Here is a 144,179-nt window from a genome sequence, read left to right as displayed (position 1 = left end):
CACTGTTCTTATCGTAACTTTAGAGATCGATCCCTTTTGATATCTATGCTTCTGATTGCGCAACCAGATTCTATATTGACTGGCTACACAAATGCACATAAACAACAACTGTGTATATTTAATAGGTTTATTTCAAAGTTTTGGGGAGAAATGCACCTGGCCGCAAATCTAAAAGCTGGAAGCATGAAGAGTTATATTGCACTTCCAACAGGAACATTCATTTTTCTGTCCCCCTCCATGTGGTCCCAAATTTACTACTTTTTTATGCCATCTTCTACACAGATAATCTGGCTTTGACAGAAAATGGTTATACAAAAGAGAAGAATGACATATTTTAAGCTTTCTGGTCTATTTTTTCTTACATCCCTCATTTTGGGTGCAGTAGGCAGACTAACAAGTCTAATGAGGTCTCTCTCTCATATACATGTAAAGCTATATGATTTCTTGCTCTCAAGTCTCCACTTCAACAGGCCCAAGCTTTGAGACCACAAATTCTTTTGCAAGCTTGATTTTTCTGTATCACAGTACAATGTACTGATGCTACATAACACACCTTGCCCAGTCTCCTTTAATTATATCACAGCAAAGACTCAAACAAACCTCAAACAGACTAGCTGTAAGTTCTTCCAATTCCTGTCCAAGTTGATCTCGCACTTTAGAAAGTCTTTCACATTCTTCATCTTTTAATTTCAGCTCCTATGGAAAATAGAAAATTATTATTCTAACTTAATGTAGTAGTTTGTGGGCTTTTAAAGCTCTGCCACAAGTAAATCAGTGTGAACAGATAACCTTTGCTAAATAAAACCTTTCAAAACATTGAACTTAACACTAGAGGCAATAACATTCATGCTGTATATGTATACCTAGTATTTCCTTCTATATGGCAACCTGTCAGGCCGGTCTAAAAATAAAACTAAGCTAAATATGCGTTTCCAAAACTCTCTGAAGTACAAAAAGCTTCTTTCCTGAAACACAGAAGACTACATTCACTGAAACAGAATGTAGAAACCAAAAGGAGAATATATAAAAGAATTCTATAAGGTCTGGTAATTTCATAACTTTTGTATTGTGACAATAAGAGTACTGCTTTTACTGGTGCTGGATATAGCTGTATAGTCAATATACACCTTTCAAAATTTTTTATTTTAATTTAAAGAAATGTTTTATTTTCTTTACCTTTAAAGAAAATTTGTCTGAAGAAGAGTCCCAGTTCTCACAGAATCTTTTTAATACATTTTTAATATAAAGTTTTGTCTCCAGGGAGCTGCCTTACAGTACAGCTCTAGCTAACTCCAAAACAACACTCTAGTTATATCCCTGCTCCTTGTAAAGGCAGCAATATGCAGTCAAAGCAAATCAGTTTAATGCTACTTATAACTGTCTACTATATCATTAAAACTTGGCAAGTGGGAGGCTTGATCTTATTTACACTAAGACCCCTATAGGCCCCTTTACACTTCCAGAACATTGTCAAGTGGGCATAAATTACATTTACTCCCACTTTAAGATCTTAACACTGAGCCAAGCAGTGTAAAGAAATCTTAGTGTAAATGATAATATGGTCCAAAATTTCTTGAATATACTTTATAAATTGAAGGAAAAGCTCAGAAGAGTTTTCCTATTGCCAGTCCTTCCTGATATTAGAATACTGCATATAGTTAGGAACAGCGGCAGCTGGAGCCCAAAACAAGTGGTAGTGCTGCAGGTGGCAATCTCCCACAGTGCCCAGATTGATCATGTTTTCAGAGTGAAACACTTGGTTTGGAGTATTTTGATAGGTATTCGGGAGGTTGGTGAGGAAGTGGGAAGAAAAAAAGGGGGAGCACTCTCGTCCTTCCCCCCAGTGCTTGGCCCTTTCAAAATGAAAACCTGGGACCTTTTACATGAAAGGGCAGGGTGGGAGAAAACAGTATATATGTCACTTTAATGCCTTTGGTGTTGTCTTTATCACAATCTCTCCTCTTTCAATCTACCATTCCCCAGGTACACTAACTCATTAACCAATTGATTCTCAATTCCCTTGCACTCATTTGTGCCAAACAAACCCATCCCCCTTCCAGCTCACAGCCTGCCAGACTACATCAGCTCACTCCAAACCAACTTTCACCAACTCAGAAGCACCTCCACATATACCCCAAAACAATTTATCTCCGTAGTCAAGAAGCCCTCATCTTCCTATTTAACCTGCAATAGCTCAGAACTACCTCCCACCTCAGCTCTAAGCTCTCTCCTATTCAAGACTCCGGGTTCAGAACTCTTTTCCCTTCTACTTGACATCCAACACCAACACAAGGCTCAAAAATCCTTCCACCCCACTTGTTGATGGGTCTGGAAAAGCAGAAGAGGTAGCAGGGAGGGTGTGCATGTGATTGAAACAGCTCCACTGATATCTGTATTCCCTACGTAATACCGCCTCCCTCTGCTGCCCTCAGTCCACGTTACATAGAGCTAGACTACCTCATTGGCAGCCACTATTACTGAAGCCTCCAGGTGTCCCAGTCTCCAAATGAGAGCATGTGACACTGCACTCCACAGTACATCACTTTATATACATGTGATATTTTTGGTGGGGTTTACACTCAATAGGCTTGAATCATCAGCTTACTCTACTCATGACACTCAGTGAAAGCAATAAAATTAAGCACCACTGAATACACGGTAATGTGATTTTTTAGATATTTAAAAATAGGGGTATTCTTGAAGCCATCACTGTTCCTGAATTCTCAAGTTACAGCTTTGGGTCTTAGCACCCTACATTCCCCACAGTGGGACATGAGGCTACAGTCACTCCACTATGATGTAGAACTCAGCCATTCACAAATTTTGTCACTGCCACAATAGAATACTCTAATATACTCTACTTAAGACTTCCCTTGAAAATCACCCAGAATATTCAGCTGCCCACCCTCGCACTCCCTTGGGGGACAAAATCACTAAGACGACATAGAACCAATGCCCAAATCTCTGCATTGGCTTCCTATACAGTTCTGGAAGCAACTGAAGGTGTTCCTGTCATAAGTAGATAGGTAAGGTAAGGGTTAAGTTTCTTTTACCTGGAAAGGGTAACCAAACACCTGACCAGAGGACCAATCAGAGAACTGGATTGTTTAAAAGTCAGGGGCGGGAATTTGTATACTAGGGGTCTTTTTTGTTTTCTCGACTATGGGTAAACAAGTTTCCTTCTAACTCTCTCTTATCTCAAATATTCTACTAAAAGTCTGTGAGTACAAAGGAGAGCAAAGTAATTCGGCTATGAAGAGCTTTGTGTTGTATGTACAGATGTGGATTGCTGTGTCTTGGTTGTTTCCTTGGCTGTGAGGGACAAACTTTCTCCTAACTCCATCTTATCTCAAAGTTTCTCCTAAACATCTGTGAGTACAAAGGAAAGCAAAGTAATTCGGCTATGATGAGCTTTGTGTTGTATTTACATGTATGTTGATTTGTTGGACTGGTTTAATCGGGCTATCTTTTAAATCAGACTGTTTATTCATATTTTCTTATAAGCAAGAGCCTGTATTGAGTTTCTTAATGCAAGATTATTGTTTTATATTTTCTTTCTTCTTTTTTTCTATAAAGTTTTCTTTTTAAACCTTGTGGAAGTTTCTTTTCCTAGTGAGGCAGAGGGGGGAGGGAAAAGCCCAAACTCTGTGTCTCACCTTCCTATTGTCCCAGGGCGGGAAAGGCTGCAGGACAAAGGGAGGGGGAATCTCTTGTGTGAGCTGACTAGGTGAATGCCTAGCCTCGGGGAAGCTAGATTGCCTCTCCGGTTGTATTCAAGGAGTGAAGTATAGCATTGCACCGGCTAACCCAGGAAAGAGGTGGAAGCTGGGAGAGGAGAGAGAGAGACCCAGGGGTCTGGGTCTTGGGGGTCCCTCCAAGGAAGGGTTGGGGACACCAGAGAGAGGAAAGGGGGGTCAGGCCCTATAAATTCCTGACCTGGTGGCAGCGAGAATATCCAAGCTGGTAGTGAGCTTGGGGGAGTTTCAGGTAAGCACCCAGGTTTTGGATGCTAAAGTCCAGATCTGGGATAGGAGGCTATTACCACAGTTCCCAATTGTCTTCAAAAGCTTAAACGCCCTTGGACGTAGTCATAAGAAACCACATCTCATTTTGTAGCATTAAATTGAGCTCTTGGTCTCAATTCCTAGGAGAACACTGGCAGCAAAATTTTCTAATATCCTGCTTCTGGACAACTAAAGTTTGACAAACTCAGGGCACACTTATAGGCCCACCTAGTTTGGAATTTGTAGATTTTATTTTATTTGGGAGCTGTGTTTATTTTGGGTTTGTTTGTGTGACAGTTTCATTTTTTGTTTTTCCGATCTGCAGCCTTTTAACTTTTTTGAAAGATTGTATTTCGAGAGGTACTATGCATGCAAAGGCACAGCAATTAAGGTGTATCTCCCAACTTAATATCTATTGTTTCACACACAAGCAGCTAGCTTTCCCAAAGAGAATGCTGTAGAAAAATGAAAGAGGCTAGGGAGACGGATGCATATCTTGTGGTGGGAGAACAGAAAGAGAGGAAAAAGAAGAGGAAGACCATGGAAATAAAAGGAGAGAAACAGAGTACAATAAAGGAATTAAACAGAAAAATAAACCCAAGGGAAGACAACACTGAAGTCAGCAAGTTTATATTTACTCATGTTCCTTTTTGTTTAACTGTATCTCTCGAGGAAAAAGTAGGGGAGTTGAAGAAGGGAAAAGGCAGGTTTTGATCCAGGAATGGTGAATATTCAGGCCTCGTATGTTTCTACAATGGAGAGGGAACATACCAGCACTTAGTTTTCAACTTCACTGTTTGTAAAGGAAACATTACATGCATCAGTAAGCCTCAAAAGGAAGTTAAAATAACATTAGGTAAAGCATTATCTTAAAGTCACATTGAAAGGTAAGACTAGTTTTGCCCACTTTTAAACCTTTAAAGTGACAGAATTAACATAAAATATTGTGGTTTAGGTACATGGATTTCTTTTATTTTATTTTATTTTTTAACTGTTCAGCTTGTGGTGATTGGAAAGACTACCTTTTTAAGATTCAGTGTAGGCTGTCAAATAATAAGACTAGTGGTGTAAACTTATTTAAACAATAAAATTATCCAAGCATGAGTTCAGTTTTGGCTACGTTACTGAAACATAACAAAAAAGCAGAGGACACCCTATATAGCCTATTGCTCTTAGAAGTTTGGCTAGACGTGTCAAATCTTAAATCCTGTTGGGCAAGTTTCCAGGCTGTTATTTAGGAGGAACATAATACACTATATATTACATTGTCAAACAAGCTAAATATTTTGCACTATGTGCTTTAAAAGCAAAGATATTGAGACAGATGCTAAAGACTTTTTCTTATGTCTGAAGCTGTTACCGAAGACTTCACTATACTCAGCTATGAGTAATGAGAAATAAAAAGCACAAGCTGAGACAGTTGGTTTAGTGGCAGTCCCCACGTGGCTACTTAACTTTTTTTTTTTTTTAAGCTACTCAGAGAAAATCAACTAATTTTAAACCTGAAAACTCACAAAATTACTATGGAATTATTTCACCCAAACTTTTAACCTGCATGCAAAAACAAAAGTCAAAAATAGTCTCCCTATGCAGATAGATAGCAACAGTAGTGTTTTTATTACCTGACTAGATCCTCATGAACAAAGTGTTAATACAGTACCACATATATACTACTGATAAAGTATGTCAGCACAGTCCAGCAGGATCTGCACTTCACCTTTAATTGCTTAAGGACCAAGAGGCTTGCTCTCAGCACTCATTTGTTTATGGGAAGTCTGGTTTTCCTTGGAATGCTACAGCATAATCAGATATTCCAGATAAGCTCCCAACAAAAGACAATTTTGAGATGTGAATCACTTAAGATGGTGAACAAACAAAAGGATCTCCCTTGAAGCCATTCTCTGGTGCTCTCCAACAGGTCATGGAATGCTGTACATCAAGACATGGTCACTATTCATCTGGATGACATCTAAATTTGGTTGGCTTATTTTTCTTAACCGCTTTTGACAAACACCTCTATCTGATGTTGGCAGATATAATAATATATGTGTATAAAGACATCACTGAAAAAGGTCTTAGGTACAAGTTTACTGAGTTAGTGAGTCTTGAAATGACCATGCTCGGTTAATCATTTGAGTTTGTTGATATTTGCTTTAATGAAGGAATATGGCTGATGAGTTGCAAACTTGGACAGCCCACACAAAAGGTGCCATTGTGGGTTGAAGTGAAAGCATACTTGCACTGACTGACCCCATATCCCTGTTATCTTCAGTATGAAGTTGATGAGACTGAGTCAACTCAAGTTCTCACTACAAGACTGCTTTTTTGCATTGGTCCACCTGAGCTTGTCTTCGCTGACCTTCTGAATATGCTGCAAAATGGTTATTTTATTTTAAGAAGGCTTTTGGGAAAGGGTGGGTTTGAAGGTTTGTGTTTTATATAATTCTTATTATACTTGCTGGTGACTGTTTATCTGTCATGGAGGGATGGGCAGTCCTTTATATTGCTATGTTATATGTACTTTTTTATTTATGGAATGCACACTCACAGCACTAAATTGGTGCCAGAGATATTTAAATCTAAAGACAGATACAGTCTAGTTCCAATAAATAACTAGAGAGCTTTAATCAACCTTCCTACCAACTCCACCACTCTTATCAGGAGACATCCATTAGGAATAAAATTAAGGATTATTAGAAAGAGAAAGTGGAAACAGCAGGAATAAGTTCAAAAGGAGGTTCACAAAGAGTTGAGACAAAATTAAGTTTGCAACAGGAAAAATCTGTGGATAGGAGAATGCTTTAGGATATCTGAATTCAAGAAATATCTAGAATAAAGTTGAAGGCAACCCTGGCTTTTATGTCAGACCCAAACATCCCCCCAATCTTATAAGCAGCTTTGGATGTGGTGGCTCATCTAGATGGAAGCAGAGTAAGCATAACTGTCACTGAGACCCCCAGAAATTCTAGGATATTTTCTCTTTGCAACCTTGCTGATGGTGCCAGGCATCTTGAGAAATGACTAATGTCTGGCCTCTATGAGGGAAGAAATGGGTTTTCCACGACCATCCAAATCATTAGCATAACAGATTTTCTATGTCCAGAAACACTATCAGTTTTGTACATGCCCTGTTCCCTGTGATAACTTCACCCAGCAGTGTCTCAAAAAGATGAGAGAGAAGGCACATTCAAATACATACATGAATATTGGGCCCTGTTAGGTAGTTAGGTTGATGTTAGCCTTATCTGGGAAGTTTTGAAATTGGGGAAACTATCTCAGATTTTCTGGTTGTTCTCATGGTGACCAGGGCTATGTTGAAGTTGTTTAGGTAACCCTAGCTATGCATCTGTGTACTTTCAAGTGTTTGGGGTTTTTCTGTAAAGTGGAACTTTAAACTTAGAAAACTACAATGAATTGAGAACTGGTTGGTGACAGTGATTGACTTTCCCCAAAAACTTAACCACAGCTGTTTTTTGGTTTTGGTTTGTTTGCCAAATTCCAACAAAATAAAACACCATAGCAAAGAATGGAAAGTTGGCTAAGAGTGATTATTTAGTGGAAAAATATCAATATTGGGAACAATATGAGAACCCATATTTAAAATTTACATTAACAATCACAATGAAGGGGGAAATACAGCCATGACAGAATTAATGACAACATCCAACACTGAGGGGGGAAAAGCATTCAGGAAGACTGATCCAAACATGTGGCAAGATGGGGTTAAATACAAATAAATATGGAGAGGGAAAAGACAGCACATCTACAAACTGGGTAACATCCACCAGGAAACCAGTAATGCTAAGAAAGACAAAGTGGCATTAATACAATAAATAATAACGCTTTGCATTTATAACACACCTTCCATCCAAGGAAGGCAAAGCACTTTACAAATACTAATGAATTACATCTCTGTACATTGCATGGTAAAAAAGTATTACTTCCATTTTACTGATAAGGAACAGAAGCAGAGTTTAAAGGACTTGCTCTGGGTTATATGTCTGTGTGCAGCAAGAACAAGAAAATGAAACCAGATGTTCTGGTTCCCAGTCAGTCAGTCACACACTTTAGCAACAAGGCTATTCTACCTGACAGAAGACAGCATTCCATTCAAAGTATGGCATAATGGTACTGTGAAGAGTGCCACTCGTGTTCTTATTTCTTCTTTCATATACATGCATTCCTATGATACATCATTGTAGTATGTGAAAACCTGTATTCTAAAATATTTCTATTTTCTATGGCATCTACTATATTTATGTATCAGACGGGCAGCCGTGTTAGTCTGGTTCTGTAAAAGCAGCAGAGTGTCCTGTGGCACCTTATAGACTAACAGACATATTGGAGCATGAGCTTTTGTGGGTGAATACCCACTTCTCTCTCCCACACTACATTTATGAGAGACAGAAGCCTCAAGAGGTACATTATCAGTGTCTATAAATATCTACAAGGTAACACTAGAACAGAAGGGAATTATTCTCAGAAAGGAGGAATGGCCTAAGTTTAAGGAAAGAAAATGTTTTAATTTAGACATTACAGAAAAAGATTTTCAGAAGAAGAAGAAGAATCAATACGGAGCACTCTACCAGAGAAGGTTTGAGTCATTATCACTGCAGATATTCGGGATCAGATTACATAAAATAATGTAGTGATAATCCAGCAAAACATGGGGGACCCAGACTGTTTGACTTCTGACCCATAATTTCATGACAGTACAAATCTCTCTCTATTCTGCAAGCAGAAATCATTAGAGAATACAACAAAACAAATCTTACCCTCTGAGCTTTTGCAAGTTCTTCTTTCAATCTCTCATAGCCTTTCTCTCTTACTTCCAGTACAGATGGGCTCCGTAAGTGAGATAGACTGTCTGTACTCAGCCCAAAAATATCTTCATTCCCTTCGGAAACATCCGTTAGTGTAGCACCCTGCAAAAACTCTCTCTCTGCATTATTGCTCTTCTTTCTGGAATTACTGTGTTTCGATGACCCACTCTGGGGTCCAGAGGTAGAACAAGGAACCGTGTCTGTAACATTGATGCTGGAAAGAAATGACATTTCTTTATTTAAATAAGAACACACGTTAAGAGGAATACGTCTTTTAGAAATGTCAGTTTTGCTGTTAAATGTGCCACTATAAGCATAATTTAACATAGATATTAAAGATATTCCTAATATTTTACTGAAGACATGCTATGTAAACTATTTAAATAAATTAACAATATTTGCATTTAAATAAAATCAGATGTTAGTCATCATCAACAACCTACTTGATGCCTGATGTTTCCCCACAATTTAGGTGCCTTGGAGATGAATAAACAGGTTGTGTGGGAAGGTCAGAAACATTTAATGCATTGGGCTGGATAGGTGTAGAGCACACAGCAGAAGGATGTGGGCGGTAGATTACGCTGGGTGAGGTAGTTGGTTCCTGAGACCCTGGCTCATACACTCCAAGAAGATCCGGTGTAGTGGGAGAAGCTAGGTTCACTTCATGAAAGCCTTCCAATGGGTCACTGGCCATAATAAAAGCCTCATCATATGAAACCCTGAATTAAATAAGCAAATGATTAGTAAAGAATAAGTTTATATATTACATTATTAACTTCAAATGCAAGCAACCCATTCTTACTCAAACACTGGACAGAATGTCTGAAAATGCAGGTGGCTTAGAAGTAAGCTTTAGATGCCTGCTTACCAGAGTGATGGGAACTTGAATGTGTGTTCTGTTTTATACAATGAAGTCAGGTTGCACTAGATTGCAGGTGTCTCGTAAAGCTATACAAATGTGCTGAACACACAGGTTGTGTGTAGTGGAGTAGGGAACAGAAGTTACATGAGAAAAATGGAAGCTTTAGGTAAAACCTCTCTTTTCTACCGAGATCAGTACTCTACTTTTGATCACAATAAAATAGAAAGGAACATAAGAAAGCTCATATTCCAGTGTCTGAAATATTTCCAATCAGTGTATCGTTAAATAAGTCTTCCAAAGTTTCATGGTTTGTTAAACTACAGGCCTGTTCCTGAAATAGCTCACTCAAGTGGCAAAAACAGCCAATGGGACTACTCAGCCAAATGAACCTTTAAATGTATATCTTTAGCATATTATATCAACCCAAAGATAAACAAAATAATAATACTATGAAGTGGTAAAATACTAATAAAACTGCCATGCACAAATCTCTGCATTTTCCCCACATTCACCATAAGGTGAAAATTCACTATTTTGAATTGAAAAGGTTTGTTTTCAGCATAAAATCAGGGAGACTATGTGCCCTTTACAACCAGGTAACTCCAATTTTAGAGAAATTTCACAGGGCATCCAAACCCTTTGTAAAAGTCAGGGTCCTACATTTCAGGGTTCAATTTGGAAACTTGAGGCGAAAACTAAGTACCAAGTACTTACATGACCACCTCTGAAAGTGGTGGAACTGCAAACAGATTTTTCCTATGGTTTATAAGCATAAATAAATGCAATATAAAGTACGTCTCTTCATGTAGCTGCATAGCACTATGGGAAAGAATTATAGCATTTAAACAACAGACATGTATGGCATTTTATAGACAAAAATCTGCCCTGTTTAAATCTTACAATTTAAAAAGACAGCACCATAAATGATAAAGGATGGTGCAAGAGAGGAGGTACACAGAGATGAGATTTATAACAGTCAAAGATCATGTGATATATTTACTATTACATTTGCAGTCAGTTTGTGAATTTTTTAAAATACTTATTATAATGTGAGGACAGTGTGCAGGGTGGAGATCAGCAATTTGCATTTGCAGTAATTTAGTTACTGCATCAGTTTTTGATCCATTTAATAAAAATAGAGTTAAAAGGGAGAGAACTTCACATGCTACAGAAAAACTTAAAACTTCGTTCAAAAACTGTTTTCTACCTCCAGTATTGTATTTGTGCTGGATACATGTACATCGATAATTATTTCCTAATGTGACTAGCTATTTAAATACATTGCCAGGAAAGTTTTCAAAAAACAACCCTAAAACGTTCCTGCACCTGAACACAATGGCTTCACTGTGCTGTTTCTGTGTTAAGTATGCCCTCGCTACTTCACGGAAAGGTCTTCCAGGAAATCCCAGACACAATGCACACTAAGGACCATGTATGGCTTAAATGGGACCTCTTTGTATTCCTGTTCTCTGCAGAAATGTGTTATTTAGAGCAACCTACAATAGTAGTATCCCCCCCCCCCTTGCACAGTGTTCCTTTTGTAAGCAGAGTAAATGATAAATCTACAACTTCTCTACTGTATCAGAAACACGAGCACCTTATTTTTAAGTTCTCATGTAAGCAATTTCTTTGGCCAAAAAAAAAAAAATCTTTTTTCTACACTTGTCCTGAACTATCATAAAATATTTCAATAATGTACTTTGAGGATAAAGCCTGTTTGACTAATGAATGAAAAGATGGGCAGGAGCAAGCTGACAAAAGTACAGACCATTTTCTTCAAGGTTAAACTTCAACAGTATGTTTTCAGCTTCCCGCTACTGAAATCATTAGAGTGAAAGTGGATTTCTGATAACGTTTTAAAAGCTCAAACATAGGGACTAAAAAACTGCCCCTGCACCTATACAAAGGAACTTACTAGACCAGTTGAAAACTGTCCACGACATACCCAAAGCCACTGCCTCCCACCCTGATAAGTCAACTCAATTTCTCCTACCCGCCACTTCACAGTTCAGTTCCCCTTTTCCTCAATAAGCCAATCTAAACTTTCCACGATCACATTTGCACACTCTGCCTCCCCACTTCTCCTTTGCATCCCAATTATTTCAATAAGCAGAAAAAGGAGGGAGGCAAGTCCTCTGGATGACTGAAAGGGAGAACGATTGACAGAATGACATGCCCAACTGGCAGACAAGTGGAAAATATGGCCTAGGAGCAAAATAGGAGCAATAATCCTGCCAGTTCCTCTGTACGTCAATCTCCTTGCCCCATGATTCCCATTTCATCAAGTATGAAAAACTTTAATGTAAGGAACTACTATCACACAAACCAGCAGATAGCTAAAAACTGCCAGCTCTCCAAGATTTTCTGGACAGACGATCAGTGCAGGGAGCATATTAAGAGGCTGAAAAGCAAGTGCCGGAAGATCAGGGACAAGAACTGCACCTCAGGCAACTCGCCAAGGTGCCCATTTTATGACGACTTTGACCAGATCCTGGGCACTGCACCTAGCAGGGAGCCATCCATGCTTCATGATGACCTGGTCAGCCAGGATAGTGCCCCGTTGGCCCTTGAATCCAGTCTGGGGACTGATGGGACCCAGCAGCAGGCTCCCAGTCAGGAGCATGAAGTGACACTTTTAATGGAACCAGTCCCAGAGCAGACAGTGGATCAGGACCAACAACAAATTCTCAGTCCCTACTCAAGAGAGCTGTTTGACACTGCCCCACCCCACGAGGAACAACTGGCTGCCGAGCCTGCAGAGAATCCGATGGAAACAGAAGCCACTTCTGAGTTTGGTAAGCGTATGACTCAAAAAGTTTATTATTACCGTAATGGGAGAGAAACAAAAATGGTAAGCCATGGCTACCAACATTTGGCCACTAGCAGCAGATTGTATCACAATGCCAAGGCATTCCCTCTCTCTCTTCTCTTTCCTTCCACCATGTGGAGTTTAAAATAATGACTTGGGATTTCAAACATTCATAAACAGCTGTAAAGGTTATTTTAACTGTTAAGTCACCAAGGTTTGCTAGGGTCATTCTTGTTTTCCTTTCATTATTTAGAAATTTGCCACTTTGCAATCATGTCTCCTGGGTCTATACAGCCACCAGTAATTAGTGAACTGCATGTGTGTGTTTGGGAAACAGGATTCTATTTCCAAACCTAGTCCATTTCAGTTAGAGGTGAACCATGCAATTTCTGCAGGTCACAAAATCATTTCTCCAAAGTACAGGTGTGGTGGCAATTTTTTCCCAGAACTGTGCTCGGTGTGGGATGTAGTAAAGTTGCAGATTTCAGTGCGTTTTTATGCAGCAATAACAGGATAATTCATGTTAATTCCCTCATGAATTCTGACCCAATCCTGGCTGCTGACAGCTGCAAACTTTTCTTGAAGCAGGAACTCCAGATAGTTAGTCACATTGCAGGGACAGGTGTATTTTTCAGGCCCTCCATATAGCTGACTAGCCCACTCCACTCAAATGTGCTGTTCAGTTACTATTCATTTGAATACTTCAGCTGCACACACTGCAGCTTGGAATAACATCTCCCACTGCCAGTAGGGCACCACAAGAATACTTATATCTTCCAAAATATGAAAGGCCTGAAATGAGAGGAAAAGCCTTTGGCAGCAAGGGTGCTATACACACACCCCCACTCCAAATGGTAATTGGTTATGAAATATTTATGGAACAGAATAAAGGTTATAATTCTAAAATTACCATTGTCTCTGCCCTTCTATAACTGCAATTAACAAGGCTGCATGCAGAGATAATGTGAGGACTGAAGCATCCCCTTTACAATGTGTTGGTTCACTTTAGAACTGTTACATTTTAAGTCCTGGAAATTTCACAATAATTCTGTCCTGCTCCACTGAGCTACTTTAAACCATGACCCTCTGTTTCTTGTCCTATTTCAGGACCCTCAATCTATACTGCCTGCTGTTCTTCAGAACTCAAAATCTTGCCCCATGTACCTTCACGGACTGTTCAAAGAGGAAGCATTTCCGTGATGAAGTTATGGTCAATGTTCTTGAGAGGGCAGACGAGCAGGTCCAGTACCTGAAGACTGGAAAAAGACAAGAACAATGGCATGCTGACAGGTAGATGGAGAGGCTCACGCTTGTCACCGAGGTGTAGGACAATGTTTCAGCAATGGAGCTAGCACTTGCAAAGCAGTTTCTGGAACAGGAACAATGGTAAGGGAGAAAGATAAGAGTTCAACACAGAGGACTGCTTTGCCAACTCCTGTCAATAACAGCTGCAAGAGCCCCAGCTCCTGCTACTTCCCACATACCTCAGCATGATCACCCTGCAACATACCCTCACTCCAGCAGTAGCTTGGACAACTCCATGTAAGGGCGGCCCATGCATCCACGACTCATGAGTAGCTGGGGCAGGGCAACTAAACACCACGCAGTCTTCCTTCTTCCACTTCAGTCTGATGAAAACCTCCACCTCTCTCCCCCACCACCAAGTGAGGGGAATACATGTAAAGAAGGGAAAGGAGAATGTGGGGCATGGGGAGATGTAGCAGTAAGGGGACTGTGTCTGGTATTCACTATTTCCTGCCCGGTAGTGTGTGCGCGCGCGCGGGGGGTGATGATAAAACTAAAAACATGTTCAGGAACAATTAAGCATTAGTAAGCAAATGGTATTCTTCTATTTAGTGTTTACAGCAATTCACATTTCAATAAATTCCACCTGTACAGCCACTGTGTCGCCTCCAACCAAATTCAATGTTCATCATCTCATTTAGACTAACACTGCATAGCAATCAAGCCCAACCCCCCTTCCAAATACCACTCCTCCAAAATAAATGAGCCAGTTTTCCCCTACTAACACATTCATACAGGTACTATTCCCCCTCTTCCATTGGGCCATGCAAGTCCACACTGTGAGAAGGCAAAGCATTCCCCACTTCTGCAGCCCAGATACAACCAGCTCCCACAGTGGTATCTGCACTTTCTGGCTGAGGGTACTGATCCAGCATCCCCTCACTGCAATATATCCATTCAGGGGGAAATGGCTCTCCTGAGACTTGACAAAGGTTGTGAAGAGCACAGCAAGCCATAGTAATGCGGACAGCACTGAAGACACTGGTATCCAAATGGGTTTGCAAACACGTTCAATGTGATTTCAATCTGCTGAAAGCACATTCAGCAACCATTCTATACCTGCTGAGAGTGTAATTACACTTTTTTTTTTTTTGGCCAACGCCTCTGAAATCAGGGTATGGTTTCATAAGCCAAGGCAAAAGAGGGTACAGTGGGTCCCCCAGAATACAGAACGACTTTGGGGACGGCAACATTGTTTACACCAATGTAATTTAGTGTGAATAGCATCCCAGCCTGTCCATGAATGCAGATTCCCAAGTGGTGAAGAACTCTGGCATCATAAACTTTTCCAGTAAAACCCCAACTGACATTCATAAATCTGCATATGTGGTCCACTAGTGCCTGGGTAACAATGGAGTAGTATCCTTTGAGGCTTACATGCTCCTTGAGGAGGGCAAACTATGGGCACGTGAGTCCCATCAATAGCCCCAGCACAGTTAGGAAACCACATTCTCTCAAAACCAGCAATTACTTCCGGATTATGTTGTGTCAGCCACCTTGGGGTAAACCACATGCCTGGTGGCCTCAGTTACCTCTGCCACCACTTTATCCACAGTCAGCTTTCCAACCCCAAATGGCAATGGACCTGAAGCAGTCTGGGGTTGCCAGCTTCCAGAGAATTACAGCAACCTGCTTCTGTACCAGCCAGAGTGACCTCAGATGTGTCTCTTTACATTGGAGGAAGCCCTACAGCCACAACTCACACTCTTCATTCCATGTATTTCAAAAATTCCAGCTGCAACACTCAGGAGCACCTACAGAACAGCAAAAACCATACACTGTGTTGTTACCTATTTAACTGAAAGAAATATAGGAGAGAAGAAAAAAATACCACTTCAGTATGCTTTTGGTGAGGGAAAGTCAACTCTAGTTAGCATTTTCAAAAAGAAACAAGTGTGTATGTTTAAAAGCACTGCACAATTATTGCCACACGGTTCTTCTTTTGCATAAGTAATAATGTCTTGGAGAGATAATTTGTTAGCATTTGTTTCTGCCAGAAGGTTTTTTATTCTGCACTAAAACTAGTTTTCAATATGCCTGAAATTAGCCCTATATTAGATAGGCATGCTCTTTTCGGTAAGCTAAACAAGGAAGGTTTCAAACACTATTTAGCATAATCAGTAATATTAATATGCGTTTATGCTCTATCACAAAGAATTGAAGGGGGAATGACTGTCTTCAGTATTCTAATGGGCTAATCAAGAATCTGTCTTTTTCTGAGGACTGAATGGCCATGAAGGTGGCCTAATTAAGTGCACATACTGTACAATTAAGGTCTTCAAGATTTTGTGATCACTGATTAATTGTCCAGAACACACAGGTTAATATAATGTCTCAGACCTTATCTACACAAGAAAGTTGCATAAATTTTATTTATATAGGTTTTTTTAATTAGTTTAAAACTTATATAGGTTTTAGTTAAACTAGTACAAACCCCCATGTGGACATTCTCATTTCAGTTTAAACCAGGCATTCTCTTCTTTAGTTTAATTGAAGTAAGAGTGTCCACATAGGGATTTGCAACTGTTTAATTAAAGCCTTGTCTACACTGGAAAGCTTTGTGCAGTAAAGCAGCTTTCTGCATCCAACGAAGTGGGTATTCACCCACGAAAGCTCATGCTCCAATATGTCTGTTAGTCTATAAGGTGCCACAGGACTCTTTGCCGTTTCTGCAGTGTAATTCCCGAGGTGTACACACTGCCAAGCCACTTAGTGTGCAGAAACTGCACAGTTGCAGTGCTGTAAAACAACACTCCGATTAGAGGCATACAGCTTTCTGCACTGGGGCTATAAAGCTACAGTGCCAGTGTAGACACCCTGGTCGATCATAGTGCTGCAATTGGCCTCCAGGAGGTGTCCCACAATGCCTGTTCTCGCCACTCCAGTCATCAGTTTGAACTCTACTGCCCTGCCCTCAGGTGACCAACCATGAGCCCCACCCCTTAAATTCCTTGGGAATTTTGAAAGTCACCTTCCTGTTCGCTCAGTGACACGTGCAGTGGTCTCAGTGCATCTTTCCAGGTGACCATGCCTGCTTCACACACCAGGCAATCCCCCGCTTGGAGCAATGCCGAGCTGTTGGACCTCATGTGCATTTGGAGAGAGGAGGCTGTCCAGTCCCAGCTGCGCTCTAGCTGTAGGAATTATGATACCTACAGACATATTTCACAATGCACAACAGAAAGGGGCCATGACCAGGACACATTGCAGTGAATGGTCAAAATGAAGGAGCTGCGGAATGCCTACCACCAGGCACGGGAGGCAAACCACCACTCCGGTGCTGCACCCACAAGCTGCCAGTTCTACAAAGAGCTGGACATGATACTCAGTGGTGACCCCACCTCCACTGCAAAGAACATTCTGGATACTTTGGTGGCTCACGTGCCACTGGAGAGTGGACTGAGCCAGGAGGAGGAAATCTGGGATGAGGATGTGGAGGGGGATCCAGAGGCAGAGGACAACTCGGAGGTCAGAGATGCATGCAGTCAGGAGCTCTTCTCTATCCTGAAGAAGGCTAGCCAGTCACAGCTGTCAGAGCTTGGCAAAGCGCAAACAGGAGAGGAGACCTCTGGTAAGTGGCTTTGATTTTGGGAATTGCTGAAGCGAATTATTGGGGGCAGGAGGGTTGCAGAAAGCAGGCTTGTGTGTATGTATGATGCATGTAACACCACATGCCTAGTCTGAGCAGCAGAACAGGGTGTTGATTGACTCCCTCACTTCATGGGAATCTGCCTCAGATCTCCACAAAACTCTCCTGGAGATACTAGGCAATCCGCTGCTGCAAGTTCTCTGCCACAGCTGCTTTATTATTGTCCCATTAAGAATAACTTCCCCGCGCCACTCTGCCGTCACGAGGGTGGGGTGGGGGGAAGACACCACTGCTGCACACAGGCAAGCCACATAAGGGCCAGGGCGGAAGCCACAATCTTGGACAAGACCCTCCCTTGATTCCCTGCTCACCCTCAGCAGCGAGTATCTTCCATAATGAACACAGCCTATGGAAAACATGGAGACCGTAATGATTATATTGCCGTGCCCTACAGTGCTGACTCTCCCCAAGAGCCACGTGCTCAGTGTACAGTATGGTCCTGAAACGTTGCTTTCCCCAGCCCCTGCAGCTACTCTCATTTTAGGGGTCTTGCAGCTCATGTGTACTTGCCTGGGGTCAGCCAGTTAGTGACAGGTATGTGAACAGGGGCTGTGTCTTAAAACACTAAATCAGTGGTCTGTGTGTTGCAAACAATACTGCTTCTGTAAAATGTTGCCTTTTGGCTTCACAGGTATGACCTTGGGAGCCCAGCCTCCCTCTCTGTTATTGCCAGATGAATGGCTGTGCAGAATTAGAAAGCGGCCACAAAGAACTAAATAGGACTTTCTCTGTGATGTCATGATGCACTCTACGGCCGAAAAACAAGAACTGAAGGAGTGGTGGGACAGTGAGAAGAGGGACCAAAAGGAGAATCCAATGCACCAGAATGAAGCCATGGAGCAGCTCTTAAAAGTTATGGAGCGCCAAGCACACACATGCCACACAATACTAGCACTACAACCCGAGCAGCTCCACGCCCGCCCTCCCCTACAAACACTGTTGCAAAACTCTTTCCCATGCACCCCAGACACTGCCAAAACACTCTTATAAACCTCCTGGCTTGTCTGTATCCACTGCATTCCACTCCTGCTCCATCACAGACCAGCTCTGCGAACTCCCAGTACCCACTGCACTCAACACCCATCCCTCTGCAGTTTAGCCCTGCAAAAGTACAGTACCCACTGCACTGAACTCTAAAGGGCAAGGCTGCATATGATACTTGGACAGATGCAAATCTTTAACCATCCCGGGACCCTCCCTTCCCTCACCACCCACAATGCTGATGTGTTTTTATATTTGTCTCTCTCCTCGGGTTGTTGTTTTTTAATAAGAGAATTGCTTTCAAACCAAAACAATCTTTATTCCATTAATTGAAGGCAAACAGAGCCCTGCAAAGCAACAGAATTTTCTTAAACCTTCATAGTGCATCGTCTTCACCAATCACAATCACCTCCTAGCATTACAAGCACTGCATTTGCAAGCATAACAACAAATATTAGTTGATTTCAGCTTCAAATTGCTGCCTCAAGGAATCCCTGATCCTTATGGTCCTGCGCTGCACCCCTCTAATAGCCCCATCTTTGGCTGTTCAAATTCAACTTCCAGGTGCTGAGTCTCAGCAGTCCAGCCCTGAGTGAAGCTTTCACCCTTTCCTTCACAAATATTATGGAGTGTACAGCACATGGCTATAAGCACAGTAATATTGTCATTGGCCAGGTCCCGTCTCCCCTATAGGCAGCACCAGTAGGCCTTTAAACAGCCAAAAGCACAGTCATTCTGCACTTGCTCATCCTGTTGTTGAACCGCTCCTTGATCTGCTATCAAGGTGCCCCAGGTATGGCTTCATAAGCCACAACATTAAGGAGTAGGCAGGGTCTCCCAGGATCAAAATGGGCATTTCAACTTCCTCTGTGGTGATCTCCTTGTCCGGGAAGAAAGTCTCTGCTTGCAGCTTCCTGAACAGGCCAGTGCTCCAAAAGATGCACGTGTCATGCACCTTTCCATACCAGCCTGCGTTAAAGTCCATGAAACGCAAATCCACAGGTACCTGGAGAACCATAGAGAAATACCCCTTCCGATTAATGTGCAAGGTGGTCTGGTGCCAGAATTGCAACATGCGTGCCATCTCTTGCCCTCCACAGTTAGGAAAGCCCATTCGTGCAAAGCCATCCACAATCTCACGCACGTTGTCCAGAGTCACGGTCTTTCGGAGCAGGATGCAATTAGTGTAGGCCTTGCACACTTCCATCAATATGAGGCCAACGGTTGACTTTCCCACTCCAAACTGGTTACCAACCAATTGGTAGCAGTCTGGAGTAGCCAGGTTCCACACTGCAATCACCACTTGCTTCTCCAAGGACAGGGCAGCTCTCATTCTCAGGTTCTTGCACTGTATGGCTGAGGTGAGCTCATCACACAGTCCCAAGAATATGGCTTTCCTCATCCAAAAGTTCTGCAGCCACTGCTCGTCATCCCAGACATGTGTGACGATGCAATTCCACCACTCAGTGCTTGTTTCCCCAACCCCAAAAGTGGCATTCCACTGTGGTCAGCAACTCCATGAATGCCACAAGCAATCCTGTATCATAGCTACTACGTGTGGCGGGATCAATGTCAAACTTCTCTTGCCTTTGTAGTTTAAGGAATAACTCCACTGCCACTCATGACGTGTTAGTGAGAGTGAGCAGCATATTGGTCAACAGAGCGGGATCCATTCCTGCAGACCAAAGAGGCAGAGTGCACAGTACATGAAACCGCTGAAAGATGGCGCTAAATGTGGACGGAAGCACAGAGATTGCTGGGATCCGATGCAATACATCATAGGGCATTGGGACAGGACCCAGAATGCTCCACAATCCCCTCTGTCTTCCCACAACGCCTAGTGGCAGAAGAAGAGATGCTCTTTGGGATAGCTGCCCAGAGTGCACCACTCTGAATACCTCTGCAAGAGCTACAAGTGCAAACACACTATTACACAGGCAGCTGACAATGTGAACGCACAACAGCGGTTTTCCTTCTGTGCTCTCTGAGCAGCGCTGTATCTGCCAGAGATGTAACTCTGCCAGTGTAGACATACCCTAAGTCTGTTTAAAAGTGGATATAAGTTATATTTATCCATTGCTCATGCAGACACGGTTTATTTTATTTTATTTCTTTAATTCTCAAGGTGTCACTATGGGGCAGAGATAAGATTGTAAAGGTGACCTTAACTGTATTTTAAAATGCTTGGGTTCTAAGTTTAAACTTAGCTCTGAATGTCCTGGCTTTCTAATTATTTATTACCTACAATGGAACTAATACTTACTCTCTCTACAAATCCAGTTTAAGATTTTGCATGGGAATTTCTTTAGATTTTTTTAAATGGTTAAGAATTTTTCAGTAGCAGAAGTCCCAGCAAAGTTTGGGTCACTACTTTCTTATCTCCCTACCATCTGAATCCATCCCAAATTACAGTTCCCGGCTGCCATTATCTCAGTCCCCCTATGCAATTTGTTAGCTACTGCCATTCCGTAATATAACAATGAGATTATATATATATATACACACACACTCCTGCTGCTGGAATTAAAAAGGCTTGCAGCTATATTTTAAGTCCTTACTTAAATACCACATGATACAAAAAATTAGGAAAAAGTCAGACTTTCAAGATCGCTTACTGAGACATTTTATCTCCCAATTGTTTGCAATATAAAAACATCCTGGCTACTAGATATTCTAGCGACAATAAAATTTTGAAGAGGCTACCTTTACACTCAGTGCTATCACATCACCTTTTCTAAAAGTAGCAGCAAAATATTTTCCAGAAATGATTTTGGGAGGGTAGGGTGTGAGGAAAGGGGGGAGGGGAACTTATTTCCAAATTCTTCATTTTTACTTTGAGAATGATTGTATAACAGTGCCCAATGAATAGGTGACTAAGAAGCTTTTAGAAAAAAATACACTACTATGAGGACCAGTGAAAAAACACGTACTTTCAATTTTGGGGCAGCAATGATATTTCTTCTGCTACCTGCATCACATAGTACATGTATAATCATATTCATTTAATGTATTTTTCTATGCAGTGTCTCTGAACACTTAATATTTCACACTCTTTAGAAGAAACAGACTGGGTGTTTTTTACCCTTCAAAACAAGATTTTGTTTAAAATCGTAGATTTTACAAAGCTTATTAATGGAATTGTTTTAATAAAAACAAGATGTGAAAAGAACAACTTGAAAAATCCCATTTGATTCTGGAAAAGTTGAAATATACTATAGTTACAGGTAACATTCCAGATTCTAGGACTGTCAGACACCTATATGCTTATGAAGCTTTTCTGAAACCTAAAATATATATTTTGTCACATAAATTAAAGTCTGGTGTTTATTGTATCTTTTGTTAGAGTGGAAGCCAGTACTTTGCTGGATATAATCAATTGAAATGTCATTACAAATTGATTTTTTTTGTTTTTCAGTTAACATATAGCTGCCAAAGATTTAAGAAACTGACTCAATTTTTACTGTGAATACTCATCTATTTTAAGTAATGTGACCGATCCCCAATTTATTTCTCCTCTCAACTTTACATGACTTTCTAGATTTTAGACCTGATGCCACTGCTACTGAAGTCAGTGGAATTTTTGTCACTTACTTCAACAGGCTCATTTGGGGTGGGATTTTTTGTTTGTTTGTTTATCATCACCAGGAGCGCTATCCCTCAGCCATAAAGCATGTCTACACTGTCCACATCACAATGCTGCCGCAACCGCGCTGTAACCTGGACAGTATAGACATACCCTTTAATACACTGTAACAAGATTTTAAGAATGCGGGGTATTATGGTGTCAGCTGCAAGGTGTGCGCACATTATTTCTTAAAATGACAATGGTAAATTATTTAGTCTACTTTGCTCACAAGGTAACATTAACCTAGTGCAATGGAAGCGTAACCATGCTAAATGAGACAAAAACATGAAAGGCATGACGTGGACACACTCAGAATACCTACACTTCAGTATGTGTCATGTAATAAAATGCAACATAGTATTAACAGGATATTAATACTTAACCAGGCTTCAGTTTTTTCCCCCATAGTCCCAGTCTCCCACTTTGTCAAGGATACAATTGAGCAGATGACCTCTATCAATCCAAACTCTTAAATAAAAAACAACAAAGTTTACTTCTGCTTCTAAAAAGAGGCTGATTATTAATTTCATAATTACTGCAAATTCTAGAGCTGGTTTAGCCATTTAGGCCACTATCCTTAAGTCTGTGTAAAGAGAGACATTCATGTGACTAGAGTAAACAAATCAAACAATACAAAGCAAAGTAAACAAAAATGTGCCAACTGTGAACTAAACAAAACGACAGTACTTTGAAACTGAGAAAAATATTATTGTGTTTGTGTATTTTCCATCTACAGAACAGTTCAGGATTTTGCCCCTGGGAGGATGCTTGTTTGCCAACGAATATCTGTCATAATTCTTATGAAACTAGTACAGTATCAGAAAGTGTTTTGAAAGGTTTACTGTAATATTTGATTGCAAGTGGTGAGCTACACAGAAGTTTAACCAAAATCTGTGCCTTGTTCTTCTTGCGCCAACTTAATTGCATTTTGAAATTGAGATTAACTGAAATCCTCACTATTTAATAGTGCTGGGATTTTATAATGACATGGTATTAACCTCTATATCACATGCAGCTATTCTCTTCTGCAAACAAAAACACTTTGTAAACAACTCAACAATCTTTATCACAACACACTATGAAAACATCAAGAAAGCAGGTAAGCACTTTTTTAAATACCTCAAGATTGTCACTTCAAGCCAGGAGCGGCTTCAGACCAGAATTTCAAGGACAAAGTTTCAGTATCAAATTGAACAATAACAAGCCTGATTTTCACTTTTTATAACAGCAACTCTCTTTCTATATTGGCTTTAATGCCAGATGTAGTTGAGGAAATTAATGCTTGAAAACAATTTCAGCACTACTATATGCGTATCTCATCTACTGTTAAAACAACAAAAATTAAGCCTCTAATTTCACTCATTTTCCTATATGTCCTGATTTTGTTGTTCTGCTGGAATGTTAAACAATATGCAAGAATTTAAAGGAACCCCATCAACTTAAAAAAAACTGGCTTGCTGGTTTCATGCTAAATGCAGCATGATTACTTTAATATTAGAGAAAAACATTCATTTTTTCAGGTTATTTACTTTGTGCATTTGACAGTTCTTTCTGTAGTCAGACTGAGTTTTCCTTGTTTGATCTTTTATACAACAGGTGTGTAACAGAGTTTCGGGGCTTGCACCTGAAACTATTTTTAATTTTTTTTTTAAACTGGATTTCCAGTTGACAAGACAGCTTTACTCATCAACTAACTTGTCAGCAAAAACCCACAGGACACCAAACAGGGATGCAAAGAGGCAAATAATATGTTTCTTTAGAGAATAGTTATCCCTCCCCACCCCAAACACACACACACACAACACAATTTCATTGCAAGACCTGAGCTATGGGCTATAGCATGCAAGCAGTATTAAAGCAGTCTTCCTTACAGATTTCCAGCAGGAAATTCTGCTGAATAACTGATGGCACAATAGAGGCATAAATGAAACATTCTAACTGAGGGGGGAGAAAAGGTGTTTGTATGAACTGTAGTTTTCTGCACAGAAGCAGTCAGTGTTCAAGGGCAGAAAGAGGCCTCTGTTGCTGCTGGTATCATGTGAGTGCTGAGTCAGCAAGGGGTTGCTTAGGAAGAAGAATAGGAAAGGGTCTGTTTGGGTCATACGGAGAGAATAAGGTATAGGAGCCTAAGCGGGGTCTCAGAAACGAGGCTTGGGTTAGACACACACGTGCTGCTGGGGAAGAAGTCATGGGTACTAATGGGAGGAAGACAGGGCACTCAGTACAACCCCTTAGTTCTCTCTGCATGCAGGGACTCTGTGTAGATGCCAAGTCTGAGTTGCTTGGGGGTGGAAGGGGGATCTATACAAGTACAGGGCTTTGATGGGAGTGCTGTTGCTGCGCCCAGGGTGCAGGTTGGGGGGCTGAGTGCAATGGCCAGGCTAATGGGGGCTGCAGGAAGCTATGGTTGCTGGGTGCCTGGGACAGGCGCAGTGGGACTCTGTACAAGAAGCTCTATAGAAGTCAAAAATGGGGGCGGGTGTCTGAGGGATACAGGGGGCTAGGGGAAATGGGGGCTGGGTCTCTGGAAGAGGTAGGCAATGCTGGGGGTTCAGAGGACTGGGCGTCTAGGGGATGCCAGTGGCTCAATAGTGGGTGCTGGGTGTCTAGGGGGATGGCGGGTGATGAGTATCTAGAGGATGCGGGGGGGTGGGGGGGTCAGCGCACCTGCAGGGGGGACAGTGCGGGCGAGGGTGGGTGTCTGGGGATGCAGGAGATGGGTGCTGGGGGGGATGGGACTGTTCGGGCGAGGTGGGTGCTGGGGGAACGGGACTGTGCGGGTGAAGGTGGGTGCTGGGGCGGGGGCCTGTGCGGGCGAGGGTGGGTGTCTGAAGATGCAGAAGGTGGGTGCTGGGGGGCTGTGCGGGCGAGGTGGGTGCTGGGGATGCAGAAGGTGGGTGCTGGGGGGCTGTGCGGGCAAAGGTGGATGCCTGAGGATGTAGGAGGTGGGTGCTGGGAGGCTGTGCGGCCGAGGATGGGTGCTGGGGCTGCAGGAGGTGGGTGTTGGGGAGAGGGGCTGTGCGGGCGAGGGTGGGTGCTGGGGGCTGTGCGGGAGGCAGGGGGTGGATGGCGGACGCCGGGTGCCCGAGGGGGGTCTGTGCGGGTCAAGGGGGGAGGGGTTGTGGGTGTCTGCGCGAGGCGGTGGGAAAGGGAGACGGTTCCCTCTGAGCCCGCGCACAGAGACCGGGGACCAGCCACCCCCGCCTCTTACCTGCCGAGCCCCGCCAGGCCGTTCGCGGGAGCCGCGGGAGGCTCCTCAGCGCCGCAGCTTCCCCACACCGAGCGGCTGGCGCTGGGCCGGGCTCCGCCGAGTCCGCGCGAAGAGCGCAGGCGCGCAGAGTCTCCGTTTCCCCCTGCTCCTCCCCCTCCCACACGCGCGCGCACACACCGCCCCTCCCCCGGGCGGGGCTGGCCAGGGAGGGAGGGGTCAGGTGCGCGGGGCAGGGATCAGCCCAGAGCAGCGTCGTACTGCCGCCCCTCCCCCGCCCGCCCGGCCGGTGTGACGTTCCGGTGCCCGAGGCTCTGTCTGTCCTGCCCAGCAGGGCCCGGGCTAGCGGGGTGGAGCCGCTACGCTGAGTGACTGTTAACCCTACACTGACCATTTTCTATCTGGGGCTTCGGCAGAGCCATGCACACGCTGCAGGATATTTAAGTGTTAATTCCTCTGCCACTTTGATCTTGCCCGGCCACACACACGTCTACAAAGGTTCTGGCACCCAAAGGGCCATTGCTGACCGTCTGTCCCCCCCTTTAAAACCTGGTTCAGAAGGGGACGTGACTTGGCCCAGTTGGTCAGTACCCGGGTCTCATTCTGCCCTGAGCCACATGCTGGCAGCTGGGGTCCTCATGTGCCACCTACCAAAACTGCAGCGGAGGCTCCTCTTGGTGCTTTAGGACCTGCCGGGTCTGGGAAGCGGGAAGGACACGTCATCTGAGGGCTTTGGGCTGGTCAGCAGGGAAGCTCCAGGAGGATGGGGCTAGTGGACAGGGGATAAGGGCTGGGGCAGAGGTGTTGGTTCTGGGCAGTGCTTACCTCATGCAGCTTCAAGAAGCAGCAGCATGTTCTTTCTCCAACTCCCATGCGGAGAAACAGCCAGGTGGCTCTGCACAGTGTGTGCTGCCCCGTCCACAGGCACCACCCCGAAGCTCACATTGGCCACAGTTCCCGGCCAATAGGAGCTATGGGGGCGGCGCTTGAAGTGGGGTCAGCGTGCGGAGCCCCCTGGCTACCCCTACGCATAGGAGCCAGAGAGGGGGACATGCCACTGCTTCCAGGAACCACACAGAGCCACAGCACGCACACGCAGACCAGCACCCGAACCTGGCTGAAGTGCAGGAGCAGGGCAAGCCCTAGACCCTGCTCCCTAGTGGGAGCTTAAGGGCCAGAAAAAATCAACTGGTGGGCTGGATGTGCCCTGCAGGCCATAGTTTGCCCAACCCGGCCCTAGAGCCCTCCTGAAATGTGGCTGCTCTGGCCCTTTGACCGTGATAAACTGTGGGAAAACTTGACTGTCCACCTTGCATGTGACAGGAAGTTTGAACAGCCGCCAATACATCCTACTGCGCAGTCATTTTGGTGTGTGTGCTCCCAGCTACCAGAGCCAGAAATGTGGAGGAGGCGCCTTTTGAAGAACTTCTCTTGTTTGTGCTTTCACTCCTGTTGGGAAACGAGCATAGCTTTCATGAGATTCAATGGTGGACATGTTGGGGCATTTTCTGAAACATTGAAGGCATCTGACAACTTATGATTCAGCAGGAAGAGGAGAACCCCCTGACATGGCAAACTTGCACTCCCTGATGCTCCGCATGATATTTGGTATAGCCACTGATGCCCCCTACATAGACTGGTGTGGGTCCACAAGCCCAGGCTGGTAGGATCACATCATCATGTGGACCTGGGATGACCAGTAGTGTGTCCAGAACTTTCTCATAAAGAAAGCCACATTTCTGAACTTTGTTGGTAGATTGCCTCCACTCTCCAATGTAAAGACACCTGCAGGAGGCCACCCTTGCTGGTCCAGAAGTGTGTTGCTATAACTGTCTGGAAGCTGGCTATCTCAGATTGTGCAGATTTGTTGTCAACCAGTTTGGAGTTGGGAAATCAACTGTGGGAAAAGTGGTGGCAGAACTTTCTGAGGCAATCAGGACTGTGGTTTTATCCCAAGTGGCTGGCATAAAATTTATTCCTGCAGTAAATGTTGGCTTTGAAAGAATGAGGTTTTCAAACTGTGCTGGGGCCATTGATGGGACTCATGTACCCATAGTTGCCCTCCTCAAGGAGTACATAAACCACAAAGGGCACTACTCCATTGTTATGAAGGCCTGCATGGACCACAGAGGTTGATTCCTGAACATCAACATGGGCTGCACTAAGAAAGATCATGATGCCAGGGTTTTTTTCTGATCAGGAGTCTACATTCATGAATTGACTGGGACACTATTCCCACCAAATGACATTGCCATAAATGGAGTTACTATCCCCACTGTTATTCTGGGGGCTCCCATATACCAACTTTTGCCTTGCTTATGAAACTGTACCCTCATCTAAGAGGCCCTGGTAAAAGACAGTTTAATTACATTCTCAACAATTGTTGAATGGTTGTTAGATTTGCTTTTGGCAGCTTGAAATTCCACTGGAGATGTTTACAGACCTGTTTGGATGCTGGTATCCTCAATGCTATCTGCATTATTGCGGGTTGATGTGCTCTTCACAATCTTTGTGAAGTCAGAAGTGAGCCATTTCCCCCGAATGGACCTAGAGAGCAAGGGGCCACTGAATTGGTACCCTCAGCCAGAAAGTGCACCCAGCACAGCTGGATGCACCCAGGGTAAAGAAGTCAGGGATGCTTTGTGCTCCCACATTATGGACTTGCATGGCCTGGGGGAAGAGGGGGAATAGTACCTTTACAAATGTGCTTGTGTGGGGAGGGGCTCACTGTTTGTGTTTTGTCAGTGCTTTGAGATGGGGGGGGAGTTTAATGCCATGCAATGTACTTATGAATGACATGACCAATCATCAAAGGAGAATGGTGGTTATTCACAATATGGATTCATGTAAGGAAGTGATTGAAGTATGAATTGCTATAGATTACTGTATTGAGGGATAATCTTTGCATACTAATTCCTAGTTGTCCCTGATCACGTGTTTACCTTTATTATTTTGAATACACTGCATGATATGAAGCAGTGATAGCAATACACTTTCTTGATTAAATCAACTATATTTATAACCAAGTACAGCAATGAGCCATTCCCAGGCAGGCCAGCTGCCATTAATACCAATACACCAAAACAACAATAACAGAACTTTACAGAAAAGAAAAAATAACACCAAAGTTCATGAACAAGTGCAAACAGTGAAACCATGTACAAGACAGAAACCTCCTACCCCAGCATGTCTCCTGGCCACCATTCTCCTTTCCCTGATTGCCACTCCCTTGGCAGGAGGATTGGAGGTATCCACAGAGAAGATAGTCAATATGGAGAGCTGCATAGGGTAAGGTTTCCCTGCCCAGCTACTCAGGGGTCACCAGGGGCCACCCACCCATGGAATCTTCTAAACTGCTTCTGGACTGCAGCACAGGGTAGTGTGCAGGAACTTGGGCTGTGGCGTGGGTGAAGCAGCAGGAGCCACTACTCTTGGAGTCCTTAGTTATATGAGCTGCGCAGACAGTTCTTTCTGCTGAGCTCCATCCTCGTCCCATAGCCACTGTTCCAGGAACTGTGAAGCAAGTGCTTGCTCTTGTGCTGACACTCTGTCCTCAAGCTGTACAAACAGCCCGAGTCTTTCCTCTTGCATCTTTTTCCTAGCTCAAGTCCCTCTGACTTTGGAACTGGACCTGCTTGTTTGCCCTTCCCAGAACTTCAACCATAAGTCTGTCAAGGAAGTGCTTCTTCTTGTAATGATCCATGAAGGTACCTTGGCCCAGACTTGTGCTGCAGTGTGGGCAAGCTGTGGAGGTACTGGAGCCAGAAGAAGTCAAAGGACCCAACAGGACAAGATACAGAGTGTTATTGTCTCAAATAGTTCAGTGCAGGAGCACAGAAAAAATCCCTGTGGAATTTCAAGGATATAAAATTATACTTTTACAAACTGAACTTCAGTATATTGTGAGAGGGATGCTTCAGACCACAGAAGCTCCCTGGATAAAGCCTGGTTAATCTCAGTGAAAGAAGCAACAGTAAGTTAAAAACACAAAGCTGGGTTGTTGTTTTTTTAATTTTAGAAAATTGCAGAATTATTTGGGTTTTGGGATGGGGCAATGGGGGTTGACATGCATCAGGATACAAAAGCTGCTTCTATTATTTCTGGCCTTCCACATTTTAGCAGTTCCTGTGGTGCCCAATTGGCAAAGAGAGATGTTCTTCCAAGCTGCTGGTGGGAAATATGCAGTTTATGCAACCAAAGTATTCAAACATATAGTGACTGATCAGCACATCTACGAGTGGAGAGGGCTGGTCAGTGACCACAGTGGTAGCCCTGGAAATATACCCTTTCCTGAAATGTAACTACCTATCTGAAGTTCTTGCTTCTAAAAGCTATTAGCACCCAGGATTGGGTCAGATTTCATGAGAGAATCAAGAGGATGCTGCATTAACTTCCACATGGCTTACCTTGTTATGGCCGCATGCGAACATGCAGAACTCCACAGCCTTCCTCTTGTCCCCTGGCACATTTCTGGACAAGATTCCAAACCCCAGTCATATTTAACACAAATGATTTTGTCACCTATGGACTGCATGGACTACCTCTATCTGAAGTGAACTAGATTTGTAAATGGAACACATTTCTACTTCCCTGTATGGTTCACTAATTCCAGGCAGCTCACTAGACTGTTTAGTGGTTACAGAGCAACATACTTACAGGCATGGCAATACAAGATTATTATTTTTAAGAAACAGGAATGGCCCTACCTAAACTCTGTGCCTTTTCAGTAAAAATACACTTTCAAAGTGTTCTTTACTGTTTGCATTTCTTAGTCACCATTTTGAACTTCATGTGGGATGGGGGATGGAAAGGGAGGTGCCAAGGTGCTGGCATACAAACTGCCATTAGTGGATACGTGCTACTAAGCTGGGGTTTCTCATAAATTTTGCATAGGTTCACAGAGCAGAAATTCCTCCTATTACTGAATTAATGAACATTAAAATGGAGCCAGAAACTTATTGGGCTCAGGGCAGCTTTTGTCTCTTCTGTGTCTGCTGCAGGATCCACAGCAGGTTGTTCCTTAGGGAGAAACTCGTGGGGGGAATCAAATAGCTCCTCTGAGTTTGGACCCAGAATGTGCTGCTGCTTCTCCTCCTGCTCCAAAGCCTACTCCAGGACCTGTTTCAGCAACTGAGTGACTTCTCTGTCCTCAATCGATGCCTGCTGCTGGCTCCCATCAGTCCCAAAGTAAGGCCCTATCCTGGGTGACCAGGTCATCCTGCACCACTCTTGGCTTTAGGCAGGGAGCAGCGTCCAGCACCCAGTCAAACTCTTCATAAAATCAGCATAATGTTGGCGAGTTGCCCAGTGTGCAATTCTGGTCCCTGGTTTTTCTGCACTCACTCTTGAGCTGCTTGATTCAATCCCTGCACTGGTCACCAGTCCAGTAAATTTGCAGCGCTGACAACTTCTTCACTATCTGCTGGTATGCGTGGTCATTGCTGGTATTCTTACTAAAGTCCACAGTTTTGCTGGCCTCACGCCAGACATTTACCAAAATCTGGCTGTGCTCCTGAACATGAAGCACTGCACTTTGCAAGAAGCGTTTTCTGTTCAGTCTCCATTTCAAACACCAACGGCTCTCGGATAGTGTATTTTCAACTTAGTGGTCAGAAGTCAATGGAAGGGTTCACGCTGACTCACCGAGTTGTGGCTGTATGCCCAGAGCAGGTTGCTTCTGTTTTCACTGGAGTCAACTGGAGATTGTGGAGATACAGAGGACAAAGAAAGTTGGCCCACAGGATTATGGGATACTTTTGGCACACTCTCAGAACCCGAGTTGGAGTGCAGCAGGCTGTGTCTACAATGCAAAGCAATAGAGCTTGAACTCTGGATCATGGCTTGACTTGGGCTTGGATCTTTCAGCCCTGCAGGGTCCTAGAACCCTAGGTCTGAGCCCCAGTCTGAAATATTTGTGGGTATATCTACACTATAATGTAAGCCTACCCTAACTCCCCTTCCATCTACACACAAGTCATGCTAACCCAGCACTTGGATCCAGAGTCCCAGGACCCCACAGGGGTGGAGGTTCTGAGCCTGAGTCAACTCAAAACTGAGGGTTCAAGCCCTATTTCTTTGCAGTATAGATGCAGCCCCACTGGACTCCTGCTCTGGGAGTCTGCCAAAAGTATCCCACAATCCCATGGGCTGACTTTCTATGTCATCTGCTCAGTCAAGTTTTCCCACACTAGCCCTTTGTTTGTGGTGCAGAGTGGCCACCTTTTGAGAGGACACTAGGAAATCTGGAATATGGGTGGTTGGACTCAGGCCCTCATAATGCAGTGTAGATGCTGGAGGCCCAGGTTGGAACCCAGAGTTCAACAATTCCTAACCTGGGGTTAGAAACTACTGTAGATGCTCAAACCCTAAATTAACAAATGTAGGGTCTGCTACCTGAGTTCTACTAACCCTGGGCTTTTGCACTGCAGTGGAGACATACCCTGTGTATAGACAGAAGGGGGCTCTGGGTTCAAGCTTGAGTCTGAGCCTGGGCTTAAATTGCAATGTAGACAAAACCTTACTGACTAAAGAGTCAAAGCCCCCTGGACTCCCAGGGAGACCCAGTGCCGAAGGTGCACTGCCAACCCGCACACATTAACTTAAAAAATGGAAAATGGTGGTGGGTTGCCTTTTTATTCACTCTCTAGTTTCTGAGTCTTTAGGCTCTACTTGGGTCACGTTCTTAAGCTTTTTTAATCTACAAATCACTGAAATCCTGCAAGGCGGGAGACATGTATTTGCTAGGCCGTAGGTTTCAAAGGGGTGTAAGGGTTACAAAAAGGTGGGCCTCAGAGAAAGAGATACTGGATTTTAAGAGTACAAGTACGTGGTCCTGATCCTGCAAACCGTTACCAAGTAGTCTCATTTACTGATATTAATTAATTGGAACAGAATCCAGTCAATGCTTCTTGAACATAGGTCAGCCAAGATAGAGGGCACATTAGGGGAAAAGTTGATTAAAAAAACATGGTTGTATAACAGATGTTACACAGTGGAAGCAGAATACTTAGTAGAAAGTACAAGCCACTTCTTACTTACTTACATTCTCATCTATTGAGTGTCACTAGAGGTAATCCTATAGTCCTTAATCCTTTGACGTGTCTATAATTGGCACCATAATCTGCAGTCTGAACCAGATTAATTAGCTTGCAAACAGAAGACAATACAGTTCTGAAGATATTTGGCTGAGCAAAAATTAATCACTAACAGAATTTTTTTGTAAAAATAAACTCTTGTATTTTGCTATCTATACACACCTCAGAAACAGACAGTTACATATTGCATAGCACGTAATGAATGTGGTTAAAGTTGAAACTACTAAGAATACATTTCTTGATGCATTATCAAATTAAAATAAATTACCCGGTAACTGTTTTTAAACATCTGTTTAAAAACAGAGCTCTTATGTGATATGATTTCATCATAGGCTGAGTCTCAGGCACAATCAGAAAGATTAAAGTTTATTAACACATTTCATTGTAAACAGAAATCAGTCAAGTTGCTGCTGCTGGTAAAGTGATGGTGCAGCTAACATCCTTGACAGGAACCTGTTTATCAATATACCTTGGGCTGGTGTATTCCCTGATTGTGGGCTCTGTAACAATGTGTAGCCCCACAGCACTGCCCAACAGAACTGTACAGCCCATAAATCAGGGTTTTTTCCCCCACAAACTGCATTACTCTTGTAACCCTTCTGCCAGGTGGAGTTGGCAGCAAAAAATGCAAGGTTCAAAAATCTAGGGGTGCCTCTTAACAATACAGCACAGAACTGGCTCGAGCCCCCACCCAGTAATCTGGGAAAATTAAAAACCATTCTTGGGCGCCTCTAAGAGGCCATGCTTCCCCTCTCGCAAGCACTGAGTCTGTGTATAGGAGAGAAAACTTTTTATAAAAAGTGGAAAGGAACCTTTGGCATTTGGAAATTTGGAGAAACATCACAATCATGATTCCAACACATCTCACCATGAGCAAAACTCCCAACCCAGAGTATATCAGGCAGTGTCCTTTGCCTCCATTTCTCACCTTACAATGTGAAAGTCCAACAATCAAATGTCCCTTTAACATGCCACTCCCCTCTCCTTCCACCACACCCCACTCACTGCTGCTGACCCAGAGTTCAGAGGTGCGTTCACATGAGTTCACACGAGTTCACCTGGGGGCGGGAGGTAGAGGTTACAGAACCAGAGGGGCCTTGGCCCCCTACTTTTAAAAGTGGGAGGGCCATGCCTGCCCATTGTTTAACATGGTCATGGTAGCCTTGGGCAGATGCAGAGGGTGGCGGTAGGGGCTACACTTCGCAGCTGTGAAGCTGATCAGGTGAAGTGTAGCCCCTGCCAGCAGTGCCAGCCTCTCCCCAGTTGGGGGCTGAGATGGGCCTTAGCCTCCCTCTTGCCATGGGACCTCACCCTCTGCTCCTTCTCTTCCTCTGGAGGCCCTGGCCCCTGGCCAGGCTGGAATCTGGAGCCGGGCTGTGCTAAGAGCCACCTGGGGAGGCCAGGACCCTCCACTTGCCCTAGGCAGCACGCCACAGGGGGCAGGGACATGGGGTGAGGGCTGCTCTGGGACACCACAGCCCTCTCCCCAGGGTTCCCCACAGCAACCTGGGCTCCCAGGGCAGCTTTCACCATGGCCAGCTTCAGCTTCAGGCCTGCCCAGCAGGCAGGGGCCCAGGGGAAGAGGAGGCGCAGAGTGGGGGACCATAGTTCCAGCACCATCACCATCATCTACTCCACCGCAGATTATCTTCTGCTGCCACCTGTTTCTCTACTGTGACCTCTGTGAGTCAATCTCTTGAGGTTCTGCTCAATGATTTCAGCAGCTAGTGGGGGAACCTCACTGCTAATGCAGGCTGGACAGTCTCTTCCACAGAAATGTTGTCTCACAGAAGGTCTAAGGCTTCAGCACTTAGACCTGATTATCAGTTATTTCTGCTCTAGCGATCACTGAACAAAAGACTCTGAATTGAGCCTAATCAGCTCTGGTTTTAAACAGTGGAGAGGGGTGGGTCAAATGATGCCTATGTCTTTTAGGCAAAGCCCACATTGCCAGGCATAAATACCTGTCATAGAATATCAGGGTTTGAAGGGACCTCAGGAGTTCAACCCCCTGCTCAAAGCAGGACCAATCCCCAACTAACTCATCCTAGCCAGAGCTTTGTCAAGCCTGACCTTAAAAACCTCTCAGGAAGGAGATTCCACCACCTCGCTAGATAACCCATTCTAGTGCTTCACCACCCTCCTAGTGAGAAAGTTTTTCCTAATATCCAACCTAAACCTCCCCCACAGCAACTTGAGACCATTACTCCTTGTTCTGTCATCTGGTACCACTGAGAACAATCTAGATCCATTGTCATAAACAGATGGTTAAGAGTTAATGCCTCTTTTACCGGTAAAGGGTTAAAAAATTCACCTAGCCTAGCTAACACCCGACCAGAGGAACCAATGGGGGAATAAGATGTTTCAAAAGGAAGGAGGGAAGTTTTTCCTTTGTTTAGAGTTTCAGCTTCAGCCAGAGTGAAAAATATCAAGGAACCAGCCTCTCATCAGAGTAGTGAGTTTTAGAAAGGAATAAATAGGTTTATGTTTATTTCTTTGTAACCTGTCGTATGCAATTAGAGGTAGAATCAAACTGGGTATTTTTTTTGTGTAACTAAATTTGTGCCCAGGGGAACATCCTCTGTGTTTTGAATTTGTTGTCTGTGAGAGTAACTGGTATGCTAATCTCTCCCAGAGGATTTTCTTTTATCTTTCTTTTCTTTAATTAAAAGCCTTTTTCTTAATACCTGATTGATTTTTCCTTGTTTTTAGATCCAAGGAGATTGGATCTGGACTCACCAGGGAATTGGTGAAGGAGTCTCTCAAGGCTACCTAGGGAGGGGAAGGTTTTGGGGGGAAAGAGAATGATCCAGACACTGAAAATTCTGGATGGTGGCAGTGATACCAGATCTAAGCTAGTAATTAAGCTTCCAGAATGTCCCAGGCAGGTCCCCACATCTGTACCTACAAGTTCAGAGTGGGAGGGAACCTTGACATCCATCCTCTTGGAATCCCGTTTCAGTAGTTGAAGCAGCTTATCAAATCCCCTCATTCTTCTCTTCTGCAGACAAAATAATCCAGTTCCCTCAGCCTTCCTCATGTCATGTGCTCCAGCCCCTAATCATTTTTGTTGCCCTCTGCTGGACTCTTTCCAATTTTCCACATCCATCTTGTAGTGTGGGCCCAAAACTGGACACAGTACTCCAGATGAGGCCTCACCAATGCCAAATAGAGATGGAATATCATGTCCCTGTGGCAAATTGCCAGTACTGTTCATGCTGGGTCTCACACTTTTCTCCTTCTTGGAAAAGTTCAGGGCACCATTGCTTGCCTCTGAATCGGTACTTTTAATTACCCCACTAGTGTCCTTGAGGAGGAGAGTGGAGAGGGAGGGACCTGGCCCACCTTCTTCTCCAGGTCCAACCCAGGGCCCCTGAGGTTAGTGTGAACCACTTACTGGTGATTCCTTCTCTGGCTACTTCCCTCTCCTGCCCTTCAGCTTGTGGAGGGGCTTCTTGCCCTCCTACTAACAAGCCAGGTGCCCCTTCCCTAGGGTTTTTGATTTCTCAGTCCCACCGCAGCACTCCTCAAATTTCCTTTTGTCTCTTTTCAAACTGTTCCTCTTCTCCAGCTCCTTCAAACTGCTCTCTACTCCAACCAAACCTCCTGCTCCAACTCCACATTGTCTGACTGAAGCAGGAGGTTTTATCACATGACTGACTGCTGGTGCTCTATTGGCTTCTGGGCTCTATTGGCTCTCAGGTGCTCTAGTTAATCTATACGACACCTTCCTCCCCTTGCACGGGAATAAGCTCCCTGCTAACACTCTCCTAACTGCTCATCTGGCATGCAGTATCACACCCTCGCCTGCTGACAATGCTCCATACTTATACAGCCCAAAATGCCATTAGCCTTTTTGGCAACAAGGGAACACTGTGACTCATTACCAGCTTCTCATCTACCTGTAACCTGGCTTTCTGCACAACTGCGCCTAGCACTCGGTCCCTATTCTGTAGCAGTGCATGGATTCCTATCCTAAGTGCAGGACTCTGCACTTGTCCTTGTTGAATCTCATACGTTTCTTCTCCCAGTTCTCTGATTGTCTAGGTATCTTGTATCTTATCCCTACCCTCCAGCCTATCTACCACTCCTCCCAATTAGTGTCATCTGCAAACTTGCTAGAGGTGCAGTCCACACCATCCTCAGATACATTAATGAAGATATTGAACAAAAGCCCTTGGGGCACTTCGCTTGATACCGGCTGCAGCTAGACATGGAGCATTGATCATACCTGTTGAGCCCGACAATCTAGCCAGCTTTCTATCCACCTTATAGTCCATTCATCCAGCCCATACTTCTTTAACTTTCTGACAAAGAATACTGTGGGAGCCATATCAAAAGCTTTGCTAAAGTCAAGGATAACAGGTCCACTGCTTCCCCCTCTCCACAGAGCCAGTTATCTCTCATAAGAAGGCAATTAAGTTAGTCAGCATGAACTTGCCCTTGGTGAATCCATGCTGACTGTTCCTGATCATTTCCCCTCCTGTCCCCACCTCTCTCCCTTCCACAGGATCTACAGATCTGAACTCCCTGCTTATGAGTTCAGTTTCAGTTGAGGACGACCCCTCAATCAGGACAAGCTAAGTATAGTCTTTGCTACTCTTTACTGTGCAATAAGGATAACAACACTCATTACACCAGCATTCAATACAAAGAAATTATAATCCAACACAGCCAAATGATCATTTGGACACAGCTCTGTCTGTTGTTTATCTAAGTAGAATAGTCAATGAGTAATATAGTCTGCGCCTGAAGTCTTCCTCTCCTAATGCCCCACAGCTCATCCACTAGGGGCTGGTCTACACTACGGGGTAAAATCGATTTTAGATACGCAATTTCAGCTACGTGAATAACCTAGCTGAGTCGAATATCTAAAATCTGATTTACTCACCCGTCCTCACCGCGCGGGATCGATGTCCGCGGTTCGCCATGTCGATTCCGGAACTCCATTGGGGTTGGTGGAATTCCGGAATTGATATAAGCGCGCTCAGGGATTGATATATCCCGTCTAGATTAGACGCGATATATCAATCCCCGAGCAATCGATTTTAACGCGCCGATACGGCGCGTAGTCTAGACGTGGCCTAGATGTTAGAGGAGAGCTCATTCAGACCTTGCTTACTCCCAATGGATACCAATAATTGCTATCCCCCTATAACATATTCACACCTGGTTTGTTAAGTCAGCCCACACCTTTGCAGTCCTTTTAGATTCCTCAGTGTTATTGATTGCCCAAATAGCCATGGAAGCAAAAAATGCCAACTCCCAGTTCCAAATGGCCACATAATTCTGCCTAATCTTATCATTTTATCATCCGTGGCCATGCACAGATGACTGCCAGGCTGGATTACTGCAACTCCTGTCTAGAAAAGGAATCAAATGCCTTAGTACAAAATGCAGCAGCCTGTCTGCATAGTATCACACATCACTGGGAGCACATTCCCCAATACATTTTTCTCTGCACTAGCTTCTCACTGAATATAAAATCTAGTTCTAGGTCTCTGTTCTAATATTCAACTGTTGGATTCAATCTAGGATCCTAAGAGATAGCCTCTTCCAATGTGACTATAACCACCTGTGAAAGTTACATTTCACTGGAACTATGGAATCCATTCATCAACTATGGAAGTCATTCTTGCAAAAGATAAGAATGGACAGAGGACTCACTCTTCTGTTCAACAGCGATTCCGTTTAATAACATTTGGAATCATCATAAGAAATGAAAGCTTAAAATGGTCTCAGAAAAGCGACAGGTCTGTCCCAATCTAGCCCAGTAATGGAATCTCATGTGTTTATAACAAAATGTTCAGACTTGAAGAGCAACAAATTTTAAGCTGATGAAGGGAAATACTTTTCACACAATGCATAATTAACTTATAGAACTCATTGACACAAGACATCATGGATGTCTGGGCCCAGATCTTCAAAGAGAGTTAGCTGCCTAAATAACGTTGAGGATCTGGGTCCACATGCTTAGCAAGATTCAAAAAGGATTAGACGTATATGGATAAAGAGAACCCAAATTGATGAGTAGGGATAAAATAAAGTATAAAGGAGATAAATTCTCATTGTTCAGGGCATAAAACAATCACTACCTGACCAAGATTAGAAAGAAACTTCCTCTCTCTGAGCAGGTCAGTTCACAATTGTCCACTATGGAGTTTCTTACACATTCCTCTGAAGTATCTGGTACTGAGCACTCTTGGAGACAGGATATGAACTAGATGGAGCACTGGTCTGATACTGTTTGGCAGTGCCTATAAATGTATCGTGCTATTGCTTCTTTTGAAGGAGTTGATAAGTATTATTTAATACTAAACAGCAGAAACTAAAGTGTTAGCAATGGAAATTATTTGCCCAAACGCCTAATATAGACAAAGGCTGAGAGACTAAAATTTCAGTTCTTAGGTAGCACTAAGACTTCTGAGTTTAGGGTTACTACATTCTCCCTTGCTGTGACCCATGTTAAAAATACAGTGTCATGTTGTTTAGCTTTTATTTAAAGAGGGGAGTTGCAGGAAGATGGGATGAAGAGGGGGTTGGGAGAGGGCTGATTGCTTGCAGTAGATGCTGAAAGCAAGTGGATTGGATTGTCTGTAGAAAAAAGAAAAAAGGGGTGCATTTGGAGCGTGTTGGTTCACTCTTCCTCCTGTTTTCTCTCCCCGTTGATAGTTTCTCCTCAGATCCCTTCCTTCTCTTCCCTACTTACTAGCTATGAAGTGGAACGAGATCTGAGAGTGCAGCTCAGTGCAGACCCACTCTCTCTCTCACACAGAGCAAATTTAAGGGTATTTTCTTTGAATGCTTTTGATCAGATAAATCACAATTCAGTAAAAGCTGCTGTATTTCACAAAAATGTAAAGATGCCAGACATGGTATAACAACTATGAATGACATGGGAAGTATACCATCTCATTGTTAACACTCATGTACTGTCCTGTCTATCAAAGGTACTCCAAAGAAAATGAAGAAGTGAAAGAGTTAATAATTTGTTAGTTTTGCCTAGGTGACCCGTTAACATTGCAATTTATTGTTATTTCTGTTGTAAATTATTAGGGGTTTCTATAAAATGAACAAGCTGTCAATATTTGTTATTTTCAACGGTTTAATAGTTCCCCTAAAAACCTGGCATCCTAGCTGTAAAGGATTGTCAATTTATGGCTCTGTTAGACTTCTCCCACAAAATACTAACTGAGAAAATACTGGGAAAGTACTGTTAACTGTAATATAAATATACACTGGTGGTATTCATATAACAGAATATACCAATACAGATTTTCTAAGATGAAAAAATATTCCATTATTTCAAATCTACCCCAGTTTACTGAATCATAAAGAGAATATTAGGGAAACGTAAATATATATTTGGAGCCTAAACTATAGTTATCAAGGTTCAATATAGTTCAATACAAAATACTGTTAACAGAATTTCATCAATGAGCAGTAGTGACTTAAAGATTTTGCAGGGTCCAGTATGCAAATAAGTAATATTAGGCAAATGGGTAGATAGCTGCATTTTTATGAAAGAAAGTGAATGCTTTTCATAAGCAATAATCCATGAATTCCTGGCTGTCTTGCAAAGCCAGACTCCACTGACTTCAGCAGAGCTACTCCCTATTGACATCAGTGTAAACGAGAGCACAATCAAGCCCTGGATTCAGAACAGTTCATTCTGCAGTGGCCTGTTCAGTATTGTAGGCTTTGTCCAGAGCACAATAAGAGCTGTGTTGTTAGCACATCTGAGGTACCTAACATGGTCCAAGTGTAATGTAGACAAGATAAAATATAAACACATGCTAAAGTGGAGACATTAATGTCTAAGCTTCGGCTACCTGCACTTTAACTTGACCAGTGTCGCCCATGTGAAGGTAGTATGTCTTCTTTACACTCAACTTAAAGCATGTTAGCATGAATTAGCTAATGTGTTCACATCACACCTTTAAATCCTAGTCTAGACAAGACCTTACAGGTAAGTGTCATCTGGAGCTTGTGTTTGCTGTTCCTGATGTTTTTCATTGCCATGAGCATGTAGGCTTATGTTATTTCTGTCAGTGCACAAGTAAGCACTGTTAACAGCATTTTGGATGTTCTCAGAAAACATAGGCTGAAATCCTGGCCCTATTGAAGTCAAGGGGAATTTAGCCATTGTCTTCACTAGGACCAGGATTCCCCCCCACCCCACACCCTCAGGGTCCTCATTTATTTTGTTTAGATGCAAGATCAACATTGAAAGATCATTATGATGTATAACATTGATGTAGATGGTAAAGCTGTTACCTTGCCTCTCTCTTCAAAATCAAACATTCTCTCCCATTTGCAATCATGAGGCTCCTGGGGACAGCCCTGCAAACAATTACAGTGTAAACAATTGAGACAGACCAGCTGAGTCAGTGTCTACCTCTGCACCCTGAGAAACCATCTTTGACTTGCTGGACCCCTAGGGACCATAACAAAAGGAGAAGTTAAAGGAGAACAGACAGTGAATGTACCAAAGGTGGAGTCATACTCACCAGAAGTAAAAATCCTCACTAATGAGATCCATTAATCAATGTAAGAATTTTAGTAGAAGTAACATATTTCCACACCATGTGAAAAATATATTGGGTGAGCATACAGGGCATATCACTCCTTTATTCCTGCTTACATTGATTTTTCCCAGACTCAGTCAATACTGAAGACAGATGTGCCTGGTGAGAGGAAGCACCAGCAGTGAAATTCTGGCCCCATTGAAGTCAGAATCAAAATGCCTATTTGATGTTAATGGGGCCAGGTTTTCAAAACCATCTGACACCCTAGGTATGGAGCCAATGAGTAAATTGAATAATTCCATGTAGCCTCACACACACTACCATCTCATAGCTCCAGAGCAGTAACTGTATGCCAAGACAGGGCCTAGTGGGACCTTGGCAACCTGGAAGTTACAGAGGACAATAGCTCACAGGCAAACTTCAGTCCAAAGGGATGCTGTCCTCTCCCCAGAAAATATTTCATTTAGGAGCTTTCAGCTGACACAGAAGTGTCTTGGAGCCACTCAGTCTCTCCCCAGCAGTCAGACAAAGCACGCTGCCCTTCCTGCTGGCACAGAGGGGAGCCACTGCTTTCTCTGATGTCAACCCCTAGTGCTTTGTGTCTGCTGGATGACTCTCTTCACTCCAGCTCCTCGCTTGCCTTCTGCTGGGGTGAATCACACAGAGACAGAAGGAGCCTCTCTGGTACCATATTCCATATGTCAGCTTCTTGTGCCTATGTAGCAGTTCCTCTGTGTGGGTGTCCTAGGGCAATAAAGGAGTTGTCGTGATGGACAACAATGCTATCGGCTAAAAGCATAATGTTTATCAAGGCACCAAAGTCAGCACCGGTGACTAGAAAATGAAGCGTATTTTGTTAAAAGGGCATCATATATCAAACTGTTTCTTCATGTGGAGTTACAGTGCCCTAGCAATTACTGTGTTGAGGCAGCAGGCTTCATCCTGCATACAGAGTGCATTTGTGATCCTCTGACATATTTTACCATATGACTGCTGGAGATAAAACAGCCTACTTTGAAGTATATCCTACCACCCACAGTGAGTGGTGCTAAGCACAGCGGTATCTCTCTTACTGGAATTACTTTTAATTATTTCAATCCCTCTCACTGAAGAGACTACTATGCTTCATGGCAGCTCTTTACATATTCATTTTAAGGAGTCAGTGGACAGCTTAATTATACAGCTATCCTATGTTAATTTGTTTAAGAGTTCTATAAAGCCGGTAATCCCAATGGCAAGTGACTGTATGTAAAAAAAAACCCAAATGTTTTATTCAGAGAAAAATCAATAGCAGCTGCTGTTCTCTGCTACTGCAATTTGCCCAAGATTTTAGTCATTTCTTTTCCTTTTCGATGAGAAAACTCTTTCAGGTTTCTCAAACCTCAGATACTTAGAAACCCACTGGCCTTGTTTACACTGGGATAAATTTGGACATTATTATTATGCATTATTTGTATTACATTCACAGCTCAAGACTCAGTCCAAGACTGGGGCCCCATTGCACTCTGTACAAACACAGAGTAAGAATTAGTTCCTGCCCTGAAGAACTTAAGAGGAAGACAGTAGAAGTAGAAATGACTTACCCAAGATCACAACAGCTGGCACTTGGCAGAGTTCTTCAGGGGCCCAGTTTAGTGCCCTATGCACTGGGCCACAGTGCCTCTCTTACCTCCCCCATTGGTAACAATAGTGACCATGCTAGTATGGGCTCATGCATTTTTACCACTGTGTTGTCTAGATTTGTTCAGAGCTGGTTAGAGCACTTGATGGTAAAATCTCCATGTCCTGTACACTAGTGATGCTAATACAAGTCGAGCTGCCCTTAGGGCAGTGCAATAGTAGGAGGATTACCCAGATGAGACCTCTGTGGGACTTCTTTCATTTGTAAGCTCACGGGAAAGGACGTGCTTACACTGTGCACTCCAGGGTATCATTGCAATTATAATAGCTGAGGAGGTCTATCAAGGGACATCAGAGAATGGACAAAATGATATAGTTAAAATATTCATTGCAAATGTGAAATAATTTATATACTTAGCAAAATCCAACCTTTCTATTTACCCTTTCAGGAGTACAATGCATATAAATAGAATTCCTGATTCCCATCTGGCCACTGACACCTTATAAAAATAACTGAGTGTAATACTGAGGTGCAAATACCTTGAACAAAGTATTAGCAATCTGTCAAGTCCTGATGTTGCATTCATTTGAACTAACATTCCCTAATAATAAGACTACAGGTTTTTAATTGGCTACAAGGTATTCTGCTGATGATAACTGAGACATTTATTTCAGTCCTTAGATCCTAAGGCAAAAGTATTTCTGTGTTTATATTATAGTTGTTTTGCAGTGTAGAAGGCAGTAGTTTGTAGGTCCTTGTCCCCTATTAAGGGATTTTGAGACTTAACTATAAAACTTGGTTTAACCTAATAAAATTGTGACCATCCTTGTGGCTTACCATGGAATCTGGTATTCACATATCAGAGATGAAAAAACAAAAGGAAAAACCCTTGCAGAAATTTCATCTTCTCTTGCTTGCAAATTTAAGGGCATAGATAAATCACTACACATACTATTCACATTCCACCCATAAACAAACTACTATGTTCTGCATCCTTATGTGGGCTCAGCACTTTTTCACTGAATGAGTGGCACCTTCTCCCTTATTCAGGCAAAACGCACACTGAAGCCCCAGGCTTTGTCCCTCACCCATTGAAAGCTGAAGGCATTTCCTAACATTGTATTAAATATGCTTTTGGTCAACTTCTGTAACAAGTCCTTGGTGGGAACAGGGTCAGATGGATCATCATGGTGCTGTGATTGCTTTCACAGCCCTCCTATAGTGTGTGAGCTTTTAGTGAGCACCTGAAATCTGCTGTTAATGACATGAGTATGAATCACTGAGATAAATCTAAAGCAGAAAAGCTGTATCCAAATACGAAGATATTTTAAAATTTAGCATAATGAGGCTAAAATCATGAAGGGACCATGCTTTCTTCTGGTGGTAAGGTCACTAGGCAGGAATTTTGGAGTGGCACAACCTCTCATGAACCAGGAAGGCCTTAGGGGACCAACCTTGCCTAAAATGTGAGTAGTAGTGTCTGGGAAAGGGTATTGTCAACTTGGTAGAGGATGCACTGAATCATTGTATCCCCTCAGTAGCCTCAGCTAGCAGGGTTCCTGCAGAGCTCTTTTTGCCTCTCTCAGGTGTGGAGGAGCGGGGTTGGGGTAGGGTACCCCTGAGGGAGAGCAATAGTGAAAGCACCTGTCTTTGGAATGAATCCCCCTCAGATATAGCAAACCTCAGGGTACAGGGAGATGTACTTTACATCTCTCCGTGGCAGTTTCAGTGGCTCTGCACTCTGGAAACTTTATTTTATTTCTGCCTCTAAAATTGTAAAGTTCCAAGTCTGTCTTCTGAAAAACTGCTCAAAGTTAATGGAGCAGTCTCAGCTGCTCATCTCATAATATTGGGGCGTGCCCTGGAAAACCATCTGACACCACTTGTCCCTTATTAGTTATTTAAGTAGTGTCACTTGTGCTTAGTGCTTAATTTGTAATGAAAGACGTGCCAGGGCTCAAGCACTTTTTTATGTTCATAACTGATGCAGCAAGCCCAGAGGTCCTGGGGCTATGAACTGCCAAGCCGGGTCTCAGCTAGGATGACCAGACATCCCAATAAAATCGGGACCGTCCCAATATTGGGGTGGTTGTCCTGTGTCCCGACCGATCTTTGGTCAGGACGCAATTTGTCCCAATATTTTGCTCTGCCAGCAGCACTGGTTTTATTTTTTTATTTTTTGCTTCACTGGCAGCACTCGGCTTCTTTTTTTTTTTTCCCCCACAAGTTTTTTTTTTTCTCTGCCGGCGGACCCCAGTGTGTTCCAATATTTTCTTCATCTCATCTGGTCACCCTAGTCTCAGCCGTGGCAAGCCCTGGTGCAAATTAAGCACTGCTTGTGTTCAAAGAATCTACTACAGGGTCTGTTTCTCAAGCAAACTTAGGCCTAAGTAATTATTATAAACAGCGATCTTATAATATCCTCATTGCTACGAGCTCTCCTGTGAAAAGCGGTCGCTATAATAGGATTGGGCAGTATGTTTTTTCATGCCAGACCATTTTCTGTTAAAATGCTTTATTATATTTCACCATAGCCCACTGCCTGCCCAAAAAATACACATGCCATGCAGTAATGTCTTTTGTGTTTTGACATCAAAGTGTCTTCTGTCTGCTGTTGTCGAAGAAGAAAAAGCAGATGATGGTCACAAATCATTTCCTTCAGAGACAAGTTGAATTAACAAAACATGCTCCTGAATCACTCTGAACATATTGATGGGACTCAAACAAGAAAAATCTCTCATCAGAAAATATAGCTTTCCCCGCAGGTCTACACAGCATCTTATTTCTCTCTCCCTCTGCTCTGTTTTATTTCACTGTGCAATCATCTTGCTTCATTCTTTTTGTGAAAGATTCTGTGAAGAATCATGGAGCACTGAATGGTATCCTCCTAGTCTCTCATTGTGTGTCACGTTTCACAGCTTCCTGTTAACACCACGATTCCTGAAAGACAGAGTTCATGTGACTTTAGGAGTGAGAGAAGCTCCAATCATGCAAAGATTTAACTTCATTGCTATGAGTTGATGCACTGAAAGCAATGGAACGAACGACTCATGGGAGTAATACAAAACATGTTCATAAGACTTTGCAGGATTGAGGCAAGACTGACCCTCTTTTCTGAATCTCATAGAAAAATGCTTCCCTCTTACTTGTTCCATTTGGGGAGACAGAAGGAAAGAGGTGAAAGGTTTTGGTGCCATCTAAACCATTACAGAGACTCTTCATACAACTCAAAGGGGTCCTTTGGATGGCAAGTGGAGTTATAATTATAGAATAGAAAACAGCAAGATCAGCAGCTGTTGTTGCTTACGTCTGTTCCCTTCTGTAACTGACAGCCATGAGGAACTTGGCAAAAACAGACTTCCAGAAGTGGAAAGACATTTTAACCCCTGTGCTTGTCAGTCCACTCCTCCAGGGTCTCAGTAGTAAGCAAACCCCCAAAAGCTTCTGTTCCTAAGGTGAAGAAGGAGCAAAGACACTATTTCACACCTGAAGGCGTCTTCACTGGGGACATTTGAGGAAAAGAAAGGGTCTGGGATTTTCCTTCATGGTTGGGCTGCCACATCAGAATAGCAGGTTAGTGTCCACAGAACATACTTAATATTGTTTTTTTTAATTGGACTTAATCTGTACATTTGAATCTCTCTCTCCACCATAATATAAAACTGGAAATAAAATGATAGAAATTTGATAGTTAATTGTGCACGTAGGTGTTATTTATTTGTATATGTTGTAATGTATCTACAATGTTATTAATTGCCATCCTTTTCTACGGTGGTTTCTATTTAATTGTAATGCCTCTAATCCTGAAGTCTGTACCTGGACAAAATTCCCATTAACTTTGTGAGTAATATTAATAGAACAACAATATTATTTTATTTTTAGGCACCAATGCCAAAGGACTTCTGGTTGCCTTAGCAAAAGTACAATAAAATATAAGTCATAGTAACAGAGTAAATTCCAGAGAGGTAATCAATACTGAAGGGAAGGAAAAACAGGATTACAGGTATGGGTCAAATTCTCTGTTGATGCAAATTGGTGCAGCTGCAGTGATATGAATGGAACTGTGCCAATTTATACCAGAAGAGAATTTTGCCCTATATCTGCTAATGAGGTAAATAATAATAAAATATCTATATAAGGTATTTTATAGCACCAATAACCATAGTATCTAGTGCCTAGTATTTGCAAGAGTAAAGCCATGAACCAGAAATATAGATCTTATTTATACCATGTCTTCCCATTGCTATGTATTGTATTTTATATATTTAAAAAGTATAATGGAGACTATGAACATGTTCCCAGAAAAAAACACAAGCAGAGCATCAAATCTGTGCTTCTTGTGTTGTGAAACATTTATTTCCATATGAAGCGAAAGAAAATAGATATACTGTGATCATTCACTCTCCACTGGTCTAACAGCAATAATACTTAGTTTTACTAATACAAAAATAATGTGATAGTGCTTTTTAGATAATATCCCTGAATTTATTGTGGCACCTGCAGTACAAATCTTCCTGGGGGCACTCATAGTTTCAGTCCTAGCTAGAGCTATTGGTGTGCTAACTTGGCTTTCACAATTCCAATAGCATTTCACTGGAGGTTCCCATTTGTTGCCCCATTCATACTAGATTTCTTTTCATCATAACCATTTGGTGAAGCCACTTGTTCGGTTGGGAACTAGAATTGAGGTTGTTGACTTTTAATCTACACTCCTCATGCTGATCCCCAGGCATTCTGGCATGCAAGACGTCACCTCTACCCACTGATCAGCCAGGATGTGAGTCTTTAGTTGCACTTTATCAGAATTCAATCGAAAAATAGATGTGGAAAAAAAATCAGCAATAGCACATCTATCATTTAGAAGCCAAGGAATAACAACCATATATTCCAGGATTTTACAAGCTGCCAGGCCATTCTCCACACAAATCAGAACTCTCAGGAGAGACCATCGGTCAGAAATTGAATTCTTATGCGTGTCCCTTCCCCCTTGCAACTAAATTTTCATGGTTTATTTTATGCTCAGCATCAGAGGCCTAGCCAAGTTGTCCACTATCAGGCAGCTCTTATGGTTTGATAGTTTCTCTTTTAAATTAAAGTAAATAGCCTACAGTGGCATAAAGAAAAACATGCAAGAGTGGCGTTTATGCTGGAGCAATGCAAGTGATTTTATACAATTATTAACTGGAGATTACTGCTACTGTGTCCTATCCACTTCCTTCCTAAAATGCTGAGCAAAGTTCTCTCCATATTTGTAGTTAAAGTACACTTCTCACCAATATCCCTAGGTGCATAAACAACAAGAAGAGCTATACAGCACTTTGACAAAGTCAACAGGAAAACATTCTTACCACTACCAAACAGGCTCCTAGGGTTGCCAATTTTGGCTGGACATGTTCCTGGAAGTTTTGTCACATGACATAATCTTTAACTAAAGATTAATCTTTAATTCCTGGAGATTCCAGCACAATCTTGTAGAGTTGGGAAACCTGCAATGTGCTCTGTGAAGACCTGAGAAAATAGCTAGGTCTTGGACTGTGACCTAACTTGGGCACTGCACTGTTGGAGCAGAAGAAGGCATGAGGACCCACCAACAAGACTGTCCTACCACCAGCTACTCAAATGTCAGGGCTCTTAGAAGAGCCCCCAAGGTGATCTCACTTGCTGCAATGACATAAAATGGAAGAGGCAATCCCTAGATCACATTGGTGTATATAGATAATACCAGAGCTGGATGACAATGGGGCAGGGAAATTCATGATTTTGTTCTTCTGTTTTTTCTGTTGAAATTTTGAACAAAAAATTCAACAAAATTGGAAATTTTGAAAAATGTCGTGAAGTCCTAGTCAGTCACTTGAACCACAGCTTGGAGCAAGTTGGAAGCTAGTAGAATCTTTGAAAAATAGGTATTGTATGCTCCAGGTAGCTGACACTGCCAAGCAGATAGATGGGAAGGTACATTTGCCCTAGCTGGACTTTCTGGATGGTCTTCAAGAGTAACCCCATTGCAATAACCCAATCTGCAGGTCACAAAGACACTGCTAACTATAGCTATATATATATGGGTTAAGATACACTCTAAAACACTGTCTATTTCTTGCTTGTTTTTACTTTTCTAGAAACATCCTGCCAAGACAATGACAGTCACTTACTCCAGTAAAGTAGCAAATGCCACATTCTTTGGATTTCACAGATTACTCCTCAAGTGGAAAGGCAGTATCTACAAATTGCTGTACAGGGAATTTATTGCCTTTGCTAGTCTTTACACTGCAATAAGTGTGTTGTACAGGTACATCTGTTTCCATGTGACATATTCATGTCTCCTTCTTAATCAGAATCAAATGCTATGTAAAAGGGACAGTCTCACACTTCAAATCTTTTGGCTGATGACTGATTTTGTATTAAATAACATGACCTTTTGCTTACACCCTTTTTAATGTTATTTATACCTCACACGATTTTTGGAATGTTAAATTACTGTTTAACCATCATCTTCAAGTGATTCTAACTTCAGCCGAGTACTAGCTGATGATTGTTGTGTATATGCCATCTTCCAAAAATGTTATGCCACATAAACATCTGCAGGACTCCTATGTCAATATATGGTCTTTGCCACTCTAACTCTGCACTGACTAAATGACCTGTTTTGAACTGCGAAGTCTAGACATATTATCATACTCATGCGTCTATGTCATCAACAGTCAATAGATGGCAATTTCATAGGAAATGCTGAAAGATGATTATTTTATGGTCCAGTTATGTAGCCCTTGCTCAGGAAATGGCAAGTTGAGGTTTGTCTGAGTAAGAACTGCAATAAGAGCCCATAGTTTTTAAGAGCCCAATCTCACATGGTGACAAGCATCCACTCAGTAGAAATTGGAGGCACTCAAGTCGGGATCCATTAAGAGATGTAGGTATCGCAATGCTGAGAGCCACGGCACCTTACTTTTAGGCACCTAGAAAATCCAGGAGCACCACTCTGATCCACAAAGCCAAGTTAGGTAACCAGAATCCCTATACAATAAATGGAGAGAGATAGGTTCTTAAGAATGTGATCCAGAAGTGCTCACACACTAGGCCAGGAGCCGCCTGAGCTAGCCAATGGGAAATGCTAATAAGAGGGATATGTCCTAAGTCCTGCCCATCTGCTGAAGGCAGGAACCTAAGTCTGGACTGCAGGGAAGTGCCCATCTCTGCTTAGCGATTCATAAATGGGCATCTTCCCCTGCAGTCAGACAGCTTAGGTTCCTAACTTAAGGCATTTCTTAAGGCACCTGCCTCACTCTACACAAAACAGCTGAAGAAGGAGTTGGTGATGCTGCTGCACCCCTGAGTGACATAGTAATGCCATCCTAACCCCAGGCATAGACAGCTTCTCCTGTCAACATACCTCTCTGGGAGGTGGAGTACCTACACCGACGGGAGACGCTCTCCCATCAGCATAGGTAGCGTCTTCATTAACCCCTACAGCAGTGCACTGCACCACTGCAGCGCTGTAAGTGTAGACAAGCTCTAAATCTGGGATTTAGGCACCTAAGTTCTTCTGTGGATCCCTCCCTCACTACCTCACAGGAGAGTCTCAACAGCAGCACCTTGCAGGATCAGTGTGTAAGTCAGGGTGAAATTTATCCCTGTGCAAAAGGCCAGCACAAGACCTATGTGACACTTAGGTGCCAATTAATTCCTCAAGTGTGACTTACATGGGGTGTATGTCTCATTCTAGTCCTCTGCCCATGGTGAATTTCACTTTGGTGAAGACAAAATTTCTTAATGGAATGAAGATTTTCACTGATAAAATAAGTGGGATGACTTCAAATTACTTTTCAGTCCCTCTTTAGAACTAGAATTGAAGCGCAACATTTTTTTTTTTTGTATAAAACAAGTTCTTTGGATTTACTTTGTCTATATGAGCAATCACTAATCTTCCAAGGTATACAGGCATACAGCAAGGTATAGTTGGTAGCAAGACTAAATCATTGGCATGTAAAGAAACAACAACAAAAACCTTTCATTTAAAAAAAAATCTATTCTTACTTTAAAACTGTACATAAAAACTCTCCCCTTTATTCAGTGTACACAGTGGAAAGCATTCTATATGAACAGCAGATTTTATTTTACAAATGTAAAAGAACCCCAAATACATGCCATGTATATCTTTTATATGGGATAAGATAACTGTAAGATTTTATATATAAATAAAACAATTTGCTTATGTTTAAGAATGTTGTATTTCATTAGCTATCATTCTACACTGTGTTTCATTCTTTTTTCTGCCATATGGCTTATAGTTGCCTTAGTTTAAATATATTTGATTTTTTGTGCAATTTTAACTTATGGCCAAGACAAATTTCTTAGTAGTAAATGAGATATACCCCCTGATGTGGAAAGAGTAGAGTTTTCGCATAGCAGCAAGTACATATTAGTGCCCCTTTCCAGTTTCAGAAAATCTGATCAGATCACTTTTATTAAGTAGTCCAGCTGAAAAATGGGAGAAAAATACATTTGCTGAATAGTTTGCACCAAGACCATTGCTTTGTATTAGGTGGCATACTACAGGTGAATAGCACAAGTGGTTTTTGTCACTTCAGTAATGAGAAATATTTTATGACTAGCGAATAATATTGCTCCACCTGTCAGCTCCCTTATTACATGCTACAAATATTAACACCTTAAATGTTCATCAGTTTAACTCCTTAAAGATTCATCTGTGCACATTAGTCAAGATCACTCCTCGTTTCAGTTATCTGGTTATTTATACTTAATTGTCTTCACTTTATATCCGAGGTTTGCAGTGGTATTACAAAGGGATATACACATTTTATTTTTGCTACAGATTTTTTCTTACAGGAAGCCAAAAACGGTTCTTTGAAAAATTATCAATTTACTGTGACAAATATGCTGAACAAATCCCAGTCACCTTTGTTCTTGGTAAGTACAGCGTAACTGTAGAAAGACTGCACAAAGCTGCCTCCATTAGGATGTCACAAATGACAATGCATGGAAGTATTTCAGAGCTGAAAGGCATGTTGAAAATCTGTCTCACAATAAAACCACTGCCATCCATTAAGGTTGCCTTAAAGTCAAATTGCTTTTGTCAAGTCAACACCACAGATGCTTGAATTATTACTTCACTATTGGAAGATTTAAATTTTTATTCACTAACTCTTTGTTTAAATAGCTATCTGAGCCTGATCCTGTGAAGTGAGTACCCTTCACTCCCATTTCAGTGAAAGGGAGTTAGCGGGTGCTCAACATCTTGCATGAGGAACTTAGAACCTTGCAGGATTCGGCCTTTGGAATGTAACAGCTACTTAATAATAGGTTTTAACTGAATCATACTGTGCATATTTTATAACAATTATTCTGGCAAATGAAGTTACCTTACAGCCTAGATAACATCCTACAGAATGCACTAAAACTCAACATTAGAGAACCTGAGTGTGTATCAGTTTTGCAGTAAGAACGGTGATGTTAATATACTTTTTTAACACACAGGATTCTACGTTACTTTGGTGGTGAACCGCTGGTGGAACCAGTTTGTGAATCTGCCGTGGCCAGACAGACTTATGTTTTTGATCTCTAGCAGCATTCAGGGAAGAGATGAATACGGGCGCTTACTTAGGAGGACTCTAATGCGTTATGTGAATTTAACTTCCTTGATCATCTTCCGCTCAGTGAGCACAGCTGTATACAAAAGATTTCCAACCATGGACCATGTGGTAGAAGCAGGTATTGTCAATTTCCTTTCCCCAATAAGCTCTGCCCTTTTGACTACAGATGGGGATGTTGGAGATCTGACTTGTATGTTCTTCTCTTTAACCCCTTGTCCTTGTCAGACCACCCTATGTGAAAGCCACCCACTGGCAGAGAAGGATTAGATAAAATGATCTTAAGAGTCCACCATTGCTAAATTATTTATCTAGGTCCATTTTAGAACAAAATGAGGCCCTTATGACTGAGCATGCTACATTTCCTCTGCACTCAGCCTTTCTCAGTCAGGGGAGAGTGAGGATGAGAGAGTGAATTTTAAAAAAGTATATATATTTTTTTTTACAAAAAAAATTTTAAAAGATTTTTTTATTTAAATTAAATATGTTTATTTTAAAACAACCCAATTTAAAATTAAATTTGAAATTCTTACAACCTATGTTAAGGCCTAAACTTGCTATAATCTAATAAAATCATTTTACATTCAGTTAAATGAATAATATTAAATATTACATCCTTGCTGCCAAAGTTTCAAAGAAAGTCAAACCACTGAAGTGGTGGATGTCATTGGCTAAGCACTTGGAACCAGAATTTGTTGAACTGCTAAAGCTTTTGACAGCTTCATTTCAGTTTATTCAATTAATACAGTTGATTAACTAGTTCATTCAACATTAAGGAACCAGTTGGAAGTCAAAATAACAGAAAAACTTGACTTTCTCTTCCAATCTATGACTAAAACTGAGGTGTGAGAGGAGGAGATCTACTAGTTCTAAAATATTGAAGGACATGGTGACCATAAAAAAATCAGTTCATTGTCACTGAATTAGTTTTTAATGCAAAATATGTTTTGATAAATTTTTTTCCCTTATGTATCCAGCACACTTAAGGCAGTTTTATTTAACTAATCAAAAAAAAATTAATTCTAATATCCATCCAAATAGAGATTGACACAAATCATGAGTAAACAATCATCATCCAGTAAATAAAAAATGCACCATTCACCATTTTCTAACATAATACAAAAATAATAAATAAATGTGTACAAATATAGTATATTCTCCTCTTTAGCAAAAAAAAGTACCACATTTGTTGTAAATGCTATATTTAATTGCAAATCAACACAATTTAATGGTTACTAACCAGTGATAATTAACTCTTCTTTAGGAAAATAACTAAAAATTCCAAATGCTAAACAAAATTAAAATCATGGTTTAAACCATGATTTTAATCTGTTTGATTTAAATCAATCCACCCTGGAAGCTGGGTTTGGGAATGGTACCTGGATCTGTTGCCTGGTAGCATACAACATCATTTATTAGGAAACAGGCCAGCCCAATCGGTATTGTCATTTTTGTATGGTGCACGGAATAATGAGATGGCATCTTTTATTCCTTCTCTTAGGAAATGCCCTTTTCTAATGTTCTGGTGACTTAGTTCCCATGACCACCACTACACCTCATAAGAAATGGGTTCCCCCCACCATCACTAAGAACATATATTATCCCAGTGTCTAACAAGGAGCATACACATGCTTCAAGGCAGGAGCTAGTCGCTAGCTAAGCCAAAATAAATTTCCTTTCCAACCTCCCTGCTGCACAGTTAAGTGCATGCTGTGGTCTTATAACTTCTTCTGAAGTATTTGGAATTGGCTGTTGTCAGAGACAGGATACCAAACTAGATGATGACTGGTCTGTTCTGACAGGGAAACTCCTGTGTTTGTGTTCCTTCTACGGTGTCTTGTAAACTGTATTATTTTGGGAAACAACAGTAAGTTATTGATGTTATGCTATGTTAAAATATGTTGTATATACACACATGAGAATTTTAGAATATTTAAGAAAAAACTCCCAGTCTATGGCATTTTTCTTATTGACAGAGCCAGCTCAGGCTGATGTCTTCCTTTTTCCAAAATTATGTTGAATTTTGAAATCTTTTTCCTAGCATTTTTCAATAGCAAGTTGTTTACCTGAGCCCGAGAGGTCAGTGAAGCTTTTGTCATTCCTCCAAGCCAACTACTCTTAATACACACAGCGCAGGAAAATTACAGCAATTCCTGCAAGCTAATCCACCTCTGCCTCTCTTTGCTAAAGACAGTCTGTTTTTAAAGATACAGTGTATGAGTACTGTACATACATTGCCATAGATTGGTGTTTCTTAACAGGTGGAGAAAATATTCTACCATAGTGTCCCTGAACAAGTCATGACAATATAATCAACATTATACATCTGAATATATCTTGTCCCACAAATATTTCACAGCTACAGTACTGAACATTTGAGGTGAGATTCTGCTAATCTTTCTCATGTTGAGTAAAATACAATACTCCATAATTAGTCCCATTCATAGTTAGCTATGGCTTTGTGGAACAGACTACTTGCTGATCCTGCATTCAATATAAGCAATGGTAGCAGAATCTGACCCTTAAAGCGCATCAGTAATTATTGAAGCCACTTGTGCCAATTTTTCATCTCACTGTCAAACTGAAAATTGTTAAAGCAAAAATATTGCTACACATTTGCTTTTCCTGCAAGCATATTTCATAAATTCATAGATTAGATTTTAAGCTCAGAAGGGACCATTATGATCATCTACTCTGACCTCCTACATAACACAGGCCATAGAATCTCATCCAGTGATGCCTGTCTCAAGCCCATAATGTCTGTTTGAGCTGTAGTGTACCTTTTAGAAAAATCTAAACAGGGCCATCCCCAGGCCCCAGCGTGCCAAGTGCATGCTTGGGGCGGCATGCCGTGGGGGGCACTCTGCCGGTTGCCAGAAGAGCGGCAGGCGGTTCCGGTGGACCTCCTGCAGGCGTCCCTGCAGAGGGTCCGCTGGTCCCGCGGCTCCGGTGGAGCATCTGCAGGCGTGCCTGCGGGACGTCCACCGGAGCCGTGGGACCGGCGAGCGGCAGAGCGCCCCCCGCGGCGTGCCACTGTGCTTGGGGCGGCGAAATGGCTAGTACCAGCCCTGGATCTAAAGAGTGCAAGTGATGGAGAATGCTCCATGTTCCTAAGTAAATTGTTCCAATGCTTAGTCACCCTCAACTGATAAAAATTTGCATCTTATTTCTAGTCTGAATTTGTCTAAGTTCAGCTTCCAGACATTGGCTCACATTATGCCTTTTTCTGCTCAAGTAAAGAGCCAAAGAAATCCCTTCCTCACTGAGGTGCTTGTAGAGTACAAGTCACCTCTTAACCTTCTCTTGGATAAACTACATAGACTAAGCTTCTTAAATCTCTCACAGTAAGGTGAATTTTCCAAATCGAAAATCTCTCTTTTAGCTCTTTGTTGAACTCTTTCCAATTTTTCAAGATCCTGTTTGAATTGAGGAGACAGTATTCCAGTAATGGTTTCACTAATGCCACAGACATAGGTAATACGCCCACCCTCCTCCTAGTTGATATTCCCCTGCTTATGTATCCAAGGATCGTGTTTTCTCTGTTAGCTACAGCATCACCCTAGGAGCTCATGTTCAGTCAGTTACCATGACCCCTAAGTCCTTTTCCATGTCACTTCATTTCAGAATATTGTATCCCAACTTGTAAGATCTACAGTCTTTGTTCCTAGATGTATGACCTTGCATTTCAGTGTGTTAAAATGCATGTTGGAGGGCACTTTAGCAAGTGATCTAGATCACTCTGTATAACTTACCTGTACCCACCATTATTTACCAGCTTTGATTTTTTATTTTCTTCCAGAGCATTGTTAAAGATATTGAATAGCTTTGGACCAAAACCAACTATAAACATCCCCATTGAATGATAATTCCCCATTTACAGTACTTTTTGACATATATCAGTTAGCTAGTTTTTAATTCATTTAATATGGGCTACAGTGATTTTGTATGGATTTTGCTCATGGGTGGTGCATCATGGAGACTGGGGGAGGCTAAGCCTCCCCAAACCTCCACTAATGCTCCCTGCCATGGCCCCGGACTGGGCCACAGTGGGGCTCAGGACTCCTCTGACCAACCAGGGCTCGGGGTGGCTCAAGTGAATGGACCAGAGGCGGCTCAGGTGGGCGGGCCAGGGCTCAGGGCAGCTCAGATGGGCCTCCTCCAGCCGTGGAGGGGGACTCAGAGCTCCTTTGGCCCCAGTGGACGAGAGTGGGGGGAGGGGAGGGGTGAAGTGGGAGTGGGGCCTTGGGCAGAAGGAACAAGGCAAGGGGATAGCCTCCCCAAATCGGGGGTTCATACACCACCCGTGATTTTCCTAATTTTTCAACAGAATGTCACACAAGACTAAGTCAAATGCCTTACACACATCTATGATACCAATACAGTTACCTTTATCCACCAAACTTTTCTTTTCCTCAAAAAATTACATTGTTTATTTGAAAAAACCTATTTCCCATAATACCATGCTGATTGACATTAATTATGCTATCATCCTTTAATTCTTTACTGATTGCATCACAAACACCTTTCCACACTTTTACCCAGAATTGCTATTGATGCCAACACTGTACTTCAAAAACGCGGGACAGACCTCAGTCATCCCAGTCTTGAATTGAGCCCCTGGGGCAAGTCTCTTCTCCCCATCCTTCCGAGGGCCTCTGAGGGTATGTCTACACAGCAACTAGACACCCAGGGCAGGCTCATGCCAGCCGACTCAGGCTCATGGGGCTCGGGCCGTGGGGCTGTTTCATTGCTGTGTAGACTTCTGGGCTTGGTCTGGGTACTTCAGAGAACACAGGGCACACTAAGCCAGGCAGAAGCTGCAGTTGTTGGCCTCTGCCTGCAGCAGCACTGTACACTGCCGGAGGGTGGGGGCGCACGAATGGTATGGCCTAGAGAAAGGCAGCTGCAGCAGGAGACTTCACTGCAGCCAGCAGCAGCAGCACTATTTCAGATTTCAATGGGAGGGGCAGTTATCAGTGGGGGTCCAGAGACAAAGGGGCAAATGGGCTAAATTTGAGTGGTGTTGTGACTCCGTGCACCAGGTCAAGTTGCCAACCGGTTGCAGCGCCACTCCATCCTGGATTTCAGGTGCTACACTAACGCTCCAGACCACTCCAGCGGCACTACTTCCCTGGCTGAATATGGGATAAAAGGTGTCCCACACTGATTTAGTAGTAGGGTAGGCAATTTTTGATTTAAATAAGGGATATCCCTTATAATACGGAACTACTGGCAACCCTAATATCAGCTTAACTGGCCTGTAGTTACCTGGGTCATCCTGTTTACCCTTTAAAATATTTGCACACCATTAGTTTTTTTCCAGTCTTCTGGAACTGTCCCAGTTGTCCAAGATTTGCTAAAAATCAGTATTAATGGTTCATGAGCTCCTCAGCCAATTCTTTTAATAATCTTGGGTGCAAGTTACCTAGTCCTGCTAACTTACAAATGTTTTCCTTTAATAGTTGCTGTTTTACATCCTCCCTAGTTGATTGAACAGAAAGTATTTCCTTTATCACTGGAATGAAAATAACAGTTCAGGACTACTTGGAGGCTTGTTTCACCATAACCTTCATCAATGATTAAACATGATCATACTGTAGCAATCCAGTGCACTTGGTGATAAGGACAATGCTCCCTGCCATTAATGTCGCTCATAAAAACTGTTTAATCATTAATGGTTATAAGCATAAATATCTTAACTTTAAAAATACTGGCTGTAGCTATTGACTAGAGATAATAGTCTAGTCTCCAGTGGTCTGTAACACTTTGGTCTAATTGCGGTTGTTGGGTTTCGTGTGTGGGTGCTGGGTGGTGCAGGTAGCTTGTGATATCCAGGATCTCAGACTAGATCAGGGGTGGGCAAACTTTTTGGCCCAAGGGCCACATCGGCCTTGCAAAACTGTATGGAGGGTTGGGTAGGGAAGGCTGTGCCTCCTCAAACAGCCTTGCCCCTGCTCCCTATCTGCCCCCTCCCACTTCCTGCCCCCTGACTGCCCCTATCAGAACCTCCAACCCATCCAACGCCCCCTGCTCCTTGTCCCCTAACTGCCCCTTCCTGGGACTCCTGCCCCAACCGCCCCCCCAGGACCCCACCCCCTATTCAAGCCCCTCTTCTCCCTGTCACCTGACTGCCTCCGGGGACCCCATGCCCCTTATCCAACCCCCGCCCCCTTATCATGCTGCTCAGAGCAGCAGAAACTCACAGCCCCACCCCAGCCAACCCATGCTGCCCGAGGAGCAGCAGGTCTGACGAGGCTGCGGGGGAGGAGAGATAGCGTAGGAGGGGCCGGGAGCTAGCTTTCCCAGCCGGGAGCTCAGGGGCCAGGCAGGATGGTCCCGCGGGCCGTAGATTGTCCACCTCTGGGGTAGATGATCCCATTGTTCCCTTCTGGCCCTTATGGGTCTGTATGTTAGTCTCTATCCCTACTGATTGAAACATCTTTTTCATTATCTTGTAGCGGCAAGCAGGGCCAGCAGAAAATCAAAAGCTCTATAAAATGTTACAGCAGGTTCCATGATTGTGCCATCAGATTTTTTTGGCTACTGCTGCTTTTTTATTATTAAGACCACTAAAGCTGGCTGCAGAACTGCACAGACACAGTATTCCGTTGTCAACTGGCAGAACATTTCAAAAGTGCTGCATTTTCCTGTTGAACTCTCACTTTGTTGACTCACTGGAGGATATTGGATACTTTTCTTTTTTACTCACCAAAATCAGTAGCACATGTTCTAGACACCTTTTCAATACAGAGCTGTAATATTACTGTGCTTCGTGTATTATTACAGTAACTGTAACAGAAATTTAACGTGCAGTTACGCCCAGCAAAATACTACTTTAAAATATCATGTTCTTATTCAACACAGCTGCTCCTATCTTATCATCTTACTTTACGTACAGAACTACGTTTTTAGTATCTCATTTCTTTTTATTCTGTACTCATGTACCATTAGGAAAACTGGAACTGAAGGTCTGATTGCAAAATCTGTATTACTTGTGAGAGTCAAGAAAAAAGATACAGCTTGATTTTCAAATTCCAGATTGAATTTGCAGCATTTAAAGTCTGAAAAAACATCATTTTCATTTCAACTGAGAAGATTTTATATGGAAATTACTAAGAAACAATAAACCTCATGATGGCATATTTAACCAGTCACTCCTTCAGATATCTCTGCATTTTAAGATTGCCAAACTACTGATTATATTTATAAGTTTACCCAAAATACTGTAACTACATGACTTGTATAGACTAGGGCACAGCTCTTTGCTAGCTCCTGTATTGCCAGGTTACCAAATGCTGCCTGTCCTGTTAGTGATTGTAGAGTCTGGGTCTGCACAACAAAAGAGAGTTTGCAAAAGGCTCTCATGTTTGACCACAAATTACCCTCTCAGCATAGAGCTTTATATCAGGTGTCCTGATATAAATTGACACAAACATGGCAAAACTATCTGGCAGCATCCCTACCATACATCTTCATGAGCAGTAAACTCAAACAATACAACCCAAACTGAGCAACTCCAATGTTATCCCAGCCAACTTGTTTAAAGTGCTCATCCTACATAATCCCATCTTTACCTAATTAGCTTCCACAGGGAGTACCTCCTTAAATTGACTCTGAAGCCTGGCTGGGAATTAACCCCCCTTCCACCTCAGCCCCATCCTGCTGTCTGGCCTGATGTGGCCTCCTCCTAGGGACACATTAAAATCTGTTCACCCTGTTACAAAAATATAGTGATACATTAACGCTGGGATACCTTAAATGGTGCAGTTATCTTGTACACATGGAGAATGCACTAATTAGTTCAAGCCACTTCACCTTTCTGCCTCTGTTTCCCACTCTATCCTTGTCTGTCTCGTCTATTTAGGCCCCAATCCTGCAAACACTTAAGCATGTGCTTAACTTGACTCCCAGTAGTAAAATTAAGCATGTGTGTATAATTGTTTGTAAGACTGGAGTCTATGTGTTTGTATAGTCACTAGCACAATAGAGCTTCAGATAGCAGTTGGGACCTCTAAGCATTACCATCACACAACTATTTAAAATAAGAACCACTTTTTTTGGTTACTTAGTAAGACTATTTTAGCTGCAGCATTTTGAACAGAATGGAAACGTGAGAGCTAGAAAGCGGGGATATTGCAATAGTCAGGGTGAGAAATAACTCAGGCATGAAGGAACCAAGGAACCAATCATTTCCTTCATGGTTAGTTGTTTTCTGAACTCTTCAAATGTTTATAGTTCACTTTTGTTTACTGTCAGTTTCTAGTAAATTTCACTTTCTGGTTCTCAGGCAGTAGCACAATGCAGGGATGAGGAGGTTACAAATGCTGCAGGGGGGTGTTGACTGGTATAAAATGGTTTATAATTGTAAATTAATGGAAATAATTCTATTGTTCTTAGAATTAGTAAAAAATTGTTTTCCCCAAACCTACCTTTGGGACAAGCTTTTACCTGACAGTGGCCAGGGCGAGATCACTCCACTGCATGGGGAAAATATGAGGTTCCCAGACCATTAATTGAGTAGGTAGAAGTGGGGAGAGGACAGTGGAACAGGCATGGAGAGGTCACCTTCCTAATCCAGAGTATCCACTTTCTGAGCAATGTCCTCTTGTTTCTGGGCCAGCTCTGGGGCTACCCTGCTCCCACATCCACTATATGCACAATGCTACTCCAGTGAAGCTATGCTGCTAGAGACAACCCTGGCTCCACCTCCTTCTGCCCCTGGAATCCCAATATCCTTCTAATTGGTGGGGGAGGGGATTGCAGGTAAAGTGAACCCAGAGATTTGGGATTTCTGAGCAGAGTTCTTTCCCTCCCTTAACACTACTGAATAAACCAAAAGAAACAAAATCCTGCTAAGAAGCATTTTAAGGGCGGTAAATCCATTCGCCATTGAATTTGGTTTACTAAACACATTTTTATTCATTATTGCCCATTCACTCCTTTGAAATTTTAGTGAAAATTTATCAGAGTCAGAAGCTTCTGTGACCCACTATAACTTTCAACAAGTTTTAAGACACCACAAGAAGCAATTACCGTTGAATGATAATCTTTCAATATTATTTAGTTTCTTCTTGTCTAAAAATAGAACGTTAAATCAGAATGATGTGTGTAATACTAGTATATACAACTGCAGTACTTCAGCAGCATCTAAGAAAATATGCTCATGCTCCGATACGTCTGTTAGTCTATAAGGGGCCACAGGGCTCTTTGCTGCTTTTACAGATCCAGACTAACACGGCTACCCCTCTGATAAGAAAATAAGTTATTTTTAGACTAATGTATATTATATGAGAGATCTAGCTTTCTATATAAACCTGGAATTTTATTTAGGTAGATGTTGCAAGGAGGCTGAGGCTCTATATTGGGAAGCTGGGCCCACTACAGAGAAGAATGGGAGAAGGAAACTAATGGGGAAAGCTATGAGTAGAGTTCAGTATAGTTTTATATAAATACTACACAAACACACACACACACACACAAAGTTCAGAATCATTCTGGTGCATGGAAATTAATGTTCCATAAAAATCTATTTCAGTACTTGAGCTCTCAACAAGGGAACCAATAATTTGTAAACTAACTGCACCTTGGGACGCTATGAACCAGCTATTTTTCTTTTGTAAACAGGTTTTATGACAGCAGATGAAAGAAAAAACTTTGATCATCTTAAGTCTCCCCATCTTAAATACTGGATTCCATTTGTCTGGTTTGGAAATCTAGCATCTAAGGCACGAAAAGATGGTAGAATTAGAGACAGTGTAGACCTTCAGACACTGATGAATGTAAGTAGGAAAAATAAATCTACAGAAACAGATACTGAAATCACTATGCATTGTCTGTTCACCTATATAACTTTAGCTATTACATACAACTTTCCAATCTTTTCCGCCCCACCTCAGTGGACTTGCTCTAGATTTATACCAAGTGTGTTTGTCTGGGCACATACTATGCATAAAACCAACTCCATCACCAAGTGCTTAATGTGACAATATTTATATACATGAGAGATAATTGACTGAAATTCCAAATCAGTGAGCAAAATTCTGTTCTCACTTTCACTCCTATAAACTGAGAGTAACTCCACTGTAGTTAAAAAACTCCCAAAAGATGGAGAAGTTGTTTATCTTTAGGGGGCTTATTATTTTAATTTAATTTTTTTTTAACAGAAACAGTCTGCCCATATATACCATGAAACAATCAATAACCCTTTTCTGTAATGTAAAACATATCCTCCTGCCAATATCCCCGGACAGCATACAAATTTGAAATAATGGAACAAGAGAAAATTTGTTAAGAAGCTAAGCATTCCACCAAGCTTCCTAAGTCCATTGTACAACTGAATTTTTTAATGTGTTGATGATCTATTGAATATTATTTATCATATCCATTTCTAATTCATTAAATTTGGTGCAGACAGAGTATACTGTTTTACAGCCTTTCATTTATGTTAAATGAATTGTGACAACCCTATTATTATTTTGGAGCGAATATCACACATTTTGTTTTGTTTCCTATTTAGGAAATGAATAAGTACCGGTCTTGGTGTAGTCTTCTATTTGGTTATGACTGGGTTGGAATTCCACTGGTCTACACACAGGTACTGAGCTATTACCATTCCCAAAATTTGGACCAAGATTTTCAAAAAGAAAAACTTAATGTTAGATTCATAAGTCCATATTTAGGCACCCACATAAGTGACCTGATTCTCAGAGATGCTGAGCACTCTGCAGCTGCCATCTTGGACATGGTCTCTAGGATGATTGTCTGGCCAGACATTTTACGTTATGTTTGATGTGAAGGTGCTGTGTGGTTTAAGAGGCTGGGAAGGTACTGGGAGGTTTGATAAGTTGAGGTCAGGTGGGTTATGAATTCTTGTCTTGTGTTTCTGCTATACCCATTCCCTGGCTACCAATAGATAATGTTGCCATTTTATTTGTAATGTCTATCTATAATATTTTAAAATATTATTGTGTTAGGCACCCAGCAGCCTTTGGGAATGTGGTGCCTTATACATAAAGAATGATTATTATATTATTTTAATGTAGCTTTTATTTGTTGCAGGTTGTCACTCTTGCCGTCTATACCTTCTTCTTTGCATGTCTGATAGGACGTCAGTTTTTGGATCCTGAGCAAGGATATGTAGGACATGACTTGGATCTTTACATTCCAATCTTCACACTGTTACAATTCTTCTTTTATGCAGGATGGCTCAAGGTAAGCTATATTTGTCAACTACAACAACACATAATTTGGTGTTGATTTGGCTACATCTTTGGGAATAGGTAGTAGGTGAAATCCCCTCAAGTCAGCTCAAGTCAAGGGGCCAGATTTAAATTTGTTGTAAATTAATTGAAGCTTAATGGCGTTACATCAAAGGATAAATTTATCACAAGGTGTCCAGTGGCTGATCTTCAGGAATAGCCTAGAAAATCATCCATTACATTTTCAATCGACCCAAGGTGGGTCTTACAATAAGTGGGTTGCAAGAAAGGGTCAGGATCCTGAAAGTACCTCCTGTGAGGAGATGAGCACTGAAAATTCCCACTGAAGTACGGCCTGGATCCACAAAGAGACAGAGGTATTGTAATGCTCACTTTTAGGCATTTAGAAAATCAGAGGCACAACAATGTGATCCTCAAAGTCTAAGTGAGGTGCCTCGGCTTCCTATGTGGGAAGAGATAGGCAACTAAGAATGCTATCCACAAAACCATCATGTTAGGTGAATCCCTACTAAGCTAGCCAATGGGAGATGCTGACAAGAGGGGTGTGTCCGTCATTTCTTGTGGGAATACATTAGGCACCTGCCTCACTCCAATAAAACAGCCGAGGAGGAGGTGGTGCCTACTGTACGTTTTATACATTATACGTTTTAGCCCAGTGGTTAGAGTACTCACGTGGGATGTCAGCCTGAGGGGCAGAAAGGATTTATAGAGGGGTCCAAAGAGTGCTTTAACCACTGAGCTATTCTGATGTGGGGTTCTCTCAATCTCACCTGTCAAAGCTGTTCCACTGTGGCTAAATAATAACAGAGTAATTGGGGCTGGGGGACTAGCCACAGAGTCTCTCACCTCCCAGGTTTGTGCCCTATCCACTGGACTGCAGTCATTCTCTCACTCTCTGTCTCTTTCTGACCCAATGACCATTTAAGTATGAATCCAAATTGGAACAACTTCAACAGGAGAGACTGAGGGAGCCCCAGATCAGAATTTTCCATAGCTCAGTGGTTAATGCACACTCCTGAAAGGTAGGAGACCCCAGTTCACTTTCTGCCCCTCTGCCTGAGGGGGGAATTGAATCTGGGTCTCCCACAGCTCTGGTGAGTGGACTAACCACTAGGCCAGGGGTCGGCAACCTTTCAGAAGTGGTGTGTCTAGTCTTCATTTATTTACTCTAGTTTAAGGTCACATGCTAGTAATACATTTTAACGTTTTTAGAAGCTCTCTTTCTATAAGTCTATATTATATAATTAAACTATTGTTGCATGTAAAGTAAATAAGGTTTTTAAAATGTTTAAGAAGCTTCATTTAAAATTAAAATAAAATGCAGAGCCCCTCGGACCCGTTGCCAGGACCCAGGCAGTGTGAGTGCCACTGAAAATCAACTTGCGTGCCACCTTCAGCACACATGCCATAGGTTGCCTACCCCTGCACTAGGCTAACAGTTATAAAGGTGGCAGTAGGAGCAGCAGAAGATTTTGAAAAGGCCATGATCCAGTAGATGGCCTCTGAGTAGGGTGACCAGATAACAACTGTGAAAAAAATGGGACAGGGGGAGGGGGATAATAGGTACCTATAAAAGAAAAAGGCCCAAAAAACGGTATTGTCTCGTTAAAAACAGGACATTAGGCCACCCTACCTCTGAGCACAGTTACAGGATCAGGCCCATGGGCAAGATAGGTGGAGGAATACCTAGCTGCTCTCAGTTCATGGGTCTCTCTGGTGTTTAGATGGGAGATGGATGTCCAAATACCTAGAAGGAGGCATCAGTGCACATGTCCAGAGGCAGAAACTTCAGCATCAAGGGAACTTTTACACAAAGAATTTAGGCATTGAGTAAATATAGGAGCCTTCAGAATTCGGCAGCAGCCAAGCAGAATTTTTCTGGATAACAGGGTGCCTAAAACTAGGACCTAGGGCCCAGATCTACAGAAATATTTAAGGTCCTAGGTGCCACTGAAATCAATGAGAATTAGGTGTCTAAATACCTCCGAGGATCTGGGCCTAGGTGCCTAAATCTGGGCATTAGGTTCCTACCTACCTTTGTGGATATGGGCCTATTATCCTTGCAGAATCAGGACCTGGGAGTTGGACAATAAGATGGCCAAAGAAGAGTGAAAATTTAGGCCATGAATTTCCTCCCCCTCCAATTTTGTGTCCAGTTGGGGAGATGGTGTTGCAGAGGTGGAATGGGGTGCAGGGCTCTAAACCACTTGTTTTGCTTATGGTCAAAGTCAGCCTGCCTTGTAGAAGCCAAGTTGAGTTATCCACTTTCGGGTGGCAATAAAATAGTGAGAAGTGGGTCAGGGCTGCCTGGGAAGGGGGGCGGGAGGGGCAAGTGGGGCAATTTGCCCCAGGCCCTGGGCCTCACAGGGGCCCCCACGAGAATATAGTATTCTATAGTATTACAACATTTTTTTATGGAAGGGGTCTGGAAATTGCTTTGCGCCAGGCCCCCTGAATCCTCTGGGCAGCCCTGAAATGGGAATTCACCCACAAAAGCTTATGCTCCAATACGTCTGTTAATCTATAAGGTGCCACAGGACTCTTTGTCGCTTTTTACAGATCCAGACTAACACGGCTACCCCTCTGATAGCTAATATTGACTACACTACTAGCACCACATGAAGCAGTTCATTAAAGAGCAGAGTTGCAAAAGAAGTTGGATTTTTTTATGGCCATTGTTGTTGTTATTGTTTTTAACAGATCAGTTAACATCTCCTCATTGGGTGTGTACTTAAACAATTAAGCAATATTCTCCCTGTTGATTCTTGCCCCTGCAATTAATAACAAACTAGCTTAATTCAAAGGGAAAAAACTGAAATGAAAACTCAACCAGGCAGTATTAAGCAAATTCATAAATTAAGCCCAAGAGTCATGTAAATCTCACTCTTGCTTTGTTAAATCATTATTGTAAGCTTTGAAAAGCTATTTGACATTAGCACAATGATAAAAATTGTGCAAATCCAACCAGTTTTAGGGCCTAATATGGCAAGCCCTCTGGGGGAGTTTTGTAAATGGAGAGAATGCAGGGTCAGTCCTTTTGTCTGCAAGCATTTTCTTTGGTTTTGATTCATGCAGGTAGGCCCATGCCTATGTCTCAGGTTCAGAAGGACTCTGAAACACAGAGTCAAAATCAGTCAGAATTGTCACATTGTACCTGGTTTCATGTTGAAACCATGTGAGACTGAATCTTTCCATAAATCATCCCAGGTTCACTCCAAAGGTTCACAAACCGTTTGTAACCAAACCACGCCAAGTATTTACAGTTTCACTGTCATGAATGTTTTGTGCAATTCTGTGCTAACACATATACCGAGCTGCAATGCAATAATAAATACCAAAAAAACCCAACACGTTATGACACAACTCAGCAAAACTCTGAAAATTCAGAATTAAGTCTTACATTCATTCTTAGAAGAAATAGCCAAACAGTGAGTGTTGGGGGGTTTATTATTGGTTTATACCACGAGCTTAATGCTACTTTAAATTTAATGACTGGGATGGCATTTAAGCTCCTTATTTTCTTAAAAATAGATTAAAAAAAAAAGAATAAAATCATTCATTGTAAGTTATCAAAAGCATGGACTTCATTCTCTTACCTTGGGAAAAATCAATGGCAGTTAATCTGATCCTGCAGTGGGAGAATCAGGTACCTTTTGTTTTCAAAGGTATAAATAGTTGTGTATGTATGTTATAATACACACTTAGGAGTAGAAACACAGGCATCTTTTGAAGGTGCAGAAACTCACCCTGTTAAATGCATTGATGGGACTTATTCTGTATTGAGTGTTCTTCAAGATTTTATTGATAGTATACGAAGGTTAGTTAGTATATTGTTAGTATATAAGGTTTTGTAGGATGTTGTATACTATTGTTACTATACAAAGGTTTTATTGTTAGTATACAAAGCTAGATTGGGCCAGTCTTCCTGAGTCTGCTGCACTGCCTCTAATTGTTGCTTACGAACAGTGGAATTGGAACTCTAGATTGTCCATCCAACAATGTAAACATAGAAGATGAGAGATGGGCCCTTCACTTTTGGAATGCTCTTTCCCTTAATCTATACCAAAGTCCATCTGTAGCACCTTTTCTAGTTGGGCTCAAGACCTCTACTAGCTTGGCCCTGGCAACTTCAGATATAATTTTCATTATAAAAATCACTTTATGTCAAAACCCCAAAATGCAGTGACAGTCTGCATAAACTTAATTTAATAACAGAATAAACAAAAAGAGGGGCCACTGGACTGCTTTTGCAATTTAAACAAAGCTGCCACTGAATTTCCAGTCTGCTGCTCCAGAAGTGCCATAGAATCCAGGAGGTTGGCCAAATATAAATCCTGTTTGCCACAAAGTCCACAGGGCCTTCAACGGGATTACAGATAGTCTCGAACCACTATTTTGCAGTTCAATAACATAAACGTGGCTAAACTGATATCTATTCTTAGGCTGTGCATCTGATTTGTTACATATACCGTATATGGGACAAGGTTTCCCATCACATAAGACGGTTGTCCCAGACTAATTTATAATCCATTCAGTTGTGATGGTCAGTAATCCAAAAATAGATCTTCGCTGTACTGCACTGCATTCATTTTCAGAGGATGATCTCATGGGCTACATGCTGGTGGCAGGTCAGCCAGTCAAAAGGCCACAGCTGAGGTTTTCCCAGCCACTGCCCCTGAGGGTGCCTATCAGCTTTTGTTAGGTGCCGGGCGTGCTGTGGGGTCACTGACTTTGAGCTAGCTGAGGAAGTGGCTCCACTTAGAACCCATGAGACAGTTTGTTCTCAGGTTTATTTCTATCCAAACAGCAACACAGTTATACTTGCAATGTTAATACCACGTACCAAAGGCACCTCTCCCCTCCTCCCTATCTGAGTCTGGGCTTTTAATTCTCATCTTCTCCTAGCTAGTGAATGAAACCCAGCTACAGTTTTCCTGTGGCACGATGTAGAAAAATCTTGAATATATGGCAAATACTGTACACAGGAAGTGATTCTTATTACTATTGTTAGTTATTTGTATTATGGGAGCATCTACTGATTAGAGCCCCACTGAATGGGGGCTATACAAACACTTAAGAAGAGACCCTTTCCCCCAAAGAGCTTCCAATCTAAGCCCTAACTCTTGCAATTTACTATGTGCAGTTTGAGTGCTGCACCCACACAGAAACCCATTGATTTCTAAGGGGCTCTGAGAGGGCCCAGCAATTCAGCCCCAAGCTGTAAATTGCAGGATTGAGGTCTAATTAGACATGACAGACAAACAATGGGAGAAAATAAGTATTTGTCTCTCCATTTTACAGATGGGGAATTGAGGCACAGAAAATTACGTGACTTGCCCAAAGTCAAATGAAATCTGTGACAGATTTGGGAATTGACTTCCAGTCTCCTGGGTTGAGGGCAGGCCCTTAACCACAAGACCCCCATACACTATTATAGCACAAAATCAGTGGGGAGGTTGAAAGGGGAAGGAGCCTTCTCTACACAGCCCAAGCAAGCAAGATTTGGGAGAGTGACAAAGACCATTGGAGATCCTCCTGGTTCATTTATGACACCTAGACCCCTAAAAGTCCCCTAAGACTCCCAGTCACTAACACATCCAGTGCTCCTCCACAGAGAACAGCTGAAACACCAGAGTGCCCCTCTATGATAAACATATATTATAGATAAACACACATGTTCTGTTCATTTTCTCTGAAGCACCTGGCATTGGCCACAATCAGAGACAGGATACTGGGCTAGATGGACCATTGATCTGACCCAATATGGCTGTATACAGCCCTTCTTTGTAAGTGGAGCATTCCAAAGAAAACAAAGGCCACACTGTGGAATTCTTTCCAAAGTTAATACAAAACCTGACCCTGCCTGGGGCTTTCTGGGATTGGTACGACTTCCCCCGGGGATTGTTCACACAGGCTTTACCATATTAAAGCCAGATGTTTGAAAAGAAAGAGCAAACATAAGGGGGAAATGATGTGCCATTTGCCCCTTTCTCTAGGAGAAACCCCTCTGGTTCTCTCCTGGCTCTGAGGGAAGGAAGCATTATATGTGCCTGGTCATCTTCCCAGCAAAGCTGTCCATAGCCCTGTACTGCAGTCCTGACTTTCCCGTGGGCTACAGGCTGTTGAGGGAAAGGCTGGCAGGAAACACCCCCAGCTTTAGGGCAAGTTCCAGCCCATCCTATTCTTGAAACTTCAATCTCAGGTCCTAAACCCAGAGAACAGTCTGAGTTTCCCACAAATTTCAAATCGTCTCCAGAGATCTCTTCCTCTCCCTGTGACCATGTCCCCCATCCTACAGATACGTCTTCCTTCAGAAAAAAAAATGGAGAAGGTTATTGCCAGGTCAGGCGGGTTCCTTTACCAGCCAATTGCAAAGACCTTGTCCCAGCCCCCAGCCTCACACTGCCCAATTACCATCACTACAGAATGGGATCCCCCTGCTTCCCTGAAGACCAAGCCTTCAGGCTCAACTTAAATGATTTCAAAATAAAATTTAAAATAATTTGGTCTGAATAAAAACAAAATGTAGAGTCTGTTTTCTGTTTGCAATAAACAAGGTAAGACGACACCCTGGCTTTCATTGCATTCCATTTTTAACGCAGCGTGCTTGTCGCGACTAACACCAGGCTAGAGAGAAACTCTCAGTATGACTGGGGTGTGACTGCGAGCTCAACAATAGCTACCCCATCCCGGGGCCATGCTAACCAGACCTGAGAATGGAAAGGTGATGTGACTGATTTCCGGGAGATTCCAGCTGCGTTGTTTTGAGTAGGGTAAAAGGCTATCATAGACAGTTGAGAGGGCTGGTCCCCTGAGCTGCTTTTTAGACAGTGAGGCCATCAATTGGCATTCAGTTGCCACGCTGATGACATTATTTGTGCAGGGAGGACTGCATGAAGGTTCCCATCCTCCTCCCCTTGAGCAGGCTAATAATGGGGTGCAAAGCCTTTAGCTGCAAAATCCCCAGTTCAAATTCAATCCAGGTCACCACTAATCAAATGTTATTCCAATCATGTAGGTGTTGGGTGACTGTGTTGGGGCACTCCTGCACCCCAATCTGGAGAAAGCTAACAAGCCCCTCTGGGCTCACCTGCTATCAGACAGGCACACCTGAAGGGTCTGCGCAGCTGGAGAAAGCAAGTTTAAAAGGAGTGCTTATCACAGGAAAAAGTGCACTGGGGGAAAGCTTCTGTGCCCCAGCAAACTGATGCTTGTTCCAGAGTCACTGAGAAGGGAAACAGCTAGCAAGCCTCTGCTGCCCACAAGGACAAACCAGACCTTTATAAGAAAACCAAGAGACTAAACACCCCCATAAATGGGGCCCAGAAAGGCTAGACTAAAGCTCCCAAGTGGGGAAAGGACTTTTAAAGGGAAAGAGATTCAAACAGCCTGACTGTGATCCTAGAGAGAGGCCCAGCTTATCACAGAGACCTACATGGAATGGACAGAGGGTCTCAGTATAGTTCCTAGGACACTGGTGTCTGCTTTAGAACTACCACAGTTGTGACTGACAGTACCACAAGGAGAGGATAGCTCAATCTCCTCTCTAAATGTGGGTCCCCAGACCAATTTGAGATAAATTTGTTGGGCAGTGTGGGGAAAGCGTCCACTAGCATTGCCTAGGTACTGTGTATTTATTCTACAGATATACAGATGACTTCATTATCCAGCGAGACAAAGTGGGTGAGGTAATATCTTTAATTGGACCAGCTTCTGTTGGTGAGAGAGACAAACTTTTGAGCTTACACAGAGCTCTTCTTCAGGTCCTGAAGTAAGTAAGCTCAAAAGCTTGTCTTTCTCACCAACACAAGTCGGTCCAATAAAATATTACCTCACCCACCTTGTCTCTCTAATATCCCGGGACTGACACAGCTACACTTCATGATCCAGGACAGTCAATCAAATAGCTCTCATGACTGCTAAATTCAAAGCTGGGATCTAGAGGTGAACATTCCCTGTGTTCAGAGTACAGATCTGTTTTGGTTCAGGCCTACCTTTATGAAATACAGATATTGACCTCTTAAAGGTACCTCCTGAAGATGTAGTGACTTAGGGCTGACTCTGCTGCCCGTTGGGAATAACTTTGCTAGTTATTTGGTGCAGAAGCCTGAGATATGTTAATTTTATCACTGCAATTCCATGTACATTAAGATCTGTATTACCTGTAACCAAACCAAAGAGGGATCAGAATTAATATGTTGACATTACCTAAAATGCCAAAGTACCTACACAACTTAGTCAGTGCAGCTAGACTGGCAAAACGTCACAATGGAATTCATGTTGGGGGAAACAAAGGGCATGGGAGAAAGAGAACATGAAATCTTAACAGTCAGCCTCTTCTAAGCCATTTTAAGGCAACAACATTAAGCTTTGCATATTGGCATTTATTTGGTCTGTGATTTTAATTGTAGGTTGCTGAGCAGCTTATTAATCCATTTGGGGAAGATGATGATGATTTTGAAGTAAATTGGTGCATTGATAGAAATTTGCAGGTCAGTATTTTTTGTCTCTACTTTCCCCTCTTCTGCTTTACTGCAATATATTCTAAATGTATTCCTTATAGATCTGGGACTGAGTGTTATACAGCGAGTGGGACTGAGCGTTATACAAAATGATTCTTTACCCAAAGTGGATCATATCTCCAGAATCCTCCATGTTTAGTTTTTAAAGTCAATATATTATTAATACACCATTTCATATGCCTTTGTCTGCTGGGGAAAGGATGCAAAGTGAAGACACCTGAGCTGCCCTCTAACCACAAGTTCATTTCTCGTAACCCTGCCTGTACTCACCAGTTCAGCCATATAGGAGATCCTGGAAAGACTACTCTGAACCAAATTTTGTTCTCATTGACCCCTTTGCAAACTCACTGAAGTCAATGGGGTTGCACCAGTGTAATGAGTAGCAGATTTCAGCCCTTTATTTGTACAGAGCAGGTAAATAATTTACAGAAGTCAGCACTGCCAAATCTTGGTGATGAAATTATTCCTACATTTCTGATGGCACAAATGTGACCCTACCACCCAGGAGAGTAAGGGCACATGAAGAGTTCCATTACTTCCCTGCATGGGCAACTCACATTGCAGGTAGCAGAACAGGAAGATGACCAGTTTCTATGGGGTCACCACTCCAGAGCAGGTGTGTAGCGAGTGGAGGTGGAGGGAGGAGGCACAAGGAGTAAGGGCAACCTTGGCTCCACCCCTCACAGTGTGCTGGCCAGCTCAGCTGAGCCAGCATCATCAGAGAAGTATCTGCACCTGATGCAGGGTTCTGAGTCACAGTCTTGGCCATTCCTGGGGGAATGCAGCTAAATACAACTTGTTACAAAGTCACAGCTGAGCCCTTTATTTTTACACATGTAAGTCGATGGTACAAGGCTGTCCACGTGCTCTGTTGGGAATATTTTTTAAAATATGGACAACGTTTGCTTAAAGGTTCCTCTATGTGAACTTCTGCATAAGAAACATCTCTACAAATAGCACAATAATAGTCCTCAGACATTTCCTGAAAACATGGCACATCAGAGAATCAGTGACCATGTAGCTAAATAATCCAGTTAATAAGAATGCTTGCTGGAAAAGTTAATTCTTTATCATTTGTGATTAAATGTGATGTAATATGAAGGGAATTGTTTTGCAAACATATGGGGCTCTATCCCATTCTAATTAAAGTCAATTACATTTGTTGCCATTGTGGGAGCAAAAATAATCTATTTTAGCTTTTTATATAGTGCTTATCAACATGGATCAGACCTGTAGCCACTATGTACATTTTACATAATTTCCTAAAACGTATTTCCTAAAGAATATTTCCCATATAGCAGGAAATAGTATATTGTGCGCAAAACCATATTTAAAATAGTGTAATTACAACTATGATCCCAGGTCTCTCTTCTGGCTGTGGATGAAATGCACATGAACTTACCAAAGATGGACAAAGATATTTACTGGGATGATTCAGCTGCTCAGCCACCATACACACTGGCAGCTGCCGATTACTGTATTCCATCTTTTCTTGGATCAACTATTGAAATGGGGTAAGTAAAGCTGCCATCTTTTCATGATGTCATTAAGGCTGCAAAAATGTGTATCCAGTCATCTTGAAGGCCTATGGATCTTTAAATGTATATCATGCATAAATGTGACTTCAAAGTTGAAGTTCAACATTTAAAAATAAAGAGGCTTAAAAATATGTGATGGTTTCTTTTCATATACACAGAAGTGTACAAATTCAACACCTGGGAAAGCTCAGTGGCCATTAGAAAACTAGTGATTTAAATGATCCTTTTAGGAGAGTGACACAACTTAGCCCTTTGGGTTTTTGTGGTATTGTAGCAGTATAAAAGAGCATAAACCAAAGAAGCAGCAAGGTTTTTCATAGAAATTTTCAAGGTACTAAATCCTCTGTGTCCATGATACGATTAACACAATACCCGTTTATTTGCTTGTTTCTTACGCAGACACTCCCTCTCTTCTTGCCGGGTAAGATCATTCCAGACTTTTGGGAGATAAACTATAGAAATGGTTTTATGACTTTTCAATTAATAATAATCCAGATTTGTTTTCTTGCATGTATACCAACCCTATTGCAAAGACCCAGCCAGAGTACATGACATTGCTGGTTGTTCTGGCACTCTGCATCTACACCATGTAGTGTATGTGTAGCTACCTGCCACAGTGAAAAGCAGGCTGTGTCCGCTCTGCTGTCTGTAGCTACACACATCAGCAAGGCTCTGGCAGAGAGGAGGCAGCAGGGAAAGGCTGTTTTCCCTCCTGCTACACCTTTTCCGCACTGGTGGAGTCTTTTCCTGCAATGGAGAAAGGCTCCGGCAGTGGAACACCACACTGGTATTTTTAGCACTGTAAATGGAAAGGCATGACTTGGGTGAGTAGAAAGCTGTGTAGGGTATGTATTCACATACACGCCGTTCAGGAGTGTTTATACTTTACTCACCTAAGCCGTGTCTCTCCATCACTGCTATTTATACCTGTGCTGAGCAGTATGTACACTACACACTGCCAAAAGAAACATGCAGTATAGATGTACCCTCATAAAATACGGTGACAGGCCAGACAGAGCATGAAAAGTTGAGTCAAAACACATATGATGTGCTCTATGTAAAACAGACCGGTGAACATGAAGAATATCCTGTCCCTTAAAGAAGCAAACAAATACTAGAGTTGGTAGAAATTTTTCCTTTGAAACTCTTTTAAAAAATAAAAGTGGCTTTTTCAAAACCTAAAACTTTCATTTTTTTTCAAAAAATTTCCAGTTTTTCACTGAACCCAGAAAGGTTGACATTTTTGGAGGGGTTAGGTATTTTTTCTCCTTAATCCTCTTTCTCTCTTCATCTACTTTTTTTGCCACAAAATACAACAGGAAGAATGATGTTCGGAATGTTTTTTTCCTACTTTTCCTTCGTCAACTTTGGAAAAGTTACAGAGTAGCAAAAGGAAAAATGAAGGGAAAAAACACACCTTGGCCATCATTTGATGTATTGCATTCCGTGAAGAGAAAGGGGAAGGAGAAAAAAGTGGAAGGGGGAGACCTAAAATTCAAACTTCTGATATTTTTACTAAAACAATTTCATGAAAAAAATAAAAAAAAAAATTGTTCCATTTTAAATCTTCTGAAATTCTGTATTTTTCCCCAAACCATTTCTCCATTTTTTTCCAACCAGCTGTAACAAATATAACAAGGTGTCCATCAGCCAGAGTTCAAAACCAAGGTCTAAAGGTCTAGCTTGTGTCAGCCAAGCCCAAAATAAATATCTAAAGCATGGCTCACGTCAGCCAAATTCTAGAGAGGAAGAAGATTCACCTCTTCGACTTCATTCTAGCTCTTCTCCTAGGGACAAGTCGATCCTCCCTGGTGCCCTCTGCCAAACTAAATCCTCTGCTGTCACAGAGCATCCATTTATAAGTACTGGAAGGAATTAATCAATCCATCAAAGTTACCATGTCCATACCTGAAATCCCTGCTCTCAGGACAGTCAACTGTGACCCTTCTTCTAGTGTTTCCTCCCATTGTCTTTACACCCCATGGCAAGTACTAAATGTGCTCCACTCCCGAAATGGTGTGGCTGCTGTAACTCATCATTAACTTCAGAAGTCAGGCAGAAAAGCAGAAGCTAATGGGTGGGATTTTCAAAAGGACCTAAGAGACTTGTAGCACAAGGCCCATTGACTTTCAGTGGCACTTCTGCTCCTAAATCACTAAGGCATTGTTGAAAATCCTGTTCAGTGCTTAATTTGTAATGTGAGAGGTGTCGGGGCTCAAGCAATTAGGTGTGGGGGCTCAAGCAGTTTTTTTACTTTCATAACTGAAGCAGCAAGCCCAGCAGTGCCGGAGCTATGAACTATCACGCCTAGGGGTGCCAGGGTTATGAATTGCCAAGCGCAGAAGTGCTAGGGCTCCTGGCACAGTTAAACACTGTCCACACTTCCAGGAGCATCATTAACTTTTGCCTGAGACTCTTCCTGATAGAATGAGGAATATATTGCATAGAGCAATTGTTCTCCTCCTGCCCCTGCAAAGCTCTGATCATGTGGAGCTGCTATTGAGGTGCGTTCCACTGTTCTAAGACAGGAGGGAGAACCAATCAGCATTGCCTGTGCTCCTTTCCCCTTTCAGTGCATCTGAAAATTTTCGGCCCCACTTTGCTCTTATTTGCTCCTCCTATACCTCATGAAGGCCCTTTATTAGGAACACATTTGTTCCTTAAGTTCTCTGACTCTCGTCACTCATTGTTAACGTTGTTCTGTTCTGCTAATGATAGGCAGAGAGAAAATGGATCATTATATAAACCATATTTTCCATTTAACATGAAACCTTACTGCAAACACTACACTTCTTGTGATTCTAGAATAAAGGAAATACAGAGTGACACACGCTGCATTGCTTTATCTTACAGGCTGTCTGATACAGAGTTCCTCCGTGGGGAAAACTGGTCCTGGGATGATGAGAAATACAGGCGACAGCCCTCAGTGCTGAGAAGAGTTAAGCGATTTCTGAGTGTCCATGAAAGCTCTCCTTCCCCAGCCAGGAGGCGCTACAGCAGACAGACAAGTGAGAACTCGGTTTTTTTCCCTGCTCATGAAAAGGGTCACATCCGCAGTTTGCAAGAAATGCACTCTAGAGGGAGACATTTTGCCTCAAAGGTCAAGAAGAAACATGAGCTGGCTGATAGGAATCCCCGACTGCATGCTAGCATAGATCTAGCAACTATTAGTGAAACTAGCAGAACCAACATTTTAGAGAGCTACCAATCTAGTGAGAATGACCCAACAACCAAGACAGCTTTGCCAGTCCCCGAAGCAGTTGTCGCTGCTACTGAGGACAGAACACTTAATGCGTCAGACAGACAGACTTTGCAGACAGACACCTCCACAAACGTGTCGACAGAACAGGCTCCCCCAGGCAGTCCAACTGAGCCACATTCTGATCCTGTGGATGCGCCACGACCTCATTCAGAAATGGCTAAGTCTTTTATGGATTCTGGGCAGCACAAATCATCCACCGTTGTAATAGAGGAACCAAAATCTGATTTACACAAAAGTATGACAGCAGGTGATAGCAAAGATCAACATGGGAGCTCTGAAAGATGTTCCCCAGACTTCCATATGCTCAATATCACATTGCATACAGATGCTGCACCTCTTTTATTGGATTTCGGAACACTCTCTGGACAAAGCACCTTAAGTGGTGAAAGTAACATTGCTGCCTCTGCTGCTAGAGATACAGTTGATATGCATCATTTATTGAAACATCTGGATGCTAAAGAAACAGCTATACTAGAATTTATTAATGAGAAGAATGAAGGAAATCTCTGACAAGGTTGTCAGAATCTTCTAGATTCCAATTCTATTCTATTATTTACAGTGGAGGAAAATGATTAAGAGCCCCTGCAGCCATTCGGGGGTTCCCCAAACACAGAAAACTTTCATTTTGCAGAACAATTGGAACTTTCTGTCTCTCTTTTGAAACCTGTTTTTATTCAGATTTTCTGAAAATACAGAAATACAAACACCCTCCTCAGACCACACATACAGTACGTCGTGTACGGCTGATCTTATTTCTAAGGGAAATTACTCAGATTGCAATGTTAGAGATTTCCTCTCTCAATAAGAATTCTGGCAGGGCAATATTAAATTTAAATTAAAACAAAGATCTCAGCCAGCCGGGAGCCTCATTCCCTGGATAGATCTCACCAGCCAGTACCCAGCTTTGGCAGTGTTCTTCGGTTTTTCTCTCAGCATGAACTCCACCTTTGACTGTGGCTCTGGAAAGGGACCTCATGCTGTCTATGGCCATGATGGAAAGGGGTGTTTTCCCTCTCTTTCAGCAGTGGGAAAGGAGATTTCTCTCAAGCACAGTCCTTCTCTCTTGGAATCCATCCTTTTGCAAATCAAATTGCTTTTATAACACAACCAAGTAATTATTTCCCCATCGAGTCTTATTCAAATGACACGAAATAGCAAGGGTAAGTGCTAAGGAATCAAACTGATGTCATGCCAGTACAATTCATTAATGACACATCCCTCCTCCACCATCCAGGGGTGTGAATGGCTCCAAAGGCAATGGAACTAATGCAGTCACTCTACTCATGGCAGGAGGCAGAGCACCTTCCCTGGGAGTGCACAGCTCCCGTGTGCCTGAAGCACTGCTCTGTGGCTTTCTCTGTGGTAGCATAGGAAGGCCTGAGAAGTGTGAGATGTGACCAGTGGGATCCACAGCTATGTGGGTTCACTGACCAAATTCCCCCAAGTCCTGCATGAGGAGAAGGATGGCCATAGCTGCAGGAGGGAGTGTATCAGCAGCCACAAAGCAGTTCCACTATTTGGGTAAGAGGATTCCATAGCCAGCCCCCAACAGAACACAAGCCTGAGGAAATGGAAGTCTCTCAGGGGAGAGGATTTGAGTCAGGGATTCTGGGCCATTGTTTCTTTTGTCTCCTTTCTCTCTGTCTTTTCTGATCAGAGAGATCTTGTCTAATCTGCCTCCAGGGTCCAATCACCATCTTGCCACCATCCTCATCCTCAGAGAAGAATGAGGGGGGATTTGATAGCTGCTTTCAACTACCTGAAAGGGGGTTCCAAAGAGGATGTATTTAGACTGTTCTCAGTGGTAGCAGATGACAGAACAAGGAGTAATGGTCTCAAGTTGCTGTGGGGAAGGTTTAGGTTGGATATTAGGAAAAACTTTTTCACTAGGAGGGTGGTGAAGCACTGGAATGGGTTATCTGGGGGGCGGGGGGGAATCTCCTTCCTTAGAGGTTTTTAAGGTCAGGCTTGACAAAGCCCTGGCTGGGATGATTTAGTTGGGGATTGGTCCTGCTTTGAGCAGGGGATTGGACTAAATGACCTCCTGAGGTCCCTTCCAACCCTAATATTCTGTGATTCAACCTCCTTTCTCTCTGCTTCCACCAGGCTCGTAGTTGTATTGGAACAGAATAATCATCTGCTCCATCCCAGACTTCAGTTGGCCCTCCCTCCCCCACAGTACTCAATTGAAACAAAACTGAGCATATTTTCCCCACTCTTTAACTGGGTTTATCTTTCATTGCCTGCCTTTCTAGTGGGCTCCACACCACATCTTTTACATCGGTGCTTGATCACACAACTTCTGACCAATGATTTAGATGCTTGGCCTCCTCTTTCTTTCACACCTGTTCCACTAACCTCAAGACCAGCTACTGCATCCAGCTGGTTGGCTGGACAGAGTTGTCATTCAAATTCTCTCCCCTCTGATTCATAGCTGCGTAGGTGGCCTTCTTTATAGCCACGTTCTAGGCTATAGGCGTGTAGGAGGCCTGCTTCCATTAATGTTTCATTCATGCTTCCATTACATGTAGCCATGCACCAAACCTGGACCAGCAGTGTAAGAGCTTAGCTTCCTCTCACAGGGCCTCATAACACTGGAAAAGGATACAGACCCGTGGGAAAATGCTCTCAGGTGTTTCACAAATAGCAACTAATTACAGGAATAAATATAAATATTCTATCCATTACTTGTACAGAATGGGACTTAGTTATGGCCATTTTCAAAATTTCCTCTTGTTAGTTAGTTTGTCTGTGAGCCCACTACTGCATTCGTCTGGGTGCTGAATTAGCTTTTGGACCAAGTTGGTCAGCTAAGCGCCTCTTGCTACAATTTTTTTAACATTAGTTTAGTCAATTTACTAATTATAACACTAGCAGCCCCAACAGTTTATGGTTCACGTTTACCAGTATAAACAATGTAAGCGAGTTATTACATAAAAAAAGCTTTATTAAAAAAAATGAGGTTGCTTTGGCTATATTAAACTATGTCAAGATATGTCCAAACAAGGACCTGACCAATAGTATAGGCCACTTTGGAAAACAAGAGCATCAGAGGGCAGGAGCTACAGATGTTTGTGAAGCTGGAAAAGAGTGGGGAGAAAACAAGGGTAGAACAGAGGCATATGTCAAAGCAACAGTTTGTTACCGTCTCCTGGGGTTAATCTTGGAGAAGGTGGGATATATGACCATAATGTCTGTGGTATGATGAGCCGACCAATACTGCAACTTTCAGGTGTTCGCGTTCTAAATCAGAATTCAAGAATCCAGAATGTTCACGTTTTATGGAACTTTCTGGCAACCCTCATTCATATATGACAGAAATGTGAGTTGACTGTAATTTTCTGTTAGAACAATAATTGTACGTATATCTATACAATGGAATGTACAAAATGTAATTCAACTACCTGTCTAAGGAAGCAAAAATATCCAGGCTACTGCTAAATAAATGATACAGCTTTATAATGTCTTATTTTAGGACCAAATAAATGAAGTTTATCTAAATAGAAAAGTTTGCTTATAAGCACTTCACACTTTAAAAATAAAATTGAGAAAAAAGCAAATACACAAAATAGACGTGGAATAAATCATATTTGTATAGCTTACCCTATTCTGCAAAAACTGCTCAATGGCAACTCTATCTTGTGGTCTGGGCCATAGCCTGTCAGATCAAATATACAGGTATAGTCCTTTACTGATAAATACAGAGCCATGACATTATAATACTGGGAACGCTAAATACCTACTATAGTACACATTAGGAACCAAGACCAATATTCCAGAGATGCCTGTGCATAGACTTTCTAGGTCAATAACAACAAAAGCTTCAAGTCTAAAAGTCCATGTGTCAAACTTTGTCAATGCCAGAAATGGGTCGTATGTTTGTTCAGAACCATTAAGCTTGTCCTGAAGTACAGCATTAGCAAGTTTCTCAGTTGATACTGCTCCATATTTGTTGGATCCAGTGCTCTTCTTAAAGGATTGGTTTCCATAAACGGGAAACTACATGCTGTGCTCACATATCTGGTAACTAGTCTAGAGTATTGCATCTAAAGGAAATCAGTATATTGGGCCCAAGTCTTCAGTAGAAATATGGCATCCCCAAGAATATGTCCTTAAACATGGAGATTATTTTAAAATATATTGTTAACAATTGGACCTGCTCACTTTGATGTGGGCTAGGTGCCCCGTATGTCAACCCCTACAATCTCAGAATTTCTATTCGATAGGAATGGATATCTAGGCATCCAATGCACTAGCCTGCATAGTAGGTTTCATCTGGCAGAATCTTCCGAACATTAGCCCAGATAATTCAGTTCTGACTAATCAGGACATAGTTATGGGAGGGAACACACTGAACGCATAATGCTGTCATTAGAGAGAGTGGTGGAAGGAGATTTAGGGAAGCTTGCTGTAATACCTGTACATTGCCATAGCCCCAGACATCTCCTTTGAATACAGCTGATCGCGTTTTCATTCTAGAGTTTAAAGTGAGTGTCAGAAGTCTGCATTCCATACTTATCTAACACAAGGTCTCAACAACTTCTCACACAGTTCTTTGCCACTTGCCTCACACAATCCTCGCTTCTACAAATCTTGCATTATTAGGCTTACAGCTAGCCTGACTCTTGCTCACAGAGGAGACTGTTTGCACTGAAAGCTCCTTCAAATCCCTGTCAGTTCTTGTTCTGTTTCCACAGGAGGTTGGATGGGTGGAGAAGTTCTGAGGGGGATAGTCAGAGGACAGGAGCCAGGCTGTTTGGGGAAGCACAGCCTTCCCTACCTGCCCTCTATACAGTTTCAGAACACCAATGTGGCCCTCAGGCCAAAAAGTTTGCCCACCCCTGTGCTAGATAGATTAAAGCTATAGTGAGGGTATTCCGAGCCGAGCTGCAATCATACCTTCCTTTGCAGTGTAGACACACTCTGAGACAGACCCTGCACTGAAGAGCCTACAGTCTAAATAAACAAGACAGACCGAGCAGGGGAAAGGGTAGAACACACAAGCCGAGTGAGCAATGTGACAATAGCAAATATCATGTTACGTCCACAAATTTTGTTTGTTTATTTATTTGTGTATTTAAATCTTCTCAGTGGTGTGGTGTCACATGGGGCGTAGCTATCTGGAAAGACAAATGAAGGGTGAGAGCTGGTGCAAACAGCCAATCAGCACAGAGTAGAGCATGGTCAGAATGAGAACTGCAGAAGGCAGTCTGCTGACATTGTGTTTCTGTCATTCCCTGCACAAACACATGCAACCACTGCTCTGCTGCCTTCAAGTCTCTGGCTGGCTCTTCCCTGCCACACGTCTGTGTGGAGAGGGACACCACATGGCCCTAGTCCCCCAGAACAAGAGGTCAATATAGTTCTGGGGCCAGGAAGCTCTCGGGGTGGAAATGATGGCTCCAGCTGGGACCCATATTACCCCCTGCCTGCCTAGAGAAACAGTACCTGCTTAAACTGCCAGCAGCCAGTGGTGGATTAATGCATAAGCCCACAGGGTCTGTGCCCAGGGGCCATGGCCAATTTAGGGGGCCCCATAGGAGCACCAGAAGGTGTGTGAAAGGGGAGGGACGACCTGCTCTGCCCTGGCCCCTGTTCCTCCTCTGCCCCTTGGAGGCCCCCCCTTGCCAGGCCAGAAGCTGGAGCCACACCATGGTAAGAGCCGCCTAGGGAGCCCGGACCCTCCACCTCCCCTGGGCAGAGGGCCGGGGGGCTTAAGAGCAGTCCCCAGTCCAAGTCCACACCCCCTGAGGAGTGCAGCCCATGGCAGGTGGAGGCTCCAGGGCTTCCTGAGAAGCTCTTACTACTTCCTGGCTCCAGCTTCCACACTGGCCAGGGGGTCGGGTCTGGGGGGAAGAGGAGGGGCAGGGGGTGAGGTCCCACGATGGGGGCAGCTAAGGCCCACATCAGCCTCCCACCAAGAAGAACTAGCAGGGGCTGTGCTTCATAACAGGGGAGCTAATCACCTTATCAACTCCCCAACTGCAAAGTGCAGCCCCTGCCACTGTCACTCCATGCCTGCCCAAGGCTACTATGCCCATGTTAAAAAATGGGAGACCATGTCCCACTCCTCTGCGCCCCCGTACCCTAGTTCTGGTTCCCCCCGGGGTCTGGGAGTCCAAACTGTTCTTTGTGACCAGGGCTCCAGTAAATCTTAATCTGTCTCTGCCTGCAGCTGCTGGGCCACTTCTCTGCAGAATGCTTCCCACACAGGGTGTGATACTAGTGGGTGCAGCGACCACAGAGAAGCTGCCCTGATCGTGTCAGGTGGCAACCAAGAAAAAGAAGTCAATGTATGAGACTACTCCATGCTTCCTGTTCAAGTGGCAGCCATAGCACATTTAGAACCCACATAAACCAGCCCTTCACAATACTTAATCTTCTAGACCAATAGTTAGACTGCATATCAGGAAACTAAAGTAACAAAGAGTTTCCTGGGCATATGCTGCAGGCAGAAAAAGACGGAAGGATTTATGTAATCCTTGAAAATCAACTTGGGGCCAGGTATCCTTCTGTTTGCATGAGCAATGTGCTACCTACAACAGCTGTCCTGCCCTACAACCTGTCCCCACAGAGTCCTGATCATCCCCAGCAGACTCCTGACCATGTGGCATTGCCGCAAATGGACATTCAATGGCTCTTGGGGAAGAGGAAGAGCCATTTGGAGCATGTTGCTTGGGCTATGCGCTTCCCTCCCCTCCCTTTTGGTGTCTCTGGGATTTTCCCTTCCTTTTTTTCATTTATTTCCCCTCTGCCATGTCTCACAGCCAAGGGAAGTTCCTTCTACATCACAAACAGTAACACATGTTCTGGATAACCCTGTGCAGAACATGGCCCTAGTTCACTTATTTTCCATCGAAAGAAAACGTAAAATGAAATGAAAAAAGCACCAACTCAAACCAGTTTTTCTTGATCAAATTTTATTCATTTGTATGTTAATAGCTCGAATCAGACCTAACAAGCAAGATGAATATTCAAATAGGTATAAATCGGATGAATTCATTATTGTTCAATCAATTACACAACAAAGGACAGCTTGGCTCCCCGTGGCTCGGAATTATTTTGCGTCTCAGTTAAAACTGCTGCTAATGATCTCTCTCAAATTGAGGAACAGCACAGGTCTACATTGGGGTCCTATTTTTGTATCTTTCATCGAACGAGATGATGCTACGGTGTCATTCCCACATAACACTCTCTCTCTTTGCAGAGATTGTGCAATGCAAGCTTCAGTGTCCAATTTCTTGCCATGCAAGTGGATGCCAATCCCAGCTGTTTCAATCCATCAAAGTGTGGAGATGTCAGGCACTAAAGACAGCATCTGACTGACAGTGGTGCTGGAACAATTTGTATAGTGGGGGTGCTGAGAGCCATTGAACCAAACTGTAAACGCTGTATGTGATGGAAACCATTTCAAGCCAGGGGGTGCTGCACCCCTAGTTCCAGCAAGAAAGTGTAGAAAAAGAGCATGTGCCTGAGAAAAAAGACAAGTCGTAGAGAATAAATAAGGAGCAGGAAATCACATTTAACTGATGGTAGTAAAAAGAGTCGGGATTGAAGCTTGCTGCACATAAAGAGCGTCTATAAAGGACAGAGGGAGAAAGGGTAGAACACACCCCACTAAATAATGAGAAAAATAAAAGCAACAATTAAATGATAAAAAGAAAATATTTAGTCAGGAAATAGAAGGCTGAAACTGACAAGCAAGGGAAGAGAACTACCCAACACTAGCCAGATTAGGTTCCCATAACTGCAATTGATACACAATCATCTTTGCATTATTCAGCAGTCTTCTCCCAAGCACATTTTCCCTCCCACCCCAATGCAAGTCCTACAGGCAAGTTGTTGTACAGGCATTTACTAGGTTTTTTGACACAGTCTTTCCTAGGACTTTTGGTGTCTCAATTGCTGATTTAGAAATAAATGTGTCTCTTGCAAATGTATAGAAATGGAACCTAGCTACAAACTTTGCATTCAGAATTCAATTTCAAACCCACCCTAAACTCACGTGAAATTTTTTGGGAGCAATATTCAGATCCAGGGTTTTAGTTCAGGCTCATCTTGTATCCCTGTAATAACATGTGTTTAAGGCAGAACTGATGCCATTAGGGCCTCAGGAATGCTCCCTTCTATGAGAGGCTTTTGCAAATCCCACTCTATCATTTCCACGGTCAAAAATACAGTAAAATGCTGACATGAATACATCTCCTAAAATCCATAGCTGGCCAGTATGAGTGGCAATATCCAGAGACTGAAAGCCACTGATGCACACGGTTTTTTCTTCTATGGTTTCCTGAAATTAAAAGCATATTTCTATGTAGAATTACGTATTATCATCTCATAATTTGGTAGATACCATCTCTTAGAATTTATATACATACCTTTATTATATACTCTTTTGCTGTTAACGTGTAGTCTCTGTGTCCAATGGTGAAACTTACATGTGGCAGGCTTGACAGTCTCCTGCAGTCTACAACAAACTATAACACAATATATGGGTTGACTTGAGGCTTGTTTGGTTGGGTGTTTTTACATTGCCTTTTTATTCAAAATTATAATCAGTCTATCAACCTATGAATCAACCTGGCAACCAGAATATCAACCTCTGCATTCCGGTTTGGTATTATTTATTTTTTTCAGACCTAATAGTCAACATACAAGATTATACTATGGCCCTGCACAGGAGTGAAAGTAGTGGGAATGTATAAGGAGGCCTCCTGCTCTTTGAGCTAGTACACAGAGTTGAACACAGACTTCACAGACTCCCACACCCAAGGACCAATGCAATCTAGAGCTGACAGCAAGGCTAGTGATGCCCAAAATGGAAGGGTCTCTGAGGACCTGGCTCCTCCTCCCTCCACATATGAAAGCAAACCCAGGCTCCAGCATGAGTTCTCATTGCCTCTTTTAATGGGCACTGCTAAGTTCACAGTTTCAGTGCTCCCAGAAACCTGCCACAGGCATGGTCCTGGGAGCTGCCTCCAGTATGTCGTCTCTCCTGAGAGCCTCCACAGGGAGTGGCTTACAGTCACAACCTTTCCCCATACTGTACAGGAACATCATATTTTCAGATGGAGGGAACCCATCCAGAAGGTCTATGGGGCATATTGTGTCCTATATTATACTACACTAAAATGGAATTCGAGGAACAGCTGATAGATCACAATCTGGAATGCCCATTCATTTCTATAAATATTACACTTAATTCGTAGTGAATATATGAGAGGGGGGGTTGTTGTGTGGGGTTTGTTTTGCTGTTGTTGTTTTTATTTTATTTATTGCTTCTCCAGTTGCTCCATTCATTAAAAAAATTAAAAGAACTTTGGATGACTCTGGAGGATGGTCTAATACCCTCTGGGAGCTTTGTTGTAAGCTGTAGTGGTTTAGCTTATTGTTTTACAACAGGAGGAATATTTTTAAAAATCTAGTTTATGAAAATATATTCCCCAATTATTTTGAATGTCTGTCAAGTGCATTCTGGCAAACAAGAGCCAAGTAGAGCTGCAGAGTATATTGTGGGATATATCATATGTATATAATATAACAGAGCCAAGATATTGCATAGTGGGCTATGAGGGTCATAAATTAGAGCTGGGCAAGGAATAGATTTTTCAGTTCACTGCCAATTCCAAAACAAAGCAAAACAATTTTTTTTTTCATTTTTGGTGAATTGAAAAGGCTAAAAAAAAAAAAAGTGTTGTGGGTTGAATAAAACATTTCATTTAAACCAAAATGTTTCATTTCAATTTTGAGTGTTTTTAAATGTTTTAGATTTAAAAAAAAAAATTGAAAGCAATTTCCTAACAAAAAGTCTTTTCAATTGAAAAAATCAAAATGCTTCAGTTTGACATTTTTGGAGACTTTTCCCTGCAACATGAAAAATTCAGCGAAACCAGCACAAATTTGCAAAACTTTTTGATGAGGCTGAATCTCAATTTTTTTTTTTAAAACAGAAAAAAAATTTTCGCTGAAACATCTTCTCCCAGCTCAAGCTATAGTGTAGCTCCATTTACACCACAAATGTGTCTAGAACAATTTCAGGCATTAGAAATTCACTAGAGTGAATTTCCCTCTTAATCATTTGGGGGAGAAAATAGTTCAGTGGTTTGCACATTGACCTACTAAACCCAGGGTTATGAGTTCAATCCTTGAGGGGGCCATTTAGGAAACTGGCGTAAAAAATCTGTCTGGGGACTGGTCCTGCTTTGAGCAGGGGGTTGGATTAGATGACCTGCTGAGGTCCCTTCCAATCCTAATCTTCTATGATTCAGGGCATATGAGCTCATAGTTTTGTTTTACCCATGTAGTACATGGGAAATGTGAACACAACAGAGAGAGAAGTTGAAGCACTGAAATAGACTTGACTTTATAGCACTGTTGTAATATGTTATAATTAATTTGTTAGCATTGTATTCTATTTACAATACACCACAAGGTGGCAGTGTTTTCATACACCACTCGGTGCATGACAGCTCAGCAATATTAGTTTGGGAACACAATGTAGTAAAATCTCATTCTGTGGGCAAGTTAGTGATTAAAATATAAAGAAATGTTTTTGATTCATAAAATCTACAGCATCATAATTTCAATGATGTCACCTTCTGCACCAGGGTAGAGGGGCCTTCCTGCCCCCCAGCCCCAGGTCCTCCAGTTGGTGGAAATTTTGATAATACAAGTTTCAGAGTAGCAGCCGTGTTCATCTGTATCTGCAAAAAGAACAGGAGTACTTGTGGCACCTTAGAGACTAACAAATTTATTTCAGCATGAGCTTTCGTGAGCTACAGTTCACTTCTACAGACCCAACCATTCCCAGTCTCTGTTTAAGCCACGCCATCAGGGGCTTGTTCACCTGCACATCTACCAACTTGATATATGCCATCATGTGCCAGCAATGCCCCTCTGCCATGTACATTGGCCAAACCGGACAGTCTCTACGCAAAAGAATAAATGGACACAAATCTGACAGCAGGAATCATAACATTCAAAAACCAGTGGGAGAACACTTCAACTTCTCTAACCACTCAGTAACAGACTTGAAGGTGGCAGTTTTGCAACAAAAAAACTTCAAAAACAGACTCCAAAGAGAGACTGCTGAACTCGAATTAATATGCAAATTAGACACAATTAACTCAGGCCTTAACAGAGACTGGGAATGGCTGGGTCATTACACTAATTGAATCTATTTCCCTATGTTAAGTTCTCCTCACACCTTCTATGGGTCATCTTAATTATCACTTCAAAAGTTTTTTTTCCCCTGCTGACGATAGCTCATCTCAATTGATTAGACTCTTCCTGTTGGTATGCATACTTCCACCTTTTCATGTTCTCTGTATGTATAAATATCTCCTGTCTGTGTGTTCCATTCTATGCATCCGAAGAAGTGAGCTGTAGCTCACGAAAGCTCATGCTGAAATAATTTTGTTAGTCTCTAAGGTGCCACAAGTACTCCTGTTCTTTTTGATAATACAAGGTCATTGGAAAAGGTTCGAGTTGGGTATATTTTGAAAGCCCTTTTCCTCCACAAACATAAATGGTACCAAACATGACAAATCTAGAACATGTGTGTGTGTGTATGTGTGTGTGCGCGTGTGTCTTTAAAAATCAAAGCTTTTTAAATTATACTTTAACATAAATTGACCTTTGGTAATCCTTCCTAGGGAAGTTGCCTTGACAAGTAGGACTGAAAACATTTATTCATCAAAGTCATCATCAGCGTCATCTCCATCTACTCCACTGCTAGATACATTGTCACACTGATCCTCGTCCGTGCCACACTTGCCACCTCTCCATGCAAGGCAGGCTGCTGGCCAAACATTTGCAGGATAATGAGCATCTGTTCTTTGCACACATGTATTTGATTAGCTGAGGGACTGATTTGGGAACACATGGTATTTTACACATAATTGGTGTGATCAGTCCCTCCTTCAAGACCCATCCATGCCCTATAAGGAAAGGTAGTTTTGGACATGCTCAGTCATCCTAAAGCCATTCCATTGCTTGATAATTCACCCTCTTGATAGCAGATATAAATGCACCCCTTGTCAGTAGCAATTTTTCTCCATTTGCTTCTTAGAAAACATCCACCTACGTAGCTCTGCAAGTGTCATAATGTTGGTCTTTAAATGATAAACTTGGCATATGAATGGCTCCAGTGCATTTATGATCTCATCAGTGACTGCTAGGTTGACCAGACAGCAAGTGTGAAAAATCAGGATGAGGGTGGAGGGTAAAGGAGCCTATATAAGAAAAAGACCCAAAAATTGGGACCGTCCCTGTAAAATCGGGACAGCTGGTCACCCTAGTTGACTGCGTCAGTCATTCCGAACACCTTCAGAGTGAGGAGAAAGTCTTCAGAGGCTGAATCAAATGCCTTCCAGTACAATAATTTGGTCTTTCCAGCTCATCTTCCAGTAATGTCATATCCTGAAAGGGCATGGAAACCTAGTAGTGCTGCAGCTTTTAATGCTCTGCACGATAGGAACACAGCTTTGAGGATATACCACAATTCTGCTTCCTAGCAGCAGGTGCAAAATCAGGATCTTGTGGAAGCCTTGGGGAGCATCTCATGGAGAGCGCTAGAACATCTGTGTCTTGTGCAAAAACCTAAAGTTTAATAGCACATCTCTCTGTGGCACTGATGACATGCAATTTTAGTGTCAGACTCCTCATGGGAACTATGAAGAAACTCCACTGAACAGTGTGAGGCATCTGCTTCATTATGCCATGTGACCATGAAATTCTTTGAACAATTCTTTGCACGCTAGAGTATTTTTCCTGCTAGGTATGAGGTTATCTTATCCTTCATGGGGATACGAGACAGTAGTTTCTTCATTATGACATTGGAGATGTTCGTGGATCAGTGGCTTTCTATTGGACAGAGGCAATACTAGGTATTTTTGGTAATCTTTTTAATTGACTCCTCTGCATATGTGTCAAACATGAGATACCCTTTGTCACAGAGCCAGTATTTTTGCTGTAGCCTCATAATGAAGTGTACAGTTTTCAGAATGGAGAGAGGTAAATAGTGGTGTCCCCCAGAGGTCTGTACTGGGCCCAGTCCCATTCAACATATTCATAAATGATCTGGAAAAAGGGGTAAACAGTGGGGCGGCAAAATTTGCAGATGATACAAAACTACTCAAGATGGTTAAGTCCCAGGCAGACTGCAAGGAGCTACAAAAGGCTCTCTCAAAACTGGGTGCCTGGGCAACAAAATGGCAGATGAAATTCAATGTTGATAAATGCAAAGTAATGCACACTGGAAAACATAATCCCAACTATACATATAAAATGATGCGGTATAAATTAGCTGTTACCACTCAAGAAAGAGATCTTGGAGTCATTGTGAATAATTCTCTGAAAACATCCACTCAGTGTGAAGCGGCAGTCAAAAAAGCTAACAATGTTGGGAATCATTAGGAAAGGTATAGATAATAAGACAGAAAATATCATATTGCCTCTATATAAATCCATGGTAAGCCCACACCTTGAAAACTATTAGACTTGGAAAAGGTTCAGAAAAGGGCAACAAAAATTATTAGGAGTATGGAAGGGCTTCAGGGTGAGCTTACTTGCCCAAGCAAACCCATTCATGTATGATGGACTGGAGCTCATTAATCTCATGATGAAAGCAGTCTTCAGTGTAGAGCTAGCTAACAATGTCAGTTGAATGGATACTTTGGGTCATAACTTGTATGAAGCCTTCTAAACCCAAAGAATTATTCAAGGTTCCATTAATGTATGGGCTACAATGAAGAAGAACAGACTAAAGCTGTGCTTGAATGTAAAGAAGAAAGTCAGAGTGAAAGCTGCAGGGATTATGACAAAGCTAACCACAGACAGGTTATTGCTTGCTTGTCTCCTGGTCATGTGCAGATCTCAGCATGATGTTGATCTATATGAGACTTTGGAAAAGTATGAGTTCTCATGGGACTATGACTGATGTTTGAATGTGATGGAATAATGCGTATGTGCCAGGCAAAAAGCAAACTAATTCATATCTCGCATGGTCTTCCCAAGCCAGTACCTACTAACAACACAACCAGTATCTTATGCCAGCAGAGACTTTTCAGCATGGCTGAGGTACAACCTCTCAACAAATCAGAAACTGTTCAAACCTGCCAAGATTTGGCTGTACATAAGAACAGCCATACTGGGTCAGACGAAAGATCCATCTTCTGACAGTGGCCAGGGCCACGTGCCCGAGAGGGAATGAACAGGTAATCATCAAGTGATCCATGCCCTGCCGCTCATTCTCAGCTTCTGGCAAACAGAGGCTAGGGACACCATTCCTGCCCATCTTGGCTAACAGCCATTGATGGACCTATCCTCCATGAATTTATCTAGTTCTTTTTTGAACCCTGTTATAGTCTTGGCCTTCACAACATCCTGTGGCAAGGAGTTCCACAGGTTGACTGTGTGTTGTGTGAAAAAATACTTCCTTTTGTTTGTATTAAATTTGCTGCCTATTAATTTAATTTGGTGACCCCTAGTTCATGTGTTATGGAAAGGAGTAAATAGGATGTCCTTATCTACTTTCTCACCACAAGTCATGATTTTATAGACCTCAATCATATCCCCTCCTTAGTCGTCTCTTTTCCAAGCTGAAAAGTCCCAATCTTATTAATCTTTCCTCATATGCCCCTTCTTGGCATTTAACAGCATGTAATGAGTCCAGATAGTGCTCGGTTACTTCTGGGGAAGTCATCCCAACCTTGCTTAATATTTCATTCAAAATTCAGCAGAGTGCTGGAATTGTCAGGAAAAACTGGGAAAGAGCATTTGGATGTGTGTTATGCCCAGCAATCCCTCCCGTGACTTTCATTGCTCTGTTTTCATGTTCTAGGGCTTTGTCTGAACCAAGTCCACAGAAGGGAACTGGTGATCTTTTAATAATCCAATTCTCTTTTCAAAAAGCATCCCATATGTCAGTGTCACTTTTCTACACCTCTTATTTCGTTCAGGTACCAGGCAATCATCACAGAATAGTTGGTTAAGTCTTAAGCAAAAAAGTATTTCACAAAGTCGTTCAGTGCTGTGAGGCCAAAATTCCAATTAGCTGTTCTGACCAATCAAATAAAGAGCAGCAAAGACTGAACCATCTTCATGTATAATAAATCTTCATCAACTAGAGGACCTGGAGCTATGAACTAGGGTGGTAGGGGTGGGGAACAGCAAATCCCCCTAATCAGTGCAGAGGATGATACCACTGAAATTATGATTCTGTAGATTTTTATGAATCAAATGACATCTCCTTTATCTTTCTATCATTAATTTGCCCATGGAATTACACATGCTCCCAGACTATGTGGGACTATCATTTAAATGCATATAGGAATCAATATGGCTGCAAGCAGGCAGACTGGCAAGCCATGAAGTGAAGAAGCAAAGCTGTTTGGACATCAAAGGAGAGGTGAAGGAGATGGTGAAGCTGCTCCATGAGTGAACATAGGAGGGAAAGCATTAGGGTTGCCAGGTGTCCGGTTTTTTACCGGAAAGTCCAGTCCAAAACACTATCTGAAAGTGCCTGGTTGGAAACACTGACTGGACACCAAAAGTCTGCTTGTCGCCTGCAGGGACAGGTACAATGCATGGGGGGACATTTGTGGGCAAGTGCCCTCCCAAAAAAAAATTGGTCCATCAAGGTGGGCAGAGTGGCTCTGTCCTTCACCCACTGCCACCGCCACCACCTCGCACAGCCAGGCTCTCTCTCTGGCAGGAAGCTACTGCATTGGCTGCCCTCTCGTGCCAACCCAGAGCAGAGCAGCGGGCGAGAGAAGTAGGTCCTTCCACTTCCCGCCTGGGCCTGGCTGCCAGGGTCAGAGGCTGAGTGAGCCGGAAACGTGCCAGGGAGCAGAAGAGACAGGATCATCCACTTCTCCTGCCAGCTGCTCTGCTGTGGGTTGATCTGAGAGCCCAGCCACTCAGCACGGCAGCTGGGCTGCCTCAGAGAGAGCCTGGCTGTGGGAGGCAGCGGGACACCCCCCACCCAGGCCTGGCTACTGGGGCCAAATGTGCCCAGGGGCAGGTGCAGCAGAAGGAGGGAGCCTCCCTACTCCGCAGGTGACTGGTGAGGTGGGGAGAGTATGCTGCTTCCTGGGCTGGGTGCAGGGCTGTGGGGGAGAGGAGTGAGCAGAGGGCGAGACCTTGGGGGAGAGGGTGGAGCAGGGGGCAGGCCTCCGGGAAGGTGGCGGAGCACGGGTGTAGAGTTTTCCAGAAATAAGGAAGTTGGCAACCCTAGAAAGCATCAGAGGATGAGAGTGGCAACAACTGGGAGGAACTGGCAGAGTGGGGAGTGGAACAGATGCAGGGAGATATGAGAGAATGAGCAGCATATGGAAAGCTGGGGGTGGCAGGGAGCAGGTAGAAAGAGATTGAGAGGAAAGGCGACTGGAAGCATGGAGGAGATAGCAGCAGGATGCTGTAGAAGGTGAAGATGCAGCAGCAGGGAGGATAAAAGGGAAAATGGAGGGGAAGAAGAAAGTGGGAGGAGGAGTAGAGCAGGGAAGAGAGGGGGCAATGAGAGATGTTACAGGGAATGGGACTGTGCAGAAGACGGAGAGCAGGGGGATAGAAGACAGGGATTGGGACAGATCTGGCTCTCAGATCCATATGTTACATTCAAATGAACCAGAATATTTTGAATGATAGAACTGTGTCCCCCTCTAGGGGTTCTGGTAACAAGAATGTGACACCGGTGCCCTTTGATGGAATTATTACATGTCTGTCATTCCAGTGTCTTTTTATCTTAATTTCCAGATTCTGACTGACAGTCAGCCTGGAACTCAGGGCGGCTCCAGGCACCATCATGCCAAGCACAAGCCTGGGGCGGCAAGCCATGGGGGGCACTCTGCCAATCTCCGCAAGGGCGGCAGGCAGGTTGCCTTCAGCGGTATGCCTGCGGAGGGTCCGCTGGTCCCGTGGCTTTGGTGGATCTCTCGCAGGTGTGCCGCCGAATCCACGGGACCGGGGACCTCCTGCAGACAAGCTGCAGAAGCCAGCCTGTCTGCCGTGCTTGGGGCGGCAAAATACCTAGAGTCTCCCCTGCCAGACCTGCTCTGGACTTTAGGGAGTTAACAGTCAAGGCATATGACGAAGGAAAGGTAATTTTTTCTTGTTTTACAGGGTAGTAGATCTGTCATATGATGTCATGATCATCTGAGCAACTTTAACAGAACATTTCCTTAAACAGATGCATCTACTAGATCCACTTGTGTCATTAATGCGGGAAGAGATATCTTGGAAAGAGAGGTGGCAGGGAAGGATGAAAACAATACAAATCTAGTATGTTCCCCTGCTTTCAGCTCTGTACAAGCGGCAAGCTTTTCTCCTAGTCCCTACTTTGTGCCTAATTTTAATCATTTTATCTTTTTCCCTTCCCCCCTCACATCAGCATTTGTATCAATTCATTACTTCACTTCCTCTGAGTTTTTTGACCCACTCTATGGTTTTTACCTCTCCAGTTTGTGTTGGACTGGCCCCGATATGCTCCTGTAGTTGTCTTATTTGTAAAGAGGGGCCGGTAATAAGAGAAGTGCCTGAATCAACAATGGCTTCACAACCATGGAAGCAAAGCGCAACCCGTCCCTGGATTTTTATGCTGCATGAGGAAAAACCAAAACACATACACTTTAAACAGAGAGTGCAGATACATGAAGAGTGATGACACAGTTAGCAGGGAATTTAAGCAAGGCTATGCTGCCAGTTAAAATATAAGCATCTAGTTCAAAATTTACACTAACTTTAGAGATGTCCTAATTCCAAAAGAAGGCTTAGTGTTCACAGAAAACTAGGGCAAGAGAGCTTTGGAAATAATTCGTATGTGTGCCTCATCTGCTCTTCTGAACATGTAGAAGGTTAAGGTCTAACACTGATCTGACCTCGACCAATATATCCTCTGAGCATCTCACAAACATTGACGAATGTATTAAAGGTTGGGCACTATTGTTATTTCAATCATTTTAAATAGTAGGAACTGAGGAATGGCAACACTAAGATCAACACTACCACTTATATCAATATAACTTGTGCCACTCAGGGATGTGAAAAAACACCTCCTCCCACCAAGTGACATAAGTTACACCAACATAAGTGCCGGTGTGGAAAGCACTATGTGGGAGAGCTTCTCCTGCTCGTTGCGGGAGAAGTAATTCCATCGGCACAGAGCAGCTACACAAGAGATCTTACTGCAGCCCAGGTGCATAGTACAGTTGCGCCACTGTAAACTCTCTCGTATAGACATGGCCTAAGTGACTAGACCGCTGTCACACAGGAAGGCTGCGGCAAGCCAGAAAATGAACTCAGTGCCTCCAGATCACATGAATATACCTTACCCAGGATGGTAAGGATTCCCACAATTCCCACGGATGTCCACTAGGCCCTTAATGTGACCTGCTAATAAAGGACACTCCTCCGAGTACCAGCCGCCAAAGTTAGTGCTTCCAGAAATATTACTGCAGCAGGGGATACACTAATTATCTTCAGATCTTTTCCCAGAAGCACTGTTTTTGGGAGGCAGTACATCCAGGGTGGCCATTGTAGCACAGATATCCTAGGATTTTAATGGGCTTACACCGAGAGGCACAGTTTCATCTGATTTATAGACATGTATACGTACTTGTTAACATGAATTTGCCAGTAGCTTTTCTCAGTAACTGGAACCCAGTGAATTGAACCTTTGTAAAGGGAATGGTCTATACCCCCCAGTATCAATTCACCACCATTTTCAATGTCTTCTCCTCTAAAAATGTAAAACAAAAAAATATGTAAACTGGATGACATAAAACGTAAGTGGGACATGGAAGTAGGGGGGAGAAATCAGCTTTCAATTACAACCCTTTCATATCTTTTTCAAATGTGTATGTTGCAATGGAAGTCTAACACTTCTAATTTTATAATTATACCTAGAGATGGTGCCAAATCAGAGCCTCCAGTCTAAACCCCTTACTGAAAACCTTAGGGGTTGTAGAGGGTTTAGAAGTAAGATTAGAAACAAGTGCCGTAGGCCAGTTTCTGGTCTCGTTTACCCCAGTATAAATCCAGGGTAAATCTAGTGATTGAAATGGAGTTACTCTCGGTGTGACTGAGATTACAACATGGCCCCCTTTCTTCCGAAATACTGTCGCTCGACTGCAGCGCCGCCGTCCTGTTCATCTCCTACTAGCTGACGAAACAACTCTCTGAGTACCCAAGACACTGTAAGAAAGTTAGATGTAACTGTTCATACTAGCACTGGTCAAAAGCTGATAAATATGCTTTGCAAACATTTTCTAAATTGTCTGATTCCACAAAATAAATTAGTTTTTTCTTTTTCCTTCTTTTTCTTTTCACACACTTTTTCAGTGACAAAATGCAAATAAGGGAAGGGAGCAGTGTAAAAATGAAAAAACAGCCTAAAATACTAAACTGACTTTTTTGTTGTTGTTGTTTCAAACAAAAAAAGTGGATTAAAAAAAATAATAATAATCCAATAATTGGAAATTTTCAAAACAACGAAATTTGGCATCTTATTTTTTTTTAGAAGTCCATTTTTCATTAAAAAACATTTCAACTGTAGACCATTCATCAGATTAATAGATCAAGAGACTTCTTTGGAGTTCTCAGTGGTTTGCGCATTAATTGTATATTATACAGTGCATCTACAACTGTTTATTTTAAAGATATAAGTTTAATAGCATTTCAGTAAATAGGATTTTAGTTACTATGTTCCCCACTGGTGCTTCTGTCTAGACCTATTCCTGAAAATGTCCTTTGTGGAGATGAAAAACATACAAATGGATGGTTTCTTAATCTACAGTTAAAATTTGCTTCTTTTGACAGAGTCCCTTTATTCGGTGTTAAAAACTGACCTGTTCAAGTGGAAGGAAAACACTGGCTTCTCCACCAGATGTTGGTTGATTATGCTGTCAAATACTGGGAGAGCACTGCCAACTGCTAAAGAAGGGTATCCTAAACCCAGCACGCCATCAAAGTGTGCAAGAGCAAAAGTCATGCCAGGCTCAAAGATAGACTCTCCAAAGTCCTGCCCCTCGATGGAAATGTTGCTGATCTGTTTGTTATTAGCAAAGGGAACAAATGAAAATAAAAGTCAGAGCAGATTACAGAAATAACCACATTTTATATACACATCACGTTTTTAGATTTATTAGTTTTATCAAATGTGATGTACGTAGGGTGACTAGATGTCCTGTTTTCATAGGGATAGTCCAATTTTTGGGGACTTTTCTTATATAGGTTCCTATTACACACACATCCCATTTTTTCACAGTTGTTATCTGGTCACCCTACATGTACAGAGCTTTCCAGTAATTGCGTTAGTTGTATTAATATGCGCAGGCATCATGCACTGAAGACAGTTATATTTTAGAAAGCAAGTCCCTTCCTATGGCCTAATTCTGCTGTCATTTGTTCATAAACTCATGCCTGAAAACCACAGTCAAAAGGGAAAGGCAAGGTGGAAGATGCCTGCCCTAAATCTAGTCAACCCATAGGCCTTCTCAAACAAGACACATGAAGGGCCATGCTGGAACAAGATGCAATTGTTCCAGGACTACACATGTACATTTCTCTTTATGTCATATTGCCACAGTGCTGTATGTTACTGTGCTTTCAGGAAGGAAGAAGTCTAACACTAGACAATAACAAAGGACAATATCCTTTTCTAATTTCAAAACTATGTTTTTATTATTTTTAGTGAACTGGCAGCTTTGATAGTGTGAACCAGCAGCTTTGCTATAGTTAAGGTTGAATCACTGTTTAAAGATAACAATTCTAAGTGCTCTAAAATCCATTTGCTATCTCAGATTGTCTTGAAATTTCCTGTGCCTTATAGGAATGTGGGATAGGGTTACGGGTCCAAATTTGGGGTAATTTGAGCCACAAGTTCCCAAGATACAGCCCCCCCTAAAAAAACAGTTATTTACACAATTACTTAGTTCTTCTTTCTTGCCCACACTTACTGTTCAAACTATGGGTCTGATCTTCCCCAAACTGAGGCAGGATAAGTGGGGATGGGCAGTAGGGGTGGGGGACACAAAATTGGGTGACAGGAGAAGTGGTGGCCTGACAACCCCACATTCCCTGCTCCTCTTTGAAGCCACCACCACAGTCCCCCCTGCTCCTCCCCCACTCTCTTCATCCTGCCCAGGCTAAGTGGTTGGGGAATAGGTGAAGATGCCTCCCATCCTGCCGGGCAATGGCCAAGGGCTGGGGGACATCCCACACACCAAGGGTGTGGTGAGAGAATAGGGCAGCAATAATCCTGAAACCTGAGGAGAGCTGGGGTCCTCACAGTGTGAGTTGGGATCTGGAGGGCCCTGCCCCTGTGAGCGTCCAAACCCTTCTCTCTTTCCCTTTTGAGTGATTTGGGAGTCTTTACTCCTCTTTGGGGGAGGGATCTGGCCTCTCCTTCTGAAGTCCTGTGAGTAAGGCAGAACCAGGGAGACCCTGTCCCTCTGGGGAGGTCTGTCCTCCTCTTCCTATCTCCTCCATGTCAGCCAGCATCCAATGGGGCCCTGCTCCTCTTGGGGGGCCTAAGCCCCTCCGTCTGCCCCAATGTGAGCTGGGTTTGAGGCAGGGTGACCATATTTCCCTATCCTAAATATGGGACACCTGGTAAAATTATTTGTATTCAAGTGATTTCAATGGCAATCAATCAGAACTATGCTGTACAAACATTCAAATTAACATTAAGTTGACTGAGCCCCCGTTAAAAAGAAATACTGCATAGCTGGATTCTTTTTATTTACCTTCTTATCTTTAAGGCTTTAAGGTTCACACAGGGAGGGGTGACACACACACCCCCACCCAAGGTGACACACACATGTATCTCTCTCACATGTGTGGTGGGGGAGCGGTGACTGACCCTCCCGGCCTGGCACTCTCTACGCTCCATGCCTGGCTGGGCCCCCAAGACGGACCCACCTGTCCCAGTAACTGGTGCCATATCTTCCCACATTTGGGGGGGAGGGGCACACAAGGTCACATGCCCCCTTCCCCAGATTTCTGCCAGGGTTCACACCAGAACGTGGCCAGCAGCAGCCTATCGGCACTGTGCAGGAGGGAAGGGATGGGAGCTGCTTCCAGGCGCCTCCTGTCTTGTTCTCCCCCCCAGGGCCGGCGCTTCCATTTAGGCGACCTAGGTGGTTGCCTAGGGCAGGATTTGGGAGGGCGGCATTTTGCCACCCTCGGCAGCAATTCGGCGGCAGGGAGTCCTTCCGCACTCTGGGTCGTCGGCAGCAATTCTGTGGTGGGTCCTTCACTCGCTCCGGGACCTGCCGCCAAAGTGCCCCGAAGACCGGGAGCGCGGAAGGACCCCCCCGCTGCAGAATTGCCGCCAACAACCGGGAGCGTGGGAAGGCCCCCACCTAGGCAGGGTTGGCTCCGACCGAGAGTCCGGGAGGGCGGCAGGCAGCTCCAGTGGACCGGCCACAGGTGTGCCTGCGGAGGGTCCACTGGTCCCGCGGCTCCGGTGGAGCATCCGTAGGCACGCCTGCGGCAGGACCAGGGCAGCGAAATGGCTAGAGCCGGTCCTGCGCCTAGGGCGCCAAAAACCATGGTGCCCCTCCTGCTTCCCCCCCACCCCTCCGCTACAGGAAGAGGTTAAGCCTTAAGTATGCATTGTGCACCAGGGCCCAGGGAACCTGACTGCAGGGGCTTCAGCTAACCCAGCCAGAGAGGGGGCTCAGCAGGGAAGGGTGCCTGGGGATGGAGCAGCCCCATGCTCCCTGGGGGAAGGACCCAGGTTTGGAGCAGGGCAGGTGAAGAGGGGGCTAAGCCCAGCTGCTGTGGAGCCTGCAGATGGTGGGGGTGGGAAACAGGCTGGAAATCACTTCCCCCCACACTTCAGAGCCGGCACTCAGCAGGGGCTGCACTGATGGCCCGGCACTGGGAGAGCCCTGGCTCTGCACACTGCAGCTTTGCCCCGCCACTAGCTTTGCACACCAACCCCCATCTTCGGCCTTTAGACCACCTCACTCACCACTGGTGGATGTGCAGCTGGCAAGCAGGGATCCAGCCAGCAGCAGGACCAGCCAGCACTGATGGGGGAAGGTGGCAGAAAATACAGGACAATTTGCCCATTTTTAAGAAAAAGTCAGGACACCTGAGGGAGGGCTTAAATACAGGACTGTCCCATTAAAAACAGGACATCTGGTCACCCTAGTATGAGGAGACAACAGAGCCACCCAGCTTCCCTATGCTGCCTCTAGCACTGGGGAAGAAGACTCCAGGCTTACCCTTTCTCTCAATGCAGCTGCTTTTATGGGGGGAAGCGGTGATGCAAAGGAGATGGGGAAGGAAAGAAAGGGGTCAGAGCTGTGCAGTGGGGGATGTAGCAGGGGCTTCAGCTCTGTCCCCCCAAACCTCTGCATACCTATACCTAGGGCCCTACCAAGTTCACAGTCCATTTTGGTCAATTTCATGGTCACAGGACTTTAAAAATCGTAAATTTAATAACTTAAGATATTTAAATCTGAAATTTCACGGTGTTGTAATTGTAGGGGCCCTTCATTTTCCATTTTACTTCATTTAATTTTTCCTGGGAATTTATCAGTGTTTATTATAAAAAAACTGGTGAAAATCAGTGCAAAAAACTATTAATAATTTTTCTGGGTAAATACTGGGGTTTATTTTGGTGGACGGAAAAGTGGGGGGCAAGGGGGCAGGAAGTATTCAGTAGATTAATGCTTTGAATTCCATTCATCAGTATGGTTTGCTGCAGAATTAAAACAGAACTCAAAACACAATGCCACTTCTGAGTTTAAGAAAACAATATATCTTTAATCCACAAATTAGGGCTGTCAAGTGACTTAAAAAATTAATCGTAATTAATTGTGATGTTAAATAATAATAGAACCACATTTATTTAAATATTTTGAGAAGTTTTCTACATTTTGAAATATATTGATTTAAATTACAACTCTGAATACAAAGTATACAGTGTTCACTTTATATTTATTTTTATTATAAATATTTGTACTGTAAAAAAACAAGAAATAGTATTTTTCAATTCACTTAATACAACTACTGTAGTGCAATCTCCTTATCATGAAAGTTTAACTTACCAATGTAGAATTATGTATAAAAAATAACTGCATTCAAAAATAAAACAGTGTAAAACTTTAGAGCCTACAAATCCACTCAGTCCTACTTCTTGTTCAGCCAGTCACTCAGGCAAACAAGTTTGTTTACATTTGCAGGAGATAATGCCCCCGCTTCTTGTTCACAATGTCACTTGAAAGTGAGAACAGGTGTTCCCATGGCACTGATGTAGCTGGCGTAGCAAGATATTTATGTGCCAGATGCACTAAGGATTCATATGTCCCTTCATGCTTCAACGACCATTCCAGAGGACGTGTGTCCATACTGATGACAAGTTCTGCTTGATAATGATCCAAAGCAGTGCAGACCGATGCATGTTCATTTTCATCATCTAAGTCAGATGCCACCAACGGAAGGTTGATTTTCTTTTTTGGTGGTTCAGGTTCTGCAGTTTCGCATTGGAGTGTTGCTCTTTTAAGACATCTGAAAGCATGCTCCACATCTCGTCCCCTTTAGATTCTTAAATCTTAGGTCAAGTGCTGTAGCTATCTTTAGAAATCTCACATTGGTACTTTCTTTGTGTTTTGTCAGATCTGAAGCAGAAGTGTTCTTAAAACTAACATGTGCTGGGTCATCATTCGAGGCTGCTATAACATGAAATATATGGCAGAATGCAGGTAAAATAGAGCAGGAGACATACAATTCTCCCCCTAGGAGCTAAGTCACTAATTTAATTAACAAAATTTTTAAACGAGTATCATCAGAATGGAAGCATATCCTCTGGAATGGTGGCCGAAGCATGAAGGAACATACGAATGTTTGGCATATCTGACACGTAAATACCTTGCAACGGTAGCTACAAAAGTGCCATGTGAACACTTGTTCTCACTTTCAAGTGACATTGTAAATAAGAAGTTGGCAGCATTATCTCCTGTAAATGTAAACAAACTTGTTTGTCTGAGCGAATGGCTGAACAAGAAGTAGACCTGAGTAGACTTATAGGCACTAAAGTTTTACATGGTTTTGGTTTTAAGTTTAGTTATGTAACAAAAAAAATCTATATTTGTAATTTGCATTTTCACGATAAAGAGACTGCAGTACATTACTTATACGAGGTGAACTGAAAAGTACTATTTCTTTTATCATTCTTACAGTGCAAATTTTTGTAATAAAAGTAATAATGTAAAGTGAGCACTGTACACTTCATATTCTGTGTTGTAATTGAAATTAATATATTTGAAATGTAGAAAAACATCCAAAAATATCTAATAAATTTCAATGGGTATTCTATTTTTTAACAGTGTGATTAAAAGTGCGATTAATCAAGATTATTTTTTTTAATTGCAATTCATTTTTTTTAGTTAATCGTGTGAGTTAACTGTAATTAATCGACAGCCTTACCCCAAATAAAACTTTTCATTTGAATAAACAGTTTACTGTTGTAGACTGAGAACCATTAGCCTTAAATATTTACATTTAATAATTGGGCCACGCCATTTGCAGCGCATACACTTAACTTCATTCTTTTCTCCTGTTTTTCTTTTTAACTTTTGAATACTTCCTTGTGTTCTGAAATATATTCTGATGCAGATTTTCATTTTCTTCCCATTTTAGCATGTCAAATCTTTAACCATAATCTGCTAGCAGCTTTAAATGTGTACGTGGTGGATGTGAGATTCATCAGTATGTTCAGATGCGCACACATTTCGGAGCTTCTGTGCGTGCCTATTGGTTTATTGTTTGTATCTTCTGTCTGGACTGACACATAGCCTTACTTCAACAGACAGCTTTGCATATACACACAGACTAATGGATTGTCATAATAAATATATCTCATGCAATGTATTGTATTTTCCTAATAAAACAAGTTATTTTTATATCTATTTGAATTATATAAAATAGAGTGAAAATCAGAAAAAAACTGAATACTTTTTGTAAAACCTGGGAATTTTTTGGTAAAAATTGGTTTAAACAGAAAACGAAGGGGCTCACGCATATACTAGGCTCACATCTGGAGTAGAGACTTTGCATCTGCACTCTCTTGCCCCTTCCTGCTTCCAGCTGGTACATACCCTCCTCACAACCCCACCACTCCCCACTTCCCCATGGCCCTTCCAAGCTTTCCAAGAGCATGGAGTGTGAAGGATGATGGTGGAACTGGTGTGCAAGGATGTGAGCACTGAGCATTGTGGGTATTTGGGTGGTCAGAACAATGGGTGTGAGGTAGGGAATATTGGAGCTGATGGAGCAGTGGTAGGGGAACATCATGGTTAAGAGCAGTGAGCTATGGTGGAGAGGGGGTTGGAGCAATGCAGGGAAGAGTGGAGTGGAAAAGAGAGGTCAGAGCTATGCATTGGAGGATGCTGGGGGGCTTCGCATACATCCCCCAAAACTCCCCACGTCCATTTGCCCCTCCCATGTCTGCCTCCCTTTCAAAAAACATCCTCACTGACTCCATGCCAGTCCCTGCACTGTTTCTGCATCTTCTCCCCAACTCCCCCACCAGTGGGTTCCATTCCAACACTCACCTCTCTGTGGGGAAGTGGGCTGAGTTGGACAGGCAAGGAGATGACATGATGACACAGGGCAGTGAACGGACTCACATGCAGCCTGTGCATTCTGTGGCCAGGGTAATCATTGCCAGGGATCCAGCAGCAGTGAACGGGGAGAGCTGGACTGTGATGCATGCGGATACTGAAAAATTATTTTAAAAAACCCAAGGAAATTAAGTGCCCAAAAGCTTTGTTAACACAGAGTTAAGATTCCCTGGTCGAGTCGCATGCCCTTCCAGAACTCTGAGTTCAGCTGCATCCAAACTGCTGAAAACCAGGAACTACAGACTTAAAGTACACACTCCCCTCCCTGGCAACGCAATCATAACTCTGCCCTTTTTGAGCAATGCCTCAACATGCTAGCACCACATACTAGTGCTCTACAGATGCTATAGAATATTCTGGGATCAGAGCACAAGAGCACTGTAGGACAAAGTCTTAGCTAAGGCAAAAGTCAGGTTAGGTCTGATGTAGCAAAGAGGAGCTACTTACACCTGGCCTACGCTCAAACACTGAGTCAATTCCACAAAACACCCCAAACTAACCAAATGTTACCTCCCCTTTACCCCAACCTGAGCATTCCTTCTGAGGCATTGCCTTCACTAACCTCTCACCAGCCCCAGTGTGCCACCCCTCTGCTGACAACCCAGATGACAAGATCACTCCATGCATCGACAATGACACAATCTACAGAAGTCAGCACTTAAATGAGGCATTTGTGATCCTCTCATATACTCATGCACCTCTCGTCATACCAAAGACTATATCTACACTACAGCTTATGTTGGCATAGCGTGTCGCTCAGGGGGGGTGAATCAGTTACCCCCCTGAGTGACACAAATTACACCAACATAAGCACTGGTGTGGACAGAAGTTTTCCTGCCAACATAGCTGCTGCTGCTCGCAGAGACTAGAGAGATAAGCTGAGGGGAGAGCTTTCTCCTGTCAGCTTTCAGCCAGGGCTGTCTTTACCCATATGCAAAGTACGCAGCTGCATAGGGCACCAGAAAACTTGGGGCACCAAATTTTCTGGTGCCCTGCACAGCTGCTTGCTGCTCCAGCCCCTGCCCCACCTCTTCCCCAGGCTCCCCACCCTCACCCCTACCCCACCCCAGCCACCTTCTTCCCATCCCTGCTCCGCTCCAGCCCCACCCTGCTCCACCCCCACCCCACCTCTTCCTGCCCCTGAGATGTGCAGCAGAGCTGGGCCTGCACTCACTGGCAGCGGGAAGTGCTGGGACCCAACCCTAGCCGCACCACCGGTGAGTGCTGGGGGGTGGTTCCCTCCTGCCCCCCAAGCCAGCCCCTTCCTCTCCCCCATGGAGGCCTCCTCCCCCCCCTCACGGAGGGGCTGCGGAGGGCCCCAGAATAGCTAGGGACGGCCCTGCTTACAGCGGCTATATTAGACAGTTTGCAGCAGCGCAGCTGTGAACTCTCTAGTGTGGCCATGCCCACAGTAACAACTGTACCAACTGCTCCAGTCTAAGCCCTCCACCATTCAGAACAACTACACCTAACACAATGAACGCAGCTGACATGAATGCAGATAAATGCTGGAATTCAAATTTGTGGGAACACAACACAAATAATGGTACACTCTCTTAGAATTTCCTGCTGGCTACTTATTATGGCATCCCATTTGTGAACCATTCCCAATGGCTACTGCTAGCTCCAGGGGGCAGAGTTAAGGTTGCTTTGCAGGAGTGGCCTGTACCTTAACTTTGTATTTCCTGGGTTTCAGAGGTTGGTGTTTTGCTGAACACAATGTTCGGGAAGGCTACAGGGCACCACCATCAAACAATTCAGTGTTAATGAAGTTTTGAGGCATTTAATCAATAATACACGAAAAGGTGCCTTTTCTAGGCTCTAGGCACATTTGCTGTAAACTGAAAATACAGTCAGTCAGCTTGAACTAGTAGCTTGCGCCTCACCCCAAAGCCAAAGATAAAATCAAACCCAAGCAATACCAACCTTATCCTCAAAATCCTGGGCATATAGTTAGGCCTTGCTCATGGTCAGCAGATTTGTGCTGTTTTGGACCATGAAGGAAGGAACTTCTGAAGCCCAGAGAACTACAGAGAACACTGTGCTAAGGGCTCTCTACTTCCCTTTCCCCCCTCTGTCCCCGAGGGGCTTCAGCTCTAGCATCTACACTGATAGCATCTGTGGCAATAGGACATGAGTCACTGTCCCTCTCCTCATGTGAGGCAGGCCCCAAACTACTCTGGTCTTTGTAGGTCAATACTAACATCTTAACCACCTGGAAAGCCATAAACAACCAATTCAGAGAGTGATGATAATGATGATGTTAGGGTTCCACTCACCCGTAATGTGTCTTTGCCAGCAATGCCTAGAAGCTGTCCAGTACCATACTGTAGAGCAAAGGCCTGCCCTCCATGCTGATAGGAGTTTGATAGAAATGATTTGAATTTTTCATGCATCTCTGTGAAAATAAACCTCACCCTTAGCATTGAAGATATGGTAATCGGGAATGTACCAGATCTCTGATACAAAGGACTAGCTGATAGTCAAAACACATTGTTTGGAGAAGCAAAATAATACATGAAGGGAAGCAGGCAAGAGTCCCTCCATCCCTGCAGTTTTCTCCCTATTCTGAAAATATCTCAGCGACTGATTGATTTCCTTTTTGTGTCAAAAACAAACTTTTTTAAATCCAGCTATTTCCACAGATTTTTTTTAACTTTCTCATGTTTCTTTTGCCTCCAATTTTTCATAGTATTTGATTGTCAAATACCAGCTGTTGCAGCAGCAAAAGGTGTGTATCACGGCTATGGTGAGGCATAGGAGGAATGGAATTTAACATAATAGCACAATGACAGTGCCAATGAGGCCCTTCAAACCTATCCTTTCCTGACACATTCAGAAGGCAAAAACAACGAGGAGTCCTTATGGCACCTTAGAGACTAACAAATTTATTTGGGCATAAGCTTTTGTAGGTTAAAACCCACTGCATCAGATGCATGGAATGAAAAACACAGTAGGCAGGTATAAATATACACCACATTGAAAGATGGGAGTTGCCTTACCTAGTGGGGGGTCAGTGCTAACGAGGCCAATTCAATCAGGGTGGATGTGGACCATTTCCAACAGTTGACAAGAAGGGGTGAGTATCAACAGAGGGGAAATTACTGTTTGTAGTAACCCAGCCACTCCCAGTCTTTATTCAGGCCTCATTTGATGGTGTCAAGTTTGCAAATTAATCCCAGCTCTGCAGTTTCTCTTTGAAGTCTGGTTTTTAAGCTTTTTTGTTGAAGAATGGCCACTTTTAAGTCTGTTACTGAGTGTCCATTAAAAAAAACATTCAAAAACCAGTAGGAGAGCACTTCAGTCTCCCTGGACACTCAGTAACAATGGAACCATTTAGAGGGCAGAATCTCACCTTCTCCCTCTTCTGCTCTACACATCCTGTTTCTTTAGGGGATGCACAGCAAAGTCTGCCTACTCCTTCCACAAATCCTTTCACATTTTCCTTCAGCCCAGTGAACTCTGAGACATCTTTCAACCCCGGAGTCAAAAGATCAGTGTAGCAGCAGCAGCTGCAGTGGAGGAGCCTTTCCACTTCCACTGCTGTGTAACAGAGAGAAGATGCCCACCCCAGGAAAAGACACTCAGAGTCTGGACATCGTGGCCAAAGTTCCTGAGAACACTGTCTCAATACTGATGTAAATAAGACCATGCATGCAGTATCTCCTCCACTACCCCCTTTAGTAGCTGGATGGACGCATGAGCTGGTTGCCATCTGAAGATGTCAGGAAGGGGAAAGAGTTGTTGCATGAGCAAAAATCTTCTCCTAGAAGATTGCACCAACTCAGAGAGCATCCTGACCTATAGAGAGATGGGGAGAGAGGCAGCTGGATTCTCCAATTGGACTGAGATCCATATCTGAAGTTAAGAGTATTATCCAGCTGCTTGTGCCCCTAAATACAGATTTAACTGAAATAGTAACCTGTTCATTTCTCCCTACTGGGCACATCTAAAGCCTGTAGATCACTGTACTTCACTCTGAGATTTTCTTTCTGTCTTCTCTTGCCTCAGATGTCTCTGGCAGCATGAAGTTTGAATGCTATTTCTGAGGCTTATCTACCACAACATAAATTGTGTGAGGTATAACAGACATACTGGTGTAGCTCAGCAGCTAACTCTGAGATAAGCAACACAGACATTCTTTCTAGTGACTCCTTTTTCTTATCCACCTCGCCAGCAGAGTGGAAATGGACTTATCCTTTCATCTCCCACGTTGTGTCTCTCATCTCTGTTGTATCTAACTAGCAATGACAAATTCCAGAGCGTGCAGAACTGGAATTAATCTGAATATCACGGGAGAGTATCAACTCCCTCCACTGTTGCACAACATGAATAAAACTGCGAATGAATCTCTCAGTAGAATTCTTGTAAAATAGGGGTGTGAAGTGAAGGTATATGAGACTCTGCTGAACACTCAAGAAATGTGTTTGGTTTTCTGCTAAATATGTTTTCCACCAAAGTGCATTCATTGCAGGGGAGCTACTTTAAAAGGTGAATTAAACCATTAGAAGTTCAAAGGAACATAACTTCTCTTACTGCAGGCTTCACTGATGCAATAAGCTGAAGGGACCCAAAAATTGGATGATCCTGTGTCAAACACCACTGTGAATTTCTGAGGTGGGGTGCCAACACTTATCACCCCGTAGTACTGGGCCTGAGGGAAAAATATACTTAGTCAGTTTAGCGCTATATCAATGCAGACTATCCTTGAAGAAAAGACAGACAAAGGTACAATGTAAAATATCCTCAGAGTTTCCAATCCAACTTGATTTGACTTTTAATTAAATGTTACCTCTACCAGGCAACCAATTCTTTCCCGTCACATGAGTGGCCACTTTAGGCAGATTTCAGGATGTGGCATAGCTTTTAAGCACTTCAAGAGCATGAAGTCAATCCTGGAGTTTTTCTGTTGACTTAAATGGAAGCAAAATCATGCACCAAACTCTTACAAATGCTAGGCAAAATCCTGCAATAAATTCCTGAAAAACTCCTATTGAAGGCAACAGGAAGGTCTGGCAGCTTTATACTAGTAAGGAATGCAAGATGTAGCCCTACTGATTTTAGAAAGCTCTTAATATTAACCCAACTGGCAATGCAACTATCACCTCACTGGGACACCCCACTGTATATTTTTATTTGAATGTATTCTAGTCAGTACTAATTAGTCAGTTAAAACAAGCGGATCAAATTCAGTCTCTGCTTAAAACTCCACCTGATGCACCACACAAAATCTATCGGATGAATATAGAAAATACAGAAGGCTCTTTTGTATAAAAGACAGATGGAGATAATCTGTGAACATGTGAACTCTGAAGTAGCTTATCAACTTTAAAACTCCAAGTGCTTAGTGCCCATATCTGCCTGTGGAATAGCACTGCAGCATTAGGAGACCTATTTTTAGGAATAGGCATTTCTGGCATCCGATGCAGATAGAAAAGCCTGTCCAGTGCCAAAATATTCTGTATTGATGCAAATACTTGAATGTTTATTATGAATGTATTAATTGATATTAATGTGCTCAGCACTGAATGGAACATGGTCTCTGCACCAAGAACTTACATTCTAAATTAGACAAGTCAGTAAAACCCGCTGCATGAGTTATATGTAATATCTAGATGAGCTAAGTCTACTAAGTCGCTACATGATTTTATTTATTACTGTAACCCTTGTCCTCCGCCATTATTGTTTATCAGGTTTTTGCATCGTCTGTAAAATTAGATTGTAAGCTCTTGAGAGCAGGGATCTCATCTTTGTATCCATTTCTGTACAGCACCTAGCGCATTAATAATAATAAATAATATGGTTAAATGGAAAGACCTGCAACATTTTGAGATTAATTAACTAGTGCGTTATTTGTGGGAAGTATGTTATTGCCTGTATGTTTAAAACTGAAAATCCATAACTTTCGCTAGATACAATGACAAACACTCAGTCAGAACTAAGCAAGCCCTTCCAACTACATTACTCAATGAGCAGATTAAGATTTAAGAATTTTTTCTGTAGTAAACTAAAGTTAGGGTGCACTGTGGTGAATCTTATCTAGATTATCCCTTAGGCTTCTGTTCTTTTAGCTTCACCCTGAGGATCACCATTTCCAATTCACTAGCTTTCCCCTCACTAGAACAGGTGGAAGTGGGATCCTACTTTATCCTAGCTGGGCCATAGTATTATTTATTTATTATATGCTACAAAATGAAAAGTGTGCCCATCCCAGGCCCCCTTGTGATCTCTTGCTACTAGATACAGATATATCATTATGCAAAGCTGAAGAGGCAGACGGATCATAATTCATAAGCAGGGAAGCTTTGTTTAAATTAAAGTAGTCCTCCATTTACAAGTGAAATAGTAAGGATATAAATCATTCTAATAGCACCTGGTTTTCTAGTATTTATATCTTCACAAAATGCTCATCAGTTAAGACTCAGGAAGCCAAACCAGAAATGCTATTATTTAGGAGTTTTTAATTTTATTGGTGGGTGGAAGAGTGCATGGGATACCACCCACTATATGAAATTAATTTTAGGGAAGTGGCCTGTTCAGAGCAGGCGTTCGGCAAAAGCAGACTGAGCAATTGCTTAAGGCCCCAGCAGCTCAACGGGGTCCCCTATTGACTTGTTATTATGTATTGGGGCGGGGGCAAAAATATTCCTGCTTAAGACTCCCAATGGGCTAGCACCATCTCTGGGCCTGTTCACCTGGGAGAGAGCTGGATTATAGACAGAATCTGCTCAGCTGTGCTCATAGTCAAATTGCCAGTCGTGGGAGGAGTTTGGAATGGTTAACTCATGCATTTGCCACTTTGGGAAAAACTAAATAATTCATCATTTCCATTTTTTTAAATGTCAGATGAGAGAAAAAGATTGAGCAATTCACAGGGTGGCCTCAGTTCTGCCCATCCCCGTTACGCCCAGGCAGGGCTTTCCTCAAGGCCACTCCCACTTCTACCTCCCCTCAGGCCAGGCCAGGGCCTTGCTCAGGGATACACCTCTTGCTATCTCCCCCCAGGGCAGGGCTCACCTCAGGGCTACTCCGGTCACTACCTACACTTCCCTCTGGCTAGAGTGCGAGTGTTGCTGATTGGTTCTAAGTAGAGCTGGTCAAAACACCAGGAAAGGGTTTCACAAACATTTTTCAACGCTTGTTATTGGTTTTATTACCCAGCTCAACTGCTAGTTTAAAAAAAATCTTCTCAACAAAAATTTTTCCAACATTTTCTGTCAAAATTTGAACAGTCAACAAAAATGTTTTCAGAAATTCTAAATTTGAAAATTCTGGACAGCTCTAGTTCTAAAGGGAGTTGTTTTTAACCCATCATGCTTTTCTTCCATGTTCATCTCTGGGCCTTTTTCCATGTAGCTCCCTATCTTGGAACTCTCTCTCATTGACCCAATCTGCCATGCTTCCACCATCTTGCTTATAAGCACAATCTCCTCTAAGAAGCCTGTATAACTTAGTCCTCTCCTTTGATAAATATTAACAAAATAACCAATTAGAAAACCAAACAAAACTCTGAACCAAGAAACACGGTGTTCACAAGCTCAAATCACTTGTGTAATATAATATCCTTCCCAGCCCCAGTCCCTCAAATCGGAAATCTGTTTAGATGGGAAATTCTTCAGGGCTAAGGCAGGCCTGACATTTTAATCTCTGAAGTGTCTCTTGCACTTTGGGCACAATAAATAATAATAGCAAAAACTCCATTCATGTTACCTACATGTCTCTATTAATATAGATTTTTACAAGAATTTATTTGTGACCTAACATGTTCAAACAAGATGAGATTTTGGTTTATTTTGTAACATGTCAAACAAACAGATTTCTGATCAATGTTGCTCAGCCTTCCACGTAGATGTGAGCCCCAGTGAAGTCAATCGGGGTTCATGTGACTCATTGCAGCTTCTAAACTAGAGGGAAATTCTAGGTAGGTCCCATGTCTACTCTAATTTTACTTATGTTACTTGATCAGTCTTTTACAAACTGGCAAGCTCATTATAAGGATGAAAAGAATCTAGTTTAAACAGATCTACAATTAATCTCAACTTGCAAAACTTTATACAAGAGAATAGAACTAGTGTGCTGAACAAAACCTGCCTTCAGTACAATAAATAACCCTTTAAATTCCATTACACAAGAACATACTCACATTCATGTAATCATATAGCCTTTCTGAAGCAGATCCAGCTTGTAGAAAAATATCTGAAGGGAAACAATGCAGATATCTCCGAGCAAAAATGTCAGGCTGATGATTTTTCCAAAATTCCTCCAGTTCTCCCTTTTCTCGAAGCTGCCTCTTGATGGATTTAAATCGACCTAAAGGGATCCTAAGCAAATAAAATAAATACAAACCATTTTAATTTGACTTCCTTTCTATATCACTCAAATGCCAATGTTTTTTTAAAATGGCTTTTTCAGTAAGAGAGATCATTCCAGGAAATCAGCTGAGAACAAAATGCACTACAAGGACCATTTTGTGATACTTGACATGCTTTCTTACCTTTCTATAGCTAAGATGAATGGAATATAAACCAGAACTACTAATAGCACCCTCATGGTTTCAGGTGGATGGGAATCTATATGACATTCATACACTTAGTACTGTCTTTTATACTTTATTGGACAACAAAGGGCTGTTAGCCAGGTCAATCAATTCCAGGAGGTTAATGGTTTGGCAGAACCCTCATTAATGTGTTCCAGGGCAAACCATTGCTTTGTGTAAATATTGACGTCCACTGAAGATATTAAAGCGCATTGAGCAAGGGCATGGTCTATATGAAAAGATACTTTTTAACATTATATATATAGGCAACATTCACTCCATGTTGTGGGAGAGCGAGAGAGAGAAAGCAAAACACAAAGCAAGCTAAGGAATTTTCTAGCTACCTCGATGTACAAAGAAGCTGGAAAGTCAGTATAGATGATGGGTATTTCTAAGGTATCTAAGATAGTTAGGTAGGATTTAATAGCCAATAGCTTAGGTTTTGATATGGAGCTTGCTACAGGAGGATCTAACACTTAGGTGTCCGAGTGTGCTGTGAGAAGTCAACCCCCTAACAATTGAAGATAAAAGCCTTATCTAAAACTAAGCTATGTGTGCTGTTTATGTGAGAGCTATATTTCAAATGAAATAAATGGACTATCATCCAAAAAAAGTCATCAGTCAAAAAAGATGGTGGCATGCAAAGTAATGCGAGAAATACCCTAGGATTTTTTTCTTGTCACATATTGTCAAGGCAGTTTTTAATGGAGATTTTGCTATGGTTTCAACAAGACATTTATAATTTCTCATTTATAATTTTTTCCTATGACTATCCTGAAGATAGCAGCCCCATCCATGCCCAAGGCCTACGGATGGACCAAATAGGGAAAATGTAAAATGTTCTCATCAGGGCCGCCCAGGGTGGGGCAATTTGCCCCAGGCCCTGGGCTCCACAGGGGCCCCCACGCGAGTTTTTCAAGGCCCCTTCAGCAGGGTCCTTCACTTGCTTCGGGGGCCCCGGAAAACTCTTGTGGGGCCCGGGCCCTCAGAGCTTCTTCCACTCCGGGTCTTCGGCGACAATTCAGCGGCAGGGGTTCCTTCCGCCCCAGGATCCACTGCTGAAGTGCTGGGTCTTTGGTGGCAATTTGGTGGCGGGGGCCCCCTGCCTCCGAAGACCCTAGGCGCCCTGAATCCTCTGGGAGGCCCTGGTTGTCATAAGCGGACTCTGTTTCATTAGACTGCTAAAAAGCCTAGCAGATGCCTACTGAGCATGCTCAGAAGTGATGTTTCAATTACTTATGACTTGTTTTATTTTGAATCTTTCTTCCACAAAGAATGTAGGAAAGCGCATACTCCTCAGGATGAGCTACTCTAAGGCTAACTTTCAAATATCAGCCATTTTTGCTATATCTTGTTTAAAAGAATGTGGTTAGAAGGTGGGGAAAATCAATTTTTCCACACTTTCCTAGAATTCAAAACAAGATAAATAACAGGTTGATATCAGCATGAAGGTGAATTTACACTAAACAAATAATTAACAACATAAGAAATTAAATAACAAATGAATGTTTGGAAACATGGCACAGCTGTAGATTATCATATTCTAAAATCTCTATATTTCAACAACAAAAAATGAAAAAGTTACAGCATGTGTGCAGTGGAAAATGGTCAATACATCTGTCACTCACTTACCAAAAGTATATGGTACCACATTTAAAATAAACTGTCATCTGTAATGCCAACCTCAAACATACACAGTCATGGGTAAGGCCCCCTCAAAGTCATGAAATTGGCTTAAAAAACACGAGATCCTTAAAAGAATACATTTGGAAGTCTCTTTATTTACTTTCTGACTTTCTGACTCATGTTTTCAAGCTTTTCTCCAAAACCAAAAGGGCTACAAACTTACCCTTTTTTTTTAAATGAAAGTTGTGGTGAAAATAAATGTGGTGAGTTCACGTCACTCCAGGATCTAGGTCTTTATGAAAACAGCAACTTTTAAGAGATTCATAATAAAATTGCAAGAGTTGGCAACATTGTGGTATATTTAACATACAGGGGTATTGAGTAAATTTTTAAATTTTAATATCCAATAGATATTTTAAAGGCTTTTAGTTGCTTGTATGTATGAAAGAAATTAATGTTCCCCCTAGGCTTGGCTGTTTTGTGCCAAGGAGCAACAAGCGACTAGCTGCTGCCCAGCAACCACACTCACCAGGCACCATTGTGAACTCCAAGGCCTTAAATCCCTTTTGCACTGTGTACCAAAGTTCAGGATGATCCCTTAACCATTTAACAGTCTCCTAGACTATACCATGGGCTAGCTAATTTAGCACCAACTCTTCTTCCACCTCTGTGAAATGCAGTAATCTATGTACTGCTCACTTTTATTGATATGATGTACTCTAATAAGAGGAATGATTCTTTCTTCAGATGTATGCAAAGGTTAGCAAGGAGTTATTCAGAAGTAGAATGATTCTATTCTTGATGGAATAAACAGCACAATATCAGAACCTCATATATGCCCAGATATACAGAGATGGGAGATAGATGATAGATAATGAATATGTGCTCATCTGGATCTGGAGTTCTCTGAGTATATGCCCTCTGCAGATCCGCACCTCTCTGGTATACCTCATTTCAAAGAACTTTACTCATTTTACCTAAACTCCCCATAAGTGTGGCATTCCCTCACTTTTATTACTGAAAATTATTTACATCCGAAATAAACAGTTATGAAGCTGACGTTATAACAAGAGTAAAGGAAAGAATCCCACTGCACTTTTAATTTCCTGCATTAATATTTTTGTATTCCCCTCATACTGGGCCTCTGGCAAACATTAAATTCCACATTTGAGTCTTGGCAGGGTATACCTCGCTGCCTGGAGTCATGGAACCATCTAGAAAGCAATGACCAGTTGGGCTGCATTCACACCCTCTCACAGTTCCAAACACTTGATACAAGGCTATATAAAGTTCAGTTCTTTCAGCTATTCTAAATTTCAAAAAAGGACTCCAAGGAAGTAGGAAAGGAGTGCGGGCAGTTGAGTATAACGAAGGAAATTGAGTGTGGTTCTGCAGAGGCAATATATTCATAGTAGCTATGGTCTAGGTAAGTAATCTTTTTCCCCTCAAAAATCACCTCTGCAGAAATCCAGTCTTGGGCGACAGTAATAACTGCTCTGGAAGAAGGCCGGGGGGAACTTAAAAGTGTGGTTCTATTCTGAAAATTTCCTATGTAAAAATGGTACTAACAGATCTGTTCTCTAGGTGAAATCCTAGGTCTATTAAAGTAAAATTATTATTATTTATATTACCTAGCACCTATAAGCCCAACTCATGCACCAGGACCCAGTGGTACTAGGCACTGAACGAACACAGAGCAAAACAGATAGTCCCTACCCTAAAGAGACAGTGGGAGTTTCACCACTGACTTCAATGAGACAGGATGTCACTCTTGGTGTGTCATCAGTCATATCTGCTAACATCAGCATCTAAAGTTTTTCTGCTTCTTTGTCCATTTAATACTGTGGAGCCAACACAGCCAGTAGGGAATGCAATGAATTCTACTCCTTCTTGCTCAGAACCAACAGAATTGTTTTCTAAGCTCCAGTTACAAGGATACTGTGCACATCTAGCCCCACTGAAGGTCATCGGTCCATAGTATTTTTATTACTGATAGTGATTTGCGAGAAGAAAAGAAACCAGCTTGACTTTCAGATCCCAGGTAGAGTTTGCAGGGCTGGCATTGGGGGAAAAAAGGCTTTTTGTTATAAACTGAGCGTATCTGATCTAGAAGAGTCAGATACAATAAACATGGAGCTCTTTGTTGCCATATTTACAAAGCCACTTTTCAGCCTAGTTTAAATAAAGACCAAAGGAGTGCTCTCCTGAAACAAGCAACCCATTTGGCTCTAAAGGTGAAAGAATAGTATTGAGTAAAGGTCTGAATAAAGTAGTAAATATGGTAGCTTCACAGATTTCAGATATAGAATGTTTCTGAAGAATCCATGTGAAAGTGCCTTACACCTAGCAGAATGGGCCTTAGGCCTTCTTGTGCACCACCACCAGTTTAGTGATAGCAAGACAACCTCTGACCTCAGACTGATTCTCCTTTGGGCTTATCCCCCAAAACACCTTTCAAGATTCATGACATATTTTGCTCTACTCTCATCAATACTCTTTTGATGTCCAATTCGGAAAGTCTATCTTTTCTAGCTACATTGGGGGAAACTGGCAAAAAGACTGGGTGGTTGATGGATGGGTTAAGATGAAATTCAGAGACCACCTTCAGGAAGAATTTGGAGGGAGAGAGAGAGAGAGAGCGAGAGCAGAAGCACCTTATTTTTATGTAACTTCATGGAAGGAAGATCAGTCTAATTGTTTGGCTCTCACTTGCCACAGCTGATGTAATGGCCACTAAGGACATATCTACACACAGATTTTGTACTGATTTGACTATGTTGGTTTAGAAATAGATATAGTTACAGTGGTGCAGCCTCTAGAGTGGATGCAGTTAAACCCTTTACATTTAAGGAAAGTGACCAGAATAAACTCTGCCAACATCAAGGTGTTTATCTCAATATACCTGCATCTGCACTAGAGGTTTGCATCAACGTCACTATACTTGTTAACAAATATAGTTAAATCAATACAAAAACTGTGTATAGACCAGACCTAAGGATGTAACTTGGAGAGACGGATGGTAAAGAGAACACTCCCCTGTGTGTTCAAAGAGCAATTCCTTGACCTGGTCTACACTAGTCTGTTATTTTGGAACTAGCTGAGTTAATTTGAAAAAAAATAATTCCGGCCACACAACCAAACCGGTTTTTTCAACTTAAAAGGCTCTTTAATCTGATTTCTGTACTCCACCTTGGCAAGCGGAGTAGCGCTTAAATCGAGATCGCAATCCCAGGTTAAAGGTATTGTGGACGCAATTCAACGTTATTGGCATCTGGGAGCTATCCCAGAATGCTCCCTTGTGATCGCTCTGGACAACACTTTCAACTCCGATGCACTAGCCAGGTGGGCAGGAAAAGCCCTGGGAACTTTTGAATTTAATTTTCTGTTTGGTCACCATCAACACAGGTGACCATCAGCACAATCCACCATCACAGGTGACAAGGCAGAGTCCACCTTCACAGGAGATCACACAGTTCCAGAGACTCAGACAAGCTCCAGCATGGTCTGAACGGGAGGTACTGGATCTCATTGTATGTTGGGGAGATGAGTCTGTTATGGCAGAACTACATTACAAAAAAAGGAACGCACTAAAGTCTCCAGGGCCATGACGGAAAGAGGCTACTCCAGGGACACAGAACAGTGTCGTACAAAAATCAAGGAGCTCAGGCAAGCATACCAAACCCAGGGAGGTGAAAGGGCATTCTGGGTCACAGCCTCATACTTTCCGCTTCTACCATGAGCTACATGCAATTAAGGGGAGTGATGCCATCACTACCCCACCACTGTCTGTGGACACCTGCAAGGGGGGAGTTGCAGGGAGCAAGAAGGAAGAGTCATTGGAGGACAAAGAGGAGGAGGAGGACAGTGCACAGGTGGCAAGTGGGGAACCCGTTTTCTCCCCTAGCCAGGAACTATTCTTAACGCTGGATCCAATAGCCTCCCCCGACTCCTGAGGCGGGCTCCCAGACCATGACCCTGGAGAAGGTACTTCTGGTGAGTGAGAGCCTAATTGGAGCCACGCAGTGGGTGCGGGGTGTTGTGTGAAGCGATCATCTCAGAGAGCCCACAGGTCCTCCTTTTATATGGCAAACCCACCAGGCATTGTTTGCTGTGGGAAAGGGGGCCCAGCAGTTTGAAAGCATTGAAATGAATGTAAAAGAAGCAGAACCCCGCATGCTCCTAGGCTGCCTGCAAGCTGAATTCTGTTGCCTGGCTATGTGTGATGGCTTACTCACATCAAAATGTCCCCTTTGTTCTCTGAAATGTATCTTTTAAAATACTACCCTCCTTTTTTCTCCTCCGGCAGGTGCCAATGTTTCAACGCGGCCCCTATCTACTCCATCCCAGAGGCTGGTCCAGATTAGAAGGTGGAAAAAACAAACTCGGGATGACATGCTTGCCAAGCTCATGCAGTCCTCCTGCACTGATAGGGCCCAGCTGAATGCATAGAGGCAAACAAGTGAGGAGTCCCGTAAAGCATGACAGGAACACGAAGAGAGGAGGGAGGTACATGATAAGAGCAGGCAGGATGCTATGGTCAAGCGCATGGGGGAGCAAACTGACATGCTGCACTGTATGGTGGATCTAATGTGGGAAAGCCAACAAGACCACAGATTGCCGCTGCAGTCCCGTATAACCGTCCTCCCTCCTCCCCAAGTTCCATAGCCTCCTCACCCAGATGCCCAAGAACACAAGGGGGAGGCTACAGGGACCCACATGCTCAACCCCAGAGGATCACCCAAGCAGCAGAAAACTGGCATATGCGAACTTTTGATTTGGTTTCTGGACTTGTCCTTCCCTCCTCCTCCACCTCCTGCAGCTGTTCAAACAGACCAGGGTTCCTGAAGATGTGAGCGTCATGCACCTTTCCCAGCAATCCCATGTTGATGTTGGTGAAACATCCCTTGTGATCCACCAGTGCTTGCAGCACCATCGAAAAGTACCCCTTGCGGTTTATGTACTGGCCACCTCGGTGTACCAGGAACAAGATAGGGATATATATTCCGTCTATTGCCCCGCCTCAGTTAGGAAATCCCAGTGCATTAAAACCATCCACAGTGGTCTGCACATTTCCCAAAGTCACTACTCTTGATTGCAGCTGCTCAATGATTGCATTGGCTACTTGCAGCACAGCAGCCCCTACAGTAGATTTGCCCACTCCAAACTGATTCCCGACTGACCGGTAACTGACGGGTGTTTAAGCTTCCTAGGTGAAGTTGAAAGACCCTGTAACATTTTCCATCTTGATTTTACAAAGATAAATTTTACTTTTTTTTTTTCTTTCTTTAATTAAAACCTTTTCTTTTAAGAACCTGATTGATTTTTTTGTTCTATCTTGTGTAAGACCCAAGGGGAGGGGGTCTGCACTCACCAGGGAATTGGTGGGAGAAAGGAGAGAAGGGGGGAGGAAAAACCTGATTTCTCTCTGTGTTAGGATCACTAACTCTCTCCTCAGAGGCGCTCGGAGGGGATGTGAAGGAGGTAGGGGAAGGTGAATTGCCTCTTTGTTTGTAGATTCACGGAGCTTGAATCTGTATATTAGTCTCTCCAGGGTAAACCCAGGCGAGGGAAAGTCTGGGAGGGGGAAGAAGGGGAATTTTCAGCCTCCTTGTTTTTAGATCAAGGAGTTTGGCGTTCTTTGGGTCCCAGGGCAGGTTTGGGACCGGCTAGTGTACCAGAACGCTATACTTCTGGTTGGTGGCAGCATATCAGATCTAAGCCTAGTTAAATTAAGCTTAGGGAGCTTCCTGCAGGTACCCCATCTTTTTGGACGCTTAAGGTTCAGAGTGGGGTCATACCTGACATGTCATAAACAGATGGTTAGGGTTAATGCTCTTTTACCTGTAAGGGTAAATAGCATCAGTAAACCTTGGAACACCTGACAGAGGACTCTCCAAATTTCTGAAACGCCATCTTCTGTTCATTTTAGTTAACGTACCAATTCAATTAGAAAGGCGGTTTAGTTTTTTTGGATTTGTTTTTTTAATTTGCAAATGTGTTTGTTGGTGTTTGCTGACTCACAGCTGGAGTCCCTTTGTTTAAACAAAAGACCCCCGTTCAAACTAACGCTTCTGCCTTTCAGAGTACCCAGAAGGAAGAGAAAAACAACCCTGCAGACTTTTGCTTTTTCAAAAGCAATACTCCTCTAGCCTGCTTTCAGCTTTGCCCTTTTAAAAAACTCCTCTCTTGCTTGCTTATAAACAGCTAGCAGAGAGAAAAGTAAGATAAAAATAATATCCTACTGGTTTTTCTGCTTTTTAAACTCTATCCCCCTAACTGCCACATTCTCAATTGTATGAACCCCCACTTGAACCTTAGCGTCAAAAGATGGGGTACCTCAGGAACTCCTCTAAGCTTAATTACTAGCTTAGAATTTGATAGTGCTGCCACCAACCAGAAGTATAGTGTTCTGGTACACTGCTGGGTCCCCAAAACACCTGCCCTGGTGACCCCAAGACCCAAACTCCTTGGATCTAAAAACAAGGAGGAGCTGACTATTCCCTTCTTCCCCCTCCAGACTTTCCCTCCTGGGTTACCTGGAGTAGACTATACCAGATTCAAGCTTTCCGTTGAATCTAAAGCAAAGAGCGAAATTCACCTTCCCTCTCCTTCACAGTCCCCCTCCCAGACTCCCCTGGAGAAGAGTTTATGATCCTAACACAGAGATGAAATCAGGTTTTCTCCCCTTCTCTCTTTCTCCCCACCAATTCCTGGTGAGGTATGCAGACCCCTCCTTGGGTCTTACACAAGATAGAACAAAAAAATCACAGGTCCTTAAAGAAAAGCGTTTTAATTTAAAAGAAAAAAAAAAAGTAAAATTTATCTTTGTAAATTCAAGATGGGAAATGTTACAGGGTCTTTCAACTTCACGTAGACCAGAGGGATCCTCCCTCCCAGCCTAAGTATACAAGTACAACAAACAGAGTTAAAAATTCTTCCAGCAAAATACACATTTGCAAATAAAGAAAACAATCAAAAGACTAAACCACCTTTCTAACTGGTACTTACTAAATTGAACAGAAGAGGCTGTTTCAGAAATTTGGAGAGTCTGCATACATGTCTGGTCCCTCTCAGAACCCAGAGAGAACAAAGAAAAAAACCAAAAAGCACAAACAAAGGCTTCCCTCCACTGAGATTTTTAAAATATCTTGTCTCCTGATTGGTCCTCTGGTCAGGTGTTCCAGGTTTACTGAGCTAGTTAACCCTTTACAGGTAAGAGAGACATTAACCCTTAACCATCTGTTTATGACACGGGCGTTTAAGCTTCCACAGTGCTATGGCCACTCGCTTCTCAACTGTGAGGGCTGCTCTCATTTTAGTGCCTTTGTGCTTCAGGGCAGAGGACAGCAAGTCACAAAGTTCTATGAAAGTGGCCCCACGCATACGAAAGTTTCCCAGCCACTGGGAATCATCCCAGATCTGCAACACTATGCAGTCCCCCCAGTCTATGCTTGTTTCCCAGGCCTAGAATCAGCGTTCTACAGCATGAACCTGGCCCAAGGCCCATGATTTCCCAATCCCCACATGCCGTGCTTCTAGGAACGTCTGTGTCCATGTTCTCATCAGTATAGTAATGGCACAGTCATCGCTTCCTTGCCTGGTTTTGCAGGTACTGCACATACTGCTGGATAATGCGCGAGGTATTTACAATGGTCAAAACTGCAGCGGAGATCTGAGCAGGCTCCATGATTGCCGTGCTATGGCGCCTGCATAGGTAATCCTGGAAAAAGGGCACGAAATGTAGGAGGCCTGTTTGGTTCAAGATGGCCAATAAAAGGCAGTAAATGGTTGTCTTCTGTAGCTTTCAAGGAGTTGGGAAGCTCGCTAGAGCTGCAAGAGCAGGAGAGCAGAGTTTGTGGTGGAAGCGTGAGCAGAGTTTGCAGCAGAAGCTGTGCAGCTCAGTTCACGATGGCCGAAAAATGGCAGGGAAATGTTTCCTTTTGTAGCTTGCACACAAGCCCAGGACAGACAACATGGAAAAATTAGCTAGTGATGCAAGAGCAGGAGAGTAGAGTTTGTGGTGGAAGCTGTGCTGCTCGGTTCACGGTAGCCAAAAAAAGGCAGGAAATGGTTAGATAAAAGAGTAGATAGAAAGATGAGAGGACATGCAAGGTGGATTCATAGTACCAGGAGATAGGCACCGTACTGCACCGTCTGCTGGAGCTTTCAAGGAGGGAGTGACGGCACACACCCAGAAACACCCGTGAGAATGTTTTTGCCCCATCATACACTGGGAGCTTAATCCACAATTCCAAATGGTGGTGGGGACTGCGGGAACTGTGGGATAGCTTCCCACAGTGCACCGCTCTGACATTTGACGCTAGTCTCGGCACTGTGGATGCACTCCACTGAATTCACGTGCTTTAGTGGGGACACACACCACCAGATGTATAAAATCATTTCCAAAAATTCAAATAGAATAAGTTTGAATTAATTTCATACTGTAGACATACCCCATGAGTATCGTCCATACTACATTTAGGCCTATCCAATGTCCATTGTATTTAATGGGAATCCTTCCACTGATTTCAGGGGGTGCTGGATTAAGCTCTTAAAATGCCATGAATCTATCTGCCTTTCTATCTAGGTTTGGCTCTGGTCACCATGGTACCTGCCAAGTATTTCAAACTAGAATAAAAAATAGTCTCTCTCTCTCTTTCACTCCATTCCGTAGGAAAAATAGCTTGATTAGTTTAGGTAAAGATAAAGGTAAAGCTAAGCTGAAGAGATGAGTTTGGTATTTATTTTTGAACTCAGCGGGGTCTAGGGTGATTTTTATCTCATGTGTGATGCATGCTATAGTCTTAGTCCAGCTCCTGTGAAGTTCTGTCTCCTGTGCTCACAAGCACCAGTTGTGGACATTCTCACATTCTAGTGAGAGATAGTTATTGTGGGAGGTCAGCCACAGAGAAAGAGGTGATTTCTCAGACAGCTAAATCCAATAGTAACCATAACCTCACTGATCTGTATTTCTCACTGTACATTAAGAATTATCCTCTTTCAGATAGATCCCTTGCTTTTCTCAAATAACTGAAGTCAGATGCCAGCACCACCTTCTGTAGAGTGCAGTAATAGAAATATATTCTCATTTGATCTTTTTGCTTTTTTAATAAACCTAGGGAAATAACTGAGAATGAAGTCCTGATTTCTTATTTGTGAAAGGGAGTTTTCCCACCAAATTCAATCGAACTGGTTGTAGGCACTAACTGCTAAGAGCAGAAGAACACCAGATGCATGACAACATACTGTATAGTTAACTTTTTTTCTTAATATTTTTATTTTTGTAGGACAGACACACCTGATTATACAAAAACAAAGAACCATAACCGACAATGAGCTCAGTTCTGTGACGAGGCCTGAGTGGGTGGACCCGTGTAATATGAAATATCAGGGCCAATAAGAGTAACTGTCAAGGTATGAAAAGTGACTTCAATATCTTACATTAGGCATAATTGTGTTGGGCATTTCCTGGCTGGCTGAGTATTTGTTAACTTGCCTCTCACCCTCAGCTTCTCCACTCAGTCATTAGCTGCCAAGAAATGCCCTTCCTCATTGTCATTACTGCTTAAATGAATCAGGGCTTTTTATTATAGTTCTAATGTTCCCTCAAAAGCCCATTCTTCTGTTGTTGAGTTGCTTTTTCCCCCCCAAATACTCTGCTTTTACTAGCATGTTCCAAACAGACTTTAACTTTGCCAACAAAAGCACAAAATGCAGCAACGAAAGGTCATTCTGACTTTTTTTGATAAGCTATAACAATGATTAAACTATAACCTAGAGTTTTCCTGACATATATTTAGTTAAAAACTAAAAGAAAAAAAATCTTCCTGAAATATGTTCTAGAACAGGGATAGGCAAACTTTTTGGCCTGAGGGACACAATGGGTTTCAGAAATTGTATGGAGGGCTGGTTNATCCTTCCACCCGTCTAGGCTCCTCCCTCCGTGTCTGACCCTCCATCCTTCCACCCATCTAGGCTCCTCCCTCCGTCTGACCCTCCATCCTTCCATCCGTCTAGGTCAGGGGTTCTGAAACTGGGGGTCGGGACCCTTCATGGGGGTCGCGAGCTGACAACCTCCACCTCAAACCTCACTTGCCTCCAGCATTTATTATGGTGTTAAATATATAAACAAGTGTTTTTAATTTATAAGGGGGGCTGGGGCGGCTCCAGGCACCAGCACACCAAGCGCGTGAGGGCAGCAGTCAGGGTGCCTTTGGCAGCATGCCTGCAGGAGGTCCGCCGGTCCCACGGTTTTGGTGGCAATTCGGCGGCAGACATAGAGCTGCCCCTGGGGGAGGGGGTCGCACTCAGAGGCTTGCGATATGACAGGGATCATCAGTAAAATAGTTTGAGACCCACTGATCTAGGCTCCTCCCTCCCTGTCTGACCCTCCATCCCCAGGCTCCTCCCTCCATCTGACCCCCCCTGTTCCCTGACAGCCCCCCCGCAAAACCCCTTCCCCATCCACACTCCCCCGCTCCCTGCCCTCCCCCATATCACTGCCCTCTCCTCATTCAAATCCCTGCTACAGACCAACTTCTACTGTGACACATGTACAAGTAACTATAATGGCAACTATAACAACTGTTCAAGGCAGCGACCATGACCACTACTGTGTGTGTACAGCACCTAGCACATTGAAGGTGCTACTGGAAAGAAGTTATAAACAATTTAAAGAAAACAGCCTTCCTCAATCATGGCTGATGCAGATAAAGAGTCAAACTCCGCCATTTGACGTGTGAACTGAATTCAAACCAAACATCCAACTCAATCTGTTGGAAATGCTCTTTCAAAAATCAAAGTTGTTCTGAATCTCTGATGTGAAGATTTGCAAAAGTGCTGTAGAAAGAATCACCCAAGAGGTCAAAGCATCTATAGAGCTGCCCTCTAAAGACTGGAAGCCCTCTACAAATGAATGGATGCTATGCACCAAAGTTTGCAGACTAAATTAGCAATAACAGTGAAGGTACTACAGTAAAACCTGCCAAGAGTGATCACTCATCGGAGTTAGCAAAAGTGGTCACTTGTAAGATGTGGTCTCTCTTCAAAGGCTTGCGTGACAGAGTGGTGGTTCTGGGGCCTCTGCAAACAGTTGCTCATGACAGGTGATCTTTCTTCAGAGGTGCTCTCTAAGGCACGTTTTACTGCGTATAAATCATTCCATAACTGGCTACATTTAAATGAGAGAAAACATTGCAATTGATTTAGTTATAAAGTCGTTTGCCAGACAAAAGGGCAGCTAGACACTGGGAGTCAGTAGCAGAAGCTTAGAAGAATGGAGGAGGTTAACCTTGGCATGTTGTGACTGTACATGTGTGGTATATGGGATTCAGACAGTATAAGCAAAATGTAATTTAGCGAAAAGGCTGTGCACAACTAAAAGTCCAAGCAGCTCTAGTAAATGCAGTTAAATTAAGAAAGTAAATACTAAAACAGCTAAAGAGCACTTTGCCAAGTATTTGTGCTAAATGTATGAGATAAGTATTGGGTGGCAGGCCACACTGTTAAAATGTGTATTTGGCACTTCACAAAGTAACTCCATAAAAGAGCCACTGATCTGGAAAGTTAGTTGAGGCTTGACAGGTATTCTAAACAGGAATCAGATTACATCTGACATTCCCACTCAGGCTGCTACAAGATTAAATGTTTAGTTTAAATTAAGTTTAAAAATTCACTCTTCAGCAATGTTTACTTTCCTTAGCCAATCCCCAGAGCTGGTACCAGCAGCGCAGACAGTGTGGCTGTATCTACAGGGAGGCAGGGAGCATTTGAGAAACTATTTTTGGTCAAGTGTAGTGCAATTTTAGAACTTTTACAGCCTACACAGGGAAGATGGCCTCTTTTCTGTGTGTGTGTGAGAGAGACCTGTTCTCCGAAAGTCAGGCTGTCTGCACTTGCCATCACCAAGCACTCATTCGGTTATCAGCAACATTTCAGAGCTCTTGAGATTAATGACTGTTGCCATGTAAACTGTGTATTATAATGGGAAGAAGGAAATACCAGCAGGACAGTGCACAAAGTAGAAACCAGGGAGAGGTCCTGATGCTTCGGGTTCCACATGGTAGCAGTGATTTTAAATGCAGACAGTTTCAATATGGGCAACACACTGAGAGCAATCATTGCCTTCATCCCTTCCGATGACTGCCAGAAATACCTCCTGGGAGACCTTGAAGAGATGCCAATTGATAGAATGGTGGATCTGAGCAGCAGGCAACTGAGGAGATTTCCCTTGCATGTTTGTTCCTTCAGGGAGCTCGTCAAGCTGTACCTGAGCGACAATAACCTACATCAGCTGCCCCCAGAGCTAGAACAGCTGCAGAACCTCCAGATCTTGGCGTTAGATTTCAACAACTTCAAAGTGCTGCCCCTGGTGGTGTGCACCCTGAAGCAGCTGTGCATACTCTACCTGGGCAACAACAAGCTCTGCGACCTGCCCCAGGAGCTCAGTCTCCTGCAGAATCTCAAAACCTTGTGGCTCGAGTCCAACTGCCTGAGCCACCTGCCTGAGGTGGTGTGTGAGCTGAGCCTCCTCAAGACCCTGCACGCCGGCTCCAACGCACTCCATACGCTGCCTGCCAGGCTGCGATGCCTGCAGGAGCTGCGCACCATCTGGCTCTCTGGCAACCTGCTGGCTGACTTCCCCCCGGTCCTGCTGCACATGCCATTCCTGGAGGTGATCGATGTGGATCGCAACGCCATCAGGTCCTTCCCCAGCCTGGCTCACCTCCCCGGCCTCAAGCTGATAATCTACGACCACAACCCCTGCAGGAACGCGCCCAAGGTGGCCAAGGGGGTGCGCAGAGTGGGGAGGTGGGCAGAGGAGACCCCCGAGCCCAGGAAGCGCTCTGAGCTGGGCAGGGAGGAGGAGACCAATGGCAAGGAACCACCACTTCCCCCTAACAAGCAGCCCCAGCCCTGCTAAGGCTCAGTCAGGAGGCTCTTGCTGGTGCTGCTGTGCGCAGCTGGCAAATCATCACCTGCGCCCTTCTTCTCTGGTGGCGCGGGATTTGCGCACCTCCGGCTGGTTACAGCAAAAGTGCCTTTTAAATAGAGCATTTCTTCACCTCCTGGTACATCAGCTGTTAAACGCACATGACAGTGCTGAGACTGTTCTTCACAACAGTATTTCAGAGGCCTGTTTGATCTCCATTAGTAAGTGTAGCTATTTAAATAGATGTGCCATCAGATTTCTCCCTCTTATCCCAAAAGCCTCCTAACTTAGGGCTAAAACCCAGCACTCCCTTTGTAGTATGAGCAGGTGAAAAATACTGTATAAAAGCCAACCCTTTGAAGTGACGGAATGGATTTGCATCTAGTAAAATCCCTTTTATTCCAAATGCCGCCTAAGGAAGCATGACTGAGTGAGTTTTCCCATCCATTGATCACGCTGGAGCACTCGTAAGTGAGCACTAGCCGCCGTACCCGTGTCGTAGCCTGTATCAAAAGACGTGTGTCTCGGGCAAATGATGAAAGGGATCTCAGCAGCTTGTCAAGACCCCCTCTTCTGCCTGGAAAGAGGGTGTAGCAAATATCATTTGACCATCCTCAACTAACACCTAAAATGACTAGACTAAGCCCGAGAGAGAATGAGGTTTGTGTTTTATGTGCCTTTGCCAGCACTTCATGCACATTTCTCCATTCAGCGGGGTGGGTTTTCACACCTGCAAAAGGAGTTGTTTTGTTTTGTCTTTTTAAAGGAAGATCTGATAGTAAAACTACAAAAATTGGCAAGGCGATTTACAGGTGTAATATCTAAAGACAGCCCTATACCTGCAAATACGCCTATGCTTAACTAGAGCTAGCCTCAGCCTTCAATGGGACTACTCTCCTGCTAACATTTGCACAGCTCAGGCCTGTACTTCTGCCACCACACTTGGAAATTTACTAAATTACCCCTTTAATTTAAATGGGATGTTTTGCGCTAATATGCCCTGGGTAAAGATAACTGACTCAAAATGGGTTGAATTTATGTCTACTAAGTTATACTTGCAGAGACTGTTCTTTTAATTTATAGTATTTTTTATACTCAGCACCAAACTTGACATGTTAATGGGGTTTCACTGGACCCAAACAGCTACCTGTCTCTGTCATCTTAATAGCACCACACACAAAAATGACAGTTAATTTTCCATAAAAGGTTTGATTTAGTGAATGTTTAATGTCATTTACATTCTTAAAAGAATATTTGGAAATTAGAAAATCAGTTAGTCCTTGCTGTCTAATTAAAGTTAAATCTGGATTTGGATGTGGCTAGTACCACCTAGTGTGCTTCCTATTTATTAAACTAAATGAATCGGAGTTGTACTCAAGTGCCTTTAGTAGAGGGAAACTGTATTGCTCTGTAATTAACTGGATTGCTTTTCTCAAAGCCTTTGCTAAATTTTATTCTGCCAAACAATCATTTCTTTAGTGAAATAAAGGGAATAACATTCAGATGTTATAGACGAAGACACATGCCTACTTCTTGCTCCATTAGAATTAATGTGACACTTTCCTGTTTGATTTGGGGCATATTTCCTTTGCTACACATATGAAATCTTCTTACTGTGCAAGAAACAGCAACTTTTTTGTTTTGTGTATCTGTGTAACATTAAAATAAGCCCAGGCTGTACTGAGTGTCTGCTAGAGCATTCTATCACAGCCCTTTCACTGGTTGCCTCAGGAAGAGCTGCTGAAATATTTTATTCAGCTTTGGGCATCACTGCCCTTTTGACATAGCTTAGATCAGTAGTGTCAGACTTGTGGCCCTTGAGGGTGACTGAAAATTGTTTGCGATTTCAAAGTATGTTCCCTAAGCCATACCCCATAACTAAAATAAAGAAAGAAAGAAAGAAAAATGGAAGGAGTTAAAGCAGCCCTATCCCAAGGCTACATTTCTGCCTCCTCTTGCCACTCCCCTTGCACATTTGAACAATACAGGATTGCAACTGTGCCTCACCATCCTGGTTGTTTGGAGCAGTGATTGATAGAGTTGGACATTCACAAGAGCTAGTTATAGCATTAGATCCTTAACTATGTTTCTGACCTCCCTCCTAAATGACCACGATCAATGCATGTACAAATAGCTGCAGTGGGCCGCGTTGGTGACATTGATCGTTACTGCAAACATTCACCCACCACTGCTGGTGAAAGTCATGTCAGTATTTTGACTGATTTAACCTTTTAAAATGCTGCATTGTAAATTGATTGGTGGGTTTAATACAGACATCAGCAAATGGGACTGCAGATAGTCATGTAAAGTTATTAGAGCCACAACCCAATAGTCAGTCAGTCACTTATTTTACTATCATCTTTTGATATGCTGCTAAATTCACACAAAGTGAACACATCAGAAGACTGGACTCACGCCAAGCTTTACAGCTTCAATAATTACATAAGGGAGTTCTATACTAACCCGTGAGCCATTTTTTTCATATAATAGTCCTTACAAGTAAGAAAGTGCAAGAATGGTTGTAGGCAGTAACAATAGAAACTCTACGAAGTTAATATTCAGTATACATATTAAAAAAATTAATGCACACACAACCTTGCACTTGAGCATTTAGTTTCGACTTCTATAAAATCTACCTAATTTCATAGTGTAGACATACCCTTAGTTTTGGCAGCTTGCAGCTCGGCAGTGAAAAAGAAGGTGGCCAGAGGACCACCTTTCAGTACCAGTCTTACATTTTTATCTCATGGCTACATGCTTAAAACAGAGGTGAGAATTGAGCAGACATTACAGACATAGTGGGTCAACTATTACAGAAATATATGAGTTTTTAAATGTCACAAGCATTACTTTTCTTTCTACCTGTAATAGATAATGCCCTACCAGATCATAACTCTGCGTCACTACTCCAAGACTGAATATTCTCCATGTAACTGAGTAGGAAAATATCACCTATGGGAGAATAAATATTTATTTAGTAAGCTGTTAGAAGATCTGCAGTGTTTGAAAGCTCAGCTTGCAGTGGAGCTGGAGTAAAGGGCAGAGTACAAGTGCAACAGTAAAAAATGCATGATAAATGCAATTACCACATGAACGTCATCACAGAGAGTATACTTACAATATTTGAAAACAATGTATCCGTAACAGTTAGTTAAGTAACATAGTTCAGTCTATTTAAACAATTCTAAGATTTTTCCTATTGAGCTATCACATCTTTCCAGAGGATGATATGTATATATTGCTCCGGAGTTCTAACACATCAGAAGATATGTAAATTTCAGCTAAACACTGCTCTGTCTTAAACACCTGTCCCTGAAATGGATGAGACAACACAAGTCTCTGGGCAAGATTATTTTGAACTGGTTCCAAGGTGTTCTTTTCTAGAGAACATCAACATTTCTGTGTTGTAGCTGGCAAGAATAAACTTTTTCAGGCCAAATGTAACCATGTGATGAAGAGTACCACCTCAGAGTTTCCATCGTGAATAACCTTCATAAGAACAAGGAAAATTACAAACTAGGAACGAGCAACTGAAACGAAAAAAATAAAACCACTTCTAGGAAAGTGTTCAACAAGAATGGCAATGGAAGGGAGGGTCTCTGACATTGCTTCTGGGAAGGTGAAGAGGGCCCAGGGCAGGTACCAAGATATATCCGTGAGAGGAGACCTAAAAATAACGAATAGTTTCACTTATTTGTGATGCTAATTCCTCCTGTTCCCAGATTACAGCAGCTTCTGAGCAAACCATTCCCCCTCTCCTTCCTGGGCCAACAGGAAGGCTCCCTTCAGCACTTAGGCAGCAGCAGCTTCTTTTTAAAAGGTCACTGCTCTAGTTACTGTAATCTAGTGCCTGCGTTCAGAACTACTAACCAAGTTATCAACCTTAGGCCCCTTCCCTTGCTGTACGAAACACACTTTCAATTTTCCATTTGTCTAGGACACTTGTTTGTGAAGAAAACCTTGAAGACAGAACTGAGAGCAACGACTACAATATTGCCCTTCCTTCATCTAGAACCTGGCCCACAATCTTGAGACTGGATCAATGGTGCCAATTCAGGGAGACTTTAGTACTACTAAAAGTGCCCATAAATAATTGAGTCTACTTCCTGTCCTAAGGAACCAGTCTTTTAAATAAAGTATTTAGTTCTGCCTATGACAAAGACAAAAGAAAAAATGGATACTTACCTGTACAAAAACTGTTGTTCTTCAAGATGTGTTGTGCACAAATACCTTCCACTGCAGGTAAGTGTATGTGTGCTCAGTGCAATCAAGTTGAAGACTTTTGCCAGCAGTACAAGTAGGTGGTGCAGGTGCCCCTGCTCTCCTCATGCTGCCAGGTGAGGGAATAAAGGGGGCCACTGCCTCTCTCTCTCTATTCCTTCGCACCACTATATGTAATGTCTGAAGCACCGGGAAGGTGGGAGGGTCATGGAACATATCTGCACAGCATATCTTGAAGAATAACAGTTACTGTTCAAGTAACCATTTTCTCTCCTTCAAGTGATTGTCCATTCCACTGTAGATGATTCATTAGCCGTTCTATTACAGGTGGAGGGACTTTAGATTATCTGAACAGAGACTAACACCAATTTGGCAAAGTTGGTGTGTCACGAGCAGAGATCCTAGTTTTCCGTGATAAAAACAGAATTCTCCAATAAAAATCCCCCATAAAAATCCACATTTTTCTGCAATTAAAATGAAATGTTGAACTTCAGTTTCCCTAGCCAGAATATATACAGGAATCATTTGAACAAAATGTTTTATTGATACAGTGGAACACCATATATCCGATCTAATTCGGACCAACGCCAGATTGGATAATCAAAAATTTGGATAATCTGGAGAGTTTCGACCCTGAGAGGTGAGGTTCCCACTGTCAGCCCCAGTTCAGTTAATACAGACAGCCAAATAATGGAGGCTCGGATAAACAGGATTTTACTGTATATGTTTTTATTTTTTCCACAAAATGTAAAACTAAAGATTCTCTATAAAAATGCAAATTCTGTGTTTTTCCAGGGCAAACCGATTTATATTCATCATAGTGATATGATATAATTATGCAAAGAATCCTGTGGCACCTTACAGACTAACTGATGTTTTGGAGCATGAACTTTCGTGGGTGAATACCCACTTCGTCAGATGCATGTAGTGGAAATTTCCAGGGGCAGGTGGGAAAAAAAAAATTCCCCTCTCACCCCTATGGGCGGTATGTGTCTTCCTCAACCTTGGGTCCTCTACTAGAGGCCTGGGAGTTTGAGGGTTCTGCGCAGTATCTTAGCTGTTCCTAGCACTGCACTCTTCTGGACAGAGAGCTCTGATGTTGTTCCTGGGATCTGTTGGAGCCACTCATCCAGCTTAGGAGTCCAGCCCCGAGTGCTCTCCACAAAATCGGCGACCATTTTGCCTTCACTTTCCAGCATCCTCTCTGTTCCTCATTTCGGTCCCTGTTACGTCTTTTTTTTTATTAGTATCCGGCGTTCTCATATTCCTTTGGCTGACTGTTGGCTGTCACCTTGGCAATTCTATATCTACAGCCAACACTGCTTCTGGTCCTTGTCTTACTTACGCACGATGTCCTGACTGCTGCCAGTACCTGGCGGTGTCTGGATCTGGAAGTCCACAAATCTTAGCGCCTGCTATTTCTCCACAACCGTTTTGGTGGAATCTGCGCCATCTGTCTTGGAGGGTCTAGCTACGCTGTGCAGATGTTGCTGTACACATGCCGCCAGTTGGGTTGGTGGTCCGTTTCATTGAATGCTGTTGCCTGCGCTGACATTCTTACATCTTGCCACTATGTGTTGGAGCTGCTCTGAGGCCTCCCTGGCCAGCGTCTGCACCTTGGGTCCTCTCTATGTGGTAGACCCTGCTTCAACGGATGTGGTGCGTAGTCCTGTTCCTGTGCTGGCTAATGATCAGGCTCGTGCTGTCTTTTAGGCCGCAACCTCTTTCGCCCACTGGAGGATTCCAATGTCAGCACTCGCCAGCTATCTGTCGATGGTACATCCGCATTGCAGGTCTTGTCTTGCCATGGCACTTCTTTGCTTGGTCTCCTCCCATGTTTCTGCTGCCTCAGGCATTCTCTCAGCAGCTATTTTGGGGCGCATCTTTATGTCGTCCTGGATGTAACGGTTTCGTTCAGAAGCAGTGGCTTTGACGGCTCACACAGCGGGCCCGCCTTCCTTTCCGGGGTATACATGTCTCTGAGTGTTGGACTTGAGGTGGAAACCTCCATGCATTGTGAGGAGCTTCTGGTCTTCACTCGGCAGCCTCCATGTCCTCTTTGCCAGCTCACTATACCGGCAGGGTATCTTGATGACCGGCATAGCGTATTGTGATGGCATGGATCTTGTTCTTCCCACTGAGCTGGCTCTTCAGGACTTTCTATCCTTTGGTGATACTTGATGTTGCTGTCTTCCTTCCTCCTCATCGTGGTTTCCATGTGACTGTGGATGCAAGGTACTTGTTAGCTGGTTGTATGCTCTATGTGGCCCTGGTCGTATCCACCAGCAGTTTGACTACCTCCTCTCTTCACTACCATCCGGTCACACTTTCCAGTCCGAATGACATCCCAATATCCTCACTGTAGAATCCGCGTCAGGTGATAGCGAGTCGATGTCTCGTTCATTCTTAGTCAACAGCTTGATTCAATCCATGTAGAGAGGTGGCTGATGGTAGTTCCACCCTACTCGTACTGTATCCAGTCCTTGTGATTATCTGGCTGAGGGTTTAAGCTGTGCAGAACAGCAGTGGGGACGCGCATCACCTTGGTATATTGCGCACTTGATGGCACCTTGTGCAAGCTGCCTTGAGTTGACTTCCGATGTTGTCTTCATAGTCCATTGAGTTCCTGAGGAAGATCCTTAGTGTCCTGTTGACTTGTATAGCACCAGACATTCACAGAATCCACGTGTGCGGCATTGAGGCGTAGGTTTCCTGTAGTCATATCCAGGCTGTTGCTCAGATTGGGTCTGTCTGACTTGAGTCTTGGGCGACGGCTCTAATTCCTATGAGGCACTGGTGTTTTGAGCCTCTGGTGTTGTTTCCCCATGCCCTTCTGAGCTGTGGCTCATGTACTGGCCCATATGGTCTTGTACTTGCGTTGATGCCTGATACGACTTTCCATGTTGTGGGAGCAGGTTATTGGCCGGTAGCTGGACGTTCTGTTCCCTTGCAGGGGTCTTTCATCAACAGCACTGTCCATACTTGTGTAGCCAGTTTGGGTGGGACCTGCTGCTAGCAGCTGGTTCATCTGTGCTGTAGGCGTTTATGCATGCTGTTAGTTTCTTTAGCCAGTAGGTGTGGATCATGTCTGGCCCAGGTGCTTGTCCAGCTCTTCATGTCTTGACCGCTGCTGGATGTCTTCTACTTGTGATGGTGACTGGTTCGTTCTGGGAGATTGCTGTGCTCTGTCTCAGGTCCTGCAGCCACTTTGCATGGTGTTATGAGTCTTCTCTTTCTCCCATAGTTCTTCCAGTACTGTTCAGTTTCTGCTGCTGGTGCTCTCCTGTTATCGTGTTGTTGCACTGCAGTTGGAGTAACCTTGGATGGTTCTTTTGAGAACAGAGCATTACTTTTTTGGCCTCTGCTTCTCTAGTGTATCCCCTTAGCCTAGTAGCCAGTGCTTGAGCCTTTGTTTACAGTCTTCTAGGGCTCAGATGGAGTCAGTCCTTGTATTTTTTCAGGCGAGTTTTATCCTTAAATCTCTACACCTTCTGTAGTTCATATTTTATACATACATACACACATATAATTATACAACATATCTCTATATATCACACACACACACACCTCGGATTAAAGGTCCAATATTTTATGGTCGACCTGGACAACACTTCTCAGCTCTCGTCACTCATCCCTTCCTACCTACGCTACCACTGATGACATCTTCATCATCTGGACCCATGGAAGGACTCTGGAAAAATTCCACCACGATGTCAACAGCTCCACCCACGCATCAATCTCAGCCTGGACCAAATCTACATGGGGGGTCCACTCCTAGACACTACGGTGCAATAAGTGATGGTCACATACACCACCCTATACTGAAAACACCTACCGACCGCTATGCCTACCTTCATGCCTCCAGCTTCATCCGGGCACATCACATGATCCATTGTCTACAGCCAAGCACGAGGTACAACTGCATCTGCTCTAACCCCTCAGACAGAGACCAACACCTACAAAAGCTCCACCAAGCATTCTCAAAACTACAATACCGGCACGAGGAAATAAGAAACAGATCAACAGAGCATACCTGTACCAGAAGCCTCTACTGCAAGACAAACCCAAGAAAGAAACCAACAGGACTCTCACTGACCATCACATACAGTCCCAGCTAAAACCCTCCAACGCTCATCAGCGATCTAAACCATCCTGGACAAGGATCCACACTTTCACAAGCCTAGGTGGCAGGCCAATCCTCACCCACAGACAACCTGCCAAACTGAAAATATTCTCACCAGTAACTGCACACCGCACCATAGTGACTTCTCAGGAACCATCATGCAACAAACCTCGATGCCAGCTCTGCCCACATATCTACACCAGCGACACCATCACAGGACCCAACCAGATCAGCCACACCATCACCGGTTCATTCACCTGCACGTCCACCAATGTCATATACGCCATCATAGGCCAGCAATGCCCCCTTGCTATGTACATCGGCCAAACTGGACAGTCTCTATGGAAAAGGATAAATGACACAAATCAGATATTAGGAAATGGCAATATACAAAACCTTAGGAGAACACTTCAACCTCCCTGGCCACACTTAAGCAGATCTTAAGGTGGCCATCCTGCAGCAAAAAAACTTCAGGACCAGACTTCAAAGAGAAACTGCTGAGCTTCAGTTCATCTGCAATTTGAAACTATCAGCTCAGGATAAACAAAGACTGTGAATGGCTTGCCAACCCAAAACCAGTTTCTCTCCCTTGGTTTTCATACTCAACTGCTAGAACAGACCTCATCCTCCCTGATTGAACTAACCTCGTTATCTCTAGCTTGCTTGCATATAATATAATAACACACACACACACACACACACACACACACACCTGCCCCCTGGAAATTTCCACTAGTGCATCTGATGAAGTGGGTATTCACCCATGAAAGCTCATGCTCCAAAACATCTGTTAGTCTGTAAGGTGCCACAGGATTCTTTGCTGCTTTTACCGATCCAGACTACCCCTCTGATACTTGATATAATTATGATGCATTTTGTCTAAAATATGTCATGTGAAGTGTCAATGGAAAAGTTACAGTTTGCTGAATATGAATTGTCCTATTTGTATGAGTCATTTTTGTATCTAGTTATGAAAACTGACTATGCATCTGTATTTCAAACGTGCTTGTTCCTGGGTAACTCCCACTAGTTAGTTTACATCCAGTCTGGCCAGGATCTATTCAAGGTAATGGTCCTTGAACAAAAACAATGGGCCTTGGGAAAAGCTTAGCCTCACCTTATGAGCTTTCCTGTTGGCGCCTCAGCCAATGTATAAGTAATAGCTGCTATAACTCGTCAAAGCATGCAAGGGCAGGTGACTAGATCATGGGATACTGGACTCCATCTTGTGCCTGTGTTTCTCCACTAACTGTGATTGGGACTTTGCTTGGGACAATGAAGTTCCCTCCACCTGGAAGAAGCCACAAAAGGGGAAGTGCGATCACCAATTGGCCTCGCTCCCCTTACATCTCAACACCTGGAAACACCATAGGAACAAAGACTAAACTGGGGAAGAGGGTCCCAGACGGCGAAAACAGAAAGCCCCGCCTGTGTATGGAAGCTCCGTGGACTGTTTGTACCAACAGGGTGAGACACTGCTTGATTCAAATTCTGACTAGGTTATAGAATTTAGATTGTGATTTTGTTTATCTCATAGGTAACCAACTTTGATGTGTATGCTATTACATATCACTTTTTTTTTTTAAATGTAAAACTGTGTTTTGCTAGAAGTGCTTGAGGAATCTGCTCAGAAACAAAAAAACTGGTGCATTGAGGAGCAGACTGGGTAATACTTACACTGGTCAGGCTTTTGACTAGGGCAAGCTCTGGAGCGGGGATGAGGGGGAGCTGGCTGAAGCCTCTCTCTTGTTAGTGCATGAGTAGCTGAGGAGAAGCATTCATGTAAGTGAGCTGGGTGTGTTCCTACCTGAATAAATGAGTGCAGGACTGGAAGCAATCTGCAACTAGTCAGAACTTCACAGTGCGAGAGGGCTAGTATGCCAGAGGGCACAGTGGTACCTGAGTTCCAGGTTATAGCACAGGGAAGTCTGTCACAATGGTAAAATGAGTGGGAAAAGGCACACACAGAGAGCCATGTCGCTGCCTTGAGTACACCTACTGGAACTTTGCTCCCTGAAATTACGCTAATGAAGCATACAGCCACGTGGAGCAGTTATTCTTGGTGTAAGAGAGACTTTAGCAAGATTGTAGCAGATCTTAATGCAGTCAAAAATCTAATGTGAGATTTGCTGAAAGGATACAGACTGACCCTTAGTTCTCCCAGGCCGGGCTACACAAAGCCTGAGGGAAGTTCTGAAGGCTCCAGTGCAGTTCAAGTAGAATGCCAGAGCCCTATGAACATCCCAAGAATAAAGAATTTTCTCAGTTTTAGGTGAATGGGGTTTGGGGAAAAACATCAAAAGACAAAATGTTTGGTTTGGATAAAAAGCTGACACTAACCTTAGACAAACGTAGGAAGTGGCCTAAGGGAAACCTTATCTTTATGGAAGACTGTGAAAGGAAGGTCAGCTAGAGCCCTATGCTCTAAAACGCTACTTGCAGAAGTGATTGTCACAAAAATCCCTCATTGTCTTAGACCAGAGATGGGCAAACTTTTTGGCTTGAGGGCCACATTGAGATTCCAAAACTGTTTGGAGGGCTGGGTAGGCAGGGCTGTGCCTCCCCAAACAGCCTGGCCCTCACCACCTATCCATCCCCTCCCACTTGCCGCCCCCAAACTCCTGCCTCAGAACCCTCCACCCATCCAAGCCCCCTTGCTCCTTGTCCCGACTGCCCCAATCCCTATCCACATCCCTGCCCCTTGACAGGCTCCCCGGGACTCCCACATCCAACCCCCCCGTTCCTCATCCCGACTGTCCCTCCAGAACCTCCGTTTGATCGAACTCCCTTTTCCCCCCACCCCTTTACCATGCTGCTCAGAGCAGCATGTCTGGCAGCTGCGGTGCCCAACCACAGCCAGCCACACCGCTGCGCTGCCCATCAAGAGTTCACAGCCCTGCTGCCCAGAGCACTGACGGCACAGCAAGCTGAGGATGCGGGTGAGGGAGACAGGAGGGGAGGGGCCAGGGATTAGCATCCCTGGCTGGGAGCTCAGGGGCCCAGCAGGACGGTCCTGTGGGCCAGATGTGGCCTGGGGGCCATAGTTTGCCCACCTCTGTCTTAGAGGATAAAGAATTAAGTTGTAGTCATAGGGTCAAAGAGGGGGGGCATCTATGAATTTGGAGAGGTATAGATTTAAATCCCATAGAGGTACAGGGGCACAGACAGGATGGTAAACATTGATTAGGCCTTTACAAAATAGAGAAATGAGCAGATAAGAGAAAATGGAAAATTCATCTATTGGCAGATGTAGTATTAAAAAAACCAAAACCCATCTGAACTCACAGAATTAACTGAGATGCCTAACAATTTCAGGTGTAAAATATAGTGCAGCATGTGTAATCTCCATGTGATGGCTTGAGGAATGCTGGGATTGCAATTAAATCAAAAATCTCTTCTATTTCACTGTGTACGTGACTCTAGATGACTCCTTTCTGCAGCTTACCAAGATGGTCTGATCTTCTTGGGAGCACAATTTTTTGCAAATATTCAACCAGACATCATCCATACCATAAAGTGGAGAGCCCTCAGGTTGGGATGCAGAGACTTCCCTTGATTCTGGTACAGAAACTTTGACTAGCAGTAAAGTTATGGGCGATTGGACGGAAAGCTGATGGAGGTCCATGAACTGGTACTATCTTGGCCCCACCAGTACAGTAAGGATTAATTGTGATTGGCCTTGTTTCAGCTTCTTGATCTCCCTCACAATGAGAAGAACTGGAGAAATGAATATTGGAGATGACTGGACAATGGAAGGAGAAAGGCACCTGTGATGGAATGTGGGCTGCAGCCTGCCTTGGAGTAAAATCTCATGCACTTGTTGTTCAGGTTGATCGTGAACAAGGCTAATACTAGGTACGCCCAGCAATGGAAAAATCTGGAGAACATCTTTCCTAATTGTCCACTCCTGTTGGTCTATGAAAACCCTGCTGAGGATATCCACATCCATATTTCTCACTCCTAGAAGGTGAAAGACCTTCTGAAAACTTTGGGACAAATGCACAAATTACGTAGGATAACAGACTCCTGGCACAGTTGAGGTGATCTTGCACTTCCCTCTTTGTTCAGGTAAAACATGTAATGTTGTTGTCTGTAAGAACTTAAGAACATCTGGTTCTCAATGGTGGGGAAAATATCTCAGGCCAGACTAAGAGCTCTGAGCTCCAGTGCATTTATGTGTAGTGAAACTTCCTGAGGTGACAAAAGAGCTTGTCAGAAGTTGGCAGAGATGGGCTTCCGAATCTCTGGTTGATGCATCTGTTACAGAGTCATAATTCTAGGGACAAAAACGGAACTCCTCTGTACACACAGGAGGATGGATGCAACCACCTGGGGATGCGACCACCAATCGAGAGATGGATGCACTTGTTCAGGTACTCAAATTTGCATTTCCAGAGGGTGCCTGGAAGGATCATACACTAAACGGAGACAGACCTGCGGCCACAAAGGTGGAGTCTGGAGTTACGCAGTATGTGTATGAGGTCATATGGCCCAGGAGCTGAAGGCAGACAGGCATGCGCTGTTGTCATTGGGATGGACTTAAGGCTTTTGGAAAGAAATGCTATAGGTTGATACCTCACCTTAGAAGATAAGTCATGGCTGTTTTGGCATCATGGTCTGCTCCTATGAAAGTTATGCACCACGTTGGTTATAACTGTGATTTGTCCAAATTTAATTTCAGGCCTAGATGGGAAAACATTGGTCTGATTACCAGAATGTTATTTTGGACCTGGTTGCTTGATGACATCATCCAGGTAAGAAAATATTTGAATGCCCAAGGATCATAGGCTGATCGGTTGCTACCATGCTACCACTGCCATGCACTTTGTGAAGACCCTCAGGCTGATGACAGACCACTGAGGAAAGCACAGTGTACTGGTAATGGGTGGTGCCTACTACAAATCTCTGTGGCAGGGATGTAGCCTCACATGGAAGTATGAATCGTGTAAACTGAGGGCAACAACCAATCTTCCAGGAAGCGATAATAGAAGTGAGGGTGACCATCTTGAGCTTGACTTTCTTGATGTAATGGTTCAGCTTTTTTAGATCTAGAATGGGACAGAGGCTACCAAATTTCTTTGGGCCAGGAAGTACCAGGAATAGAAGCCTTCTCCTCTATGTTGTTAAGGCATTTCTTCTGTCGCCCACAGTTCTATAGGAGACCATAGATCTTGGAGTAATATGGTATCATGAGAGGGGTCCCTGTCTGACAAGGGACGAGGAAGGTGGGTTGGGAAATGGGAGGGAGATGAATCAGGTAACTTATCCCTCCTTTACTGTGCTGAATGTCCAATGTGATGTTTTCCCAAACACAGAAGGAGAGACAGGCCTGATCTGAAAGGAGATACCACCAGTATGCTGTCCTCAATTGAAAAGTCAAAATCATTGCTTTGAGGTTGCAGTACTCTGGTGAGAAGGGCCTGCTGCAGCCAAAGACAGCTGGTGATGTCAAGGCAATCCTGACCTCCTCTTAGGAGCGTACTGAGATCTCTGATGGAAGAAAGATCTGGAGTAATTTTGTGATCAAAACTGTTTCCTTTTCGCAACTGGAGTATAAACTCCTAATTAATGAATTATTGCCCGGGACAGTGTGTGTCCATATAGCATAGTCTATTTTGGCAGAAAACAATTTAGATCCCTTAAATTGTAAATCTTCTGTTGTACCATGCAGCAACTTTGAAATGCCAGAAGACTGCATCCAGGTAGAGTGCTGCATGGAGACTGCAGTGGCCACAGAAAGCGAAGTGCTATCAACGGCACCTATTGCTCCGGAAGAGATGTACAAGCTGCAAGATGACCCACAGAAACCAAAAGATAGAAACTGTCTTTATATTCTTCTGGCAACTTATCAGCAAAAGTTAATAAGATTTATTTTGAAAAAGAAGTGTGAGAATTGGCAGCTCTCATTTGAAGTGTGGCAGTGGAACAAACCTTATGACCATATAAATCCAATCTCAAATTTCTTATCCTTGGGAGTGGCCTTAATTTGGGATTGATGAGATTGCTTATTAGTAGCTGTGACCACTAAGGAGTCAGGAACTGGAAGGGTAATGAAATAGCCAAAATCTCGTTGAGGGATTTGATATCGTCCGTCCGCTTGTTTAGCTGTAAGAGGTATAGAGGGGACTGCATGAGTCTTCACTGGCTCTGGCAAGTTCTTACTGACAGGAAGGGCAACGCTTCCTCGAGAAAGAGTCCGTACGATACCAGAAGGCTGTGCAGATTCTCCATCTGCACCCTTATAGAAGTAGTCTCCCTCCTCTTGAGGTCATGGAAAACTCAAATCATTGAGTGGGGTGTCAGCACTGGATTAACTGCTTTGTTCCATGAAGATGAAGAAATGGGTGGGGAGGGAATATCTAGCGTTTCCTCCAACAATTCTCCCTCCTCCATGGGATCCAGCACAGCATGGTGATGTATGGTAGCAGGATGCTGAGAAGACTCATACTAAGAAAGCAAAAAAACTTCCTCCTAGATAGTGAACAAGAGAAATCTAGAGTCTCTTGGGACAGCCCAAGACCAGTAAGGCCATGGAGAATATGCTACAGACTGTCATCCAGGGCAGGGGACCCCAAGCTGGAGTCTCTCTGTAGGGAAACCAGTCCTGGTATTTAGGACAGGTAGTGGAAGACCTGTAGCGTGATCTGAAAGAAGTCCAAAGATGAAACATAAGTCCCTTCAGAATAGGAATAGTTCCCATTGGGATTCTAGGTGGTCTGGGTAACAGAGACACACGAGACTCCAAATGTCGACAAATTGATTGGCACTGGCATAACCACGGAGCACATTTAGGTGCTGGGTGCACTGACAGCACTGGGAGCATCGCTGAAATCAGATGTCACAGTGGTGCCTAATGTGTTGATAGTGGAGCAAACACTGGAGCTGGCTGAAACAAATAAGAATCAGGTAAGGAAAAACAAAGAAGCTCCCTTGCCAACAAGAAGGCACCTCAGGTAAGTGTATTGGCACTGATGGTGGCAGTAGAGCCAAGCACCCTTAATCAGCCAAGGGGAAGAAGGACCCGGGATGGGTGAAAATACTGGTCTCAGTGGTCTCAATGGAGATGGAATCAATGGTGCTGCCTCAGAAAGGACTGGTGAGCACCTAGATGTGTGAGGTCTCAAACTGAAGGCCTTACCAGAAGGTTTTCTGGGAGAAAACCAAAACTTACAGGTTTCATTAGTCAGAATATTTGGAACATTCAGAAGCAGACGCAAAAGACAAAGCGTGCTAGATTCAGAGTTCCCTGTGTCACAATAGGGGCCCAGCTCAGGTGCAAGTCACATTGCCTCTTTAACAAAGTGAATCTTAAGATGACGGTCTGTTTTTTAAGTCCTGGTAGAGAAGGAGGTACAAATAGAGCATCCCTCTTTCACCAAGACAGATCAAACTTTTCTTGTGCTTATCTGTGACAGAGAAAACAGCCCAGCATGTGGCACATTGTTTAAAACCTTAGGACTTTCTCCATAGTAAATTCCTCCAGGCAACTGCTCAACTTTAGTAACTATCTGAACTACTAAATACTAACTATACCTATATACACACACACACTAAAGCTACGGAATGCTGGCTAACAGAAGCAAATGCTACATGGAGCTCCCATTGTCTCCACAGGAAGAAAGAAGGAACTGACAAAAGCGGCAAATATGTCCCTTCTATGCCCTGGCCTGAGAGCTAGAGAGCAGGGGCACATGCACCACCCAGTGTACTGCTGGCAAAAGTCTCTGACTTAGTGCACTGTCACAAATACACCCATCTACAGTGTAGTATGTATACACACAATCCCCTGAAGGAGAACAATTAAGATTTCTTTTGTGTAAGCACTGTTTACATATACACAACATTGCATTTGCAACAGTTAACTTCAGATTCTCCTTAATGCCAAGAGCTAAGAACCCCTTCCCACTACTGCTTCCAACAGTGCCAATATTTAAACGAAGATGAAGTTTTAGTCCGAATACATTATATGTAATGAATGTTTAGATAAATGCAGAGTAGTTTACTTCTGCTAGATCAAATTGTCACCTACCAAACAGGATATATAAGAAAGTGAGCTGGAACTCTCAGGCAAAGAATTGCCTATAATTAAAGCAAGGTCTTTGTGCGCAAGCAGAAACATTGCTTATCAATTGAAAAAGACATAGCAAAGGAAATTTCGACAAGCCCTGCTTTATACGGGGGCATGCTTCACATTTATTATCCAATCATAGAAGGAAATGGAATGAGAAGTGGGAGAAACGTTGTGTGCTAGGAATTTTGTTAAAATATGCAAGTGTGCTAGTGCCCTCATTTAGAATAGGATTTCAATGTACACAACAGCACATATCTAAAGGTAATGACATTCTAAAATTCTAGCGTAAAGAAAACACACTAACACATACTGAACTCTTTAATGTGTGTTAAAGGCAGCATGTTTTGTCTCCACTAGAATCATTTTAAATGTGCTGTCATCACATCTTTAAATCCTAGTCTAGATAAGGCCAATGAGGGGATCAGACAGAGCAGCATTACTTGAGTTATTTAAATTTGGGAGTGGGGAAACATGGCAAAATATAGCCAAGTATGGAGGGTTTTACCACTCAAAATAAAAGACATACCTCTTAATGTCTGTGGCGTTCAGGGGGTTGTTAACTGCACTGGAGAAAGAATACGAAAAAGTTATTCAGACAATCCCACCTTTCAACCGATTAACATCAGTCTGCTTTTGTCACATGAAGCTGTCTTAAAAACTTTATCCATTCACTTGATTGGTTACACACAAATCATTTAAAAGATAACAGGATTACAGACTTGTGTGATCTCTTCCCCCAATGTTCAGTCATCCCTAATTATTATATAATTAAATAATTATCTTACTATGCACAATTATGAAAAAAGCAGTAACTCTACTAAATTAAAATCTTTCAGAATAAAAACATGGATTTTATCCAAGAACATCCCAATAGGAGGAGAAATCTTTCTGCAACTTGTCATTGCATTTCCTGCCATGGCATATTGTGAATTTCAGTTCTAACAGAATGATTAGAAAAAGCTTAGCAGCAACAGATTTTTTTTCAACATCCAAGTTAAACCCAGTCTTCTTTAACTGCCAAAAAAATGCAGTATATATTCAGTATCTGTTATAAAGCAAAACCCATGGCTGGAAATCATAGAATCAAAAGGTTGGAAGGGACCTCAAGAGGTCATCTAGTCCAACCCCCTGCTAAAGGCAGGACCATTTTCCCTAAATAATCCCAGCCAGGGTGCGGTCTAGCCGGACCTTTTTAAATAGCTCTAAAGATGGAGATTCTACCACCTCCCTAGGTAACCCATTCCAATACTTCACCACTCTCCTAGTCAGAAAGTTTTTTTCTAATATCCAGCCCTCGACTTCCGCAACTGCAACTTCAAACCATTGCTCCTTGTTCTGTCCTCCGTCACCACTGAGAACAGCCTAGCTCCCTCCTCCTTGGAG

General features: G+C 43.0%; 4 protein-coding genes across 8 annotated transcripts in view; 2 read left to right on the top strand and 2 right to left on the bottom strand.

Moving 5' to 3' along the window:
- Positions 1–25,367, bottom strand: part of RAB3IP (RAB3A interacting protein) — a 51,267-nt gene extending 25,900 nt beyond the window's left edge. Inside the window, exons 1-5 of one of the 3 annotated variants that reach the window (XM_075066393.1) lie at positions 13,983–14,155; positions 13,748–13,867; positions 9,271–9,546; positions 8,780–9,041; positions 601–696 (exon numbers count right to left, since the gene is read on the bottom strand). In XM_075066393.1, the coding sequence (XP_074922494.1) occupies positions 601–696; positions 8,780–9,041; positions 9,271–9,546; positions 13,748–13,867; positions 13,983–14,059 (831 nt within the window). In that variant the 5' untranslated portion in view covers positions 14,060–14,155. Of the gene's footprint in view, positions 1–600; positions 697–8,779; positions 9,042–9,270; positions 9,547–13,747; positions 13,868–13,982; positions 14,156–25,269 lie in introns of those variants that run through there. The other 2 variants (XM_032796536.2, XM_032796540.2) reach the window with 2 other exon arrangements.
- A 20,556-nt stretch (positions 25,368–45,923) lies between these two features.
- On the top strand, positions 45,924–78,516 carry BEST3 (bestrophin 3). Of its 3 annotated transcripts, XM_032796556.2 has the most exons (10): positions 45,924–46,082; positions 48,626–48,795; positions 51,340–51,434; positions 52,002–52,235; positions 61,739–61,893; positions 62,631–62,708; positions 63,173–63,325; positions 71,745–71,825; positions 73,218–73,369; positions 76,247–78,516. In XM_032796556.2, the coding sequence occupies exons 2-10, from the start codon at positions 48,644–48,646 to the stop codon at positions 77,163–77,165; spliced, it is 2,019 nt and encodes a 672-aa protein (XP_032652447.1). In that variant the 5' UTR covers positions 45,924–46,082; positions 48,626–48,643; the 3' UTR covers positions 77,166–78,516. The 3 variants fall into 3 exon arrangements, with proteins under 3 accessions (XP_032652447.1, XP_074922487.1, XP_074922483.1); XM_075066386.1 differs by lacking the exon at positions 76,247–78,516 and having other exon boundaries at positions 73,218–73,373; XM_075066382.1 differs by lacking the exons at positions 45,924–46,082; positions 48,626–48,795; positions 51,340–51,434; positions 52,002–52,235 and adding an exon at positions 54,140–54,193.
- Positions 78,517–83,591: 5,075 nt separating this feature from the next.
- On the bottom strand, positions 83,592–111,853 carry LOC116834455 (cathepsin E-like). Its single transcript, XM_075066425.1, has 9 exons — positions 111,783–111,853; positions 111,432–111,609; positions 107,825–107,942; positions 105,568–105,686; positions 96,500–96,699; positions 95,269–95,391; positions 94,107–94,251; positions 85,034–85,132; positions 83,592–84,945 (listed from the first exon to the last, which is right to left on the bottom strand). The coding sequence occupies exons 1-9, from the start codon at positions 111,836–111,838 to the stop codon at positions 84,766–84,768; spliced, it is 1,218 nt and encodes a 405-aa protein (XP_074922526.1). The 5' UTR covers positions 111,839–111,853; the 3' UTR covers positions 83,592–84,765.
- A 12,102-nt stretch (positions 111,854–123,955) lies between these two features.
- LRRC10 (leucine rich repeat containing 10) lies at positions 123,956–127,017 on the top strand. The gene has a single exon (XM_032796555.2). It carries the CDS (start codon positions 125,509–125,511, stop codon positions 126,370–126,372), a length of 864 nt encoding a protein of 287 aa, XP_032652446.1. The 5' UTR covers positions 123,956–125,508; the 3' UTR covers positions 126,373–127,017.
- The last annotated feature ends 17,162 nt before the right edge of the window (positions 127,018–144,179 follow it).

The sequence above is a fragment of the Chelonoidis abingdonii genome, chromosome 1, assembly GCF_003597395.2.
Source record: "Chelonoidis abingdonii isolate Lonesome George chromosome 1, CheloAbing_2.0, whole genome shotgun sequence".
Lineage (NCBI taxonomy): Eukaryota > Metazoa > Chordata > Testudines > Testudinidae > Chelonoidis > Chelonoidis abingdonii.
This window is presented reverse-complemented; position numbering and strand designations above follow the sequence as displayed.

Coding starts and splice junctions, on each gene's coding strand:
- BEST3 (XM_032796556.2), top strand. CDS start 48,644: ATGACAGTCACTTACTCCAGTAAAGTAGCAAATGCCACATTCTTTGGA. Junction 51,435..52,001: donor CCCAGTCACCTTTGTTCTTG/GTAAGTACAGCG, acceptor TTTAACACACAG/GATTCTACGTTACTTTGGTG. Junction 63,326..71,744: donor TTTATGCAGGATGGCTCAAG/GTAAGCTATATT, acceptor TTTTAATTGTAG/GTTGCTGAGCAGCTTATTAA.
- LOC116834455 (XM_075066425.1), bottom strand. CDS start 111,838: ATGAGGGTGCTATTAGTAGTTCTGGTTTATATTCCATTCATCTTAGCT. Junction 107,943..111,431: donor GGCTATATGATTACATGAAT/GTGAGTATGTTC, acceptor TTTTTCCCTCAG/GCCCAGTACTACGGGGTGAT. Junction 96,700..105,567: donor CTGGCAAAGACACATTACGG/GTGAGTGGAACC, acceptor AATAACAAACAG/ATCAGCAACATTTCCATCGA.
- LRRC10 (XM_032796555.2), top strand. CDS start 125,509: ATGGTAGCAGTGATTTTAAATGCAGACAGTTTCAATATGGGCAACACA.